Below are 144,179 nucleotides of genomic sequence, written 5' to 3'. Positions count from 1 at the left end.
TAGATCGCATGTTAAACAAAGTTAGAGCCAAATTAATTATAAAATTTAGTCTCCCTTCTGGCTCCCACCAAGGTCACTACTCTCTCATACAATCCTCAATATTTGATAGTTGGACAAGGAACTGAAAACTTAGTGCTTAACTTCCATCCTCAGGACAATGTCTTCCAGACATTTCATTTACTGAAATCTGTTTACTCACCTGGAAGGGATCATGGCAATAACATCACCCTTGGTCTAGCAGGATAACTTCAAATTCACTGTCTTTTTTACTTTCTGTTCAGTCTTGCTGGGGATAAAACCATGATTCACATTTCCTTCCACAAAGATATTACCCCATTTTCACATAGCACAAATTATTTTTCTCAAAAATATTCATGAGATTGTAATGTTCTTTCCACAATGCCACATGCTTTCCTCTAATAAATGGTTTTATGCTTTCTTTAAACCATAATAATTTCACTAAAATTTGCCTTATCTTTAGACCTTCTGTATCAATGCTCAGTGTGTAATTTTAATGTGGAGCTTCAAATAATTCTTCCCAGAAAAAAATGGAGTAATAATTTTTAATAATTGCTACAAGTATTTGCCTTTAGTTTCTCATTCAAACACTGCAGTATTCATATATTGCCCTTTCTATGCTGATCTTAAACTTTTGACATTTTTTTCCTCAAATCTTTTACATTACATTAAATTTCTCTTCAGCAATTTCTTCTTTTTAACTTCTCTTTCTATTTAGGTATTACCTTTTCACTGTTTCTTCTAGTTTATATGTAAATCATGAAATGATTTTTCCCCCATTTTTTCTCATAATTCCCTGATTTCTATCCCTTCATTTTTCAGTTTTTTCCTATCTCATTGATGATGTTCTTTCATGTACTGTTTCCTTTCATTAATGTTTTTACCTTCTTTTTGAGATAGTACATTTTACTACATAATGTATATCAAAATGAAGAGCATTTGTTCATGTGGTAGTGTTAGTCTGCCTTTATACCTGTATTGGAAATAACATCAATATTTTTTTGTTGGTATTTCATATGATTTTTTAAAAATTTGTAGATAGAAACAAGATTCAAAATAGCATTCCCAACAATACAGATCTGTCTCTGTCCAAATATTCTTTGAAATTAAAAAAATATATAACAGCTTTCTTCCTGATATTTCTGGGTTCTGTACTTCTATCACTCTTAAATATGGGTCTTCACTATCATTACTTCTATTGCACCTGTCATTGTCTATTTCTTTCTGCATCTGAGTAGTGAATATCTCCTTTGAATGTATGCTCTTGTCTTGATGTGGAACAGCTAAAACCACTTTGCCAAAATCTACCCATTCCCTAAAAGATAAAAGTCTATATATTTCCAGAATCAATTATCTTTAAGGGTATTTTTAATTGTATGTCTTGAAATGTATTTCATTTCTGAATCACTTTGTTTGTATATATTTATATGCATTTTATTTCCACAATTATTAGATTTTGGTTTCTTATACTTATTTTATATTGAATTTTCTTTGTTCTGTATACATTATAGTTGAGTCATTAATTTCAGTACTATTTTCTTTTTAGTTTTAAATTAATCTATTTTCAAACATATTTGGCTTTAGCAATGGCAATTCATTTTTAAATAATATTTTAATTTATATTGTTCTGATTGCTAATCACATAAGAAAAATGTTACGTATATCTGGACTACATATATAGCACGAAGTAGCTTTATAACTATCCTCAGGCACATACACCAACAACCCCCAAAGCAATCTATATATTTTCCATGGTCACCAAGGATTGTCCTTAATATCTGTCCTTGCTACATTAAAAGCACTATTTTAGAAATAACCTCTACAAACAAAAAAAGTCATTTAAAATGATTTACAGAATATTAAAATTTAGGACCACATAAAAATATTTCAGCTATATCATATCATGATCTCATTATGAACACCTGAATACATACACATTAACAAGAAAGATGCCATTCAAAATGATTAGAATGTTGGCCTCCTAAAATAAGCTAAAATTCCAGGATTTCAGAAATGTACTCCCAGACTTCCTGTACCCTGGGGATGTTCTACTGCTCACTGAGTGGATGGTCATTGGTGGAAGTCCTTCAACTCCATGAGCAGCTGCACTGCATCTACATAAATTATAGCAACATGTCTTGCCCTGAAATCAGGAGCAAGATAAATTGGTGAACTTTCATCACTGCTATTCGACATTGTACTGAAGTTCTTGTTAGAGCAATCAGGCAAGAAAAAGAAATGAAAGGCATTGAAACTGGAAAGGAAGACGTAAAGCTATTTCTATAAACACAGATGGCCTAATCCTTTACAAACAAAATCCCAAAGAATACACAAGAATAGGAATGGCACTAAAAAAGGCATTCAGCAAAATTGAAAGATACAAGATATACAAGGCAAAAGTCATTTTTGTTTCTATAATCCAGCATAGAACAATCTTAAATGGAACTTTTTAAAAATTCCAATCAAATAGCCTCTAATGAATAAAATATCTAAGAATTTAACCAGAATGTATATACTGAAATTAGAAAACACTGCTGAGTGACACTGAAGACCTAATCAAATAGCAAGATGTTCATTGTTCATCGACTAAATATTGTTCTGATATCAATACCATGCAAAGGAAACTACAGATTAAATTCAAAATCAAAATTGAGTAGACTTTTTACAGAAATGGAAAAACTGGTCCTCAGATTCCCATGGAATCATTAAGTGGCTAAGCTAGCCAAGAGAGACTTGAAAGAGTTTCACAATGTAAACATGCTTATCAAAATATCACCCAAATTTACCCTATGTAATATACAAAAAGCTAGGAAAACCTGACCTATTCTTAAGGGAAAACTCAATCAGTAGACACTGTCCTAAATTAACCACAGAAGGATTTATCAGACAAAATAGTTGTTCTGTCTATGCTCAATGAGATTAAGGTACGTTCTCTGTAATTTTTTTGTCTTTTTGTTTTTAAAGATACATAGATCAGACAAAGTGTTACATTAGAAAATATAAAAGGCTCCCAAATACACTACTCCCCACCACCCCTACTCCTCCCACATCAACAACCTCTTTCATCAGCATGGAACATTCACTGCATTTGCTGTAAACATTTTGGAGCACTGCTATGCCACAAGGGATGCGGTTTACACTGTACAGCCTACACTCTCCCCCAGTCTATCCAGTGGGCCATGGCAGGACATACAGTGTCCTCCATCTGTCCCCATAATACCATTCAGGTGAACCCAAAATCCCAAAAATGTCTGCATATCACAACTCTTCTTCCATCTCCCTGCCCTCAGCAACCCCTGTTGCCACTTTATTGACATAAAGGATACAATTTCTTCCAATGCTAGAATCACAATAGTTCTATAGTAGAATACCAGCAAATCCACTCCATTCCATACTCTCTTCCTCCATCTTGTGGACCTCGGGATGGCAAATGTCCACTCCAAGTATAAACTGAGAGGGGGCCTACAGCCCACATGGCCGATGGATTGTATTATCCCATTTGCAGTTGTAGAATCTCTTGGTACCCTGGGGTGGTGGTTGGCTATCCTCACCTCACTCTTGGCTGACCTGGGTAAGTATGATGAACTGGAAAGTAGGTATTGCTACTCTGCTGAGGCTCACGGTCCAGAGACCCAAGCCTACTGAGCACACACCAACCCCAGCCCCAACCACAGGTTCAGTGAAATTGACAGAAAAGGCATGTGTAGAGAGGTCACATCTCCATCCAACTCCATCAAAGGGCATTCTCTTTAATTGAATGTAAAGATAGGAGTTCTCAGCAGAGAAAAAGAAACAAAGAAAAGATGTACATGACAACTTTTGATGTAAACATAAAGTTATAGAAAATAAAAAATATTCATTGAGCCATCTCAATTAGAGAAGACAAGTAAGGGATGAATGAATGGGTGAGATGGAATTTAAATGAATAGTAATGATATAATCTGAGAATAGAGAGTGAGTGAGAAAGACAGAATTGATCCAAAACTGAGCCTCATGATCTGTGGGGCAATACAAAAAGTTTTAATATTCATTCAAAACACTGGGTTCAGCAGAAAGAGGCTGGTGCCAATAAAAAGGTAAGGGAAAAAATGGCTGAACACTACTCTATGAAATATAGATCCAAGGGACTCAAAATCTCACCCTGATACATCATAATCAAACTGCTGAAAACTAAAGATGAAGAAAAAATCTTGAAAGGAGTCAGAAAATTTGACAATTTGTAGAAAAATAACAATTTGAAGACCTTTGATTTCTCTTTAGAAAATATAGAGGCCATAAGAGTGAAAAACATCATTAAAGGGCTAAAAGAAAAAACCCTCAGCCAAGAATACTGCATTCATCAAAAGTTGCTTAAGGTTTAAAGGCAAAATAAAGACAGAAGGAGAGGATCGAAAAACATGTGAATTCATCACCTGATGACTTGCTCTACAAAGATGGGAAAGGAACTTCAGGCTAAATGGAAATAATTCAAGAAGGAAGCTTTCAACTTCAGGAATAAAAGATGTGGATCAGGAATGGTGAGTATCTGGGGAGAAAGAATAACTGTTTTTCAACTGTTAAATTGTTAAATATATGAATTTTGAAAAATTATAAAAATACAAAATGTTTGCAGAAATTATACCCTAGACTGGGAACTCAGAAGACCACTTCAGCAAAGAAGGGGATTAAATGATTCCTATGGCTGTAAGGTGTCCACATGTTACTTGGATGGGTAAAACATTAATTCTTTTAGACTGTAATACCTGTATTATTCTCAGAGAAACCACTAAAAAAGAATTCCAAAGGAACTCCAGAAAAATTGTATAACCTAAATGGTCCTTTTTCTAAGAGATAGGAATAAAGTAGCTAAAGCATCAGTATACAAGTTATTAAGTGAAAAATAACTCTCTTGGACAAATACCTACAAGCAGGATTGCTGGGTCCAATGGTAACTCCATTTCTCTTAACCTGTCCTTCTCCTCTTCATGGAGGGGACCCTTGATGCAGGAAGACGAAGCATTTCTGAGAACAGGGCTGTGTGTTTGGGTTCTCAAAGGATGTGGACATTTCAAAGTACAAATGACTCACCATGTGCCCTCTCTGTAAACCATAAATCATAATTTCTGCAGTGAGTTCAGGATGAGCAGAACTATCAAAATGCATTCAACATCACTAGTGATCAGTAAAATACATATTAGAACACAAAGTCTCATGCCCATATCTTCCAGAAAGGGTACTCTTAGGATGAGAAAGACTTCAACAGGGAAGGTACAGACTCCACACTAAGAAAGTTGTTCAAATATTTAGTCAGGGAGATAATTGGGAACAGGGAGACTTCATTCATTAACTCACCAAACCTCAGTCAGGTGGGTGACTTTGCCAGTTGATGACATTAACTGTTGTTCCAGAGTAGTTGAGTTAAAGGTGAAGTTAATTCTTTGCATAGCTGTTATCTGGCAGTTGGTCTGGAATGTCTTAGGTTCTGAGCCAGTAGAGGAGCCAAGCAGACCACTGGTCACTTCAGGTGGTAGTCCAACCCCAGGAAGACTCACATGAGGCAGAAGGTATTGTGAAGATGCTGGGGGAGGAGGGCCAAAAATTTGGACATCCTTGGTACTTCAGAAGGCCTTTATGTGGGGGAAACTACCTCATATTTTGCATCAAGGATGGAAATGTAGAGACAGGAGGCTGGGTCAAGATATGTACTCTTCTTGTGGGTGAGCCACCTCCTCCAGGGCATCAATTCTTCCCCTCAGGAACTTTGGGGCAAGAGGATTTTTCAAAGGAACTGTTTCAGTACACCATGGCTGACATGTCATATTAACACATACTTGTTGGCTTAAAGGAGTTTATTGTTTCACAGTTTTGGAGGCAGTGACACCAAGATTAGACTCAGTAAGGTCTGTGCCCTCAGTGCTTGCTTCTGCCTTTCCTCCCCACCATCCAGGGCAACACTGGGGTTATGGAGGTGAGGATTTCTGACCCCCCCTTGCCCCAGAATAGTCACACTAATATACAGACTCAGGCTCCAGGGTAGCTCACTGTCTAGAATGCTCACTGTTGTTACTTCCTTTCCCTGACAACTTGGGGCCATCTGGCTCTCTAGCAGACCTGTTTTCAAGTATTTCAAGGTTTGGTTTGGGTTTCTATCCCCATTATTTGTAATGCCCTTGGCAGGTGTTGGTAATAAACTTTCCTGAAAACAGTAACAACAACAACAACAAAAACAACAAAAGACACCTTGGCTGCCTTTAATTCACAACTATTGTGAAGTAGTTTGCAATATTCCATGCTCTGGTTTTGCAGACAGATATTTTAGTAATTCACACTCAGTTTGGGCCTAGTCCTTTGGCAGAAGTTTTAACACAACATAAGAACAGTGTGCCAACTAACTATTATTTTGCCCCCAGTTTATCCAGTCTGCCTTTGTTGTCCATAAATATTTGTCAATTGGAGGGTAGAAAAAGGTCAGAACTGCACTGTGGGTATTGCTCTTGGAATTTAGGATGACTTTTGTCTCACAATACTTATACATTACAGTTATGAATTACCATATGAAGAAAAGTAACTGAGTAAACAGGTGAATAATAGGAAAAAGAACACTAGATATATCAATAAAATAATATGGATTGTATCTCTGATTTGAGCCAGGACCATTACTTAATTCTGAGGGCAGCCGATGAGGCCAAAGATACTTGCTCTGTATTTCAGATCTGGAAATGAGACACAGACAATTTAGTAAATTTCCCAGCTGACATGAAGCAGAGTCAGGAATCAGCCCTGAACATGTAATTCCAATGTCCAAGTTCCCAATCACATCCATCTTCTGGCCTTGAACATCACAGTTGCTGTCAAAAACATGCTGGGTAAGGCATTAGAAAAGCATTTCAAGGCAAGTGTTCAGAAGCACATTTGACCTTTTTACTTTTACAGGTGTCATTAGCACTCAAAATAGTTATTTCTCTATGCAACTTATACATACTATTTAAGAAACTTCAGATGACACAGCAAAGGGAATCAAAATCACAAGCTCACCACTGAAAAAAATACCAATGGTAATTTTTTTTGTTTTTTAACGTACTGGGGTTGGGGATTAAACCTGAGACCTCATATGTGGGAAACCAGTGCTTAACCACTGAACAACTTCGGTTCCCCTGAATTGGTTTCTTTTGTTTGATTTTGGTTGGTTGGTTGGTTTTTTTTTTTTTTTTGTAGGAGGCACCGGGAACCAAACCTGGGACCTCCCATGTGGGAAGCAGGTTCTCAACTGCTTCAGCCACATCCATACTCCAATGCTAATATTTGAAAGTATTTCTTCTCTGATCTTTGACCATTAAAACACACACACACACACACAAGATAAAGAACTCAGTTAACTATCTAACCTGAAGGACAATATAGTATACTGAATACCCCAAATACACTACAACTACAAAAAACTTCTCAAGTCTTCTTTAAAGCCCCTTGCCTAGAAATACAAATATGGGACATGATTTGGATTGCTACTTGAATCTGTGCTCCCCTAATTGCAACTCTAAGACCCTAAATTAATGCCTTTGTTGCCTTGCAGCTTAGTTTATTTCTCAGTTGACATTACATAGTGTTAGAAACAGGATTCTAAGTAACTACCAACCTGACTCTGGAGCTACTGTTGGATTTGAGCATGGTAAAGGCAAGAGCCCCTTCAGCTCTGCCATCTCCCCAACAGCCCTGAGTTCCTATCTGTGAGTCCTCTTGGTTCTGAACATCCCTCTTTTTGGTTGAGGCTCTAGACCTTTTAGGGGTGACTTTTGAACTGACATTTTGAACTTTGGTTCTTATGGTTTAAGCTAGTAAGAGCAGTCCTGTTTGTATACTTGAACCTTTTTTCTTCTGGTTTGGCCTGGTGACATAGAGCCTTTCTGATGGCCTTTTTTTTTTTTTTTTTGGTATATAGGGAAAATTTGGCAAGTACTTGAATGGGACTTTTAAAATTCAACTTTGATAATGAGCTCTTTTAAGTGGGGGATGCCTCCCTAACAATCAATTTGGCTTTTGTAAGCAAGCAAATTACTTTTGGTCAGCACAGGATGGGCACTTAAACACTATTAGAATCTATTAGAATGTGTACCACCTTTTAAAGAGAGGCCTTGGCCTGATGGAGGAACCACCTAGTGACAGGGCAGATGAGGAGACCCCATCTAATTCCAAGGTAAGGTTGCCTTTCTTTGTCTGAGAAAATTGTCACTTTACTTACTCCTTTCATTTTCAATTGAGTTCAGATATGAAAATTCTGACCATGTACATTATAGATGACATATAGAATTTCCTTATTTAGGGAGTATTCTATTACTGTTTCAAGTTGTTATTTACAAATAGCAACAGCAGGGAGTCAAGTATATGGGCTTTTTAAATGGCAGCGGTTTTTCCTTCTAAGAGTAAGAATTTTTTGTGCCAACCAAAATAGACATGAGAGATGCATTATCTAGGGAAAGCTTGTATCTTTCCATGTGTGTCTCCTACAATTACTTATGGGATCTTTCACTCAACCACTGTTTCCCATCTGCACCAAAAGCGCAAAAGATCTGTGTCAACACTACACAGCATGATCTGATCCTGAGTATTTTCTTTAATATAATTACAGGTGGCCTCAGGTACAAGAGAAAATGATATGCATTTTTGAACTTCTGAAAAAATCTAGATAATTAAAAAACCAGGGTGGAGCTGATTTAGCTCAGTGGTTGAGCACCTCCTTTCCATGTATGAGGGCCTGCGTTCAATCCCCAGGGACTGTGTGCTTGCTTTACTCTGAAGAGCCACCCTGATTCCAGCTTCCAGGTGAGAATGAGAAATGGGGATGTGATTATTTTCTAGTTAAGTCATGGCCATGTTTTACAGTCCTTGTAGGCAGCTATGTTCCCTTTAGCTGGTGAGGGTTTGTGTACCGGGGCTGGAGATATCTATGTTAGAGTCCTTGAGATGAGATTGTGAAGGTGGGGGTGGAGAAGCTATTTCCCACCTATATAGCACAATTGCCAGTGACAACTTCTCAAAAAAACCACTACTACACCCTTTACATATATTTACTCATTCAACCTTCAACACTACCATACTATGACTGTTTATTCCCACTCTTCTGATGAAGAACTGAGGTGCAGAGACAAATTAGCCTACAATTTCAAACATGAGTGTCCCTGACCCTGATGCTATAGCCATAACCTAGCCCCATCACTTGGCCATGGGATGATTCTACACCGTGCCAGCAAGGGAAACTGATCATTTGTGTGTATTCCTGAATGTATCAGACCTGCACAGACCCCACATCCTGTCCATCATAAGTCAATTCAGTGATCACATGACTCAGACCTGTTATTATTGCCGTTACTACAAACTATGAATTGACATAGTGTGAAATGCACATAGAAAGTACACATGCCTGTTCAGCTCAGATTCTGAACGACTGCAAGCACAATCTGGTTTAACTAAGTCAGTCCTCCACACTACAGCCCAAACAGATAGGAATTGGGAGATATTAGCATATTTCTTGAGTCCTAGAAGTGCTCGGCACTGTTTGCTGCATGCCTTAGGGACAGTGACCAATAAGAACTCAAGTTACCATTTGGCTACTGATCTGGTGTATATCATCCTTGCTGCAACTTTTGTAACTGCATTAGAGCCTTAGCACTCAATTCACGTCTCCCCTTAGTAATGAACTATCAAATTGGTGCCTGGATAGTGCAAAGATGGACATCCAACACATTCAATGAATAAGCATTCAGGGTATAGAAAAGGAAGACTGGAAGGAAAAATAACATGATTTATAGTGGTCAATTTTTAAATGACAGTATTTAAATATCTTCAAATCTTCTATAACTGAGTATCTTTATGATAAAGCATTAAAAAAAATAAAACAGAATGTTTTGCCTATCCAGTCCCACAATAAAATTTATAAATGTCTTTAAAACAATTACCCTATTATTAAAGTTTGGAAAGCGAATAAAATGTTCATGCACAAATAACAGCAAAATCCTGCAGAAACAGGTGCTGGACATTGTATGTCCTGCCATGGCCCACTGAGTGGACTGGGGGAGAGTGTAAACTACAATGTAAACCATTATCCATGTGGTGCAGCAGTGCTCCAAAATGTATGCACCAAATGCAACGAATGTCCCATGATGATGAAAGAGGTTGTTGATGTGGGAGAAAAGGAGTGGGGTGAGGGGGATGGAGGGTAAATGGGGACCTCTTACTTTTTTTTAATGTAACTTTTTTTTAAATAGAGGAAAAAATCCTATACAAAATATGAAAATGGGAAGCAGGTATAGCTCAGTTGTTGAGTGCCTGCCTCCCATGAATGAGGTCCAGAGTTAAATCCCTCGTACCTCCTTGAAAAAAAAAAGAGAGAGATGACATATGTGGAACCATGAATACTGATGATTTTGTATACAGGACAAGGTGATAGTAGCATTTTAGTTGGACTTCAAAATGGCAGGAGGAATGATAATCCATCATTGAACAATGGCATGTATTTTGTAACTTTTTTGGATTATTTCACATTGCTTTGGGAGGTCATTAGCTACAAAGTCAAGGACTGCATCTTGTTTTATTCCTGCACCTCCATTTTGCTATCCTTTTTCCACTCATCAGCAGCTCACACTATCCTTGTTAAATACCTGCCTCCATATTACTCTAATCCTTTGTCCATGTCAAGCAAAACTTCAGAGTACTCTAAGGGCACCAACTCCAATATACTATTACTCTTTATCCTCCTAGCTCCCCAGAGGACCTGCTGAAAGATCTGAGAGCCAGGGCAGTAGAGGAAGCCCCATCTAATTCCAAGGTAAGTTTCCCTTTAGAACCATTGCTTTCTGTATTTTTCTTTTTCCATTCAATTAAATATGACCATTACTTTACAGATGATATGTACAATTTCCTTGGTGGGGACTGTGTTCACCTGGCATCTGTTTTGACCTGCCAATCTCTGTTTCAAAAGGACAATCACAAATGGAAGCATTAGATTATAAAAGGAAGTTTTTCATTAGCAGCCATATTTTCTTCTTGGATTAAGAATTTTTTAAATGCCAACGAAAATGGAGAGATACATAATACAGGAAAATCTCATCATGCCTTCTCCTCAGGTGTCCCCTCACTTGCTTTTTGGTTTCCTTTACTTGGCTCTCTTTCCCATCTGGTTTTCAAAAGCCTTCTACAAATACAACACAGCAAGTTCTGATCATTATAGTGTTTTCTTTTCTGCAACTGCAGGTGGCTCCAAGAGCAAGCAACAATAGTATGTATTCTCTCATCACACACTTGCTGAGGAAAAATCTAGATGATGAGCAATGAATATTCCTTGTTGGCTTTGTCTAGAGAGAACCTCTACACAGAAAGAAGCTTCCTGATGTGTATGTATGATTCTCAATGTGCATGTGTGAGAATGTGTGACGATGTGTGTTTTCCTAGATTTCTCTAACACTAAATAGTTGCTAATGTCAGCTTTCTGTGTAAAAAATGCCAGTTCATTTCTTCATGGGTATATCTCAAAATTTTATCAAATTATATCCTTTAAATAGGTTCAGTTTATTTTATGCCAAGTATACCTCAGTAAACCAGGAAAATACCCCATTACCCTTCAGGAAAATGTTCACAGGACTCTAAATGGATAAAATTGTATTAGAGAACACCTCTTACTAAGATTTAATGAATCAATCTTAATTTAGTAATATATCTCACCTCTTAGTAAGCCTTTATAGTCTGATCATGGCATTTTGATTGGTCATGATAAAAGAAAAGCAGCCATATCTGACTTTTTCAAAACGTATGAGATATGGAAGGATTGAGAGGTGAATGAATTTTCAAGTTTCACATCTAGAGAACAGGAAACCATATTGTGGAGATATTAAGTGATTTGACTCCAACTTCTATATACTTTGTTCACATCTCTTTGGCCTGGTGGGATCTCGAATCATCTATGAGTTTGGAACAGTCATGATTTCAATTCTTATTACTGAGCACCACACCTTCAGGGCATCTGCAGCACAATGTAATATTATCCAGTTTTCAAAAGCCCAACAGCCATTTGTGCTAGTAGCTATGGCATGGACAATGCAGAAAGAACATTTCCATCCTCACAATACACTTTCCCAGGCAGCTGCTCTGAGCCTGCCATTGGTCTTTTCATTGAACTCATCTCATACAGAGTATTTCCAGAACAGTCAGAATTTCAGGGTGATAAGTTTGGAGGTAAGAGCTTTAATGGTCCATCAAAATGGGGGAAGTAATAGTTAAAAGGGGATTCTTTCTCCATCTTGCTCATTTGCAAACCATTTATAATGTCTTATTTTTTTTTTAAAAGATTTATTTTGTTTATTTATTTAATTCCCCTCCCCTCCCCCGGTTGTCTGTTTTCTGTGTCTTTTTGCTGCGTCTTGTTTCTTTGTCCGCTTCTGTTGTCGTCAGCGGCACGGGAAGTGTGGGCGGCGCCATTCCTCGGCAGGCTGCTCCCTCCTTCGCGCTGGGGCGGCTCTCCTTATGGGTGCACTCCTTGCGCGTGGGGCTCTCCCACGTGGGGGACACCCCTGTGTGGCACGGCACTCCTTGCGCGCATCAGCACTGCGCATGGGCCAGCTCCACACGGGTCAAGGAGGCCCGGGGCTTGAACCGCAGGCCTCCCATGTGGTAGACGGATGCCCTAACCACTGGGCCAAAGTCCGTTTCCCTATAATGTCTTATTGAAGGCCTCTGACTCCACAGAGTCCAGGGATGGTCTAAGAACCTGTGGTGATCTTGGGTAGCCAGCAAGCCATCAAGTGGAGAAGGAAGGGACGGGTGTGCCACATTCTCCAAAAACTTTCTTGCAAATGTTCGTGTTCCTAAAGATTGGTTTGTCGATCAGAGATATGACTCCACCAGCAGTGATGAAAATGATAATCCAGGTAGGCAATATCACTCAAGATAGGATCCAATGAGAGTGGGTTATCAGAAACAGTCTGGTAACACTGCTACTTTAGCAACTGAAGAAGGGACTGTGAAATCAGAAAGTAATGGAAATATACATGGAGGTCTGCTTTATTCTTTCCATATTTAATAACAATAGTAAGAAGTATTATGATCATGTTCTTTGAGTGTACTGTGTTTACAATCATCTTTCCTTCCTATGCTATTTAAGATTCACTTTCCCATAAGACCAATCATCAAAGCCTTTGTTTTTCTTTGGTTAGCAGCTCTTGGGAATAAAACACAAGAGAGTGTAGTTGAGGTTTTGGTGTTGACCTACAATGGAGGGGATCTGGCAGGACACAAGCTCTCCCAGACTATCAACTAGACTTGGGACAAAGTTCTTCTACTGGGTGCCAGGTGGTGGCTGAGAATTAGGGCTTCTCCCTCTGTACTTAAAGGTCTGGTAGCACTTCATTAATGTTTTATCCTTTCTGACATAAAGAACTGTGCTCTGGGCTTACTACACATGCACCTGGGTGCTGGAAAGGTATCGAAGGAAACATATCCTTGAACATCCTTCTATTCTCTACTGCTCACACAAATCCAAAGTCCTGGGATTAGATTAAAACCTGAAATTGCTTCCATTTGAGAGGTTCATATACAACTCTTTCTCCAACACATTCCAAAGCCTGGCTGGGTTTCTGGGGGCCTTGTGTGAATGGACTGCCAGGCTTGCTACACATATTGGCTCTTGCTGTCCCTGCTCCTCTCATATTATTCCCATATTACACTGCCACCTTCTTCAGTAAATCAATGGATCAATTAACCAACCCATTTTAAATCAGGGAGCAACTCTCAGGGGCATGGAGTTGAATCATGTCCTGTGGGTGATAGTGACCATTAATCCTATAAATCAGGTGATTGTCCTGAGACTGGTATGACCTTAGGTTCATGGAAGACACTTTGTCCTCACAGCATCCCTATAGGTTTCTGAATTGATTGGAGGGGTTGAATGTAAGATTAGAGGTAAAGTAACATGTCTGTATCCACTTAGTCTGAAAGTGATATATTAGGGGATCTACAGGCCACTTAAATAAGTGGAATCTTTTGGGAATTCATCAAACCACTGGAGTACTAGCACTGATGGGTGCCTGGACAAGACTGAGGAAAGGTACAGGGAGAGGCATGACTGTCAAGTGGGGATCAGGGCAGAGTTGACTGGCTAGAACACAAGACCCGATTCAACTTCATGCTTCTGATAGTTGCTCCCTGGTTAGAGTGGATTGGTTAATTGACTAATTGATATTTTGGAGAGGGTGGCAGCATAATAAGGGAATAATATGGGAACAATGATTGCTCTCCAGTGTTCCTGTATTATAGAATATGATTGGTGGAAACTGACAAGGAGAAAACGGGCAGTAATACAGAGAGAGAAAAGAGGCAGGGAGGTAGTGAAGGTGGTAAAAAGGAGAAGAAAGACATCATGTATAAAAAGACATGGAGAGTATCTGCCTTCTTAGAGGAACAAGAGGATACAGGCATTTCTCACTAGCCATAGTTATAGTATTTGAGAGCTGGGAAAGGGACTCTGGAATCTTACACCCACTTCTTCACAGCTGAGGTGAAGAGACTGAGGCCCTAGGAGAGGAGTTTGAAGGTGAGGCAGAATTGTGTCCTGTCATAACCAACAGGAGCTTGAGTTCTGCCCTCAACCCTAACTTTCCCATTTTCTTTCATAAGGTTGATAGATCACCATTCCTGCCCTGGTTACCAGGAGGCTTACTTCACAGCTTCTGAAGAAGTATCAGATACAGAGAACAACAATTTGCATGTAATTTCCTTCCTCTTTCTGTCTTTTTTGTAATCTCTCCCTTTCTTATTCATAACTCCTCTTTACAGCTTTTCTCCATTCTGTCTGTTCCTTATTTTATGATTCTTATCCTGAAGGAAGTGGTCTCATCCAGGAAGTTGAGGTCATGGGAACAACAATGTCTACAAATTTCTTCCATCCTCTTTACCTATTTTCTTAGCATTGCCCTGGTTTTAACATACGTGCATCACTGAATCAGCTTGCATAAGCCTGAATGGTCCAGGCAGGGAACTGGGCTGGTTGCAGAAGCTTTGGGCCACACCCAGTGGAAGGAGCACCTGTGAAGTTAGTTCTGGGGTGGGCTCTCCCCTTGCAGGGTGTTCCTGCACATGTGCACATGGTCATCAAGGGGGTTCCTTTCCTTGTAGCTGTCTACACTCTTCAAGGAAGAGGAGTCTCTTTTCATAAATTCTCTTTTCCTAGAATACACTGAAGACACTGAAGAAATGGATGAAAAGGCAGGAAGAAGAGGAAGAGGAAATGTGAGTGTGGAGTGGATAGGATGAAGAGAGGAAGGGAAACAAGTTCACGTCCATTCCATTGCTTTCCTAACCTTCTTTTGGCACTTTAGGAAAATCAGCAAAACTGAGAAGAAACTGAGGTTTCCAGTATTCTATGTGAACATGGAGGTGGAAACATGAACTGGCTGGTCAAAATGCAGACAATTAATGATCCGAGGTGTCTTCTGGGTCCTGTTACCCACTCCAGAAAAACTCCTCCATCTACCTCTGTGCCTCCCCAGTGATCCCTACTACTGACAGCACAAAGACCTTGAGCTGGAGGCCTCAGTCTGAGTCTCAGAGGATCTGGAGATTATATGATGTTTGGAGACTGAAAGGGGATATAATACCAAAGAAATGGAGATGCCTCAGTGCTCAGCCCCTTTTACCCAATTCCCTAATCAGCCAATTGAGGGAAAATTTATTTTTCATTTTGAAAGATTTACACTGAGTTTTAGGAATAGCTTTGACATTTAATTTTAGATGTTAATACATTAAACAATATCTCTCCAACTACTTTTCTTCATCCTTATCAATAAAATAAACAGATAGATAAGCACCCTAAACAAACTTTGAATGAATGGACAAATAACTGTAAATTTAAGACTTAACATCTGTCCTACCAATGTCTTCTAGACATTTCATTTCCTGAAATCTGTTCCCTCACCTGAAAGGGATCATGGGAACAATATTACCCAACTTCAAGCCAGTGAAGTTGGATTTCAGTGCTGTTTTCACTTTCATGTCAGTTTTGCTGTTTATAGCACCATGATTCACATTTCTTTCCACAAATATATTACCCCATTTTCTTCTGGCACAAAGTATTATCAAAACTGATGATGAGATGCTATGTTCTTTTCATAATGTCACTTGCTCTACTCTAATGCTGAAAAGACTTCATTCTTCCTTTACACCCTAGTAATTTTAGCTAGAATATGTTTTGATATTGGTCATTCTGTTTCAATACTCAGTGAAGGTTTTATAATGCAGCTTCAAAGAATTTCTTTCCAGAAAAATAAGGAATTATAATTTTTAATATTTTTTCATGTCTTTGCTTTGGTTTTCTCATTCAGGCACTCCAGTTATTCATAGATCATACTTTGTATGTCTGTCTTCAACTTCTGACTTTTTTTTCCTCAAATTTGTCAAATACTCACTAATACTTGGCCATCCTACATTTAAAAGCACTATTTTAGAAATAACCTGTAGAAAAAAATTCCTTTAATTTGGTTTGCTGATTTTTAAAATGCCTATACACATTAAAACCTGTCGTCTACATTATGCCATGATCTTATTACCCAGCATCTTGCCAACATGTAAACTGAAACCATAAAAATGTTGGACTCCTACAAATGGGCTCACACTGAGATTTGACAACTACACTCCCAGGCTTCCTGTATGTGGGGACATTATGCTGCTCACTGAGTAGACAGCCATCTGTGGAAGTCATTGAGCCCTGATCACAGCTACATCTATAACACATTCTTGTGGTGTATCTCTTAAACAAATGACAAGAGCTACATCATTTAAGCCTCCTCCCTACACTTGACCTCCCCTGCTCTGTACAAGTGAGTTATTCCAGTATCTTCAGTAAAGTTTGGCTGAATTTATGAATTACATAGAATTTGACATGGCAGATGAATACTGGGCAAGAAATGAGATTCTATCCCAGCTCTACCTTGCTTCCATAATTGAATGTAAGAGAATCTTCGAATCTCTGGACCAAACAGAGATCATGGGTAAAAAAAAAAAAAAAACCATTGATCTAAATCAATTCATGAACTAAGAAAAACTAAGAAAATTAAGCTAAGTTCTTGCTTTCCAAATGATGGCAGAAGGTCTTGACCTCCTCTAGGAAAGAGAATGTAAGACAAGGATATCAAATTCTTGGCTTTTCTGAGGAGAAAGAGAATATATTAGAGATCTTATGTGAACAAGGGAGTTGAGCCAAGCAATCAGGTGGTATATACTAGGGTAGAGGGGCAGTGATGGGTGATGTTACCTGCCTACCATTCATTCAGGTATTATCTTCGGTGTGATAGACCCACTCCCTTTCCTTGTCTGACATTTGGTCCCATGGAACTCACCACTTGGCTATAGGAGGGGACAATGAAGGTGCCATCATCAGTATCTCAAGATAGTCATTAGTATAAGCATATTTACAGAATAAAGGCAAACTCTTAAGCAAAGTGATATAATCACCTAAAATCAGGTGCTAGAGAGGGTGGGGAAAGAGAAGGAAGAGAAACACACTAATTTCATCACTGCTCACAATGAGGATTAATACACACTAAAGAAATGGATGATTAAGGGAAAATTAAAAAAAACAATTACTAGAACAAAATCACAAACCAGAAAACATACACATGTACACAGAAGCATACAGGTGCAAGAAGAGTACTTTTGAGTATTCTTGCCCTTTAAAAATGTGATAATGAATTTAAGTAGTTTCCAGTGTTAAATACAGTTAAAATCAGCATCAAAAATAGAGTGCAGCTCTTTTTCCTTTTGCAGCCATCGCTGAAGTGGCAGGGGCCAAAATGAAGTTCAATTCCTTTATGACCTCTGGTCAGAGCAAGAACCATAAAAGGCATTTCAATGCACCTTCCCACATTTGGAGGAAGATTATGTCTTCCCCTCTTTCCAAGAAGCTGAGACAGAAATATAATGTTCGATCCATGCCTACCCGAAAAGATGATGAAGTTCAGGTTGTGAGAGGACACTACAAAGATCAACAAATTGGCAAAGTAGTCCAGGTTTACAGGAAGGAATATGTCATCTACATCGAATGGGAGCAGCGGGAGAAGGCTAATGGCACCACTGTCTGTGTGGACATTCACCCCAGCAAGGTATTTATCACTAGGCTAAAACTGGATAAAGACCGCAAAAGACCCTCGAACGTAAAGCCAAATCTCACCAAGTACGAAAGGAAAAGGGCAAATATAAGGAAGAAACAACTGAGAAGATGCAGGGATAAAAGAATCTTATGTACAAATTCCATTAAAAGCTGCTAAAATGAAAAAAAAAACAGTTAAGAATTCCAGTTTATATTTTATATTTATAAACACCTTAAGCAATGGAATTTTCCACATAGCAGAAGACAGATGAAAGTGCTTAGATGGCTTAGGCACCCCTCTCACTTGATGAGTATGGAAAGAATTAAAGAGCTGTAGTGTTTGGGAATGATGGGGAGATAGCTCTATCTCTTTGCAAAGGGAGAGGTAGGCCATGCTTCACACAGAGAAATTCAGTTAAATCATATGAAAAGGAATTTCAGGTTTTGGTTGCCTTACTGCAATAAGTGACTTTGCAGAATTGAAGATCTGGTTTAAGGTTTTATGAAGGAAACAATTTGGTTGAAAGGCAAGAATATTCTGGTGTGGGAAGAGTGGGGTGGGGGAGTGGGGTGGGGGCTATACGGGAGCCTCTTATGTTTTTCATAATATAACCTTTTCTGTGATGTATCTTCAAAAAATACAATTTATAAAAATGATGGGGGGAAGTGGGTTATATGGGAACCTCATGGTTTTTTTAATGTAACATTCTATGTGATCTACTAACTTTAATATAAACATTTAAAAATAAAATAAAATGATTTCAAATTATAATGATGAACACTTTCATTTTTAGCCCTATGTATGAAGAACTGTTGCAAAGTACCTAGTTATGTGTTATTTCATTTAACCTTTGCAACCACCCTATTAAGAAAGGACTCTTTTACAGATGAGAACACTGAGGCTTACAGAGATGGAGTCACTTCTCCAAGGTTAACAAGGGTTTGCCTGCCACACAGTCTATGTTCACAATCATTCCACCCAGACTGTCTCCCTACAATTGGTGCAGCTGATACCATGAGTGCAATCCGCCTTTCCCCTTCTGAAGTGTTTCCAATCAGGGCATGTTGTAATACCTATCCTACATCTAGGCCACATATCCCTTTATTGGCCCCATATTGATGCACAGCCCTGCACAGTCACCCACTCTAACGGGTTCTTGTGTTGAGCTTCATTACTGGGTAGCTGTGAGGACTAAATGCTTTAATACATGCAATAGTGCCTGGCACATGGAAAGCACCTAATAAATGCTATTACTATCACAGTCATCATCATTACCCAGTTCACACCTGGGGCCCCTGAAGTTTTCCTGAACCAAAATGCTCTCTGGTTACAGTGCCTTTCTCTGTTCCAGATAAGCAAGGACTCCAATCCTCGGGATCCCATATAGTGTATTTCCTTTACTGGCCTAAGTATCCCATCAACAAAACCACTTATTTGGGTCAGACTGAGTGAGTCTCTGTTCCTTGTAACCCAAACAGTAAAAAAATATATAGATGGATTGTTTTGATAGGTGAATTTTTAAAGTCTCTAAAGTTACATTATTTTTTCAGGAATGAAAACATTTAGAATGAAAGTGTATTAACCAAAAAAATATAGTTTCAAATGCAAGTTTTATTATGTTACTAAGAGGGAGAAATTTTATCATCACTAGAAGTGTAGATATGGGTCCTTTTTGTTTCCAGGTAGTTTATTCAAGAAAATTATGAAGGAAAAAAACAATTAATTAGAATTAATCTGTGAAAAGAATTCTTGATGTCCTGACACTTGAAACTTTGCTCAAAAACTCTCCTCCTTTCTGAGACCTTTGTGTTTTCCATAACAATCATTTCATTTGCTTCCTCCTTCATTATTATATATGCATGCAATTTTTATTATATATTTTCTATATTTGATCTTAAATTGGGTTATAATTGTTTTCCTTGAATTTCTTTATGTGTTCTCTCTCACCTAGCAGAGTATGAACGCCAGTGAAAAGTGATTCCTCTCCATTTCTTTTAAAATGGCACTGGTGTATAATGTAACAAACAGAAGATATGAAATAAGATGATACAGATGCTAGAGCATCAAGTCCCAATTCTCTCACACATTGATAAATCACTAAACCTGTCTCAGTCTCCATGGCATTTCTATAAAGAGGAGATGCTCTCTATCTGATTTCAAAGTTCACTGGATTTTTTACTTTGCTTCTCTGACTCTGGTGGACCAAATTCATGAAAAGAATCCTGAATATTTAAATCCTCAGGTATATGTGGTACCTCTCATATTCAAAACAAATTACTACATGGAAAGTGATGAAATGACAGGTAGTGTCAAATGGCAAAGGCCACCTGATCTGAATTTCTGGAGGGCATTTACCTTCTGACAGTTTATCTTTAAAGCAGTGGTTAGACTCAGATTCCAAGCCATGGTATTTCATCACATATCATAAGCTAACACAGTCTAACCCCCAAGCCTGTCCCCCCAGCAAGTTCACTAGTCTAAAGTTAACCTGTCACCACTCACTGGCCGTAGACTCTGAGCTTTTACCTGGCCATAGGAAATTACAACTTGGTATTTATAGCTCTGGCATTCATATAATTTAATGCAAAAATCTCATCTGACTGCACTTACAGATTACAGATTAAATTCGGTCTTCTCTTTCTCCCCTCCTCCAATAATTTATGACTAAATAAGCATAAATTAAACAGAAACACTTTCACTTCACATTTCATCTCTCTTCTGCAGAATCATATCAACAAAATAAATAATGTTAGAAGTACTAATTTGTTTTCTGTAAATTGTCCAAGTAAAATATTCAGGATTCCAACTAGTGCATCTGAATAGCAGGCTAGGATACTAAAAGAATGTGTTTTGTAAAGATGCAGAAGCCACCTTAATCAGCATATTAAAGTGGAAGATCATAAAATAAGAAAGTAGTTTTTTGTGCTGAAGTAAAATACCTGGTAATTACCAATATCACAGTGGGGTTGTAGAAGTAAGAAGCAAGGTAAGTGTGTTTGATGTGTTATGCATTGCGTTGGAAATATTTAGTAAGTATATGAAAATTAAGTATATGAAAATAAGTCCCTCAGTAGGTTGCAGGATCAGACTCCTGCAGCAGCTGGCAATTGCTGGAGAGTGGATGGAGAATATGTTGCACTTCTGGACTCCTAGAGCAATTGCTGGATAGAGGATGGAGACTATGTTGCAGTTTTGGACTCCTGCAGTGGCCAGCAATGACTAGATATGGCCAGATGTACAAGGGAACATTCAAGTTTTCCATTGGTTTCATTAGTTTATAATAATAACCTGTTGTTGCCTATGTCTCAGAGGATACACACTAGGAAAAATGAGGTCAGTTTCCACTAAGCCAGGGGTTGAAGGTTTCTTTACCCCTGAGAAGGAGCAGCTGCTGAAATGACACAAAGTCACTTGTTCAGGAGGAGCATAGGGCCTAGTCTCCCAGGCAAGTCCCCTTTCAGGGAATTGGCCCTCGTGAGCCAAGCTCAGGAACCACAGGTAGACCCACATTGCCCCCTGCTAGTAAAATGGCAGAACTCCGCCAATGTTGAAAGGAGAACACAGCAGCTTATTCTGTCCTCAACTTAAGGTTATCTTGAATTTGTGCATCAATTAGAATATCAACAGAATAATAATAGTGGTAGAGGTCATCATTAGTTTTCTATAAATTGTTCGAGTAAAATATTCAGGATTCCAACTAGTGCGTTTGAACAACAGGCTAGGACACTAAAAGTATCACAGGATCAAAACCACTTACTTGATATTTCTGATGCAACAGTGGAGTTCTCATAATTGGGGCTAAATCAGACTTCTTTACAGATACCAGTGGATTCAGTTTTCTCACCTGTCATTTAAACAAAAAGCATGATGCCTTAAAAAAAATTCAAAAGAAGGAAAACACTACATACATAAAGATATGTATTACAAGGCTATACACTAAAAAATATAAATTACTTCACTGCTAAACAACTGGGAAGTAAATTAGTAAATCCTGATTCTTTAATAAGATGAAGTACCGGGAGCTGATCTGGCTCAAGCAGTTGAGCAACAGTTTCCCACAGGGAAGGTCCTAGGTTTGATCCCTGGTGCCTCCTAAAAATAAAAAAAAAAAGGAAACAAGTAAATCAACAAAACAAATTAACTCAGGGAGTCACTCTGGTTCAGTGGTTAAGCGCCAGCTTCCCATTTACAAGTTCCCAGATTCAATCCCTGGCCCCATAACCCAAACAAAACAAAACAGAACAATAATTAGATAAATAAGATAAAGTACCATTTAACCCTTCAAAATGGTCATTATCAAGACTGTAAACCAGTAGAGGAAAATTTGTAATATAACATTGAACGAATAAAACAAATTATAAAGGTAACTGTATATAGCTACAAATACATTGTATTAGGTTAAAATGCATATATATACTCTATTAGTAAAAGAAGAGCTGATGCAAAATAGCAGAAATTGTTTGCTCTTTATGAAGGGTATTTATTTGGGGTCGAAGCTTACAGTTACCAGGTCATAAACTGCAGGCTACCTCCATCACCAAAGTCTATTGCCAAGTGCTGGAGCAAGATGGCTGCCGACGCCAGCAAGAGGTCAGGCTTCCTGGGCTCCTCTCTTCCTGAGGCTTGCCTCTCTCCAGGTTCAGCTGCTTTGCTCTCTCCACAAGGCCAGCTGTAGATTTCAAGGCAAATGGCACATCTCTCTTCCCGGGGCCTCTGCCGTATCTGCTTCTCTGTGTGTTTCCTTCCCAGGCTCCAGCTCAAAAACTCCCAGCTCTGTCCTTTGCCATGTCTTTTCTCTGTAAGTCTCTGTATGTGCAGGGATGCAATGTCCTACTGACATGACCCAATCACAGGCTTAATCATTGTTTAATCAAGTAAAAGTGAAACCTCTCAATTCAATACAATCTAACATGCCTGGAGGAACAGACCAGGTTACAAACATAGCCAATATCTATTTTTGGAACACATAAACAATATCAAATTGCTACATAGTCTATGAAAAAGATATATGTAGGGAGGAAAGTAAGAGCAAAAGGGGCCCCCTCTGGAGGCAGCTGTTTAATAAGAACTGCTCCAATAGTCACAAAACCCCTGGGGTTGGGGACTGGACACTTGGTGTGCAGAAGGAGGAGACAGAGTCCCTCCAGGGAAGGTGCACATGGTCCCCTGAAGGTGGCTGCCTGGGCCTGTTAAGCCAGGATCTGTAATTCTGAAATGAGGCCCCTCGTGTCCTGCCAATCACGCATCCCCATCCATGGCCTTGTAAATGGGATGGGCCATGCCATAAAAGGTTGAATAAAGCAGCCCAGTACTTTGGAGGACAGGGGTCTCCATGTAAGAAAACTTTCCATGATTCAGTGTCAAAGGAGGCCTCCTCAGGTTGGAGATGGATTCTGAGTCTCTTGTCTGCATGCTCAAAAATGCTATGTGCATTGCATTATCCCAATCTTTCTAAGTAAAATTGGACTTACAGCTGAGAGTCTTTTGAAGACTCCATGCCCCTCTCCTATCAACTTAGGTATTTATGACAGTAGGAGAAGGCCCATTTGTGTATGGTGGGTATTACTGCCTAGGCAGATGCCTACTGGCCAACAACTGGGAGCCTGGGAGCCTGCCCTGCAGGGCTGACCTTGCAGCAGAAGCCTGAAAGTAGGTGGGAGTGAGGCAGGCAGAGTGGGAGAGCACCGCAAGGGGAGGACATGGCCTGGGTAGGACTTGGGGCTACCACGCTCGTCTTTCCTTCCCTCTTATCCTTAGAGAGCAAGTGAAAAAGGGAATTTTTAAAATTCCCATGACCCTGCCCCGCCCCCAGATGGCCTTGGATCCCTCCTCCATCAAGCAGTGATTCTGCCCCGCCATTCCAGCAGCTGTTTGCACTTGACAAAATGCCCAGTGGTCTTGTTTGATCCTTACAACCACCTGGAGGGAGCAGGTGTCCGGCCCCTGTACAGAGGGGGAAACTGAGGCAGGGGGTGGTGTGCCTTCCTGGGCCGCACAGTAGGTGTGCCTCTCCTCGTCCGGGCAGTCTCCCCCGGGCAGCCTCCCCCACCCCTGTGCAAGAGGCGCTTCCCAGCGCCTTGGCTCTGGGGGGCTGGGGTGTCAGGTGACACATCCAGGTAAAGCGCTGAGCAGGTGGAGCTCAAGGCCGGGGCTGCCATCGTGACGGCGACGAAGCGCCTTCCCGGGGGGCCCGAACGGGGTTTGAGTCCTCCCTCCCCCGAGAACCTGCAGCCCCGCGGAGAAGGGGCGTCCTGCGGGCAGGGGCCCCGGGAGCGGGGACGGGCTGCGCCGGGACAGCAGCTGGACCCCCGGCGACAGGCAGCGGTGAGCCCGGGGTCGGGGTGAGGAGCTCTGCGGAGGGGCGTGGTGCGCGCGGGGCAGGAGGAGCGGGGAGCCCCGGGACGAGGTCCAGAGGGCCCGGGCGGCCCAGCGTGAGAGACGCCGCCAGCGCGGGGAGCAGGCGCTTCAGATTGTTTCCATTCTAACACCTTTTTTTAAATGTACTGGATGCATATAATTTCTTTAACACTTTACTTTTTAAATAATTTCAAACTTACCTACCGTGGCAAAAACAATACAACCCCCTACACACAAGAGAACTCCAACATACCCCCACCCAGGCCCACCACCCGCTTTCAGCATTTCCCCGCCTTTGCTGCAGCAGACTCCTCTTTACAGCAGCATTTACCTAGAATTCGCTTCCCCCTAAATTTAATGACGCACCGTGCAGGAAAGGTGGGGACACACGCGCGGTGGGAAATGAAAGCCCCATCATCTGTAACTCACCACCCCTGGCAGCCAGGTCATCCTGTGGGGGTCTCTTCTTCCAGTCTTGAAAAGAAAAGAAAAAAAATTCCAAGTGCCTGAGAGATGACTACACGGGGACGTCCCGTGGCTGGGGAGGTCCAGGCAGGCTTCTGGAGAGAAGGTGGGGTTCAGGATGGACCTCGGGGAGTGTGGGAAAGGGCGAAGTTTAATTTCCTCAAAGCGGAAGCCGGAGCCGCTCTGCGCTGAGGAGGGAAGGAACGGACTTCCGGCGGCTTTGGCGCGCAGGGAATTTGAAAAGTGGCGCCAAAATGAGGGGGCCAATGGTGAGAAAGGCCAATGGTGAGTGTCGGGGGCGGGGCCAATGGTGAGAAGGGCCAATGGGGAGGAGTGACGGGGCCAACAGTGAAGACGGCGCCAAATTGGAAAAGCCGCCAGCAGTGGAGGCTGCGCCGAGGCCCAGCCCGCGGTGTGGAGAGGCGGGAGCCGGGACTGGCGTGGGTCGCGGAGCTTAGTTAGGCCACGCGGAGAGGCTGGGACCCCTGAAGGGCCTAGTCAGTGGGGACCAGGAAGGGCCCTGCGTGCTAGGTGGGGGGTATAAGCCTCAGCATTCTTGCTGCTTGGTGCGTCGGTCATTTTATCCAGGTCTGCGAGCGTTCTTGCAAGATGGTTAATAAAGTCTTTTCTCCACACTCGGGTGAGCTTTAGTTTTGTTACAGGTGCGGCCTTCCTTTTAACAGGAGGGGCAGGGGTTGAAAAGAGCACAGGAACAGAGACGGGATTCCGGCCAAGGGGGGCCACGCCAAGCTGGGAAAGGAGCTAATAAAGGGGCTGCCGAGCGCACCCCGCGGCCAGCCCTGCTCCCGCCCACGGCCGCGCCCGCGCTTCATCCCCCAACCACCCGCGGGGGAACACGGAGCGGCCTCATTTAGCACGGGTCCCGAGCCCACCCACCCCGCACTGCTGTGAGGGGCTGAGGCTCCCACCCAGGGCCGGGGGGACGGCGGGTCCCCGGAAATGCCAGCTGGTTGTGGGGGCGTGCCAGCCGCGCCCAGCGCCCACCCAGGGGGTCCTCGCGGGGCAGAAGGCGCTTAGAAGCCGTGCACACTGTGGGGCAAGTGAAGAGGAAGGTGGCGTGAGGGGCGCCTCGCAGGCGGGCCCCGAGCTGCGCGGGCCTCACCAGGGCGCCCCAGGCCTGACACCCGCCGCGCCTCTGAGGGGCCCTGGGGCACGCGCCTGCCGGCCTCGAGGAGGTCACCAGGCCCTGACTGCTGGTGGCCCAGCCCAAGCCCCTCCCCTGCTACCCGGTTAGGGAGGTGGGGAAGGGCAAGGCCTGGCGAGGAAACCAGCGACGACAATGTATTTAAACCTCTCCCATGGGCGCGCGCCTGCCGGCTCCTGAAGCGCTCGCGCTCCCGTCAGCAGCGTGGGGAGCAAGCCCACCTGGACTTCCAATCCCCAGACCACTCATTCCTGGCAGTGCTCAAGCCTGGGCTTCCTCATCTGTAAAATGAAAGCAGGCGAGCGGATGCGGCTTGACCAGTTGGGCGCCTGCCTCCCATGTACGAGGTCCTGAGTTCAATCTCAGGTACCTCCTAAAAACAATCAACTCGGGGGAGCTGGTGTAGCTCAGTGGCTGAGCGCCGGCTTCCCACATTCGAGGTATGAGGTCAATTCCTGACCCTGGTACCTCAAAAAAAAGCAGTAACCCCACCCTTCTTGTCCAAGGTCAGTGCCCCACCAACCTATTGCCACCTTCCTGCTGGCCCCTTCCTTCCCGGTGCCTCCCCACCTCCTTCTCCAGAGGGTACCACCTCTGCGCTGCACCAGGCACCCCGTCCTCTGCCAGCCGGGGGTTGAGTCAGACCTGGGTCCACCACTGCACCGCCGCCCGCTGAGCTCGGACAGCCAGAGGCTCCTTGTCTCGGCTCCCATCCAGTGTGCACCAGGCCCAGGGGACAGCCTGGGGAGGGGAGGAGGCGGGCGGAGGGAGGCCCAAGGTGAAGGCTCCGACTGTGCCGGCCAGGCTGCTGTGCCCTGGAATGCCAGGCCAGGGCAGGGGCTCTGCCAGCAGAAGACTGACCTCCAACAATGACGTTTCTCCCTGGGTGCTCCAGAAGGCACCAGCCGCCTTCTAATTCAAACCAGCAGGAGGAGGCGCCATAGGCTGAGTCTCAAAAAGTAGACAAGAGCCCCCTGGAAGGGCCTCTGGCGAGGCGCCCCCTCCCCAGCCTCCTGAGCCAGGCCCGGGCGCATCCCCCATGGGCACAGCACCCTCGGCCCCCCCCCCCCATCCCTGGCCCTGCGCGGGCTGTGGCGCCTGCGGGTCATGGGAGCTCTGGTTTTAGCTGCGCTTATGAGCACCCTCTGAATGCCAGCGTCTGTGCTAAGAACTGCATGTTCACCACCTCTCAAAAAAACACTCTTTTTTTTCCTCCCTTAAACTTTTTATTTTCACATAATTTCAAACTAACAAGACAGTTGCAAAAATAATACAAAATCAACCCAAAGAACTCCAATTTGCCCCTTCCCCCCACCCCATATCTAGAGCCACAATTGTAACATTTTGTTTCATTCACTTTATGGGTCTATTTAGCTATCTATCATCAGTCCAAATATCTGTTTATTTTCTAAATATTTGAGAGGTTGTTACATCGTGTTTCCTGAACACATAACACTCCTATGTACCTTTCCTAGGAGCAGGATTATGTAACCACTTTAAGTACAGATTTATCAAGTTTGAGAACTTTAGCATCAATATAAAACTTCCAGTCTATATTCCAATATTTTCATATGTCCTTTAGGGCCTTTTCTCCTCCATTATTTCAACCACCTCTTCTTTTTTTAAAAAACTATAGTTTCATTAGAGAAGTTGTACACTTACAAAGCAATCATGCACATGTGCGGAATTCCCATACAACACCCCTCCACCAACACACTACATTGCTGTAGAATATTTGTTACAGATTATGAGATAATAGCAGACTATTACCTCCAACTATGGTCTATGGCATACACTTGGCATATTTTTCCCTACCCCCTATTATTAACACAGTACATCTTTGACATTGATGCAAGAATATAACAGAATTGCTGTTAACTATAGTCCATAGGTTACATTAATTGTATTTTCCCACTGCTCCTCCGCATCTTGCAATAGTGGTGTACAGATGTTCTAGTTCATAGAAGGACATTCTTATATTTGTACTATTAACCACTATTATCCACCTCTGTGTTCAGTATATTATTCAGTCCCTAGATTATTCTCTAGCTTTCTTTCAATTGACATTTACATCCCCAGTTACCCTTTTCAGCCACAACCCCATTTACAAACCAGCTGTGTTATTAGTTCTACTCACTATAATGTGTTACCATCAACTCTATCCATTTCCACACTTTTACAGTCAAGTTAATTAAAATTTCTACATATATTAAGCATCAGTACACCTTCTCAGCTCTCCTCTTATCTCCTAATAACCTATACTCTAGGTTTTAACTCCATGCATTTACTCTTCGTATTTAGTTCATATTAGCAAGACCACATGCTATTTGTCCTTTTGTGTCTGGCTTATTTCACTCAGCATAATGTCTTCAAGGTTCCCCCATGTTATCACATGTGTCCCAATTTCGTTTCTTCTTACAGCAGCATAGTATTCCATTGCATGTATATACCACATTTTGTTTATCCATTCATCAGTTGGACACTTGTCAACCACCTACTCTTTCTTGTTTTTATTTGTTGTTGCTTTTGTTTTTCTTTTTTTTTTTAATTTTTTTATTTTTTATTGACTTTGTAATAATATTACATTAAAAATATATATGTGAGGTCCCATTCAACCCCACCCCCCCACCCCCATCTCCCCCCCCCAACAACACTCGTTCCCATCATCATGACACATCCATTGGATTTGGTAAGTACATCTTTGGGCACCTCTGCACCTCATATACATTGGTTCACATCATGGCCCATACTCTCCTCTATTCCATCAAGTGGGCCCTGTGAGGATTTACAATGTCCGGTGATTACCTCTGAAGCACCATCCAGGGCAGCTCCATGTCCCAAAGACGCCTCCACCTCTCATCTCTTCCTGCCTTTCCCCATACCCTTTGTCCATTATGTCCACTTTTCCCAATCCAATGCCACCTCTTCTTTGTGGACATTGGATTGGTTGTGTCCATTGCACCTCTATGTCAAGAGGAGGCTCAGATCCACATAGAAGAGGTGGCATTGGATTGGGAAAGTGGACATGGTGGCTGATGGGTATGAGGAAAGGCAGGAAGAGATGAGAGGTGGAGGCGTCTTTGGGACATGGAGCTGCCCTGGATGGTGCTTCAGAGGCAATCACTGGACATTGTAAATCCTCACAGGGCCCACTGGATGGACTGGAGGAGAGTATGGGCCATGATGTGGACCATTGACTATGAGGTGCAGAGGTGCCCAAAGATGTACTTACCAAATCCAATGGATGTGTCATGATGATGGGAACGAGTGTTGCTGGGGGGGGGGGGGGGGGGAGAGGTGGGGTGGAGGGGTGGGGTTGAATGGGACATATATATATTTTTAATGTAATATTATCACAAAATCAATAAAAAAAAAAAGAGGAGGCTCAGATTCCACCTGGATGCTGGATGCAATCCTCCCATTTTCAGTTGTAATCACTCTAGGCTCCATGGTGTGGTGGTTGTCCTTCTTCAACTCCATCTTAGCTGAGTGTGGTAAGTCCAATAAATCAGATTGTAGGTGCTGGAGTCTGTTGAGGCTCAGGATCTGGCTATCACATTGTCAGTCCAGAGATTCAAATCCCCTAAATATATCTTAAACCCCAACATTAACTGCACCTCCCTTACTGCATGCCACAGGAGAGAGCGATGGGGCTGAGCAATGTGATAAAACCTTGCCCAAGTCCCCCGAGCAGGGCTGGAAGAACTTGGCTTTCAGCCCTGTGTCTGCCTCGGGGCTCGAGCTCCCCCCACCAGGTTTCACTTTCCAGTAAATGGAAAGTTTAAGGCTCACCACATGCCACCCACTAGGATGGCTACAATGAAGAAGACTGATGATGAGCATTGGCAAGGAAGCGGAGAACCTGGAAGCCTGATGCACTGCTGGTGGGAATGTAAAGTGGTGCAGCTGCTTTGGAAGACGTTTGGTGGTTCCTCAAACAATTCAGCACAGAGTTACCATACACACCAGCAATTCACTTCTCGGTATCTACCCAAGAGAAATGAGACTATTTGTCCATACAAAACAAATACTCCTAGCAGCCTCAGTCACAATAGTCAAGAGGTAGAAACAACACAAATGTACATCAACCGATGATGGATAAACAAAACGTGATATAGGCATATGATGAATATTATTTGACCATAAAAAGGAATGAAGAACTGATACATGCCATGATGTGGGTGGAAAACATTTACATCAGGTGAAAGGAATCAGACACAAAAGGGCAAATATTGTATGATTACATTGTTATGAAAATCCAGAATAGGGAAATCTACAGACACAAAAAGTAGATTTGTGGCTGCCAGGGACTAAGGGAAGTTGGGAGAATAAGGGGGTGATAGCTAATGGGTACAGAGTTTCTTTCTGAGGTGATGAACATGTTCTGAAGCTGTGATAAATATATGAAAACTGTTAAATTGTAAACTTTAAATGGAAGAATTGTATGGTAGGTGAATTTTAGCTCAATAAGGCTGTTAAAAAATTAAAAGTTTTAAGATTCAGCCTTTACAAAGACAAATGAGTTTATATAAAGACGGGTCTTCAAAAAAGAGTCAGGAGGTCATCAGAGGGGTGGCACTTATGCACACCTCAGCAGGACTCTAGAGACAGCCAAAGTAGATACAACCCTAGGTACTGGTTCACCCAAGGGCTATGGCGACCCGCAGGTTCTATGGTCATGGCAGATGGCTCTGGAGTTCAGTGCCGTGTCAGTTGGCCCTACTTTGGAATTTGTTCCTGAATGTTATGGAGCTGGACTCAAATGTGCCCTCTCTACACATGCCTCTTCTGTCACTTTTACTGAACCTGTGGTTGGTGCTAGGGTTGGTGTATACTCAGGAGACCTGAATCTCTGGACTGGCCATGTGACACCTAGGCCCTGAGCCTCAGCAGAGTTGCAACTCCTACTCTCTGGTTTGTTGGACTTATCAAGGTCAGCTAAAATGGAGGTAAAAATGGTCAACCACCACACCAGGGAACTGAGAGTGCCTACAACTGCAAGCAGGAGAATTGCATCTACCATCCATGTGGAATCTAAGCCCCCTCTTGATATGGAGGTGGAGTGAACATCGCCAGCGCAGGGTCCACAGGATGGAGGAATAAAATATTCCTCATTAGAGTGGACTCACTGATATTCTACTATGGAACTATTGTGATTAGTAATGGAAGAAATTATAGCATTGATGTGGAGACAGTGGCCATGGTAGTTGCTGAGGGCAGGGAGAGGGAGGAAGAGATGTGATGTGGGGGCATTTTCAGGACTTGGAGTTGCCCTAAATAATATTGCAGGGACAGATTCTGGACATTATATTTCCTGCCATAACCCCCTGAGTGGACTGGGGGAAAGTGTAAACTACAATGTAAACTATTATCTATGTGGTGCAGCAGTGCTCCAAATTGTATTCACCAAATTAAATGAATGTGCCACAATGATGAAAGAGGTTGTAGATATGGGAGGAGTGGGGTGGGGGGGTATATGGGAACCTCATATATTTTAATGTAACATTTTTTGTGATCTATGTATCCTCAAAAAATACAATTAGAAAAATGATGGGGGTGGAGGTGGGGAGTGGGGTATATGGGAACCTCTTGTGTTTTTTAATGTAACATTTTGTGTGATCTATTAACTTTTTAAAGAGATAATTAAAAAATAAAATAAAAATTTTTAAAAAGGCTCAGGCTTTAGGGAGCTCACAAGTCAGGGAGGGACAAGAAGCAGATATGCCCCAGGAGAGTGATGAGGGCCACAGCACCAGCAAGCACAGGTGGAGGGGAGAGGTGGCCTGGGGGATTAGGGCTGGCCGAGGATAAGTGCCTGAGTCCTGGTGTGAAAATAACAAGTTTTCCACCAGAGGCCACACTGGTCTAGTAATTTAGGAAGAGAGGGGTGCATCTCTCAGCTTAGGGAGTGGGGTCAAATGGGGAGGCAATCCTGGAAGGCTTCCTGGAGCAGGTGATACTGGGCCAAGTGTTGAAGAATGAATCAGGCAGAAAAGTGAGGGGCAAAAAGACGTCACAGAGAGGGCAAAGGCACACTCAGGGAATGTGCTGAGGGGCTGAGGGCTGAGTGCTGGGTGGGAGCTGGTGGGAGGCTGAGAGGGACCTTTAGAGAGATGGGGGGTCTGATCCCTTCCGGTCTAGCTAGCCCTCCTCTGTTTCCCAATGTGGGCCTTGGTTTCAACAGCAACAGCAAAAGCCTTCCATCTCAGAGGCTGCAAGTCTCTGACTCAGCCACTATAATGAGGCTGATATTGAGTGACGAGGACAAACAAGTGACAGGGAGCAAGTACCGGGGTGCCCATGGCAGGAAATGAGACCTCTCAGACACTAGGTACCCAAGGGCCACATCCCACCACCCCAGGAAACATCGGCGCCTGAGAGAAACTGAAACAGGAACCCAGGTGACTTTCCCTGGGCAGATTCCAAGGAAGAAGAGAAAGTGGCGTCGAGAGGGGCCACCCCACCAGCTTTGCACCCACCAGCCACCAATCAAAAGAGCAGGCAGGTGAGAGAAGCAGGTGCCCGGGTGTGGGCCCCGTCGCCCTGCTCCACGTGCCCTCGGCCCACCCACCAGTCAGCTTCCAGTCAGCTGAACTGCGAGCTGAACCGCGAGCCTCGGGCCCGGCGACCCTTGGACTTCCCAGCACAGCCGCTTTCCTCCCCTTCCCGCCGCTACCTCCCTGGGTCGCTGAGGCCCTGGCATTTACACATCCTGAATTTGGAGCCAGACGATCTGGGTTCAGCTTCTGGCCTTGTGGTGATTTAACTGTGGGCTCGGAGCCTCAGTTTGCTCCCCTGTAAAATGGGCATAGGGCTTGCTGCTCTCTCTTTCTATTCCCAGGAAATTGGAAGACAATGTGTCATAGGTGACAATGAGGATCAGTGCAGAATTGCTTTAGTGTGGAAACCCTTGGTGGCAAAGCAGATCTGAGGGAAGGGCGAATGTGGGCATGGTGAGGTCAATCCCTCTACTGTTGTTTTTTACATTTTTATTGCAGTGAAATATACGCATCACAAAATTCCCATTTTTACCACTTTCCTGTGGCTTTAATTACCCTCTCAACACTGTGTTCTCATCCCCAGCTTCCATCACCAGCACTTTCCCATCTCCCCAAGCGGAATCTCTGCGCGCATTCACAATCACTCCCCATTCCCCCTTCCCAGTCCCTGGCAACCCCTGATAGGCTTTCTGTTTCTAGGAATTTGCTCGTTTCTTATAAGTGAAGTCACACGATACTTGTCCTTTTGTGTCTGGCCTATTTCACTCAGCATAACGTCTGCCAGGTTCTTCATCTTGTTCCGTGAATCAGAACTGCATTCCTTTTCGCAGCAGGCTACTATTCCAGTGTATGTCTATACCACATCGTTAGTCCACTCCTCCATCTACTGACACTGGTGCTGCTTCCCCCATGCTCTTTTGTGCAGCATTTTCACCTTTAAAAGCATCTTCCCACCTGTCTTTACCCCCATCTGACAGGAGACAAAGCTGAGGTAAAGCAGTGGTGTGACTGAGAGCACCCCACACAGGGGATGTCAGGTGCCTCTGGGCCTGGGCCTCTGACGCTGAGCTGGGGTGACAGGACCCTGGCGCTTTTCACACAGCAGCCCCGACCAAGGCAGGAGGCCACACCACCACCCAACTCCAACTTCTGGGCCCCTGGAGGGTGCGCAGCCTGCAGCGGGGGAGAGTCACAAGCATGTCCTCAGGTAGCTTAAGGCCCCTCATGTGGAAGAGGAGTTAGGCGGGTTCTAGGTAGTCCCAAGGCAGAAGCAGGACAAGTGCTTGGGAGTTACAGGAACAGAGAAGAGATTTCAGCTCACTGTGAAAGAAGCATTCCAAATACACTGAACTGGGTACAGATGGGGAAGGCCACCTGAGGGGTAGTGAGCTCCCTGCTACTGGAGGCGATCAAGTGCAGGCCAGACAACCAGTTGGCTGAAGCAGTTCAGAGGGGAGCAAATTCTGTGGTAGAGGTTCACCTAGAGCAGGACTCCTCAATCTTGATACTGTTGACCTTGGAGCAGATAATTCTTTGTTTTTTAAAAATTGTGATAACATATATATAATATAAAATAGGCCATTTTAACATTTTGCGCATGCTATTCAGTGCATTGATTACATTTGGTTAGCTGCCATCACTGCCATCCCTTACCAAAACTTTTTTCATCCTGCAACCAGTAACTCTGCACCATTGAATAATAACCCCAATTCCCCTGCCCTGTTTCTATATATTTGCGTATTCTAGATATTTCACATAAGTGGGCCCATACAGTACTTGTCCTTCTGTGTCTGGCTTATTTCACTCAACATGACGTCTCCAAGGTTCATCCATGTTGTCACAGGTGTCAGGACTTCACCCTCTTTATGGCTGCCTAATATCCCATTGTGTGCCTGTGCCACATTTCTTCATCCACTCACCTGTCGATGGACGTGTTTGGCCCTGTGCATACTCCGCTGGGAACCCTGGTGCACACGTGTGGCTGGGTGATAGCTTGCTGTGGGCTCTCCTGAGCATTGTAGCATATTAGGAGCATCCCTGACCTCTACCCACTAGAGGCCAGTAGCAGGCCCCACCATCCCTTCTGTGACAACCAGAGTCCCCAGACCCTGCTCCATGTGCCCAGGGAAGCAAAGTAGGCCTCGTTGAAAAATTGGCCTAAATGACCTTAATGACTTTTAAGTAAGATTCCATCATACTCCACGTGTAATCACAAGAACCATTATCAGGAAGCAGATGTGGCTTAAGCAAGCACCTGGGCTCCTGCCTACCACATGGGAGGGTCCGGGTTCAGTTCCTATGCCTCCCAAAGAAATCAAGCAAGAAAGCGAGCTGACAGGACAGGCTGGGGCAGTGAACTGATGCCACAAAGAGACACAAGGAGGAAAGTAAGTAAGAGACACAACAAAGCAGGCACTGAGGTAGCTCAAGCAATTAGGTGCCTCCCTCCCACATGGGAGGTCCCGGGTTCAGTTCCAGTGCCTCCAAAAAGAAGATGAACACACAACAAATAGACACAGAAAGTGCAAACAACCCAGGTGGTGGGAGGTTGTGGAGTAAAGAAATAAATAATAAATCTTAAAAATAAAAAGAACCACTGTCATTTTTGGAGCCCCTCGTGGCCTGTGCCATGCCAGGAGTCTTATACGCATCACCTCGTGGAATGTCACAGCCTGCCTCAGTTGTCCCTCTCCTTGCACTGTTCTCCCCCCACCCCCTGCCTGGCTTACTCTGTCCTCTTATGTCCCAATGACGTATAACCCCCTCCTCCTGGAGGCCCACCTGCCCCCATCACGTTCATGAACCCCTTCTTTCATTGCCTCCCAACACCCCACTTCTTCCCTGAAGAGTGCGGCGCTTATGTGAGTCTCCATCTGACACTGTCTTCCCACCGACAGCGGCTCCTGGAGGCACCTGGCTGGCTCATCTCTGGTCCCCAGGAGCAGGGTCTCAGGGGAGTGAGGCGGAGACACCGCTCGGTGGCACTGACGGACCAGCCACAGCGCCCAGGCAGCCTGCCCCTGTGGCCTGAGCAGAGCCGCCGCCCCGCCAGCCAGCCCCTCGGACCACCCCTTCTGCAGACAAGGCCCACCGGGCCCCTGCTCCCCAGCTCCTCCATGCAGAAGCCAGTCATGTCCAGAGAGCAGGAGGGAAGGGCCTGGAGAGCACAGGCCACTCCCCAGGCCCCAGTGCCCATGCCGGGCCCTCTCGTCCAAGCTGGAGGACATCACTCGGGAGCCCAGTCAGGGCCTGGTGGGGACGTGGTCAGGGCTGAGGGTGACCTGGGCAAGTGGGTGTGACGGCACAGCATGGGGAGACCCCCACACCTGGTGGTCCACCCCCATCCTGGGGGTGCCTCTGCCCACCTCCTCCTCCTCTCAGGGCCTCAGAGCTTTCCTTTGTAAAGTGAGGAAGATTTGAACGTGAACATCAGTGCTTTTCACGCTTTCGCTGGCATTTTAATTTTGATTTTAGCAAAAGAACCTCTCCCCCTTATTAAAGGAAAATCTCACGTGCTATCCCCCGCAGAACTCCGATGTGCAAAAGCTTCTCAGTGCCCCCACATCCCACCCTGTCCCATACTGGCCCTGAGTAACTTCCTGGCCACGTAGGCTCTGGGGAGCCCTTCAGCTCCGGGCGTCTGTGAGGCCCAATTGGCCCCACTGGACACGGTGTGGATATGGGGTGTGTTCAGGCCCTCTGGGGTCCTCAAGGCCCCGGGTGGTGGTGGCGACTCTGGTCGTCCTTGAACACGCTGAGGTGGAGAACTCTGGATATCTGAATGTTCTGTTTATTTCTGTGGGTCCCTAGGAAACAGGAACCACAGTACCCAGCAAAGAAAACTTATGGAACTCATTACCCCAGACAGGGTTGGGCAGGGCTCACTGCGTTTGGATGACAGAGCCCAAACTGAGACACCAGGCCTGACCCCCGCCTGAGAGCAGCAGCCCCGGCCCAAGGGAGCAGTGGTGGTGAGAGCAGCTCCAGCATTTTCCCTCTTTTTTTAAAAAAGATTTATTTATTTATTTCTCTTCCCTCTCCCTCCCCCACCCTGGTTGTCTGCTCTCTGTGTCTATTTGCTACATCTTCTTCTTTGTCCGCTTCTGTTGTTGTCAGCGGCATGGGAATCTGGGTTTCTTTTTGTTGCATCATCTTGCTGTGTCAGCTCTCCGTGTGTGCGGCGCCATTCCTGGGCAGGCTGCACTTTCTTTTGCGCTGGGCGGCTCTCCTTACGGGGCGCACTCCTTGCGCGTGGGGCTCCCCTACTCAGGGGACACCCCTGTGTGGCATGGTACTCCTTGCGTGCATCAGCACTGCGCATGGGCCAGGTCCACACGGGTCAAGGAGGCCTGGGGTTTGAACTGCAGACCTCCCCAGTAATGGGGATTGAACCTGGAACCTCATATTTGGGAAGCAGGCACTCAACCACTGAGCAACAACCACTCCCCAAAATATTCTTTTTTTAGGTGTTACAGGTGATTGAACAGAGGACTTTATCCATGTGAAGCAGGGGCTCAACCACTGAGCTACAACCACTCCCCATAATGTTCTTTTTTTAGGTGGTCCCAGGGATTGAACCCAGGACCTCATACATGTGTAAAGCAGATGCTCAACCACTGAGCTACAACCACTCCCATTTTCTCATGTTCACAGATTGAGAAAATGAGCCTCACCACTGAGGAAAGTAACTGGCAGTTCCTCAGAAAGTTGTCTAAGAATTATATGACCTAGCAGTCCCATTCGTAGGTATAAACCCAAAATAATTGAAACTGAGGACTCAAACAGATATTTCTACCCCAATGTTCATCACAGCACTATTCACAAGAGGCAACAGGTGAAAGCAACTCAAGTGTCTATCAACAGATGAATAAACAAAATGTGGTATATACACACAATGGAATATTATTCAGCCATTAAAAGGAATAAAGTTCTGATGCATGCTATAACATGGATGAACTTTTTTGAGTAAAATGGGCTAGACACAAAAGGAGAGGTAGCATATGATTCCATTTAAATGAAATAACTAGAATATGCAAATCCATAGACAAAGTAGAGTAAAGGTTCCTAGGGGCTGTGGAGAGGGAAGTGGGGTGTATGGCTACATGGGGCAGGACTCGGGGGTGATGGAAAAGTTCTGGAAATGGATGGTGGTGATGGTAGGACAAATGTAAATGTAATTAATGCCGCTGAATTGTACACACAAGAGTAGATAAAATGCTAAATTTTCTGCTATATATGTTACCACAATAAAAAATGTTTAAATAATAACCAAAAAAGAAAGTAACTGAGGCTCAGAGCCCTGGAGTCCCCAGCAAGTGGCTGAACCGGAGTCATCGCCTTCCCCATTAGAGGCCTCGAGTGGCCGTGAGCAAATCCATCTATTCTGGGAGCTTGGTCCCGAATCTGGAAACCATGGGTGTTTGGCTGGAGCATGCCTTTATGCCAACACACATGTGCTGACCCCACATGGGCACGGGGTCAGGTTAGACCCCGGAAATGGAGAAATGAATAAGGCCCTGCCTGTCTGGGAACCTGGTGTGATGGGCACAGAACAGTGTGACAAGGGCCACGTCAGAGCTAACTCTCCCAGGCCGTGGGTGAGAGCCTTTGGAGAAGGCTTCACCTAGAAAAGGAGGCCTCAGCCAATCTGAAGATTGCATAGTCAAGTGGTAGAGAGAGGTGGAGGGAAAAGCATTTCCTCCTGAGGGAACAGCCTGTGCTAAGGAGGAGAGGCATGAGGCCAATCTTGAAGAATTCCTCCAGCTCTAACTCTTCAGTACTGGAGGGTCACCATTAAGAGATGAAGAGGGGAGAAAGGGTGGGTATCTGGGGGTCAGTATCCCAGGTTCCAGGCTTCAGGGAGCCCATAGGAACCCTTCCAATATGAGAGTTTCTGAGTCAGTTCTTACTAGAGCCAGGAGAGCCCCTTAGGGATCTACCATCCAACAGACTCATTCTACAGTTGAGAACACTGAGGCAGGACAAGCCTCTTCCCCAAAGCCAGTCAGGCAATGTTAGACCTGGATTGGGACCTGGTCTCCCCAGAGGTCCCAGGAGCCTGGCCCTGAGGCCACTATCAGGGCATGAAGCATATTTCTTAGAATGTACTGGACATTGTTCTGAGTTTCCTATCTCTCAACTCAGGGTAACCCTCTTCTACAGATGAGGCAGAGAGGCAGAGAGAGGTTCAGGAACTTGCCCAAGGTCACACAGCCAGTCCCTGGGGACTCTGTGTCCTCTAGAATCCAGAGCAGTCCTGAGTGCCTATTGTGGATACCGACAGGGGGGATGGTCTTCTCTGGGCTCAAGGCCGACTGGATGGAGCAGGGATTTACAGTCCAGCTGGGGAGACAGACACAGAAAAGATCATTTCCTTGAGTGTGGGGGAGAGGTCAGCCTGGGGCTGTAGGGAGAATTCCCACAGGGAAGCTTCTTGGCTGAACCTCAAATGAGGAATAAAGCATCCAGAGGAAGAAGAAGGGGAAGGGCGCTTAGGCACGGGGCCTGAGTGCACAGAATTGAGGGGACAGAAAGGAGCCTGGTGTACTGGGAACTACACAGGGTCAGACTTTTGTCAGAGCAGACAGCAGGAAGTGGGGGGTGTGAGGCTGAGAGGGGCACAGGGGCCAGACTGAGGCTTTGGACCCTCTCCTGTGGGTATGGGGAGCCATGGAGGGCTTTAAGCAGGAGCTTCATGGGTAGATTTTTGTTTTAAAAATGTCCCCCTGGCCCCACCCTCGACTCGGGCCTTGGGCCAGGCTTGGTGAGGCTGGGATAGGAGCGGGCCTCTCTGCAGAGCTCTCCTTCTGAGGGCTCCCTTGCTGTGTCCAGGTCCCAGCCTTTGCTTGGCAGTTGTGAGATGAAGCTGAGATTCAGAACAGGAAGAGCTGTGCTTGGTCATCCCCTCCCGCTGCTTCTGTTCAAGTCTCACATGGAAGAGAAAAGGTCTTCAACAGAATTTAGCCCAGAGCAAGCCTTTGTGTGGATGAGACAAGTAGTTGCCTGTGGGAAAGAGAACTAGTGGGACAGTAAGGGAAGTTTTGAGTCAGTGTTTCCCCAGAACGCAGCCCTGGAAGAGTCTGCTGGAGAAGGATCCATGACATCTTATGAACTGCATCCCCACCAAACTATATTAAAGGCTCTGAGAAGCCCTGCAATGGAAAACATCTTTTATGTTTTGTTTCACCCAGTGTTCTCCAAACCTTTTTATTTTTTTAGGAGGTACCAGGGATTAAACCCATAACCTTGTACATGGGAAGCAGGCTGAGCTACACCTGTTTTCCTCTCTTCTCCAAACCTTTTTTTTTTAAGATTATTTATTTCTGCCCACCTTGTTTGTGGTCACTGTTCATTGTATGCTCTCTTTGTCTGCTCATCTTCTTTTAAGGAGGCACTGGGAACCGAACCCAGGAACTCCCATGTAGGAGGAAGGTGCCCAATTGCTTGAGCTCCCTCCCCTTCCTGCTTGCTGTCTCTTGTTGCATATCCTTGTTGTCTCTCTCATTTTGTCATTGTTGCATCATCTCGTCATGTCAGCTCACTCTGCCACCCTGTCGTATCAGCTTGCTGTCTTGCTTGTCATCTTAGGAGACCCTGGAACTAAGCCCAGGAACTCCCATGTGGTGGTGGGGGCCCAACTACTTGAGCCACATCCGCTTCCCTCTCCAAACCATTTTGATGTCAAGTCATTTTTCTCTCTGAACACCAATGAACTTGAGCAGCAGAACCCAGTGGTCAACGCTGGTATAGAAGAAAGAGCAACGGACCAGGAGTCAGAAGGCTGGGGCAGGTAAAGGTCCCAACAGGGCACTCACTACATCTCTGAGCCTCAGTTTCCTCCTGTTTCCTCCTGTTTGGCCATTGTCTTGTTGTGCATAATGTATGAACACACTGCCTCCCTGTAAAAGGACTGGGGAGCTTGTGTTTCCATCTTGGGGTAGCTAGTATGGGGCACAGGGCCTGGCACTGAATGATTGAATGAATAAATGAATATATGAATGAGTGAAAGCCTAAAATGAGACTCAGCATTGCTTCAGCAGCACACCTACTAAAATTGGAATGATAAGTGTGGTCCCTGTGCAAGGATGATACACAAATTCATGAAGTCTTCCATATTTTTTTACAAAGTCCAGCATTCTGTCTTGATAAGAACACTTCAAAAGATAGGATTACAAGGAAACTTCCTCAAGATGATAAAGGGCATATATGAAGACCCCACAGCTAACACCATACTCAATGGGAAAGGCTAAAGGCTTTCCCTCTAAGATCTGGAACAAGACAAGGATGCCCACTGTCACTGCTCTTATTTAACGTTTGTGCTCAAAGTACTTGCTCGAGCACTCAGGCAAGAAAAAGAAATAAAAGGCATCCAAATTGGAAAGGAAGAAGTAAAATTTTCACTATTTGCAAATGACATGATCCTATATGTAGAAAGTCCAGAAAAATCTACAACAAGGCTTCTAGAGCTGATAAAGCAGGTCAGTAAAGTGGCAGGATATGGGATCAACATGCAAAAATCAGTAGCATTTCTGTACACTAATAATGAGCAATCTGAGGAAGAAATCAAGAAAAAATTCTATTTATAGTAGCAAGTAAAAGAATCAAATATCTAATAGCTAAGAATAACTTTAAGAATGTAAGGGATTTTAGATTACATTGCTAAAGGAAATAAAAAAAGACCTAAATAAATGGAAGAATATTCCATGTCATGGATTGGAAGACTAAATATCATTAAGATGTTTATCCTACCCAAATTGACAGATTCAATACAATCCCAATAAAAGTTCTAACAACATTTTTTACTGAACTGAAAAAGCCAATTATTGATTATATTTGGAAGGGTAAAGGGTCCCCAATAGCCCAAACCATCTTGAAAAAGAAAAACAAAACTGGAGGAATCACGTTACCTGACTTTAAATCATACTACAAAGCTACATGGACAAAACTGCATGGTATTGAAACAAGGATAGACATTCTGATCAAAGGAACTAAATTAAGAGCTCAGAAATAAACCCATGCATATTTGGCCAACTGATATTTGACAAGGCCACCGATCCAACTCAACTGGGACAGAATAGTCTCTTCAAAAAATAGGGCTTGGAGAACTGGATATCCATATCCAAAAGAATGAAAGAGGATCACCATTTCACACCCAATATAATAATTAACTCAAGATGGATCAAAGACCTAAATATAAGGACTAAGACCATAAAGCTCCTAGAAGATAATATAGGGAATCATTTATGAGATCTGGTAATAGGAAACGGTTTCATAAACTTTACACCTAAAGCACAAGCAAAGAAAAAAATAGAAAAATGGGACCTCCTCAAAATTAAAAAGTTTTTCTTCTTTGAAGAAGTTTTTCAAGAAAGTAAAAAGGCAGCCTACTCAAGGGCAGAAAATATTTGGAAACTGCCTACCTGATAAAGGACTAACCTCCAGCATATATAAAGAAATCTTATATTTTGAAAATAAAAAGACAAACAATCCATTTTTAAAAATAGGCAAGAGAATTGAATAGACACTTTTTCAAAGAGGAAATACAAATGGCTAAAAAGAACATGAAAATATGTTCAATATCACTACATCACTAGAAAATCAAAACTACAATGAAATAACATCTTACACCTCCTCGACTGGCTGCTATTTAAAAAAACCCAGAATAAGTGTGGAGAGATTGTGGAAGAATAGAAACTCATTCACTGCTCATAGGAATGTAGAATGGTGCAGCTACTGTGGAGGACCGTTTGGCAGTTCCTCAGGAAACTAAGTATAGAATTGTCCTATTATCTGGCAATCCCACAGCTAGGAATATACCCAGAAGAATTGAAAGCAGGGATGTGAACAGATATATGCACACCAATGTTCATTGCAGCATTATTTATCATTGCCAAAAGTTGGAAGCAAACCAAGTATCCTTCAATGAATGAATGGAAAAATAAAATGCAGTATATACATATGATGGAATATTACTCAGCTCTAAGAAGGAATGAAGAATGGACACATGTGACAACATGGTTAAATCTCTAAGATCTTATGTTAAGTGAAACCAGGCACTAAAGGACAAATATTGCATGATCTCACTGATACAAACTACGGATATTGAGCAGCATATCTACTCACAGAAGTAGATACTTCCATATCTACTTCTATATGAGAAGCAGCATATCTACTCACAGAAGTAGATATGGAAGATAGTTTACCAGGGGAGAGAAAGTGAGTAGCGAGTGGTGAGCCAATGCTCAGTCTGGGTAAAATCTATGATAAGGTGAATGGGAGAGGTTTGGTAGTGGATGGGGTGATGGTGGTAGAGTGATGTGAATGGTACAGTGATGCTGGAGTGTGAGTGTGGGCAAGGTTGGGGGTTGGGTTGGACTATCCATAGAGCTGGGGGGAAGGTTGGAGAAAGGAACGGGTGAACTTTGGGGAGGTTGGGGACTGTGGTTGTGAGAACAATTTTGAGTGTTCTTTTAACAACGATGGCAAGGGGAGGGTCACTGGTGCAGGACGGCAGTGGTGGGGTAGGTGTTGAGAAGGGTGCACATGGGGCATGCCTCTATGGAATATGAATGTGTTCATGTAGTCATAGGGTATTATCTCAGTGGATGGAGACCCACATGGCAACTAAGAAAATATTAAATTCCCATCCTGGGGGCTCTTGCTATGTTTTCTAATAGAGTGGCAAGAATCTAGAGTACATAGGCAGTGCTTAATAAAAGAAAACAGACCAATACGCCAAGACTGCAATATTAATGCTTGTACTTATGAACCTTATTCTTGTAAAATTGAAACCTAACCTAATAATATCCATTGCCTAAGAGTTTACCTCTTGGGAGCAGATGTGGCTCAAGCAGTTGAGTACCTGTTTACTACATGGGAGATGCCAGATTCTGTTCCCAGTGTTTCCTACAAACAATAACAAACAGTGAGCAAAGAAATGTAAAAACCAACTCAGCAAAGAAAGGTAAAAACCAACAGCTAAGCCCAATGGGGCTTAGCAGTTGAGTGCTGGCTTCATATGAGGTCTCTAGTTCAATCCCTGGTCCAGGTACCTAAAAAAAGAAATTAATTAATAAAAGAAAAACAAAAAGGCTACCACCTGAAAACCTCCTTATTATGCAAATGTGGCCTCTCTCAAAGCCAAACCAGGCAAATAAATTCACTACACACTCACTACCATCTCCCTGGCATGGGATATGACTCCTGGGGAGGAGCCTCCCTGGCACCAAGGGATTATTACCTAGCACTAACCAGCAATGCATTTGGAAAAAGACCTTGAACCAAAAGGGGAAAAAAATTAAAGAAAATTAAATAAAAAATTAAATAAGAGATTTCAAAGTGGGTTGGAAAGTCATTCCACAGGTTATGCTTATGCATGACCCAGGAGGATCTCACTAACTGCTGCAATAGACAAAGCCTCGAAGAGGGGTGCTCCAGGGAAACAGATGTGGCTCAAGCAATTGGGCAGCTGTTTACCATGTAGGAGGTCCAGGGTTTGATGCCCAGGGCCTCCTGGTGAAGGCAAGCTGACCCATGTGGTGACTGGCCCACACAAGTGCAAGCTCATGTGGGAGTGCTGCCCCATCTGGGAATGCTGCCTGGTGCAGGAGTGACCCCAGTGCAGGAGTGCCATCCTACGCAGGAGAGCTGTCCTATTCAGAGAGCTGGCACAGCAAGTTGATGCAACAAGAGCCACAGAGGAGAGACAATAAGAGAAATAAGCAGGAAAGGGAGCTGAGGTGGCACAAGAGAATGATCATCTCTCTCCTACTCTGCAAGGTCCCAGGGTCAGTTCCCAGAGCCGCCTAATGAAAATACAAGCAGACACAGAAGAACACACAGAGAATGGGCATAGACAGTGGGAGTGGGGGTGGGGGGGAGAGAAATAAATAAATCTTTAAATAAAAACACAAAGAGGGGTGCTCCAGAGGGATCTAGAGACATGCAGACACTACAGGCAAGGCACACAACCCCATGAAATCAGTACCCATCATGGGCCTTGCCTTGGAATGTATGATAACCTATTTCCCCACTGTAACAGAGTTAGGCTCATTTATAATTTCCCTATACACGAGTCTCCTACCCCTTTTATTTGAAACTATAATTAGCACTATACCCATTAGATGTAAGTTCTAGAGACTTAATCTTTGGTCTGTTCACATGCTGGTTGAGCCCTGACTCTTGGCAGAGTTGTAGCCAACACCTACTTTCCAGTTCATCGGACTTGCATAGGACAACTAAGTAAATGATGACAGTGGGAAATCTCCATTCCAAAAAGTAAAGAGTATTTACTGCAAGGAAAACTGTTCCTTCCCTCTGCCCCATAAGATCTAAGCCCCCTCTCAATCTGAAGCAGAGCGGGCCTCACCATCCCAAAGTCCTCATGGTTGAGGAATGAACAAACAAAAGGTGGGAATGCAACCATGGACCAAAGTGGACTTATTATTATTCTAGCAATGGAAGGACTTGTAACACTGATATAAAGACAGTGGCCACCAGAGGTGCTGAGGGGAGGGAGAGGAAGAATAGGTGGAACATAGTGCATTTTTAGGACATTGAAATTGTGCTGCATGATTTTGCAGTGACAGATACAGGCCCTTATATATTTTGTCAAAACCTGTAAAATCATACAGTGCAAAGTGTAAACCATAATGTAAACTATAGATTACAGTTAGTGGCAAAGTTTCAATACATGTTCATCCATTGTAACAAATGTTCCACACTTGTGTAAAATGTTATTAATAGGGGAAAATGTGAGAGGGGGAGGAGGTGGGTATATGGGAATCCCCTATATTTTTTATATAACTTTTCTATAATATAAAATTTCTTTTAAAATAAAGTTAACTTATTATTGATATAAAGGCAGTGGCCACCAGAGGTTCTGAGGGGAGGGAGAGGAAAGCATAGGTGTAACATGGGGACATTTTTGGGACACTGGAATTGTCCTGCTTGAAATTGCAATGACATTGCAATGATGGATACAGGCCAGTATACATTTTGTCATAACCTGTAAAACTGTGTGGGGCAGAGTGTAAACGATAATGTAAACGATAGTCCATGGTTAGTAGCAAAGCTTCAATATGTGTTCATCTATCGTAACAACTGTACCACACTAATGAAAAAAGTTGATGATGTGGGAAAGTATGGGAGGTTGTGTGGGGCATATGGGAATCCCTTATATTTTTCATGTAACATTTATATAATCTAAAGCTTCTTTAAAAACAAAAATAAATTTTAAGTTAAAAAAATAAAAAATAAAATGAGACTCACCTCTCCCATAGGGTTATTCTGAAATTAAATTAGTGAACGCCTATGAGATGAGCTTTATATTAGAAAACTTTAAAGCCCCATCCACAGGTAAGGGACTCTCTCTATTCTCTACACTAATTTAAGGGCCCCTCACCCCCACTGACCTGCCATGGTGCTCCAAATTCCACGGTTAGTCATGCATTTTCCTTAGGGCTCTGCAGGCCCCAATTAAAATACATCTCCATGTATCCATTAAGCCCCTGGCACCCACTGTTGCGGCATCATGCCATCATTGCAATTAGTTTACCAGATTAACCCAGTAGAAGCCTGTTACTGAGCAAAAGCCGAGGGTTCTCTGCCCAATGCACTCCAATGACAAATTCAGGAGACATCGGGGTTTCAAAGAGAGAAAGAGTTTTTTGCTAAGTGGCAAAGCGAGAACATCGGAAGGCCCATCTGCTTAAAATCTGTCTACCCAAATCTAAGGAGTTTAGGGTTTTGATGGATTCAAACAAGGGAAGTTGGAGTGGTTACTCTTACAATAGCTAGTATCAACAAGGGGTTAGGATTAGTCTCGTGAGTTTCAGTAATCTTAGGTATTGATTTCTGGCTCTTCTATAATATACTATAAAGTAAGCAAAAGTAACTATATAATCAATTTTTTAATTCTTGACTCTCAGTTACATTTCCTCCCTTTGGCTTATTGCTTCAATCTTGACAGTGCTCTAACTTCTTTATGCTCAGAAGGGGTGTTGGGGGAAACAGACATGGCTCAACTCACAGAGCATCCACCTACCAAAAAGGAGGTCCAGGATTTGATACCCAGGGCCTCCTGGCCCATGTGGTGAGCTGGCCCATGCACAGTGCTGCTGCACGCAAGGAATATGGTGCCATGCAGGGGCACACCCACATAGGGGAACCCCACTTGCAAGGAGTGCACCCTGCAAGGAGAGCCACCCCACGTGAAAAAAGCACAGCCTGCCCAGGACTGGCACCGCACACATGGAGAGCTGATGCAGCAAGATGACTTATCAAAGAAGAGAGACAGTTTCCCAGTGCAGCCTGACAATGCAAGCAGATGCAGAAGAGCAAACAGCGAATGGACACAGAGAGCAGACAATGGGAGGGAAGGGGAGAGAAATAAATAAAATAAATCTTTAAGAAAAAAAGAAGGGGTGTTGGCATTATGGGATAGAGGAATGAAATTGGTTGCCATCCTTGGGGAGACTGGTACCTTAGGTGTTAGTGCTTAACTGGCAAAGGAACAAGCCAGAGGCTTTATAGTCTCTGGAAAAAGAAAACTTAATAAGTAAATAGAAATTTATAGTTTTAAATAACTATATTACATCGGGGAAATAATTTTTGTAGACAGGGCCCAGAGGAGTCCTTACAATTTTCAGGAACGCTGTTGCTTGGGACTCTGCAATATCTTATTGAAACCTGCCTAAGAGTAACCCCCCTAATGATCTCCCAATGCTATTTGAAATCAAGCCATTGAAATTTTATTTTGTTTTACTTCTTTTTCCCCTTTTGATCAAGAATCCCATAGTGCCAGGGAGAGACTTACCCGTGGGAGTCATTCCCCATGGTGCCAGGGAGATTTTGTCCTGGGAGTCAGGTCCCATTTTGGGGAGAGGTAGTGAGCTTATTTGCAGAGTTTGGCTTAAAAAGAGACCACATCTGAGCAACAAGGAGGCTTCCAGAGAGTGACTTAAAAAAAAATTAACAAATCAATTTTAATTTTTTAAATATATATATATTTTTATTTTTTAAAATATATTTAGATTACATAAATATTACATTAAAAAATAAAAGGGATTCCCATATGCCCTACTCCCTATACCTCAATTTTATTGATACATATTAATAAAGCATACAAATCATCCAAAATGTATAATTAGTGGTATTTGGTATAATCACATAGTTGTATATTTGCGACGGTTTGCTCGGTCGGTAGAGGTGGGGTCTGGCTGCGGACGAGGGGTCGGTCCAGCTCTGGACGAGGGGTCGGTCCGGCAGCAGACGAGGGACCGGTCTCACAAGGGGTTGCGCGGTTCGGCTGACGGGGTCGCCCGGCGAAGCCGGCGACGAAGGGGTTGCCCGGAGAAGCAGGCGACGAACTGGGGACAAGGGAGGCCAGGCCCTTGTCGGGGGCTCTCAGGACTGGAGGGCGCACGGCAGAAGAACTACTGCGGATACAAGGTAAACACGCAAGTCCAACTTTATTGAGGGAGAGGCAACAGTTTTATAGGGGCTGGGGAAGGCTGATTGGTTGAAGCCATGCCCTGCTCTGATTGGTTGCTGGCGAAAGGTCAGTGGGCGGTACTGGATGGGGGAGGGGTGGTGATTAGGGATTGGCTGTTGCTGTTGCTGGGGGAAGTGGCAGGGTTTAGGGATTGGTGGCTGCTGTTGCTGGGGTGGAGGGCAGACTTGATTTTTCCGCCCACGCCTGGCTGTTGCTGCTGTTGGGGGAGGGGAAAGGGCAGACTGGATTTTTCCACCCACGCCTGGCTGTTGCTGCTGTCGGGGGAGGAGTAAAGGGCAGACTGGAATTTTCCGCCCTGCGCCTGCGCAGGGAGAAAGAAGAAGAAGGGTGCCGCCCCACAAGGCATCATGTGGCGCCATCCGGGAGGAGGGGTGGCCGCGGAAGCATGGCTGCCAAGAAGGGGAGACCCGAGGGCACTCTGCACCCATGCCGAGCTTCCTTCAGGGGTGGCGGTGGGCCCGACCAACCACCCTATTATGGGGGCAGCGGAATTAGGCCTACCGCGGCCACTCCCCTCACCAGGCCAGCAAACCACACTTCAGCCCGAGGGGTGACCGCATACATTCATCAGCTCAATCATCATCAGAGCATTTTCATTAAGTCGATAATAAAGAAAAAAACTAACAAGAAAATTCTTCACCCCCTCAATCTCTCTATGCTTCCCCTGCTGTACACAGCCACTATTTCTGGCTATACTTGCCCAATTACTTATTTATTTATTAAGTAGTTTTATTGAGATAAATTCATATATCATAGGATCTATCCAAAGTATATAATCAATAGTTTTTAGTATGATCACAATGTTGTGCATTTATCACAACAAAAAATTTTAGAACAATTTCATTATTCCAAAAAGAACTCTGTACTCTTTAGCAGTCCTTCCCAAGCCCTATATAACCACTAATCTAATGTCATCATTATAAATTGATTTATAGTGACATTTTTTACACATGGAATCATGCAATATATAGTACTTTGTGTCTGATTTCTTTCACTTAGCATAATGTGTTTTTTTTTTCATTTTGTTTGGTGTAGTAACATCCAGAGAGTGACTCTTAGGTTTAACTCTAATTACGCTTCATTATGAAAATGAATTTCCTTGGGTTTTTTTCCACAGGTCTCCCTGCTTTCAATTCTTAGATTTAGGCCTTGTAAAGTTCTCTGATTGCAGTTTTAGTAAACTGGGAGCCCCTACTGCTTGATAGAATAGCAGGAATTCCCAAGGTAGGCAAGTTTCATGCTTTCCTGCCCCAGTGCCTGAAGGGACCTTGCAAATCCCTTTTATTTTATGCCCCAAACACTCTCAAATGCATCAGGGTACTACTTCAACCTGTACAGAATACCAAGATCTCATTCCCCATCTTAGGTTCCTTGTTAAATAATGCTGAGCTAGGTTGTTCAAATAAACCGACCAGACAGATTAAATTAGATTGTGTGCCACAGATATTTAAAACAAAAAAAAATTTTTTTATTGATTCAATGTTAAGTATTAATTGCATGACCATCATAGCACCTCTTTACATCACACAATCACCAGAATTAGAAATTTCTTTGAAAACTAAAAACAGGGCATAGTCCAATAATTAGAAGTTGCACACTGTTACTATATAGAAACCAGGTGCATGGTACAGTGCTGCTGTGAAAATGGAAGCCTGCAGATTTGACAAGGAAGCCAAATCATGTTTTAGACAATTTTAAGAAAGTGGCAATACTGTTGAAGCAAAATACTCAACACAGCAGGAAATGAAGGACCAAAAAAAAGAAAAAAGAAAAAAGAAAAAAACAAGCATTATATAACCAAATAAACATCTGATATTTCCTTTCCCTTTTGAGAATAAATACAGTTAAGGTCACTTTTATCCTTGAAATGGATATGTTTGCCTATGATGATCTTGCTAATGACTATACATTATCTGATGTCCTCTGCTAGGATTATAGTTTTGAGAAAGCCATAGTTACAAGAGGCATCTGCTGCAAATACCTAGAAATTCCTTTTATGGCAACCACTATAGAATTCACTTGTCTTAAACAGTGAACAAGGGAGGATGGCCTCATGTTTCCTTTGCAATAATAGTATGTGCTGAGGATCAAGTGGCTTTCAAGCAGCATGGTGGGTGTGAAAATGTTTGCAGTTTAGATCATTCTGTTGCGTTTATGGGTTGGTGAGTCTGTAGTGACATCGCCACATTGGGCTGAGGTACGCTTTCTAGCTCCACCATTGTCCAAGTGGAGTGCCGTTTCTTCTGATGTGAAAGTGTTCACATCGACATCGTGGAGTCCACTTCTCCTCCGACGAGCATTCGATGCGCTGCTTACACGTGGAGGAGAGCCTGGGTCCTCGAGCGCGCCATGCTGGCCATCGCAACACTAAGCCCGTGCAGAGCCTCGGCTTCCCGGAAGGGCTGCAAACCAGCCTCTGCAGATGAGCTAGCTTCCGCTGAAGTGCTCGGTTAGGGGACACTACAGTCAGTCCTGGGGGAGCTCTAGAGTTCCCAGGTGGAGGAACTTTTCCACACAGGAAGCTGATCAAATCTTCTCTACGTACAGTTCTTCTGCGTTTTTTAACCCAAGCCAACACATCCTTACTGCGACGCTGATAGCCAATCTGAACTCCAATATCAAAACTTCGCTGACGGGTATCCACGCTTTCTTTGCAGAGATTGGTGACGGCGGTGGCTGCATTTTGGAAGGGGACCCGGAGAGGAAGTCCTGGCTGTGACACGCTCGGGCTTTGTGGAGCCGGGCCGCGGCGGTGGCCGGGTTCTGGCAGAGGCGCCGCAGCTTCCGCGGCTTGTGCTCGGGCTGTGCGGCCGCCGCCTCCTGCAGCTCGGGGGCAGCTGCTCGCTGCGCGGCCTCGGCCTGGCGCTGCCCTCCACTCGGAGAACCAGTGCTCGGGCCGTGCTCCCGGACCTAGGCCTCGCCCTCCTCCCGCCGCGCCTCCCTCCTCCGCGGCCTCCCGCGGCCTCGCCGCCGCCGCCGCGGCCTCCTCGGGCGGGGCCCCGCGGGAGCGTCGTCGTCCAGCGGCCCGGCGGCGGGGCCCAGCGGCCGGCGGCGGCTCCTTGCGGCGGCCCAGCCTCCTGCACCCCGGGGTCCTGCGAGCCCCGCCCCGCGGCCCCGCGCAGCCCCGGCCCCCCGCCCCGGGCCTCCTCACCCCCGGACCCCCGCTGGAGGACGCCGCGACCGGGGGACCGCCGCCGCTCGCCTCGCCCGCCGGCACCTCCTACCGCCCCCCCAGGGCGCCGCGGCCTCCCCAGGGCCGCCGCCGCCGACCGCGGAGGCTTCCACACAGGCCAGCCTGTGCCGCCCAGCCCACCCGGAAGACTCAAAAAAAATTTTTTTTGACAGAATTAATTTCTCCTTTTTTGGTCCTCATAAGTATTATAGGTTAAAAATACAGATAGCATTACTTTTTACTTTGGATTATGATCCACCTTAGTCTTTAACTAGATCAGTCCCATCCCCTTTTGATTGAAGTCTGATCCTTTCTTTAGCTTCTTTAACACTTGCCGTGTGGGGTGGCCTTTTTCAGTTACTGCTGCTTCTCAGCACCTTTAGAGCTGGAGAACGTCAGCTCTGAGTCTCAGATGTCATCAGACACCTAAAGTTCCAGGGAGCTACTAGGTTACAGAGAAAGAGCAGAGCATCTCGGAACTTAGAAATAACAAAGTCCCAGAGTAAATGTGACTGTTATAAGAGCTTACAGTCTAGGCCCTAATTCCCTTAGGAGCATCTTTAAATGAAACTATTTTTAGATATAAAAATCATTTGATGATTAATTTGTATTGAGGTGATTGGGCACAGACCATCAGCAGAAGCTTTGTTTCACTTACCTTTACACTTTTACCAGGGTTACATTAATCAACAGGTAGAACATAACAGATTTGCTTTGCTCCTCTTTAAAAGTCCCTTTTTGATGAAGATGAAGTTCTGGGAAATGGATTTGGTTCGAGCAGTTGAGCTCCTGCCTACCACATGGCGGTCCAGGGTTCGGTTCCTGATGCCTCCCAGAGGACACGAGCAAGACCACGAGCATATTCTGGTATGATATGGAATCTTGGTCTTCTGGACAGAATACTCAGATAAGTAAGACAACTTTTTATAAACTTTCATTAAGAGCAGACTAATAATCCAAGAAAATGTCATTATTTTAACAGAGAGAAAACCAAACTCCAGTTTTGTATGAACACTCAGTTTGATACGAAACCTTTTTTAAGGTTAAAAAGTATCATAAGTTTATTAAATTTTAATTAGCATTGACTGTGACACACACAATTCACACTCACAAACCCTCTGTGACTTTCCGTATCCATTCAGATCAGCCTGCATGTTCCTACCTTTCATAAAATCAGGCATTGGCCTTAGGAAAACCACACGCCCTGAAACTATGGCAAACCAAATTCCCTTCCGCAAACCCTCTGCGACTTTCCATGTCTGCTCAGGTCTTGTCCTACATATTGGTACCACTCATTCTTTGAAAGCCAGTGATTTCACTTCAGGACAAAGCTACACTCTTTCCTTTAACAAAGCATATGCTGCAGGCTTGATACACCTGCTACCAAAAAAGATCTTTGAAGTGCTTTCATACATCCTACAAAATACGATCATTTTTAAATAACATTTGCCAAAATAAACTCATTAAATACAAACTTACATTTTTCATCTTAAAGATCTAATAGACATAATGCTAGCTTATTTTATTAGTCCCCATATAAACTTAGGGAGAACATACCCTAGTAGATTAAAATGAAAACAATGATGGTTTATGTAAGAAATGTTTTTTCTCTTCTTCCACAGGTTAAAAACCTTCTTGTTTCCATAATATTCTAAAATGAACAACCTCAAAAGTATACGATCTTTGAAGAATATACTACAATTGTTCTTAGCATTTTGCCCAAAGCATAATCCAGGAAAACCTTTTTTTATAGCTCTCAAGGAGCTTTACTTAGTGAAGTCTGGCAATTAGATTAAAAAATTTTTGTCCATTAAAAAAATTGATGTATATCATTCATACATTGCGGTCACCCCTCAGGCTGAAGTGTGGTTTGCTGGCGGGGGAGCAGCCGCGGCAGGCCAAGCCACTGCCCCCATAATAGGGTGGCTGGTCGGACTCACCGCCACCCCTGAAGGAAGCTCGGCATGGGCGCGGAGTGCCCTCGGGTCTCCCCTTCTTGGCAGCCATGCTTCCGCGGCCGCCCCTCCTCCCGGATGGCGCCACACAATGCCTGTAGGGTGGCACCCTTCTTCTTCTTTCTCCCTGCTCAGGCGCAGGGCGGAAAATTCCAGTCTGCCCTTTTCCCCTCCCCCGACAGCAGCAACAGCCAGGCGTGGGCGGAAAAATCCAGTCTGCCCTTTTCCCCTCCCCCCGACAGCAGCAACAGCCAGGCGTGGGCGGGAAACTCCAGTCTGCCCTCCACCCCAGCAACAGCAGCCACCAATCCCTAAACCCTGCCACTTCCCCCAGCAACAGCAACAGCCAATCCCTAATCACCACCCCTCCCCCATCCAGTACCGCCCACTGACCTTTCTCCGGCAACCAATCAGAACAGGGCATGGCTTCGACCAATCAGCCTTCCCCAGCCCCTATAAAACTGTTGCCTCTCCCTCAATAAAGTGGACTTGCGTGTTTACCTTGTCTCCGCGGTGGTTCTTCTGCCGTGCGCCCTCCAGTCCTGAGAGCCCCCGACAAGGGCCTGGCCTCCCTTGTCCCCAGTTCGTCGCCTGCTTCTCCGGGTGACCCCTTCGTCGCCTGCTTCTCCAGGCGACCCCTTCGTCGCCGGCTTCTCCGGGCGACCCCTTCGTCGCCGGCTTCGCCGGGCGACCCCGTCAGCCGAACCGCGCAACCCCTTGTGAGACCGATCCCTCGTCTGCTGCCGGACCGACCCCTCGTCCCAAGTGGGACCGACCCCTCGTCCCAAGTGGGACCGACCCCTCGTCCAGAGCTGGACCGACCCCTCGTCCGCAGCCAGACCCCACCTCTACCGACCGAGCAAGCCGCCGCAGTTGGCGCCCAATGTGGGGCAAGGCAACCCCACCACAGCCTCACTCCATAACCTGGCAGCCCCCCCCTCCTCTCTTCTCACCGTGGGACTTCTCTCATGCAACATTGCTGCTACCTGAGCCTTGGCTACCTCATACGATCCACGGCGGTCTGGGAGAATCGCTGGATGGCTTTCTCCTTCCATGTCGGGGGCTTATACCGACCCGCTATGATTAAGAGGAGCCTTGGATTTCTCGGGAGCACGCGCTTGCACGTCTGAAGTAACCCTACCATAGCCCTACGCTCTCCTCTCTTCTCACCCCTATCTTTTCACTCTGCATTGCTGCTCCTGAACCTTGGTGACCTCATATGATCCACGGTGGTCTGGGAGAATTGCTGGATGGCTTTCTCCTTCCATGTCGGGGGCTTATACCGACCCGCTATGATTAAGAGGCGCCAATAAAATTCAGGAGCACGTGCCTAAGCACCTCCACCCCTGCCTTCACCTCTGCCTCCTCCCCTCCACGCTTGCTCCCCTTTGCCTTGCTCCACTGCTCGTCATCCCGCCCTCCCCTCGTCGGGGCCTTCTCTTGGCCCGCGACCACCGTCGGAGCCCCACCGGCTCCGACCCCTTGTCTCACCGCGCACCTCAGCTCCCATCGCCGCGCTCTCAAGGTAAGGGCCCCTTTTCTTATCGGCTCCAAAAGGCCATTAGCAATGGGTAACATCCTATCTGCTAAGCAAGCCCCACAAGTTCGGGCCCTCGCCGGTCTCCTAGACACTCACCGGTGTAAGATCTCTTTCAAACAGCTTCAAGTATATTGGGACCTTCTTCTCCCCTTTAATCCGTGGCTTACCACGTGTCAGCTTTGGGACCCGGACACCTATACTCGCCTTATAGATAGGGTCACTTTTGCTGTGGAGCAGGAAGGTAAAAGATTCCCTCCTGGCTTATTACAGGCAACATGAAGTCCAGAAGAAATCTTGAAGGGTATAATCTATGATATGCTATATAAAAAAGGATTTAAAAGCAGCTATACCAAGAAAGTAAGAATTATGAGTCAACTGTAAATAAATTATATATTTCTGTTAATGTGTTGTAATTGTTCTGTGTTTGTCTGTCTGTTCGTTCAATGTCAACATATATTGTGATACCTCCGGATGGTAAATATAAATTACTAGAAATCTTTAAAAGAGCTCTATTCAAATGGCCAAAAATTAAATAAGTACTTATATTAATACTTAAGTTTATTATATTAATACATAAGTTTAAATGTTAATAAGATATCTACAATTTAAAAAAAAATTGTAAGTCTTAATTAACAAAATTAACTGTACGTCTTCATAAAAAGTTGTTCTTGCCTAGATTAAAATGAATAACTTATTTTTCTTCACAGGATAATATGAAGAATGTAAAACTTATATGAATATTAAAAAGGTTAAAAGTTTGTAAAAATGCTAACGGAAATGTAATAAGTTTTGCAAAAAGACGTATTTTGTCCTAAAGTAGGATGGCTAATTTTTCATAAACTCTTGAAATTTAATTTGCATGCGGCAAGTGTAAAAGGTATTGTGATAACTTTACGTAAGGGAATGTGTTCTGTAAAGATAAAATTTATCTTCAATAGTTTACATTAAGGTATTAAATGGCTAATTCCAAAAGGTCATTCTTAAATATATATATATAAAACTGAATTGATGATAATAAAAATAAAAGGTAATTTTATAACAGGAAAGATTAACAGCAACCAAGCTCCCCTGCCAACTTGCTTTTAGGAAACGGTTTCTAATATTGCATGCTACTAAGTATTTAAAGAAAAGTTATTCTTAAGGAAACAGAAGATGATTTTGTCTTTGCAGCCATTGTCTATTTAGCAACACCCCTCGCTATCGGCCTAGCCACTGTTGCAATGGACGATTGGAACCTTAAACAAAGACTCCTCCTCACTGTCATCTTCCTATCTATTGTTACTATATTTACTGCCCTCATTCTCCTTCGTTTATAAAGCAGTCTCCTACAAACCACAAAGCTTCTGTCTTAAATATACCGTTCTCAACCCTATCCTCTAAATGATCTTCTCACTTCCCCCACAGCCTTTAATACTTTATTTCTTCCTCATAACCTTTGCTTTCTTGATAATATTTTCCGCCATCTGTCTAGCCGCTACCGCACCAAAAGATTGGAACCTCGGCCAACGAATTCTACTCTCCATCGCCTTTCTGTTTATTATCCTCTTTTATGCTTTACTCCTTATCTTCCTCCCATAATGACTTCACCAAGCCTCCTCTTGTCCAAAACCCTCACCCTTCTTTTCCTCACACTCTCCATTGCACTCACCAACCCCGGCCATCAGCCTTTTAATTGGACATTGGCCACCCTTGCTTGCAATGGAAAGATACCACCCCCTAAATTGTACATTTATATCCCCGTCATACTCACCTCCCTCTTCAGCCCCGCTTCCCTCATTGCTTACTGCCTCTTGGGCCTCAGCTACTTGTTGCTGCTGCCATCCTGGTCCTTATTTGAAAAGAAGGGGGAAATGCGGTCACCCCTCAGGCTGAAGTGTGGTTTGCTGGCGGGGGAGCAGCCGCGGCAGGCCAAGCCACTGCCCCCATAATAGGGTGGCTGGTCGGACTCACCGCCACCCCTGAAGGAAGCTCGGCATGGGCGCGGAGTGCCCTCGGGTCTCCCCTTCTTGACAGCCATGCTTCCGCGGCCGCCCCTCCTCCCGGATGGCGCCACACAATGCCTGTAGGGTGGCACCCTTCTTCTTCTTTCTCCCTGCACAGGTGCAGGGCGGAAAATTCCAGTCTGCCCTTTTCCCCTCCCCCTGACAGCAGCAACAGCCAGGCGTGGGCGGGAAACTCCAGTCTGCCCTCCACCCCAGCAACAGCAGCCACCAATCCCTAAACCCTGCCCCTTCCCCCAGCAACAGCGACAGCCAATCCCTAATCACCACCCCTCCCCCGTCCAGTACCGCCCACTGACCTTTCTCCGGCAACCAATCAGAACAGGGCGTGGCTTCAACCAATCAGCCTTCCCCAGCCCCTATAAAACTGTTGCCTCTCCCTCAATAAAGTGGACTTGCGTGTTTACCTTGTCTCCGCGGTGGTTCTTCTGCCGTGCGCCCTCCAGTCCTGAGAGCCCCCGACAAGGGCCTGGCCTCCCTTGTCCCCAGTTCGTCGCCTGCTTCTCCGGGCGACCCCTTCGTTGCCTGCTTCTCCAGGCGACCCCTTCGTCGCCGGCTTCTCCGGGCGACCCCTTCGTCGCCGGCTTCGCCGGGCGACCCCGTCAGCCGAACCGCGCAACCCCTTGTGAGACCGATCCCTCATCTGCTGCCGGACCGACCTCTCGTCCCAAGTGGGACCGACCCCTCGTCCCAAGCGGGACTGACCCCTCGTCCAGAGCTGGACCGACCCCTCGTCCGCAGCCAGACCCCACCTCTACCGACCGAGCAAGCCGCCGCAATACATGAACATACATAATAAATACATGTCTAGCAAAAGTTGTGAATATAAAACAAGCATACATAATATCACACAGGGCTCCCATACCTCACCCTATCTGGCAAGTCGATTTTATTTAATTATCCCCGAGGCTACACATGTTTTTCTTTCTTCTTTTTTTTTAAAGTGAGGTACCTGGTCAAGGGATTGAATCCAGGACCTCACATGTGGGAAGCAGGCACTCAGTCTCTTGAGCCACATCTGCTCTCCATGGCTTTTGTTTTTTGGCTATCTGGTTGTGTCATTGTCCTTTTGGTGTGTCACCACACCTCTTGGGGGCCTGTGCCTCTCCGTGCAGGTCTGGGACTCCTCTTTTCTATTTTTCACCAGGAGGTCCTGGGGATGAGACCCAGGTACTCCATGTGGTAAACAGGAGCTCAACTGCTTGAGCCACAGCCACTTCCATCCCCATGTTTTATAATGAAAAGAATAATAATCCCAAGGTGGGAATTCCCTCAGAACTCTACAGCAATCCAGGAACTCATTGTGCAGAATAAACCAGGCAAAACATGGCTTATTCCATAACATTTTCCTTGTGATTATCCCCCAACCCCCCGTAGAGAGAACTCTAACTTAAACCCACACCATCTCCATCACTTTGGGCCCTGCCCTTCCCCCTGAGCTGCCTCTACTGGGAAAGCCCTGGAGCCAGAGATTCAGAAGACGAGAAGATTGTGACTCAGGCAGCCCGACTGAGGAGTTACCCCAAAGGTACTGGCTTCCTTAGGGGACAAAGAACCCTCGGATGGGGTGCTGCTGTTTTCTGTTTCAGGGATTTTTTATTTTTCTTCCATTTTTTTGTCCAAATAGTTTTGTCTATCTAGATTTTGGCATGACCTTCCTGTTCATTAATTAGTAAAGGTCTGAGTATTCTGGCTTTTAAGTTTAAATGGTAAGGTGGCAGGAGGAGTTAAAAAGAGCTTCTAAAGCTTGACTTTCCTAATTTTGGGGACTCCAGGAGTACTAGTTTATATACAAGCACTTAATTTTTTTAAGCAATTTGAATAGAGCTCTTTTAAGAATTTTGCTTGTTACTTTGGCATTACCATCTGGAGATGTGAAAATATATACAAACAGACAGACGCAAATAGAAACACACACACACACAAACAGAAACACAGAACACATAAAAGTCACTAAGGTGAACCACCATTTTTTGCTCTTTCCTGGTATGACCTGCAATTTAGCTCTCTACCATGTATATTCCTCCTAGAGGAGCTGAGGGTTTACATTTAATCTTGCCACCTGAGGCTCCAGGTGGGAGGTTGAGGGAAGTGGTGTTTTCTTCATCCTGGGCTCTGCCAATTGCCACCCAGTTTTCTTCTGGGGGGGGGTGGTTACCAGGGGATGGGAGGGAAATCATTTTTCCAGTGTCCTTCTTTCCTGAAATGTGAACATATATAGGTTCTTTGGGGCCTCCCTGTTCGTTTATTCCTGTAGGCAGTTCGTAGAGGGGTAGAAATTTTGCGGTGGCTCAGCTGCTGGTTTTAGAGAGCAGCCCTGTCTGAACTGAGTACCCTGACAGGTGTGGGGTGGGGTGGGGTGGTTATTTCCATTCTCAGGCTCAGTAAAGGGGAATAAACAGGAGGAGCTAAATAAAGGCTTCATTGGGTTCTTCGGGATTGAATCTGTGAGGACATTTCTCGAAACAGTCTTTACAGGTAAGTTTTAAAATTTTCCCATTAATACTGACTTTTGAGAGAGATAAATAAGTACAGAGACAAATAAATTCAGACAAATATGTCTGAATATGCATGATCTCAACAACACATCAGTTAACAATTGGACATTAAACACTTAATTTTACTAAATACCAATTAATTGCTGGATTACTTATTTCTTCAGGAATATACTCAACAGATGGACTCAGACCAGGGCCTCAAACCCTGGATGGAAGAATGGTACTCAGAAACTAGAAAGGTGTAGAGGTCAAAGCAAGAGGGATTGTTCTGGAAGCAGGGCCCAGGACCTCAAACCCAGGCCCAGGAGACTCAAACCTCCATCCAAACTCCCCAATCCATGTCTACTAGTTAGATGTCCAGATCTGGAACCAGAAAGTTTCTGCCTTTGAAACGTTAAAGTGGTGAGGGGCCTGGAGTGCCAGCAAGGCAAGAAAATTCCAACAGCTGAGGTTTTAAACCAACAGGGTCTAGCAGCTGCAAAAGGCTAGGTGCTCACCTGTCCTGCTGGGGCTCCAGAGCCTTGGGCAGATTCCTTTTTCCTTAGGGACCCTTGGTCTCACTAGAGCTGCCAAAGTATTACTGAGCAAAAAGTGGAGGGTTCTCTGCCCAATCACTCCAATGACAAATTTTAAAGAGAGAAAGAGTTTGTTGCTAAGTGGCAAAGCAAGAAGATAGGGTGGTCTATCAGCCCAAAACCTAAGGAGTTCAGGGTTTTCATGGATTCAAACAAGGGGAGATGGAGTGATTACTATTATATGTTACAATAGCAAGTACAAACAAGGATTGGGGTTAGTCTAGGGTAATCATCACGATGTAAGTATAAGCAAGGGCTGACTTAGTCTAGTGAGTTTCTGTAATTTTAGATATTAACTTTTGGCTATTCCATAATATACCAGAAAGTAAGAAAAAGTGTCTATGTATGACTCAGTAATCATAATAATTTGTTTATTTCTAAGTCCCAGTTACAACACTGGGCCAAATGAGAGGACTCAGAAGCAGGAAGCTCCATATGGAAGAGAGAATGTGGGGCAGGAGGTGGGGGCACCATGGAATGATGTTTCTGGGCATTCCAAGAAGCTGCAGGGAAATGGGAGGGGTGGGCTCTAAACACAAGCCCAGTCATTGTCAAGCCATCACCATCACCCAGACAGGCCTGGCTGAGTTTCCTGTCTGCAAGGACACCCGGGAGAGGTGGCTTAGAGGGGTCTGGGCAAAGACTGTCCCTTGGGGCTGGGAGCAAGTGTCTGACCCATTTGGCCCAGGGTGGTTCACTTGGTCCAGTTCCTCTGAGCTGCTGTCTGTAGGAAGTCCATGCAGCACAGCCCTCCCAGTCCTCGGGGGCAAGCTGGCCTGGCCAGCTGTGGGCACCAGGAACAGGTCATGCCTCCTGGGAATGGGTGTGAGAAAATGGGAGGGATGGTAGCTGCTGGCCATGTTAGGATTGGGCCTTTCTGCATCCCTGCCCAGGGGCTATGTAAAAAGGGGCTTCAGAGAAGCACTGCCTTTGGCCAGAGCTAACACATCTCTGCTTGTATTAGTCAGCCAAAGGCGTGCTGATGCAAAATACCAGAAATTGGTTGGTTTTAATAAAGGGTATTTATTTCAGGTAGGAACTTACAGATACTAGACCACAAAGTATAAGTTACTTCCCTCACCAAAGGCTATTTGCACGTGTTGGTGCAAGATGGTTGCTGACATCTGCAAGGGTTCAGGCTTCCTGGGTTCCTCTGGCCTCACCTCCTCTGTTTCCTACACAGGGTCAGCTATAGACTACGAGGCTCTCTAGGCTCTGCCTCTTTCTACAAAGTCAGCTGTAGACTATCAGGCAAACGGCTCTGTCTCTTCACCTGGGGCTCCAGCTTCAGCATCAAACTCCATCATTAAAACTCCCACATTAAAAGCCCTCAACTCTGTCCTTTTCCAGCCTTTTCTGGAAATTCCTCTGTAATATTGGGCTCTCTTTGATAATGGTATTGAGCTCAGAGGCTCTATGCCACCACGAGTAAGATGCATGCAACATTATCCCAAATGAACAAGAGAGGGGAAAGAAACCAGGGAATATGAGCAGGTGATGGGCCTGGGAGCCATGTCCTCCATGGGAAGGCTTGTTACTAGAATATCCGTAGCTGCTGTACTGAATAATGTGAAGAAACAGAGAAAGCCACGATTCCTAAATTTGGGTGCTCTGAGAATGATCAGCAAAGCCTGGGCATCAACAGGGATGGGCAAAGGGGCTCCAGTTAGGTGGTGTCAGTAGCCAGATTTCTGCTCTCCAAAATGCTGTGTGGGTGAGGCCGGTGTCTTTGCTTCAGGGGACAAAGTGATTTTGTTTGCAAAGGGAATCCAGTAAGGAAAGGAGTTATTTACATTGACCCCAAAAGATAATTGAATGAGACAACAGCATCAGGCCTCGGTTTAGTAGCAAGTGTCTTCTCTCCTGCATCCAAGGCCCCATGGGGATCTTATCATGGGGCATCTGTGCCACACTGGTGTCCATCAGTCACCCATGGAAGAGGCTTCTGAGAGTCCAGGGGACAATACTGGAACCCAGTGGGAATGGCAGCACTGCACATTCCTGTACCTGCTGTGTGCCCAGATCTGTGTCTGATGCTCCTTGTTCCCCCTTTCATGTTCTCAGCACTTCAGGGTGATGCGGTACTTAGAGCAACACAGAAATAAGGCTGTGGTACAGTGCTAGTGCTCAAAAAAACATATTTCCAATGCTGATTTTTCCAAATCAAACATAAGATCTCTTTCAAGTTCCCTCATTGATGGTTGAGTCTTGGGAGTATCATTGTGGGGTATGAAGGAGCAGGAGTCAGTGAAGAAAAGTAAGAGAAGTTTCCTCAAAGATCTGGTCCTAGAGTAACCATTTCAATGGTGATAATGATCACAGCAGTAAATCTGCATCACACATTGGACAGAGTTCAAATCCTTACCCCCATTTCATCCTCCCTCAACCCTTTGAAATGGGCAGTGTCCAGACCCCCCTTTCCTAGGTGTGAACCAAAGGTCAAGCTGTGATTGGAGCTGGGGAGGAAATGGTGCTGTCCAGCAGCATGGCCTTGGGGCAGGCATATCTCTTGAAATGAGTGTGTCTTTTCCCTGAGGGCTTCTGGCCATGGATTGAGGAATGTCCATGGGTCTCTGTCTGTCAGGGTCTCAGAGCCCACCCAGGGTTAGGGAAGATGGGGGAGGCAGCTGATGACTTTTGCAATCAGACCAGGGCATGCCCTTTCAGCATTTCATAAATTCCACATATATTTTTGAGCCATCAATGAGCCAAGCACTGAACTCAGACCAATATCACAAATATCAATTTATTTCCCAAGTTAATGACAAACATATGAAGGAAAAGCCAAAAATGATAAGCAGTACAGTACATAGGAAAAGGGCTGGGAAAACTCTTACTGGCCTGAAGAAACTCTTACTACTTGGGGCATTCAGGGAAGGCTTGTCAGAGGGGTCATCCTTCAATTGGCCTCTTGTGGAACGTGTAGTTTTGCAGCCCTCCAGGGACAGGAGGACAGAGTGACCAAACTTGAAGTGCAAAACTAAGTGAAGGAATGGATACCTCTACAATTATAGTGGGGAACTTTAACACATCATTATCACCATTAGAAAGAACATCTCAACAGACAATCAATAAAGAAACAAAGACTTTGAACAATATATTAGAGGATCTAGACCTAACAGACATATACAGAACATTACACCCAAACACAGAGGGGTATACATTTTCTCAAGCATGCATGGATCATTCTCCAAGATAAACCACATAATAGGCCACAGAGAAAGTGTCAATGAATTCAGAAAGATTGAAGTTATACAAAATAATTTCTCTGACCACAGTGGAATGAAGCTGGAATTCTGGAAGGACCAGAGGACCAGATCAGGCACAAAGATATGGAACTTAAGCAACACACTCTTAGACAAACAGTGGGTCAAGGAGGAAACCTCAAAAGAAATCAGTAACTGCCTTGAAACCAATGAAAATGACAACACAAACTATCAAAACATATGGGATGCAGCAAAAGATGTACTTAGAGGGATATTAATAGTCATAAAATTCATACATCAAAAAGAAGAAAGAGCTAAAAATGAAGACATAACTGCACACCTTGAGGAATTAATAAAAAAGAGCAACAAACTAAGCCTATAGGAAGAAGAAAGAAAGAACAAAGATCAGAGCAGAAGTAAATGAAATAGAAAATAAGAATGCACTAGAAAAAAAACAAAGAGCTGGCTCTTTGAGAAGATCAATGAAATTGGCAAACCCTTAGCTAAACTAAAAAGGAAAAAAAGAGAGAAGAAGCAAATACACAAAATAAGAAATGAGAAAGGGGATATCACCACTGACCCCACAGAAATAAAGACTACCCTAAAAGAATATTTTGCAAATCTATAGGTCAGCAAGAAGGACAATTTAGAGGAAATGGGAAAATTCCTAGAAATACATAAGCAACCTACATTGATGAAAGAAGAGACTGATGATCTCAGCAAAGCAATCACAAGTAAAGAGATAGAATCACTAATTAAAAACCTCCCAACTAAGAAGAGCTCCAAGCCAGAAGCCTTCATAGTTGACTTCTACCAAACATTCTGGAAAGAACTAACAACAGTCTTGTTTAAACTCTTTTTAAAAATTGAAATGGATCATTGCCTAACTAATTCTATGATGCTAACAATTACCCTAATACCAAAGCCAAACAAAGACAGCACAAAAAAGGAAAATTACAGACCAATCTCTCTAATGAACCCAGAAGCTAAAATCCTGAACTGAATACTTGCTAATCAGATTGAACAACACATCAAATGAATTATACACCATGACCTAGTGGGTTTCATCCTTGGTATGCAAGGATGGTTCAACTTAAGAAAATCAATCAATGTAATACACCACATAAACACATCAAAGGAAAAGATATCACATAATCATATCTATAGATGCAGAAAATGCATTTGCCAAAATATAGCACCTTTTCCTGATAAAAACACTTCAAATGATAGGAATAGAAGGAAACTTTCTGAACATGATAAAGGGTATATATGAAAAACCCACAGCTTACATCATTTACAATAGTGAAATCCTAAAATTTTTCTCTCTTAGATCAGGAGCAAGACAAGGATGCCACTATCACCCTTCCTATTTAACATTGTGTTATAAGTACTTGCTCGAGCAGAGGCAAGAACCAGATATAAAAGATATAAATTGGAAAAGAAGTAGTCAAAATTTCACTATTTGCAGATGATATGATCCTATACAGAGAGAAAGCTCTGAGAAATCTACAATAAAGCTTCTGTAACTTATGAAGCTGCAGGTTATTAGATCAATGCATAAAAATCAGTAACATTTCTATACACCATTAATGAGAAATCTGAGCAAGAAATCAAGAAACAAATACCACTTACAATAGTAAATTAAAAAATCAAATACCTAAGAATAAATTTAACTAAAAACATAAAAGACATATACACAGAAAACTACACAACACTGTTAAAGGAAATCAAAGAAGACTTAAATAAATGGGTAAATATTCCCTGTTCATGGATAGGAAGACTAAATATCATCAAGATGTCTATACTACCCAATCTGATCTACAGATTTAATGAAATCACAATAAAAATCAACAGAGCATTTTTTAATGAACTGGAAAATCTAACTATGAAATTTATTTGGAAGGCCAAGCAAACCTGAATAGCCAAAGACATATTGAAAAAGAAAAAGAAAATCACAGGAATCACACTACCTAACTTTAAAACATACTAAAAAGCTATAGTGGATACAACAATATTGGCAAAAGGACAGACATACTTATCAATGGAACAAAATTGAGGGTTCTGATATAAATCCTTGCATGCACAGTCATCTGGTATTTGACAAGGCCACCAAGCCCACTCAACAGGGAGAGAATGGCCTCTTCAACAAATGGTGGTTCAAGAATTTGCATCCATATTCAAAAGAATGAGAGAGGATTACCATCTCACACTGTATATAAAAATGAACTTAAGATGGATCAAAGACCTAAATATAAGAGCCAAGACCATAAATATCTTGGAAGACAATGTAGGGAAGCATATATAGGACCTTGTAATAGGAAATTGCTTCATGAATTTCACACCAAAAACATGATCGGCAAAAGAAAAAGTAGATAAATGGGCCTCTTCAGAATTAAAGCCTTTTGCACCTCAAAGCAATTTAACAAGAAAGTAAAAAGACAGCCTCCCCAATGGGAGAAAATATTTGGTAACCATATATCTGATAGGAGGCTAATATCCAACAGATATAAAGAAATCTTATATCACAAAAATAAAAAGGAAAATAACCCAATCAAAAAATGGGCAAAAGATTTGAACAGATGCTACTCTTAAGAAAAAATGCAAATGGATAAAAAAACACATGAAAATTGCTCAACATCACTAGCTATTAGGGATGAAAATCAAAACTATGATGAGATACCATCTTACACCAATTAGACTGGTGGGTATTAAAAAGAAACAGAGGCCTAAAAATGTTGGAGAGGATGTGGAGGAATGGGAACACTCATCCCTTGCTGGTGGGAATGTAGAAGGATCCAGCAATTGTGGAGGACAGTTTGGTGGTTCCTGAAAAAAACTAGCTATAGATTTGCCATATGACCCAGCAATTCTACTGCTGGGTATATACCCAGAAGAACAGAAAACAAGGACATGAACCAATATATGCACATCAATGTTCATAGTGGCATTATTCACTATTGCCAAAAGTTGGAACCAACCCAAATGCCCATCAGCAGATGAATGGATAAGCAAAATGTGGTGTATACACACAATGGAATGCTACTCAGCTGTAAGAAAAACACAGTACTAACACATGGAATAACATGGATGAATCTTGAGTGAAACAAACCAGGCATTGAACGACAAATACTACATGACCTCTCTGATATGAAATAAGCATATCTAGCTGTCTCAGAGAGCTAGAGACTGGAAGAAAGGCTTACAGGAAATAAATGGAGAGAGGAATTTTGTGAACCAATGCCCACATGGGTGAAATCTATGATGAAGTGGAGGTAAATTGTTGTGCAGTGAAGGGATAAGATGGGACCACAGAGATACTATTGAGTTGGGCTTTGCAGGTTTGTGGGGGATCTGGGTTGGCAGGATGGGTCAGATGGTCCAAGGAATGGGTGGGAGGGTTGGCAGGAGAAAGTGAACACAGGAGATTGTCGGGTATGTGGTTCAAACTATAATGTCAAGAAAACTCTTTAGAAAATATAAGGGAGGGTTACTGGTCTAAGGGGGGCATGTGGCACAGGGTGCACCTACAGCAGGCTTCTAGGGAGCGTGTCAGTGTTCAGATTGTCTTAGTGTGTTGTATCAGTGGATGAGACCCATACAATGAGCCAAAAGGTGTTGTACCCCCATCCTGGGGATGCCTGATGTTCCCAAATAGAAGGGTGAATGCCTCCCAAGAGCATGTTTTGCTCTCAATGGGGGAGAACAGACTAGTATGTCAAGCCCTCAGCATTGTTGCAAATATCTATGAATCTTGTCCATCAAGCAGTGAAGCTTGGATGTCACCGTGGGCCCTAAGAGGAGGGGATAGAGGAACAGAATAGTAGAAGGGGGAGTAACTAGGGGACAACGGAAGTGTTCTGCATGATCCTGCAGTGATGGATACAGGCAATTTAAAATATCGCCCAAATTTATAAAGGTGTATAGACTAAAATGTAAACCATAATATTAACCTTTGAAACCAAAAATTTATAAAAGTGTATAGTCTAAAATGTAAACCATAATAGAACCATGGTTGGTAGCTATGTTTCAATATCTGTACATCAGTTGCAACAAATATAACATCCACATGTGTGATGGTTAGGCTATTATGTCAGCTCAGCCAGGTAATTGTGCCCAGTTGTTTGGTCAAGCAAGCACTGGGCTAACCGTAATAGAAGAGCATTTGTGGACTTTAGTCACCATTAACTTTACTGCAGTGGTAAATCATAGATAGCTGGTTATAATTACATCAGTCAGAGAGATTGCCATCAGCAAGAGTGATACTTAATCCAATCAATTGAATACCTTAAGAGGGGAAGTGATTCCAGCATTGAGAGAGAATTTCCCAGCTCATCTTTGGACAGCCAACATCTCCCAGACCTCATCAAGATCCTTCATTGGACTTTCTTTGCCTGCCTGTGGAACCGGGACTTATGCATCCCCATGGCTGTGTGAGACATTCTTCTATAATCACGTACTATTGACAGATATCTCTTGTTGATTCTGTTTCTGTAGAGAACCTTGACTAATACAACATGTAAAAAGATCATTGCAGGGGAAGGGGGAAAAGGTTTGATGTTGGGTTATGGGAATTCCCTATATTCTATATGTGACTTTACTGTGACCTAAAACTTTTTTTAAGACATAATAATAATAATAATAAAAGAGGTTGTACACACTGAGAAAGAAATGGGGATTGCCTTGCCACTGTACATAGAGGGCAACACATATTACAGTGATGAAAGGCAAAATGTCAAAAAACTTTTTGTGATATTTTTTAATTTTTAATGCCCCAATTTACTTTTTACTCTGTTTTAGCTTTTATAATTTATTATGTATTCCGTTTCTAATCTTTAAACCTATCATTACTATTTCTTTTTCCTATTAATTGAATTTTGCAATATATTAGACTTCATTTTTGAAGGAATTTTGGATCACAGAGGGATTCAACAATGGCAGGGGAGGAGCACTGACGTGAGGTGTCATTGATGAGGGATGCATGGGTGGGAGGGGGTTCTCCAGCATATGCATATAGGTTATATGGATATGAGTGGGTGTTCATTCGGTATTGACATAAAGGATAGAGTACCACATGACAACTGAGGGAGTGCTGAGTTCTCATTCAGGGAAACTCTGTTGTACTCCCCAATGGAGCAGCAACAACCCCCCAAGTACAAGGGCCAAGACCAGGGAAGAAGGATGGTCTAATGGTGGGCCCTTGAGGGTGATGACTATACTTATGAGCCTGTGTGCTTGAAATTTCAACTCAGCCTAGAGCTACAGGGTGCCTAAGTGTTACCTGCTGAGAATCTCCATGTTGCTCAAATGTGATCACTCGCTAAGCCAAACTCAGCATATAAATGCATTACCTTCCCCCCAGTGTGGGCCTTGACTCCTGGTGGTGAGCCTACCTGGCATGGAGGGATTATTGCAGAGCACCAGCTGGTGATGCGAATAGAAAAAGATCTTGAATAAAAGGCAGAAATGGTAAAGACAAATGAGTTTATATGGCTAAGAGACTTCAAAATGTGTCAGGAGCATCAGAGGAGTTGTGCTTGTGCACATCTCAGCAAGATCTCAAAGACAGCCAAAGTAGATACTACCCCAGGTAGTGGTGGTTCTCCTGAGGGCTATGGAGATACCCAGTCCCTATGGTCATGACACATGGCTCTGGAGTTCAGTGCCTTGCCAGTGGGCCCTAATTTGTAATTTGTGCTCCTAAATGTGATGCAGGTGGACTCAGATGTGACCTCTTTATGCATGCCTCTTCTGTCTCTTTTTCTGAACCTGTGGTTGGTGCTGAAGTTGGTGTATGCTCAGGAGACTTGAATCTCTGGACTGTCTATGTGCCAGTTAGGCCCTGAGCCTCATCAGAGTTGCAACCCTGACTCTAGTTCACTGGGCTTACCTAAGTCAGCTAACAGGGAGGTGAGGATGGCCAACCACCACACCAGGCAACCAAAAGGTCTACATCTACAAGCAGAATTCCATCCATCATCCATGTGGAATCTAAGCTCCCTCTTGATATAGAGGTGGAGTGGACATCACCATCCCAGGATCCTTAGGATGGAGGAATAAAATATGGATTAGAGTGGGCTTACTGGTATTCTACTATAGAATTATTGTGACTCTAGTGATGGAAGAATGTATTTCATTGATGTGGATAAAGTGAGTGACCTCAGGAGTTGCTGAAGGCAGGGAGAGGGAAAAAGAATTGTCATATTAGGGCATTTTTCAGGACTTGGAGTTGTCCTGAATGATATTGCAGGGACAGATGCAGGACATTATATATCCTGTCATAACCCACTGAATTGCCTGGGATAGAGTATAAACTACAGCATAAAATATAATCCATGCTGTGTAGCAATGCTCCAAAAATGTACTCATCAAATGCAATGAATGTACCACACTAATAAAAGAAGTTGCTTATGTGGGAAGAGTGGGGGATGTGGGGAGTGAGTTATATGGGAACATCTTATATGTTTTATTGGAACATTTTGTGCAATTTATGTATCTTTAAAAAGATTTTTAAAAATTTTTATAAAAAGAATATTGAATTCCTGTCCTGGGAAGTCTGCTACATTCTCTAGTAGAGCAGCAAGAATCCCCCAAGAACATCACAGTGCCTAGTAAGGTTGGACAGGCCATCACACCAGGCCCCTTGATATTGATAGTTATATTTATGGACCCTTTCTATTGAAAGCCAGACTCAGTCTAGTATTATGTATTGCCTAAGAGTTACCTCCTGAAAGCCTCCTTTTCTATTGAAATCCAGACTCAGTCTAGTATTATATATTGCCTAAAAGTTACCTCCTGAAAGCCTCCTTTTCTATTGAAATCCAAACTCAGTCTGGTATTATATATTGCCTAAGAGTTACCTCCTGAAAGCCTCCTTGTTGCTCAAATGTGGTCTTTCTCTAAGCCAAATTCAGCATGTAAATGTGCTACATCCCCCCTAGTGTGGGACATGACTCCCAGGTATGAGCCACCCTCGCACCAAAGGATTACTACCAAGCACAGACTAGTGATAAACTTGAAAAAAAGACCTTGACCAAGAGGAGTTCATATTAAATACAAATGAAGTTAATTACAGAGTTTATGCTTATGCTTGTATATGCAGGTCAGCAGGATCTGATTGACTGCTACAGTAAATAGTTCCTAAACCGTGGGGCTCCTCAGGGCTCTAGAGATATCTAAATGCTGTAGGAACAGCAGACAATCTCAGGAATTTGCCCTTCCTTTGGAACACATGCTCCCCAATGAAACAATGCTACACTCAATTACACTTTCCCTACACATGGCTCTTCTGCCCCTTTAATTTGAACCTATAATTAGCTATATACTTGCCAAATATATGTCCCAAATATTTAAATATTTGGTCTGTTCATATGTCATTTGAGCCCTGAATCTCAGCAGAGTTTTAACATTTACTTACCAATTCTTTGGACTTAACAGGACAACTACAAAAGGTTGATAATGGAAAATGCCCATTCTAGGAAGCAGAAAGTATCTGAAACTGCAGGTAATACAGTTAAATCCATCATCCCCATGGGATTTAATCCCCATCCCAATCAGAGGCAGGGTGGGCATTACCATTCCAAAATCCTCAAGATTGTGAATGAAAAAACATAAGGGTGTAAAAGCAAATATGGACTAATGTAAACTTATTATTATTCAATTAATGGATGAACTTGCATTATTGATATAAAGGCAGGTGCCACTATCAGTTCTGAGGAGAGGGAGAGGGAAGAATAAGTGCAACATGGGGCCATTTTGGGGACACTGGAATTGTCCTGCATGACATTGCAATTTAGAAAACAGGCCATCATGTATTTTGTCAAAACCTATAAAATGGTTCAGACAAAAAAATTTTTCAGTGCAAAGTGTAAACCATAATGTAAACTATAGTCCTTGGTTTGTACAATGCTTCAATATGTGTTCACCAACTGTAACAAATGTGCCCCCACTAAAAAAGATGGTGTTAATGAGGGAAAGCGGGGGATCGGGAAGGTATATGGGAATCCCTTATTATTTTTGATGTTAACATTTATGTAATCTAAAACGTCTTTTTACAAAAGGTAGTTTGGAAAATAAAAGATACCATGCAGCTCAACAATAAAAATAAAGCTACCCAATTTAAAAAATGGACCAAAGAGTTGAGTTGACAGTTGTACAGAGAAGAGATACAAGTGATGAAGAAGTACAAGAAAAAATACTCAGCATCACTAGCAGTTGGGGAAATGCAGGTCAGAACTACAACGGAAAAACATTTCATACCTATCACAGTGGGCACTATTAAAAAGTTGGGAAACTGCAAGTATTGGAGAGGATGTGGAGAGATAGGACACTTATTCACTACTGGTGGGAATATGGAATGGTGGGGCCACTGTGGAGGCCTGTTTGGCAGTTTCTAAGATATTTGAATATAGACTTGCTATGTGATCTGACAATATAACTACAAGGCACATACTCGAAAGAACTGAGTGCAGTGGCATGAACAAACATTTACATACCAATGTTCATAGCAGCATTTTTCATGACTGCCAAAGAAGGAAGCAAAACTCATATCCATCAACTGAGGAATGGATAAACAAATTGTGGTGTATGCACATGATGGAATATTAAGCAGTGCTAAGAAGAAATGAATTCATGAAGCATATGACAACATGGATAAAACTGAAGGACCTTATGTTGAATGGGGAAAGCCAGACACAAAAAGACAAATACTGTATGATTGTGCTTTATGAAATAAATATATTGCGTGAACTCATGGAGCTAATAATAAGAATATAGGTCAACTGAAAATAGAAGGCATGTAAAGATCAGAAAGCTGAGGATTAATCTGTGCAAAATTGGTAAAAACTTTGAAAATCTTTAAAAGTGAAAAACAATGGGAAAACACACGTAGTTTTTGTAACTAGCAGAAATATTGTAAGTTATGACAGTAGTTGAAAGGGTAAGTATAAGGTCATGTATATTACTAGAAGGAAAGCTAAAAAATGTCATGTAGGACTGTATAACATAGTGAAGCCTCATTTGAAATATGAATACGGGTGATATTGCATATATAAGCCTGTTTTAAAAAAAATAATTTCAAATAAACTAGAGATACAGAAACAGAATAGCAGCTATGTATAGCAGGGGAAGCAGAGAGAGACTGAGGGATGATGATTTTTTCGTTTGCTTTTGTTTATTATTATTATTGCAATAATGAATATGGTCTAAGAATGATTGAAATGGTGAATACACAATTATGTGATTATAATGAATACCATACTTTGTACATGTAGGAGGTGTTTTTGCTTTAGTAATATGCATACATATAATTGATTAGTTAAAAAAATTTCAGGCAAGGGACTCATTAATGGAGCTTAGATTTTTTTCCAAGGGATGGGTTTAAAGAGAAGCCCAAAGGCAATTTTTCTCCTTGCAATTTCCTGGCAAGCCAGCAGATGGCCCTTGTTGGCAAACCTTTCCATGGATTTGTTTCTTTCAACCTCTGCTTTCCTGGGTTTCTTGTCTGGTCAGATCTGAGTTTCAAAGTGGGCTCTGCTGGCTGAATTCACTGAAGAGAAGCCCTCTGACTCACTCTCCTTCTTCCCTTGTAACAAATGACAGGGAAGATGTCTGTTACCCATTTGGTCTGCTCCTGAAAACCAGGATTTCTATCCAGGCATGAGGCTGTGGGATGGGTGCCCTTCCCAGGTGCTGTGAGCATTTAGTAACTCATGTTTTTTGTTTGGGGTTCTTCATCTATCTGTCCCTTGCCCTCATAGGATTTGGACAGAACTGTCCTGGCCTGCTAACTCTTAACGCATGTCCCTTGGATAGCATCTGGCACCTTTTTCCATTGTTTGAATGAGAGAGTTGAGTCCTGACTGCCTGCTCTGATGCCATCTTCCCAAAACTCCCTCTCCCTTTGAGCTTTTGAACATTCTTCAATCTTTAAGATTCAGGGTGCTGTCTACTTCAAATAGATTAAGTGTCATCATTGAGAGGGGATGAGGAGATACAATTCTGTAACTTGAAACTTTTGGGAGACAGATTGTACAATAAGGTTAAGTACTTAGAGTTCAGAAAAGGAGCAATAAGAATACAAGAGTGAAGGTTCTGATTAAAAAGGATAACCATGAATGTTTTAGATCATAATTTTTGAGGCTTGTCCAGAGGTCACTGGCCAAGGGCTTGTGAAAACCATGAAGCCAGGAAACTTGATTGTTAACTTTTCTTATGTTTAGTTCTATTTGTCCAGAAGCATTTGCCCATGAACAAAAAAAGATATTGAGGAAAACACAAACTACTTATTCAGCTAGTAGAAAGTCTAGAGCCATCCATTTATCTAGAATAACCCCACTACAAATTCTAGGGGGAATTGAATTTGCTTTAATGTATTTGTAGTAGCTATAGCTACATGTTCTGTTTGGGAGGGCAGGTGCCAGAGCAGTTAATAGTATTTCTTTGATTGTGTGATATGACTGATGATTTGACAGTCATCATTGACTTTTCCTTTATGCACTACATGCAAAGGCTTAGTGATAAGTTCAAAATTGGAGATCCAGATACTGCAGAACATAGTCATTCTCATTAAACACCAGTGCTGTTTCCTGGTAGTTGGCACAGCCATGCTAACAAATGCCTCTTCTGTCTGGTAAAACATTTCTTTGCCATTCTGATAATTCAAACCCTATGTGTCTTTCTATCAGCTCTAAGATTTAGTCCTTTTTCTTGGGCATTGGTCTGCTAGGAAGTTCAGAGTTGGGAGGGTATTTTATCCAAATATTCCTTGGTATTACTGGTGATTAAGAGGCTGCTTATGTACTGTAGTATAATAGAACTCCATCTGGTAGTTGTAATTCCCTCAAATCTTTAGACAGTAATTCTATAAGTAAGAGTGAGGGCATTTGTAAATTCTTGTTGAAGGACAGTCCAGCAATGTTGCTGTTTTCTATTGGTTTTAGGATCCTCACACTGAAAAGCAAATCATTCTTGAGAATCTGGACTCAGAAGTATATAGTAAGAATTATCTTTTAGGTCAAATACCATGGGCAAATAGAGGTTTCTGGATAAAGTGGTGAGTGATGTGTAGGGATTTGGTACTACCAGGTGAATGTCTTCCACTATGTGATTAATGGCCCTCAAGACCTCTACAAATCAGTGCTTGGTGCCAGTTTTCTGAATGGGCAAGATGGGAATATTTTAGGGAGATTGGCAAGGCTCTATGCCTAAAAGCTACAGAGTGACTGAATGATAGAAAACAGCACATTATAACTTAGTGAACTTCTGTACATCTACATAAGTGTGGCCAGCTGCCCCATCTAAAATCTTGTAGCATAAAATAATATTGCTAGATGCATAGTTTTGAGCATATAACATTCAGTGCATTGATTTTAATAACCAAAATCTGTATTGGGGCAGGGAAGAGGTTTGTAAGTAACAAAAAATTCTAAGTCAGAGGGAAGAAAATATTTTACTGACTCAGAGAAACCTGCAAGAGTTTGAGAAAGCAAATCACAGGCCTCCATGCTGAACAGCACTCAAATCAGTTTGCTATTCCCTCCCTTTATCTGCTGCTGGCTCCTTTCTATCTAGGAAAAATGTTTTCCATTTATAAGGAGGAATACAGTGATGTATTTGGCAATAACCTCTAGCAACTGCAGCAAACATAAACTAACTTGATTCCACATTCCACTTTGGAAAGTTTCAGTTAAGGAAACTATCTGGTCTAGCTTTTGGGAGTTGTCCTTCCCTCCAAAAAATATCTGGATCCAGAAGAGGTGACTACTTAGAATCATATTAGGAAACAGGCTTAAATTTAAGGTGAACATAGTCTTCTTATCTGGAACAATTTGGAAAAGGAAAGGATGTGCTGTTAATAGTTATTCTGGAATAATAGATACATAAATTGTACCATGTTGACTGTGCTGAGTGAGCAGCCTATTACCTTAGAACAATGTGAGGCATGCTACTTCTTACCTTAATCCCTTATTAGAAACAAATACTACACTCTCATTTCTCTGTTATTTCCAATTTTTTAAACTTTCTTTAATTTTTCTAGTTAAATTGAATTAAATAAGCCTCCTTTGTCATATAATGATAATAGTAAATTTCTTGTGCCTATTATGAAAAATTCAAATTTACTTTATAACAAATGGAGCATGCATTTTAATTTTTAAAATGATAACTCTTATTATTACTCCAACTGTGATAGCAGTTTCTTTCCTTCCCCTCCCCATATGGTCCATGCCCTTTTCTGCCATGTTTTATTTCCTGGAAGATGATCTATAGGAATTTCATCTTTCAGGGTCCCTTCCCCCTGCTTCCTTTTTGGTTTGGATTAGCAGGCATAACAGGCACTGGTAGAGTAAATGAGGTAAGAAGAGAGAGAAGTTATGGCATTAATCCACCTTGTTCCATTCTTGCTTGGGTGGCCTATGGCATTTCTATGCAAACCCTCAACTATCAGATACACAAAATGACCAAACCAGTGAGTATTATTCATCTGTTCTTCATTGAATCACTGGTGCTTGTTCAATGAGCCCACTGAAATGTAGACATGGGACAGTGATAAAAGCCATGAATGTACTCAAAATAGTTTATCTCCCTGTTACAAATTTAATACTTCACCAGCCTACAGCAAAGGCCAATGTTCAGTCACAGAAATGGCTCTATTCTCTGGGTGCCCTGGTCATCCTCAATGACAGTGGTTTGTCCTTATGGGCAACTAGCCTTTATCACCTTTATAAAACTAACAGGAAGGCATGACACACATGACCTTTGAAAAAGGAACTAATTTATGGTAATGAGAGCATGGGAAAGACCTTACTTCATTGGATTCACACTTATTGTCATTTCATCTGGCAGCAACCAGGCTGGCAGAATGGTGGAATTAAGTCTTGGCTGTGGTGTAAATCACACTGTGATGCTTGGATAATATACAGAGTTCAGCAGGTTAAGTCATGCAACTATTTCCCCAGAGTCAGGTTATATAAATCCAGTAAACAATGGATGTGAGTGAGATGGCTTCTCTCAATATTAAATGTACTTACTCACTTATAGAGACCAGGAGTCAGTACTGGCCAGGGGGCTTGATGACGATTACCATATGAAACTGCATTGATGTCATGCAATGAAGAGAAGGGAAACTTGTCTAGAACCTGGAGATTTGCTGGACAACCACCAACCCATTAGTGTTCATACAATATCTATGTATTGAAAATCTCTGATATGAAACAAAAATAATTTTAAACAGCAAAAAAGAAACAAAATAAACCAACCAAGGATATGGATCCTGTGAGAATGTAAGTTTGTTATACCATAGTAAGGTATACAATAAGGGTATCCTGCTAGACAAGAGAAGAAAGAATAGGTGGCAGAGGAGGTTTATCTAATAAGAAGTTATAACATATTTCAGAATTGGGACTGTACTATCTTGTTGCAGGTTGTATTTGCTACTTTTTCTCCAACACACCCATGAAACACATTGATGGTAACAAAGGTCCAATTAAGGGTCTGGGGCACATCTGACTAATATGATAGGGTTGATTTTTGGTTTCCCCTGTATTTGGACATAAAAAAGACATAAAAGGAAATAATAGATTATGAAGTACAAAAATGGTGAAATATGGTGTAGGGTGATTAAGATTACAGAGAGCTCTGTCTCCTGGATAGGACACAAGGTTGAGAATGCCTAAGGTAATAACTCAGGGTGCTCCATGACATTGTGATAGATTAAAGTCAAATAGAGTAAGTTTTATCAAGCTGCAAGTGGTCTGGATGGGAGACAAATTTCACAGTCTAAGAAGATTGCCATTCATGTTTAAAAGAAAAAAGAAATTAAAAAACCAAAAAAAACCCAAAAACTGCCCCATTTTACATTGCCAACAACAATGAAGAGTGTTTCTATTTTTCCACTTTTTTGTCAACACTTGTAATTTTCTGTTTTTTATTTAATAGCAGATATTCTAAATGTGTATGAAATTGTATCTCTTGTGGTTTCTGTTTGCATTTCCATCATGGTTAATGATGTTGAGCATTTTTCATTGTATTTTTTGCCATTTTTATATCTATATAAAGATAGAAATTTAGAGAGATATCTATCCAAAACTTTTACCAATTTTTTTTTCTTTTACCAATTTTAAACTGGATTTTATTTGTCTTTTTGTTTTTAGGTTGAAATATTTATATATTCTAGATATTAAAGCTTTATCAGATATGTGCTAATTCTCTAAAAAAAAAAACAAAAACAAAAGAAAAAACAAGTAAAAAATCTACTCTCATGGTCCACAGGGTAGAGGAATAAAATATGGATTAGAGTGGACTTACTGATATTCTACTATAGAACTATTGTGACTAATAATGGGAGAAATTGGAGCATTGATGTGGAGAAAGTGGCCATGGTAGTTGCCAAGGGCAAGGAGAGGGAAGAAGAGATGTGATATGGGGGTATTTTTGGGACTTGGAGTTGTCCTTGAATGATATTGCAGGGACAGATGCTGGACATTTTATATCCTATCATAACCCACTGAATATACTGGAGGAAAGTGTAAACTACAATGTAAACTATAACCCATGTGGTACAACAGTGCTCCAAAATGTATTCATCAAGTGCAATGAATGTGCCACAATGATGAAAGAAGTTGTTGATGTGGGAGGAGTGGGGTTGGGGAGTGGGGATATATGGGAACATCCTATATTTTTTAATGTAACATTTTTTGTGATCTATGTATTTTCAAAAAAATACAATTAAAAAATGATGGGGGGGTGGGGAGTGGGGTATGTGAGAACATCTTATGTATTTTAATGTAACATTTTGTTTCATCTATTAACTTTAAAAAAAGATAATTAAGAAATAAAATAAAATTTAAAAAAACTACTTCCTCATGGAGTGAAACATTTGGGTAAGGCTCTTCATTACAGAATAATGAGGTAAAAGATGTACATTTATACCCAACTATAAATATTTGTATTAAATCTTGAAATGCATAAAGAACAAAAGTAAAAATATATTGATTTGAATGAGCTTCATACATATGCTAATCAATCCAAAATTCTACCTGATATACTATCCATGAATTAGAATTACTCAATATTTTAAAAAATGGCATTGATTCTAAAGTATATAGAGAAATGCAGAAGACAAAGTATAAATGCTTAAATTTCCTTATAATTAAGACCATATGTCTTGCTAAAATTATAAACAAATAAAATAAAACAATAAAGTTGAGAATATGAATGGGGAGCAATAATTGATTCATGATTAAATGATACTACAGAACAGTGGGAAATAGGCCAGTTCTTTTTTTATTTCCTTCTTTATTTTTTAAAAAATTTACATTCAAAATATGAGGTCCCATATGCCCCCACCCCCCTCACCCCACTACTCCCACATCAACAACCTTGTTCATCATCGTGGCACATTCATTGCATTTGGTGAATACATTTTGGAGCACTGCTGCAACACATAGACAGTGGTTTACACTGTAGTTTACACTCTCCCCCAGTCCACCCAGTGGGCCATGGCAGGACATACAATGTCCAGCACCTGTCCCTGCAGTACCACCCAGCACAACTTCAAGTACTGAAAATGCCCCCCACATCATATCTCTTCTTCCCTCTCCCTACACTCAACAGCTACCATGGCCACTTTCTCCACATCAATGCTATAATTTCTTCCATTACTAATCACAATAGTTCCATAGTAGAATATCAGTAAGTCCATTCTAATCCATATTCTATTCTTCCGTACTGTGGACCCTGGGCTGGTTATGTCCACTTCTGCTCTATATCAAGAGGGGCTTAGATTCCACCTGGATGACAGATGCAATTCTCCTGCCTGCACCCTTGGATCCCTCGTGTGGTGGTTGAACTTCACTTCCCTATTAGTTGGCCAGGGTAAGTCCAATAAACCAGACAGTAGGAGTTGCAAATCTGCTGAGGCTCAGGGCCTGGCTGTCACATGGACAGTCCAGAGTTTCAGGTCTCCTGGGTATACACCAACCCCAGCACCAAACACAGGTCCAGTAAAAGTAACAGAAGAGGCATATGTAGAAACGTCATATCTGAATCCAGCCATCACACTCAGGAACACAAACTCCAAAGTAGGGCCAGCTGACATAGCACTGAACCCCAGAGCCATCTGCCATGACCATAGAACCTGTGGGTCTCTGTAGCCCTCCAGAAAACCAGTACCTGGGCTTCTATCTACTTTGACTGTCTTCGGACCCTACTGAGGTGTGTGTAAGCATTACCCTTCTGATGACCTCCTGACTCTTTTTTTGGAGACTCATAACCATATAAACTCATTTGTCCTTTCCATTCCCCCTTTTATCCAGTCATAAAGCAGTTTTTAACACCTGATATTACATGTAGACTGAGCTATTCTGCTGTTCTGAGCTGACCCTTTTATTCAAGGTCTTTTTCTAGTTACATCGTCAGCTCATTCTTGGTAGTAATTCCTCAGCACCAGGGAGGCTCATCCCCAGGATTCATGTCCCACACTGGAGGAGGCAGGGGAGGTAATGCATTTACATGTTGAGTTTGGCTTAGAGAATGGCTACATTTGAGCAACATGGAGACTCTCAGGAAGTAACTCTTAGGCACCCTGGAGCTCTAGGCCTATTTGAAATTTCAGGCACACAGGCTCATTATCATAGCCATCAGTATCAAGGGCTCATTATTGGACCATCTGTCTTTATTGGTCTTTGCCATTGCCCTTGGGGGATTGTTGTTGTTCCATTGGGGAATGTGATAGAGCTTCCCTGGCTAGGAACTCAGCACTCCCTCAGTTGTTGTTTTTAACTGAAACTGCTATGAAAGTATCCAAACATTTTTAGGTACTCTGTATACATGCCCTGGAGAACTCCTTTCCAACCATGTGATCCCTATCAATAACACCCCACATCAGTGTTCCTCCCCTGCCATATTTGAACCTCTCTGTGGTCCAAAACTTCTTTAAAAATGAAGCCAAATATATTGCCAGGTTCCATTAATAGTAAAATGGAATATAGTGATGGGTTTAAAGGTTAGATACAGAATACATATTAATTTAGAAAAGTTAAATAAAGTAAAATTAAATTAGTGTATAAAAAAAATGAAAAAATGAAAAAGGTTTGCTTTTGAAATTTGTCTTTCATCACGAAGATAGGTGTTGCCCTGTATGTATAGTGGCAATTTCTTCCATTTATTCCTCAGTGTCTACATCTTTTCTTTCTTTTTTTTCCTACTTATTCAGTTTGTCTTCACAAAAGTTTTAGATCACAGTAACTCACATATACAATATATGGTACTTTCACATATACAACATCAAACACTTTGTCCTTTCCCCAGCAATGATCTTTTTAAATGTTCATGTTATATTTGTTACAGCTGATGTACAGATATTGAAACAATAGCTTTCAAACATGGTTCCATTTGGGTTTACATTATAGGACTTCTTTATGTGAGTTACATTTTGAAAAACTCTATTCTCTGTATTTCATACTTTTCAGTTTGTTCCCATATTTTCATATTATTGGCTATTTTCATAGAGTTTGCACTGTATAAAAACATACAAAATATAGTTTTTTTAATGCAAGAGCTATATTAGAAATTGGAAATATTGGAAAATTATTAGCCATTATCTTTTCTATATCACTTCTGACACATTTTTCCTTTCCTGTTTTTCTGAGGCATTTTACTGTTACCACTTTTCTTACATACTTTTCTGGCTTTTCCATAGTTGCTTCATCTTACTTCATTTTGAATCATTTCTTCTGAATAAATATTGCTGTTTCTCTCAACCTGTTAAAACTGTTGAGATTTTTAAAATTCCATTCAATCAAGAAATTCCATTTGCTCCTTTTTATAACATTTTCAGTTCTTTGTCAAAAAACTCAAACACTTTTTTATTGAACACTTTATATATGATTGTTCTAATCTCTGTCAATTTCATTATCAATGTCTTTCATTGTTATTCTTTTTTTTTAATCTTGGATTTTGTCATATTTGATTCTTCCCCTTCTGGCTGATGTTGTGTATATGCATGTTGTTGAGTGTGCATAAAATACTTGAGAGACAATTTGAAATAGAGCAAAATGTTCCCTTTTACTTAGAAGGATACTTAAGACAGGAAGAATATTACTATGCTGAGTAAATGAATTGGATTGGGAACATTCAAAACTGTGCCTAAATCTTGGAAAAGCAGATATATTTTTGCTTTATGGTTAAGACTAGGATATATCCCTTCAGTCTCAATCTACCCTTATATATTTTGAATTCCACTATTTGGTTCCCAAGCTCTTTGTATCAGGTGAAATGCCTTAGTGGTTTCTCAACTCCATTTCCTCTTCCACATAGGTTGATGCTCACAGGAGCAAAGATTCCAATTCCATGTTCAATTTCCTGAGTATCCTTATGATCCCAGATTTGATCATATCTGTTTCCAATAACATTTTTGTTCTCTGAAAACCTCACAAGCATGTTTTTGGTATTTTGTCAGAACTTTCCCTTTGTTTTTGTTGGGAACTTTTCACTGAATCATCTAAATCCTCATTATTAGAAAACTATTTCCCCATCACCATTTTTTCATCATATTTTATTTCTACTATGCGGCGGCTTGCTTGGTCAGTGGTGGTGGGGTCTGGCTGCAGATGAGGGGTTGGTCCAGCTTTGGACGAGGGGGCGGTCAGGCTTGGGATGAGGGGTCAGTCTGGCAGCAGACGAGGGGTCGGTCTCACAGGGGTTGCACGGTTTGGCTGACGGGGTCACCCGGCGAAGCCGGCGACGAAGGGGTCACCTGGAGAAGCAGGCGACGAACTGGGGACAAGGGAGGCCAGGCCCTCTGCGCCCATGCTGAGCTCCCTTCAGGGGTGGTGGTGAGTCTGACCAGCCACCCTATTATGGGGGCAGCGGCTTGGAATTTGGCCTACCGCGGCTGCTCCCCCACCAGGCCAGCAAACCACACTTCAGCCCGAGGGGTGACCGCACTACTACTTTGTCTACTCCCTTTCTGAATCACTTTGATGAGTCACCTTTTTTTCCCCCAAGCTCTGATCTGGAAATATCCTATTTTTCTGCAAGCTCTGATCTGGAAATATCCTGTATTTCAAAGCCTTTGACATCCAATTTTATTTATTTAGTTTTTTATCCCATGTATTCTTGAATACATTGGATCAAAGGATTATTTATAATATGTGTGTCCTATTCATATATCTTCTTAACTGTAATTCATTAAATTACTAAAATCTTTGAAGTGATTTCTCAGCAACTTAATATTCTGAAAAAAAGTAGAGATTAGCAACTATATGTCTTTGCAAGATACACGCCTTAATTTCAAAGGTATAATTAGTTTGAAAGTTAAAGAATGTAAAAACAATATGCTTTATGCAAGTAGTAACCAAAGAGAGATAGGGAAGCTACACTAATCACAGATATAAATGGACTTTAATTCAAAAACAATTACAGTGTATGAAATGGTCATTGTTATGATTAGGTTCATATGTCAACTTGGCCATAATGCTGCCCATTTATTTGGTCAAGCAATCACTGGACTAATTGTTACTGTGAGGGGATTTCAGCTGATTATATATACAATGAACTGAGAAGATTGCCTTCAGCAATGGGAGACATCTCATCCAATCGTTGAAGGCCTTAACAGGAGGAATGATTTCAGCTATCGGAAGAGAGAATTTCTATCTCTATTTCAGCCACCCTGTTGATTCTGGGGAACACATTCAGGACCTTTATCTGAGTTCCTGGCTTGCAGCCTGTCTTATGTAATTTGGACTTTGCATCCTCACATTCGTGTCAGACAATCTGAAATTAAAAACCTCCAACTCAGACCGGCAGAATATCTCAGCCTACATGTAATATAGGTGTTAAAAACTGCTTTTTGACATTGGATAAAGGGGGAAATGGAAAGGAAAGTGAATTTATATGGGTTTGAGTCTCCAAAAAGAGTTGGGAGATCATCAGAGGGGTTGCACTTACTCACACCTCAGCAGGGTACCAGAGACAGCCAAAGTAGATAGAAACACAGGTGCTGGTTCTCCTGAGGACTGCAGAGACCCACAGGTTCTATGGTCATGGCAGATGGCTCTGGAGTTCAGTGCCATGTCAGTTGGCCCTACTTTGGAGTTTGTTTTCCTGAGTGTGATGGAGTTGGACTCAGATATAACCTTTTTACACATGCCTCTTCTGTTACTTTTACCAGATCTGTGTTTGGCATTTGGATTGGTGTATACTTAGGAGACCTGACTCTCTGGATTGTCCATGTGACAGTCAATCCTTGAGTCTCAGTAAACTTGCAACTCCTACCCTCTGGCTTATTGGACTTACCCCGGCTGGCCAGCTAACATGGAGGTGAAAACGTTCAACCAACACACCAGGGAGCCAAGAGTGCTTACAGCTGCAAGCAAGAGAATTTCATCCATCATCCATGTGGAATCTAAGCCCCCTCTTATTATAGAGGGGGACTGGACATAACCATACCAGGGTCCACAGGATGGAGGAATAGAGTATGGATTAGAGTGGACTTACTGGTGTTCTGCTGGGGAATTACTGTGATTAGTAAGGGAAGAAATTGTAGTAGTGATGTGGAGAGGGTAGCCATGGTGGCTGATGATGGTCGGGAGACAGAAGAAGAGATATGGTGTGGGGGCATTTTCAGGATTTGGAGTTGTTCTGGGTGGTGCTGTAGGAATGGATGCTGGGCATTGTGTGTCCTGCCATCACCCACTGGGTGGACTGGGGGAGAGTGTGGACTACAATGGGGACCACTGTCCATTTGGTGCAGTAGTGTTCCAGAATGTGTTAGCCAGGTGCAGTGGATGTGCTGCAATGATGGAAGAAGTTTTTGTGGGAGGGGTGGGGTGAGTGGGTGGGGGTATATGGGTACCTCATATTTTTTTAATGTAACATTAAAAGAAAATAAAGAAGAAAAAATAAATAAAAATTAATAAAAAATTAAAAAATAAATCATAACAAAAGCCAAAAAAACCCTCTAAACAGAAAAGTCCAGGACCAGATTGCATCACAGGTGACTTCTACCAAACATTTCACAAAGACTTATCTCCAATTCTGCTCAAAGTCTTCCAAAAAATTGAAGAAAGTGAAGACTCCCTATTTCATTCTTTGAGGCCAACATCAACCTCATACAAAGCCAGAAAATACCAAAAAGGAAAGAAAACCACAGACCAATATTTCTTATGAATATAATGCAAAAGCCCACAACAAGATACTAGCAAACTGAATCCTACAACACATTAAAATTATTATAATCATATGGAATTTATCTCAAGAATGCAAGATTGTTTCAACATGGAAATCTATTACTACACCACATTAACAGAATGAGAAAATTAGGAAAAACTACTGATCATCAAAATTGATGCATAAAAATCTTATGACAAAATACAGCACCTCATCTTCACAAAAACACATAGAACACTATGAACAGAAGGAAATTTCCTCAACATGGAAAAGGACATATATGAGAAGCCAACAGCTAATATCCTACTTAATGGTGAAAGATTAAAATCTTTCCCTCTAAGGTCAGGAACAAGGATGTCACTGTCACCACTGCTTTCCAACATTGTCCTGGAAGTGCTTACCAGAATAATTAGTCAGAAAGAGAAACAAAAGGCATCAAAATTGGAAACAATTCCTATTTACAGATTATATGGATAAATATACAGATAATCCCAGAAAATTGGAATGAATACACTCCTAGATCCAATAAATGAATACATCAAAGTGGCAAGGAGCAAGATCAACAGCCAAAAATCAATAGAGTTTTGAAAATCAAGCAATAAACAATTAGAAGTAGAAAACAAGAAATAAGTCCATCTACAATAGCTACTAAGAGTATCAAATATATAGGGATAAATCTAACTGAAAATGCAAAGAATACTAAAAAAATGCTCATCACATTTGCATATTTATTTTGTTTGAATAAACTTGGGACATTCAAATATTTAACATAATAGTTGTTAAAATATCAGTATTTGATCCATTTTCATAACAACTATGTTATACCTGGGCATTATTCATGTTTATCAAAGATCTTTTATTGGGAAGAAAATAAAGATATGAAATAAATGTGAGACATTAATATGTAATGTGGCTCAGAACAAACTTTTGAAAACCTTGAAAAAAGCATGACTTTTGAAATCTCTGAAATACCTAGGTCCTTAGTATTATTATTCTTTACTGAATTAGTTCTTGTTAAAATGTTGTTTTAAGATATTTTTCTGACAGTATTATGTAACTTGTATAGAGTGTGTAGAAGGGATTGCCACTTATATGTTACCATGAAGTGGATGTGTACTTTGTGTATTCTTACTGTCTTAGTACTTTCGTGCTATACATGTACCATTACCAACCTATTGCCTATGAGAAACATATAAGACATTGTATTTACAAACATTCTTACAAGTTTATAAAATGTTTTTCTATCTTTTTCATGTGTACGTTACATATATTCAAAAAGAATTTATTTCTTGATTGCAAAAAGGATATATAATGAATAAACCCACAATTTTGAAAACATAATAAAATCTATAAAACATTTCTAGAAGAAATCACTATAAATGGAAGGACATTCCGTGTTTATGAAGAAGACTAATTGGAACACTAATAATTTTAAGTTGTCAATCCTATCTAAAGTGTTTTATAGATTCAATGCAATCCCAATTAAAATCCCAATATTCTAGTATAGAATTATTGTGAGTCTAGCAATGGAAGAAATTATATTATTGAAGTGGAGGCAGTGGCCACTGAAGGTTCTGAGGGCAGGGAGAGAGAAAAACAAGTGTAATATATGAGCATTTTCAGGATGTGGGAATTGTCCAGAATGACATTGCAATGACAGATGCAGGCCATTATATATCTTGTCATAATCTACAGAAATTGGTGGGACAGAATGTAAAGTACAATGTGAACTTTAATTCATGCTTAGTGGCAATGCTCCAAAATGTGTTCATCAATTGCATTGAATGTACCACATTCATGAAGGATTTTGTTAATGTGGAAATGTGTGGGAGATGTGGGGAGTGGGGCATGTGGGAATCCCCTATATTTCTTGTATAATACTTATGTAATTTAAACATCTTTTATTTTTTATTTTTTTATTTTTTAAAGATTTATTTATTATTTATTTAATTTCCCCCCCTCCCCTGGTTGTCTGTTCTTGGTGTCTATTTGTTGCGTCTTGTTTCTTTGTCTGCTTGTTTCTTTGTCCGCTTCTGTTGTCGTCAGCGGCACAGGAAGTGTGGGCGGCGCCATTCCTGGGCAGGCTGCTCTTTCTTTTCACGCTGGGCGGCTCTCCTCACGGGCGCACTCCTTGCACGTGGGGGCTCCCCCACGCGGGGGACACCCTTGCGTGGCACGGCACTCCTTGCGCGCATCAGCACTGCGCATGGCCAGCTCCACACGGGTGGAGGAGGCCCGGGGTTTGAACCGCGGACCTCCCATATGGTAGACGGATGCCCTAACCACTGGGCCAAAGTCCGTTTCCCATTAAACATCTTTTAAAGAATAAAATTGAAAAGAAAAAAAAGTAAAACTCCAAAAAACAAACAAACAAAACAACAAAGAAGCTGTGGAAGTATATGTAGCACAATTGGTTGAGTACTTGCTTCCCATATAGAAGGTCCCAGTTTGATTCCCGGTACCTCCTAAAGAACAAACTAAAAAAAAAACCTCTCACTGGAAAGCAGATATAGCTCAGTGGTTGAGTGCCTGTTTCCCATGTTCTGAATTGAACCCAGAACCTTTTTCAGTCCCTGGTACCTCTTTAAAAAAATAGCTGTTGGGTATCAATGCAGTTGCTCAACCATAGACACTTCAAGAAGAATTTTCACAGGTAGCACTCATCCATCTAGGGCCAGGAAATAAGGACCTGAACTATTTAGTCAGCAAGTTGGTATACAACAAAAGTAGTGATGAACACATTCTTTTGTCCTAAAGTGATGCTAGTACACAGTGATTGATCTCTCAGTCATTGCAAGTGCAAACTTGTAGCAACACAATTGTCTAAATTGCTTTTAAAAAGTCCAATTCCCACACCTTGCTCAGAATGTACAGGGGTTAGGTCACTCATATTTTTAGTAAGCTGCCTTACTGTTACAGACATCTGTACTTCTTTAGATGACCTGTATAATTCCTTCTGTACTTATTTCATGCTTATCATTACGGCTTATGATTCATAACTGAATGCCAATGCCCTAAAGAAAGAAAATCATCTGTTCATAAGGGAAAATGATTTCAGTCTCCAATACAACTACATTTCTTATAGTAAATTGAGGATTGCTGTTCTAGTTTGTCCAGACTATACTGTGAGCTGGATGTAGTCAATTGTTACAAACCATTGTCCAAATAAAGTTTCTGCACTCCTCAATTCTGAACATCAGATAACTCAGAAGGGGACTGTAAAATCACAAATCCTCTTAGAAATTACATAGCCTGTAGTACCTTCATTTCAAAGATCTAAGGTAAAAGTATTTTATCATCAATATAATAATTCTTTGTCCTATGTTTATATATACACATCATGGTTTTAGTTAGTGTTAGTATTTGCTGAATATTAAATAGTATACAAGAATGACCCACTCATTCAGTGACTGACTTCCTTCAAAAGGTATCATCAGGAAAATTTCAGGAATAGAGGCCACCAGGTGAATATTAGAGGATTTGCTGTTTTCTCTTTGTATCTAAAGTAGTCTTTTTTGGTGTCACAGCAGTTAGCTGAGAAGTGGAACTTTATTCCAGAGGGTGAGCTTGGCTGTATCAGGACTTCATGATCTGGTCAGAGCTGCCAGAGGTGGTTCTCCCTACATAAGGTAAAAAGAGGAATTCTATGTGTAACATGGGGACATTTTGGGGACTTTGGAATTGTCCCAAATGACATTACAATAATGATACAAGCCATTATAGATTTTGTTATAACCTATAATATTGTGCAGGGCAGAGTATAAACTATAATACAATTCACAGTTAGGAGCAATGCTTCAAAATGTGTCTCTCAATTGTAAAAAATGTACCACTGCAAAAAATAAAAATAAATAAATAAAATTTCAACAACCATCTTTGCAGAAATGGGGAAGCCAATCATCAAATTCATAAGGCAGGTTAAGTGGCCACAAGTAGTCAAAGCCATCTGGAAAAAGAACAATAAAGTTGAAGGACTCACAGTTCCCAGTCTTAAAACTTATAAAGCCACTTTATCCAAAATAGCATGGTACTGGTACCAGTGTATCATGCCCATTAGAACCACTGCTATTACCTTGTAATAGGAAATGGCTTCATGAACATCACACTCACAGCATGAGAAGCAAAAGAACAAATAGATAAATGGGACCTCCTCAAAATTAAAGCCTTTTGCTCCTCAAAGAAGTTTATCAAGAAAGTGAAAAGACAGCCTACCCAATAGAAGAAAATATTTGGTAACCATATATCTGATAAGGAAACTAATATCCTGCATATATAAAGAACTCCTATATCTCAAAAATAAAAAGACAAACAACCCATTTAAAAAATGGACAAGAAATTTGAATGGATGCTTCTCCAAAGAAGAAATACAAATGGCTAAAAAACACTTGAAAAGATGCTCTAAATCACTAGCTATTAGGGAAATGCAAATCAAAACCACAATGAGATGCCATCTTACTCCCTTTAGACTGGTGGCTATAAGAAAACAGAAGATTACAAGTGTTGGAGAGGATGTGGGGAAAAGGAAACACTCATTGACTGCTGGTCAGAATGCAGAAGGACCCAGACATTCTGGAGGACAGTTTGGCGGTTTCCCCAAAAACTAGCTATGGATTTGCCATATGACCCAGCAATTCTGCTACTGGGTATATACCCAGTAGAACTGAAAACAAGGACACAAGCTGATATATGTACACCAATGTTCATAGTGACATTAATCACTATTGCCAAAAGTTGGAGTCAACAGAAATACCCATCAACGGAGGAATGAATAAACAAAATGTGGTATATGCATACAATGGAATACTATACTCAGCTATAGAAGGAATACAGTACAAACACATGGGATAACATGGATGAATGTTGAGTAAAGCAAGCCAGGGACTGAAGGACAAATACTACATGAACTCTCTGATATGAAATAAGCAAACCAGCTGTTTCAGAGAGCTACAGACTGGATGACAGGCTTACAGGAAATTGGGGAGGGGAGAGGAAGGTTGTGAGCTGACACCTACATGGGTGAAATCTACAATAAAGTGGAGGTAAGTGGTTGTATAGGGAAGGGATAAGATGGGGCATATGGGGCATAGGTGGGGCTTGGCAGGCTTGAGGAGGCCTATATTTGGGAAGATGGCCTAAGGAATTGGGGGGAGGTTTGGGGGGAACAGATGAACATGGGAGATTGTTGGGTATGTGGTTGAAACTACAATGTTGAGAAAACTCTTCAGAAAATATAATAAGGAAAGGTTACCCCTTTTAGGTGCTTAATGGGGGCATCTGCCACAGGGACAGGCTTCTAGGGAGTGTGTGCATGCTCATCTTGTCATAGTGTGTTATATCATTGGGTGGAGAACCATACATTGAGTGGGAAGGTGTACCCCCATCCTGGGGAGGCCTGATGTTCCCAGACATAGGGAATTGTGTCTCTCGAGAGAATTGGTGGTTCTCAATGGGGGAAGACAGTTTAGTGTGTCAAGCCCCCAGCATTGTTGCAAGTATCTGTGAATCTGGTCCTTCAAGCAGGGATGCTCGGTTGTCACTCTGGGCCCTGAGGAGAAAGGGAGAGAGGAATAGAATAGATGGAAGCAGGGTAACTGGGGGCAATGGAAGAGTTCCACGAGATCATGCAATGATGAATATAGGACATGTTAAATCTCACCAAAAATGTGTAAAAGTCTATAGATTAAAATGTAAACCATAATGTAAATAAAAATTTAGAAAATTGTAAAGTCTAAACTATAAACCATAATGTAAACCTAAATGGAACCATGTTTGGTAGCTATATTTCAATATCTGTACATCAGCTGCAGCAAACAGAGCATGAACATGTAAAAAGATCATTGCTAGGCAAGAGGCAAAAGGGTTTGATGTTGGGTATATGGGAGTCCCCTATATTGTATATGTGAATTACTGTGATCTAAAACTTTTTTGAAGAAAAAATTTAAAAAAAAGGATGTAGATCCTGAGGAAGAAGTGGAAGAAATTGCCTTACCACTGTACATACAGGGCAATACCTATTATAATGAGGAAAGGCAAAATGTCAAAAACAAATTTTATGGTATTTTTTAAGACCCCAATTTACTTTTTACTTTATTTTAGCCTTTCCAAATTAGTATGTATTCTATTTCTGATCTTTAAACCTATCATTACTATTTCATTTTCATACTAATTGAATTTGAAAATATATTAGGCTTCATTTTTGAAAATGTTTTGGACAACAGAGGGGTTCAACTATGGCAGGGGAGGAACACTGGTGTGGGGTGTTATTGATGGGGGACACATGGTTGGGAGAGAGTTCTCCAGGACATGTATACAGGATATATAAAAATGTTCAGATATCCGTTGAGTATTTTCATCTTAGTTACAGTTACAAACAACAACTGAGGGAGTTGTCTCAGTTGTTAACTAATTAGTTAACTAATCTTCTCTAAAAGTCCTACTTATAATGGGATGTGTAGGAAAATTTGATTTTCAAGGTACATACAGCTCCAAATCACCAAAACATGTATTAAAACCTGGATTCATTTTGAAATTTATCATGTTATTAGATGTATTAACAGTTTCTTCATTTTATATTTAAATAATGTTATTTTTATAATCATTGCATTTAAAATTTTCCTTTAATGGACAAATGTGCCATTTCCATGTTTTATTAATAGTTATTAAGAATAAAACTGCTACGTATACTTTTACAAATTCTTTTGGACAAGTTTTCAATTACATTGGATAAATAGTGAAGACTGAACTTGATGCTTCATAGGACAGGTGATATTTACCTTTTTTAGGAAAATATTTATCATTTATAAAATGTTTCAAGTGCTTCATATTACCAACAAAATGCATGTGACTGTTAAGTTCAACAAAATCATCACCATCCTTAATAATTGCCAAATTTGTTAATTAAGAAATTCTGGGGGCATTGGTTAGCATATCATTGTCAATTTAATTTTTCCCTTGAGAATATATGAAGCAAATGCCATACCAAAGAAGTAATCAATTCTCCGTAAATTAAAATGCATTTAATTTAAGAGATCATGTTTTCTTCCAACAATGAAATTAAATTAGCTATCAACAACAAAATTTTAGAAATTAAATAACCTCTAACAAATATTCGTGAATCAAAAATAGTCAAATTTTAAATATGAATATTTTGAATTTAATGTTAATGAATGATTGTAGGGTAATAGAAATAAAGCAGTTCATTGATAGAAATGTAAATCTTTAAGTGTTTTTCCATACCATAAAAGAAGAAATGTACAAAGGCAAATCAACTACATTTATAATTCTTTTTTTTTATTTATTTTTTTATTTTTTATTTTTTTTATTTTATTATTGACTTTGTAATAATATTACATTAAAAATATATATGTGAGGTCCCATTCATCCCCACCCCCCCTCCCTCTCCCCCCCCAACAACACTCGTTCCCATCATCATGACATATCCATCGGATTTGGTAAGTACATCTTTGGGCACCTCTGCACCTCATAGACAATGGTCCACATCATGGTCCATACTCGCCTCCATTCCATCCAGTGGACCCTGTGAGGATTTACAATGTCCGGTGATTACCTCTGAGGCACCATCCAGGGCAGCTCCATGACCCAAAGACGCCTCCACCTCTCATCTCTTCCTGCCTTTCCCCACACCCATCGTCCACCATGTCCACTTTTCCCAATCCAATGCCACCTCTTCTTTGTGGACATTGGATTGGTAGTGTCCATTGCACCTCTATGTCAAGAGGAGGCTCAGATTCCACATGGATGCTGGATGTAATCCTCCCATTTTCGGTTGTAATCACTCTAGGCTCCATGGTGTGGTGATTGTCCTTCTTCAACTCCATCTTAGCTGAGTGTGATAAGTCCAATAAATCAGATTGTAGGTGCTGGAGTCTGTTGAGGCTCAGGACCTGGTTATCACATTGTCATTTATAATTCAAGAGAGCAGGAAAAGAAGAGCAAAGTGACCCTCTGCTAGGTGAAAGCACAAAATAATAAAGAAAAAAGTAGGGAACAATGATATAGAAAGTAGAAAAGAAAACAAAAAAAAAATGACAGAAGCAAAAGATTTTCTTGGAGAAAATCAAACAAATTGATCAACTCCTAGCTGGTTTTATAAATAATAAAAGAATTAAAATGATGAGTATCAGGAATTAAATTAAATAATTAATTACTGACAAACAGACTATAGCTACTCACACTTCGTTGCTTGGCACTCATTGTCATAAAGGAAGATGAGAGTTTCCATATCAGTGAAGATGGAGATTACTTTCCTGGCATCTGTTGCCCCACAGAATATTTGAACATCTACCAAATTCTGGCAGAACCTCTTCCTGAGAGCCCCAGGAAAACAGAAAAGGCATGCAGTATCTGGGCAAGCCCCAAAGAAAAAAACACAATTTAAAAATATTTACAGATCCCTCCCTCAAACTCTCCCTGTTATCATTTGGAGCTGGCTTTTGCTCTCTTGGTGGGTGCCTGTCCACGACCTGCAGGGAACAGTGTAAGCCTTACAGGCAGACTGATTTGCCTGAATGACGGCGCCAGTCTGTGTGTGGGGGGGTGGGAAACCTGAAGGAATGAACCAGGACATTCATCACATCTCACTCTTCCAAAACTTGATCTCTAGGGAGAAGCATAGATCTACCTACTGCATAGACAAGGCAGTTTAAGAAACACTTGCTTCAAGATATAACATAAAGCACCCTGGAGAGGGGGGAGTCTACTCCACTCAGTTTTTTTTTTAATTGATTTTGTAAAAATAGTACATTAAAAAAATATATATGAGGACCCATTCAACCCCACCCCCCCACCCCACCACACCCCCCCAGCAACACTCATTCCCATCATCATGACACATCCATTGCATTTGGTAAGTACATCTCTGGGCACTTCTGCACCTCATGGTCAATGGTCCACATCATGGCCCATACTCTCCCCCATTCCATCCAGTGGGCCCTGTGAGGATTTACAATGTCCGGTGATTGTCCCTGAAGCACCATCCAGGGCAGCTGCAAGTCCCCAAAACGCCTCCACATCTCGTCTCTTCCTGCCATTCCCCATACCCATTAGCCACCTTGTCCACTTTTCCCACTCCAATGCCACCTTTTCTCTGTGGACATTGGATTGGTTGTGTCCATTGCACCTCTATGTCAAGAGGAGGCTCAGATTCCACATGGATACTGGATGCAATCCTCCCGCTTTCAGTTGTAGGCACTCTGGGCTCCATGGTGTGGTGGTTGTCCTTCTTCAACTCCATCTTAGCTGAGTGAGGTGAGTCCCATAAATCAGATTGTAGGTGCTGGAGTCTGTTGAGGCTCAGGGCCTGGCTATCACATTGTCAGTCCAGAGATTCAAATCCCCTAAATATATCTTAAACCCCAAACCAACTACAACTCCAGCACAGTAGCATGAAAGTCTTATGAAGAGAGATCCCATCTGAGTCCAGATTCATCACGCATAAACACCAGCTCCAAAGAAGGGCCATCTGACATGGCAGTTAACCCCATCTGCCATGACCATAGCACCCATGGGTCTCTTTAGCCCTCAAAGGAACCAATACCTGGGGGTTGTATCTACTTTATCTGTCTCTTAGACTCTGCTCAATTGTGCATAAGGGCAATCCTTCTGACAGCCTCCAGACTCTTTTTTAGAGACTCGTAGCCATATAAACTCATTTCTCCTTTCCATTTCCCCCTTACATTAGGTCAAACAGCATTTTAAAGTCATGTTATTTTATGTAGACAGGGATATTCTGATGATCCATAGAATTTTTTCCAAGTCAACACGTATTCTATATCTAACCTTTAATCCACTGCTTTTAGGAGACGTGTGGATTCTCGTGAATAGGGAAATTCCTAAGGCCATGAGCGCAGGCTCGGAAGAGTGAGAACAGTCTGTGTTCTGCATAAGGCTTTCTTCTTGGTTGATGGGCTACTCTGTGAGAAAGCACCAGCCAACACAGGCACAATTGGCAAATACTGGTAAAGGATTTTTTCACTTTGATCTTTTCTTTTCTTCTTTTTCTCTCTTTGGTTACTTTTGTTTATGCAAGGAAATGTCTGAGATATCACTAACTGGATAAGAACAGGCAGCTCAGGGTCTAAATCCCAGAAATAGCACAGAAAACATTAAAATATACAATATGCCAAGAAGGATTGTAAGATAAACAAAAACAATAACAAAAAACTGAAAGGAGATGATGATCCATCCATAGAAAGAAGATGAAACATCAGAAATAATTGACAAAGAAGGGAACAAGAACTTGAACATACCAGACACAGACTTTTAAAATGACCATCAAAATGCATGAAACATGCAGAAAGATCTAGAGGATATCAGGAAATTATGTATAAAGAAATTGAGAAATTCAGTAAATGGATGGAAACGATAAAAGGTAACCAAAGAGAAATATGGAAATTGAAGACTGCAATACTTAAATTAAAAATCTCTAAAGGGTTTCAACAGCAGATCAGATCTAGCAGAATTATTGAGGTGGAAGATAAGATAATTGAAATGATTGAGGCTGGAGAGTAGAGTAAAAATGGCAAAAGCTGAATGGAGCCTAAGAAAAATATGGTGTATGATCAAGTATACCAATGTATGTATCATAGGAGATACAGAAGAAGAAAGGAAGGACAGAAGGAATATTCAAAGAAACAGTGGCAGGGAACTTCATAAATGCAATGGAAGACACGAATATACACATTCAAGAATCTTAATGAACCCCATAGAGGATAAAATCATAGAGAAACATACTTGGACACATTGTAATCACACTGTGAAATGACAAGGACTGGAAGAGAATTCTGAAAGATGCAGGAGAAAAGAAAGGTGGTATGTACAAGTGAGCTCTACAATATTAAGGGCCAATTTCTTGCTGAAAGCAAGAAGGCAGTGGGATGTAATATTTACAGAGATGAAAGGAAATAATTGCCCACTTAAGAATATTATTTCTGGCAGGACAGTCTTTCAAACATAAGGGAGATTTCAACACATTTCCAGGTTTAAAAAAATAAGTCTGAGGTAGTTCATCATCATTAGAACTGCCATATGACAATAATAAAGGGAGTTCACAGACTAAAAGGAAAAGATCCTTGGCAGTGGATTGAGTTACAATGAATAATTAAGATCTCTGGTGAATGTAAAAATTTGGGAAATTATGAGTTTATTAATGTTGTATAATATTTTTGTCATGTTCATTCACTTTTTCCTTCCTACAAATTCTAAAATGCAAGCAAATATAAAGTAATGGTATACCTGTGGTTTTGGATATACTGTATATAAAGATATAAAATGTAACAAGTATAACTGAAAAGTGGGTGACAGAGGGGTGTAAGAACAGTGCTTGTGTACCTGGAATATAGTTAACACCATAATTATTATGGCATTTTTTCAATTGTAACAAAGGTAACAACTTAATGCAAATACTTAATAATAGGGAAAATTGCCTGTTCGGGGGGCAGTTATATAGGAACACTATTCTTTCTACAAGATTTCTCTGTAAAGTATAACTTTCAATATTTTAAAAGGTAAGAGAGGAAAAATTAGGACTCTATATACTAACAAATTGGCCAAGTAAAGAAGACTTAATTATAAATATATATGCACCTAGTGACCCTAAAAATATGAGGCAAATATACTTATATTTGAAGGTACAAATAGACAGTTCTTCAGTAATAGTAGAGGACTTCAAAACATGACTTTTAGTAATAAATAGAGGGAAGTGGATGTGGCTCATGTGATTTGACTCCTGTCTACCATATGGGAGGTCCAGGGTTTGAGTCCCAGGGCCTCCTGGTGAGGGTAAGCTGGCCCACGCAGGTGTGCTGATCCCCATGGAGTGCTGGCTGGAATGGAAAGCTTGTGCAGCAAGAAGATGCAATAAAAAAAGACACAGAGGAGAGACAATAAAAGACCCAGCAGACCAGGAAGCTGAGGTGGTGCAAGAGAATACGTGCCTCTTTCCCACTCCAGAAGGTCCCAGGATTGGCTCCTGGTGCTGCCTAATGAGAAGACAAGCAGACACAGAAGAACACACAGCAAATGCACAGAGAAAGCAGACAGCAGGCTCAAACAATGAGGGGTGGGGATAAATAAATAAATGTTTAGTAAAAAATGGATAGAACATCTAGACAGAAGATCAATAAAGAAATCAAAGATTTGTGCAATACACAAATGTAAATGTTAATAAGAGGAAAAACTGCATTTTCTTGTAAACCAATAAATACTCTAATTTCAAAAAATACCAAAATTACTTACTGATAATAAAATTTGTTTTGAATGATAATTAGATTTTTTAAAAACTCATGTCCTAGAAATATCAGTTATAATTTTATACGTCCATTTTCCATAGATATAAACTGCAAATGTATAAGTTATTAAGTATTTCCAATAGTTCCCTAGAAAGTGAAAGTCCCCTGGAACCAAAAAACATGAAACAAATGATTTATATCAACTTTATTAAATTGTGTCTACAATATTTCAAAGAACCTCAAATAGTACATATTTGTATATATTTTGCTTTCTGTTCCTTAAAAATAATAATATGGCTTTATTAGATGCCTGGCCATCATTTTCCCTCAAACTCATCTCCTATAGCAAATCTTCCCAGTTCTCCATTTACTTTGATCTACCCTGAATAACTCTTACTCTAACAGGGAATTTTTGTGGCCTTCATCAAACTGAACATTTCTTCAGAGTTTTGCTTTTTTGGCCTAAAATTCACAAACAAAAATGAGAACATGGAGTGATTAAAAGGTAGGTAAAGATCTGCTGAGGTTTTGCAACCCCTTGCTGAGGGTTCCCAGCCCTGGTGAAGCCAACAATGTCCTATACCCAAGGCAAGGGTGATTTCTGCTTTCATCAGTTTAACTTCTCTAATCCAGATGTCCCCTGCCAACCTTCCTAATTGTGTTGATTTCTTGTAGGGGTATGAGGAGACTTCTATTTTCCAGCCTTCATTTCCAAGCCTTTCCTTAGAGCTTCCTACCCTCTCCCTCACTCTGATCCTCCCTGGATGGGTAGCTATTAATAAGTCATCTGCTGAATAATGTTGAATGGCCAATTTTCCTCCAATCTCCTTGTGGAGTAGTAACTCACAGTCTTAGGGCTACCTAACATGATTGTTATATACCAAGTGTGAGGATTTCTTCAAAAATTTTTTCTTCAATTTAATACCTGCTAGTCAAATTTTGCTTGTTTTTGGTGGTGTTGATGATTTTGAGTAGTATATAATTTTCCTTCCACTTATAATGTTAATCCAAACCAATATAAAATTCAATTTTACTGGAGTTTAATATTTAATGATATATTGAATTTTAATAATTTAATTATACTCTAATGTAAAATTGAAAATGCATTGAATCATTAGTGATTATGAACCTTTTTTGAATGTTTCTTTTTTTGTTAGCAAAAAATCTCTGCTAATTTTATTGGTAATAAGCATTATTACAACTTTATCTGATCTCAAGAGTATCACCAAAGCATCCTTACCAATCAAGAGTTGAAGGAAAACTGGACTCTCTAGAAGGTGAAATCACTAGTTCTCCAGGGTTTCTGAGATTTATGACCCATATGTACCCTGCTTAAAGAATACTTGTGTTTATATAGGATCTAGAAGTACTATTGTTCCTAGAGTATAGATAAATGAGTTTCCCTGGGAAGTCACTTCTTGAATTTTATTTAAATAATGAGGCAGAGTCACAAATTTTGTAGATTCTTTATAACAGCTCAAAAGTAATATTCCCATTACAGAAGAAAAATGTGTTTCCTCATTTCTCAGGTATAGTTGCATGCTTTAATCTCTATGTTTCTTTAAAATAGCTAATGAAAAATTCATATATATTTGTGATATGTCTCAAGATCATTAGTGTGCTTAATTATTTTTGCTCTATATAATTAATGAATACTCATTGAAAGTTTAAGTATTTCTTATTCTGGTTTTGTTATACATGAATAGTTTTGAAAGATGGTACCTGATGATATGTATGTGATACATAGCCAGTAGTACTAACACTGAAAACATAATGATACAGAAAGTACCACGATATTGAAGTTGCACAAGCCCAATGTCTTAAATATTACTTTAAATGGATGGTGAAGGATAGTTAAGAAATTCAGAGGCAGCAGTGAGTTAACACAGCATTTCATGGAAAACAATCCTCATAAGCAAAAACAGTCTTTGATATATTAATGAATAGGTTGAGATATCTGGGGGTTATTTATGAACAAATCCTTTTTTTATTTGTAGGATATTAGGAACTAGATATGTTCTATAGAAACTTTTATTATTGTATTCTATATATTTAAACAATTGATGAGGAATAAGTATCCCACTCATTTATTTGACATTTTAAAACTATGAAAAAATTTTAAAAAATATCCCTGAAGTAATAAGGAGCAGAGATAAATGCATGAACTCTCTCTCCATCTTTTGCCCAAGCTGTGCATTTAACTGTCATGATGTACCCCAAAGTAGATGAATGAAAACTGTGACATCAGAGAACTTGTGAATTCATACAGAAGAAGGAGAAAAATACAATCTAAAGAGACAGAGGATAGGAATGAGACTTATAATGATCAATAATAATGTTTAATTTTCATAAAGGAAATTAAAAAATCATCCAGAATTTTGAGTTTATACAATAAAGAACACTTATTTAAGTAGTAGTCAATTAATCGCAGTATTTTTTTTTGGTAATTTAATAAAATCTCTCTTTAACAGTCATTCTTTTTCTCACATAGTTGAGGATGACAGAAGAAATATTCATGATTGGAAGGATTACAATAGAAAAACAGTCTGCTATAAACATTGCAAAAGTGCTACAAATCATATAAATTTAATCAATGAAAGTAAAACACTATTATTTTTATTTCCATCATATGCATAAAATGCTTGTTATTGTTATGTAATTTTATAATTACAAATTTATTATATATATGAAAAGTATTAATAAAATACTGTTTCTAACACTTTTAGATATATTATGCCTCCAGTTTATGTTTTCCACATATAAAATGAAACAGTTATGAAATGAGACCTTTCAAAGTAATTCATTTAGATTTGAAAGTGTAATTATGAGTGAAATAGGATTTCTTATACCTAGGTATGTTTCAAGACAAGTCCAAGTAAAATAATTGTGGTTACAATAGTGATTTTGAAAGAGGAGATTTCAGTAAAATCCAGAAAATCATGCAGGTAAGATACCTGGCCAGACATTTAGGACTTCATCAAGTATTGAAATTCATTGCTGATGTAAGGAAATAAGCTTTAAGAAAGTATAATTCCAAGTGGGATGCTTTTCTTAGACTCTGTGTACAGGTAAGAGAGTAAACTTGAGGACAGCAAGGTAACACTGGCTACACATTGGAGTCAATTAGAATTTACGAGAATCAAATATTTTATGGAAGTTGCTGCAAAGGAAGAAGGCAAATGCTCACACTCATGTCTTACAGACCAACTGAAATGAACGAGTGGTGATGCCTAGTCATTCACCTGGTCACCTTTGGATTAAAACCATTCTGAAAAGACCCTCACAATCATTCATTAACCTTGTTATAGAAACTGGCTTTATGTCAGCCAGCTTAAGAATGGGAGAAATAAGCAAACATCCTAGTCACCTGGTAAGTGAAAAAATGACAGCACAGTGTTCAAACAAATGGGTTTATGCCCATTAAGATATTTCTTACAGAATATATCTGAGATGACCATTTTCTAATGAAGAAATGAGAATATAATCACTGGCTATACCCTGGCTGAGTTTTAAAATGTTTTACTGAACTAGTTAGTATCAATATAACTCAACTGAAAGGTTTTAGGCTTTGTGTTAGATCATTTAGTGTACTTAAATGGTCTGATCCTATGAATGTTGAAATTAGCATAGTAAAACAGAATTAGGAAAGAAAGTGAAAGGGTAATATGTGAGTTCACTAGTTTCAAAATACTTTTTGTCCACTTTTTCAAAGGTGAATTCCTCATGAGAAGCCACAGTGGTAGCCCCGGGAACATTTATTTGTGAGTATTATGGGTCATCTGCACTGTTTTTAGTATATTCTTATCATTTATACTTTGACTTCAGGCAAATGGAAGCATATTAGGAAATATGGACAATCTCACCATTTTCACAGAATTCCTCCTCATGGATGTCTGAAGCTCCCAAGAGCTCCGAGTGCTTCAAGGTCTCCTCTTCTCAGTGATTTGTCTGGGAGCCCTGACTGGGAATCTTCTAACTATTACTGTCATTGTAACTGACCCACATCTGCATTCTCCAATGCACTTCTTCATAGGCAATTTATCCCTCATAGACCTTTGCTGCATTTCAGTTATGGTGCAAAAAATGATTGTGAATTCTCTGACGGGCAGTAAGTTGATTTCTCTCCCAGCATGCACTGCCCTGATCTTTCTGGTTACCTTCTCTGTATCCACAGAGCTGGCCTTCCTTGTGGTGATGTCCCATGATCGCTATGTTGCGATTTGCCACCCTCTGCACTATGGGCTCACCATCACCCCATGTCTGTCACACAGGCAGCTGGTGGCTCGTGGGCAAGTGGGTTCATCCATTCTGCTATCCACACAGTCAGGTTTCCATCCCAGGGTCCAACGTGATCCATCAACATTTCTGTGATATACCACACATTTTCAGGATCTCACCTCCAGGTGTTCAGTTTTCTGAGTCTATAACCTTAGTTCTAAGTGTTTGTATTACATTAGCATGTTAAACCTTCACAGTTAAGTCATATATTGATATATTTTCAATGGTGCTTAGGATGCATTCTGTGGAAGCCCATAACAAAGCCTTATCCACCTGTACCCCACAGATGGCAATTCTCATTTTGTTTATAATTTCTGGGGTGACGGCTGCCCGTAGTCCTACTGCAAATACAGCTTCTCTTAAAGATGTTCTGACAGCCATGCTCTACTCCATGGTGCCCCTGTTCATAAACCCCATCATCTATAGTCTGAAGAACAGAGAGATAAACACTGCTCCAGGAAGAATGCTTCACAGATATTTTGAGTTCCCAAGCAGGGTTTTCCTTGATTAAAAAATTCTCAAAACTATGTGGGTGAAGTTTGATTTTATTTGATATATGTTCTAAATTTTAATCTGCCATGGTAAATATCCAGGGCTTTTATTGTGTATATATTTGTTTCCCATGTGATAGTGAGCTATACATCTGTTTCCAATTTTTTACTCCACATATTTGTGGAATTCACACATTCTTCTGGAAAAAAAATTTCAACAATGCTAAAGTGATTTGAATAATGTTTTGAATAATTTTGAGCTATGACAAAGAGTGATACCATATTGAGATGATCATTGGTGAATACCATCAAAACTGCCTATACATTTGAGAAAAATTTACACTTATACTGCCACCTGGAACAGAATATTCAATGTTTTGAAATAGAGAATTCTATTCAAATTGCCCTCTTTGCATTCTCTTTTCTATGATATCCTCACCAATCAAAAGGTGATTTAATTGAGATACCACTGATCAGTAATTAAGGATAAAATAAAGATCTAGCACAGAGATCTGAGTTAAAGTTTTCCCCTCACTGAAAAAATGGAGTATGAAAGCCTAGCCCTCAACACAGAATATTCTTTTGGGTCTTTTTGTCTCCCTGTGACCTGGATGAATAGGTGCATACCTAGCTCAATGCATTCATTATTTATGCATGATAAGGAACAAGTAGTTACAGAGTGGAGTGAGACATAGCAACAGGTGAATTGCATTTTACTTGCAGAATATCAGATATTTCTTAGAATATATGAAACACTTTTATCACCAAAAATTTAATCAAGCTTATACTGCCAATATGGAAATACTTTTATTTTTCTGATTCTCAGATGATGAGCAGGCGTTCTCATGGTGAAGTATTTAACTTTTTTATATCTCCAAATTGAATCTAGGAAGTCTGCCTTTTACTTGAAATCCATATCTATAAAATTTCAGCCTTAGGGAACTAGTGCTCATTTAACTTCAGCCTTCATCCTACAATTGAAAAAAATGGGCACAGCAGGCTCACTGTGGCTCAGTACTTCTGGCTGTAGTACATTCACTGCAGTGCCTGGGACTGTGAGGAAACTGTATGTCATGTCAAGGGGGACATTTATAAACCTGCAAGTAGGGAAATTCCTAAGTATACATGCCCATGCCCAAGATACTATGCATGCTCAAAAAGGTACAGGCCAGCCCCTATTCTTGGTCCTCAAGCTGTTCCATAAACTCATTGAATGGATAAGCTCTTAAGGATACTTGAAAAGCAATTTATAAATGAACTTTAAAATGCCAAAGATAGAGAATTCTGGAAACCACAATAGAGAAGGAATGTGTCACATGCAGGGTACCCTCATTAAGATTAAGTACCAATTTCTCTACAGAAACCATGCAGGCAAGAAGGCATTGGCACAAAATGTTAAAAGTTCTAATAGAAAATTACTTTCCACTAAGTTTATTACATCCAGAAAAGAAGTCATTCAAAAATGAGTGTGGAGTTGGGGCAAGATGGTGGCTGAGTGAACTTGCCTGGTAATGTCTCTGCAGGGGGCAGTTGGGCAGCGTTGAAGGCTCTTTGGGACCACCTGTTTCGGGGATTTTTGCTGGTTGGAAGGTGTCTAGACGTCGATTTGGTGGGAAGGTAACAGAGAGGATACGTCTATAATATATAAACGGAGGTCCCAGCTGGGCGTGGAAAGTTCCCTCCATGGGTGGGCGGAGCCACGGTATTGGGCGCTGCTGCAGCTCGGGGAGCCGCTGTGGCCAGGGTTTTTTTTTCCCTTTTTTTGGAGGCTCTGCGGTGCTGAGGAATTTGCGGGTACTGGGCGGACTGGTGAGGGGTTGATGGGATAGGACTCCTTTGCAGATTGATTTGGGGAGACAGACGGTGTTTTGTTGTGAAGCGGGGGACGTTTTGGTTGTGGACAGGGGTGGTAGCGCTTCCGCCTGGAGCCCCATCCCCACAGGTCCGGCTGCCGATCTGCAACGGAATTGGATTTTTGGCAATAAGGGGACACAATTGGGAGATTGTTGCAGGGTGCAGTGAGGGAGGGGGACACGTCTGGAAGCCAATTGGGGAATATTTTGTGAAGTTTGGGACTTCCATTTTTGGAGTCTGTTTTCAGCGTTTCCAGCTGAAGCCCAGCCCACCCGGTGGAGCTTGGGATCTGGGTCATTGAACTGGCTGCGGTGTAGAGGCGCCCTCAAGTGGCTGTTGCGTGCGAGCACAGGGTGGGAGCTGTCCAAAGGCTGAAACCCTGAGGAGTAGGTGAATTGCAGGGTTCAGACATTAAATATAGAGTTTGCAGATCTGGCTTCCCCCATGGGGCTGGCACCCAGCTACAGGGATCTCTGAGGGCTGTGTTGCACTGCGGGGATCCTAAGCTTCCTGTTGACCAGATTTGAGGTTGCCAGGTCTGGGTCCCCTGGACTCTGGTGGTCCACACCCCAGACTCACACCTCTTGAGTCTTCAGTGTCTCAGATTTTCCACCCCTGAATCCATCATGCCCTGGGGTCTACCTGGGGTCCTTGAGTGCCCTGGACCTTAACGTTTGCGTTTTATCTTTATTGGTTCATATTGTTTTGTTTTTATTTTCATTTTATCTTATTTTTTACTCTTTTTGATGCCCTGATTGCTAATATTGCATTATCCCCTAGTCTTTTCTCCTAGCGTGTCCCCCAAAGTCCTTTTTTTATACAGTCATTTAGGGTTTCTTTTGTTGTTGTTTTAGATAGTGTTGCAATTGTGGTTCGTGTATACCTGTATTTCTCTTCCCCCTACCTGTTCCCCACCGTTTGCCCACCCTCTTTTTCTTTCTTCCTTTCGTCTCATCTTTCTTTTTTCCTTTATTATTATTAGTTTTTCTTTTTCAGTTTTCTCTCTCCCTCTTGTCCCTCATTTTCCACTTATTTTATTTTAATTCAAGTATACAATAGGTGCTACAGGGAACACCTCACATTTGCTGGGTTTTCCCATCCTCCACTGCCTCATTTCTGTGTGAACTGATTTAGGCTACCTACACTATCCCCCTTCCCCTGCATCTTGATATCCGCTATCATCTACTGTCTCTCCTATATTCCACCCCCCACCTCCCATTCTTTGAACCACAAAGTGTCTAACTCTTAATTTCTAATACCTTTGTTTTGTTTTCTGTCTGGTATCCACTCTTGAAACTATTACCTTTCTTTTCTTTTTCCCTCTCTCACGAAAACAATAGCTTTGTAGCTAATACCATATTCCTCCCATATTCAATCATCTACCTCATAATAGGTACTCTACCTACTGCTATAACTCTACACAATTTACATGAATCTAACCTCCATCCTCCCAGATCTCATATTCTTGCTTTGTTAACATATATCACCAATACTACTCTACACTTTTTCCTTGCTTACACAATTGCCTTTCCCTGGCACTAATACTTTCCTTTAAAGTGAACTTAACCAGCAACAAGAAATTAGAATAAGAAGAACAAAGTGACAAAAAGAAGATATAACACTTACGCAAAAATAACAGCTAATTAATCTCCAAGACTAGACAAAGAAGCTAAGGAACTGATTAAACCATCAAGATAAAAGGATGACCAGAAAGCAACAAAAATCGACAAACCAAATCAGTAATCAGGAAAACATGGCTGAATCCAATCAACAAACTAAAAATCAGGAAGGGGAGCAGAACTTCGCACAAGCAATGAAAGATCTCAGAACATTTATCACCAATAAATTTGATGAAGTAATGAAAGAGGTTAACAACATGAAGACAACACTGGGAGGGGAAATTGCAGACATACGCAAAAACATAACAGACATGATGGGAATGAACACCACAGTTCAAGAAATCAAAAATACACTTGCAGCAAATATCAACAGACTAGAAGAGGCAGAGCAGAGAATTAGCGATGTGGAAGACAGTACATCAGAAATCAAACAGATAGTAGAAGGGGTTGATAAAAAGATAGAAAAAATCCAGCTAGGATTTAGGGACCTGAATGACAATGCAAAATGCTCAAATATACGTATTATAGGTATTCCAGAGGGAGAAGAGAAGGGAAAGGGGTCAGAAGGAGTGTTGCAGGAAATAATGGCTGAAAACTTCCCAAATCTACTGAAAGAGACAGACGTACATATCCAAGAAGCACAGCGCACTCCACTGGTCATAAACCCGAACAGGCCCACCCCAAGACATATACTCATCAAATTATCCAATGCTCAACACAAAGAGAAAATCCTAAAAGCAGCAAGAGAATAGAAAACCATCACATACAAGGGAAGCTCCATAAAATTAAGTGCTGATTTCTCATCTGAAACCATGGAGGCAAGGAGGCAGTGGTATGATATAGTCAAGGTACTAAAGGAAAAAAATTTCCAAGAATACTATATCCAGCTAAACTAACATTCAAACATGATGGAGAGTTCAAAATATTCACAGATAAACAGAAACTGAAAGAGTATACCAACAAGAAACCTCCCCTTCAAGAAGTTCAAAAGGGAGTTCTGCAGGAAGAAAGGAAAAAACAGGACAGGCAGAGTTGGAGGAGAGTATAAGAGCAACAAAAAAAGACAAACTAGAAGGGGGAAAAATACAAACAAAATATGACAAACACAAATCCAATAAAAATATGGCTAACACAAATAATTCCTTGAAAGTAATAACACTGAATGTCAATGGATTAAACTCACCTATCAAAAGATTCAGTCTGGGACATTGGATAAGGAAATATGACCCATCTGTATGCTGTCTACAAGAGACACATCTTAGACCCAGAGACACATGGCGATTGAAAGTGAATGGCTGGAAAACAATCATACAAGCAAACAATAACCAAAAAAAGGCAGGAGTAGCTGTATTAATATCAGACAAAATAGACTTTAAATGTGAAACAATTGTGAGACACAAAGAAGGATACTACATTTTAGTGAAAGGGAAAATCTGTCAAGAAGATCGAACAATCATAAATATTTATGCTCCTAACAAGGGTGCCTCTAAGTATGTGAGACAAACACTGGAAAAACTAAGTGAAACAATAGATGAATCTACAATCATAGTGGGGGATTTTAATACACCACTATCTACCTTGGACAGAACATCTCAAAAGAGAATCACTAAAGAAACAAAACATTTGAACAGAATATTAGAGGAGCTGGAACTAATAGACATATATAGATCATTACACCCAAACACAGCAGGATATACATTCTTCTCAAGCGCACATGGATCATTCTCCAAGATAGACCGTATGCTAGGCCACAAAGAAAGGCTGAATGAATTCAGAAAGATTGAAATCATACAAAACAATATCTCTGACCACAGTGGAGTCAAGCTGGAAATTTGCAAGGGACAGAGGCCCAGGTTTCACACCACGATTTGGAAATTAAACAGCACACTCTTAGAAAAACAGTGGGTCAAAGAAGAAATCTCAAAAGAAATCAATGACTACCTTGAAACAAATGATAATGATAAAACAACATACCAAAATTTATGGGATACAGCAAAAGCAGTACTGAGAGGGAAATTTATAGCCATAAATTCATATATCAAAAAAGAAGAAAGAGCAAAAATTGAAGAATTAACTGCACATTTGAAGGAATTAGAAAAACAACAACAAAGTGACCCAACAGGAAGAAGAAGGAAGGAAATAACAAAGATAAGAGCAGAACTAAATGAAATAGAAAATAAGAAAGCACTTGAAAAGATAAACAAGACCAAGAGCTGGTTTTTTGAGAAGATCAACAAAATTGACAAACCTTTAGCGAGACTAACAAATAAAAAAAGAGAGAAGATGCAAATACACAAAATAAGAAATGAGAAAGGCGATATCACCACTGACCCCACAGAAATAAAGACTATCATAAGAGGATACTTTGAAAAACTATATTCCAACAAAAATGACAATTTAGAGGAAATGGACAAATTCCTAGAAACACATAAGCAACCCATATTGATGAAAGAAGAAACTGATGATCTTAACAAACCAATCACAAGCAGAGAGATAGAATCAGTCATTAAAAATCTCCCAACTAAGAAGAGCCCAGGGCCAGATGGCTTCACAGGTGAATTCTACAAAACATTCCGGAAAGAACTAACACCAATCCTGCTGAAACTATTCCAAAAAATCGAAACAGAGGGAACATTGCCGAACTCGTTCTATGATCCCAACATTACCCTAGTACCAAAGCCAAACAAAGACACCACAAAAAAGGAAAATTACAGACCAATTTCTCTAATGAACCTAGATGCAAAAATACTTAACAAAATACTTGCTAATCGTATTCAACAACACATTAAACGAATTATACACCACAACCAAGTGGGATTTATTCCAGGTATGCAAGGATGGTTCAACATAAGAAAATCAATCAATGTAATACACCATATAAACAGATTGAAGGAAAAAATCACAGGATTATATCTATAGATGCAGAAAAATCATTTGACAAAATACAGCACCCTTTCTTGATAAAAACACTCCAAAAGATTGGAATACAAGGAAATTTTTTGAACATGATAAAGAGTATATACAAAAAACCTACAGCCAACATTGCTTACAATGGAGAAATCCTAAAATCTTCCCTCTAAAGTCAGGAAAAAGACAAGGATGTCCACTGTCTCCGCTCCTATTTAACATTGTCTTGGAAGTACTTTCTCGAGCACTGAGGCAAGAACCAGATATAAAAGGCATTCAAATTGGAAAGGAAGAAGTCAAAATTTCATTATTTGCAGATGACATGATCCTATACATAGAAAACCCTGAGAGATCTACAACAAAGCTTCTAGAACTCATAAATGAGTTTAGTAAAGTCGCAGGTTATAAGATCAATGCGCAAAAATCAGTAGCATTTCTGTACACCAATAATGAGCAAGATCAGGAGGAAATCAAGAAACAAATACAATTCACAATAGAAAATAAAAAAATCAAATACTTAGGAATAAATTTAACTAAAGAGGTAAAAAACTTATACACTGAGAACTATACAAGACTGTTCAAGGAAACTAAAGAAGACCTAAATAAATGGAAGACTATTCCTTGTTCATGGATAGGAAGACTGAATATTATCAAGATGTCTATCCTACCAAAACTGAGCTACACATTCAATGCAATCCCAATAAAAATCAACACAGCCTTCTTTAAGGAACTAGAAAAACTAACTATGAAATTTATTTGGAAAGGAAAGAGACCCCGAATAGCCAAAGACATACTGAAAAAGAAAAACGAAATTGGAGGAATCACACTACCTGACTTCAAAACATACTACAAAGCTACAGTAGTGAAAACAGCATGGTATTGGCATAAGGAGACACACAGAGACCAATGGAATTGAATTCAAAGCTCTGATATAGAACATCACATATATAGCCATATAATATTCGATAAAGCCACCAAACCCTCTCAATTGGGAGAGAGTGGCCTATTCAACAAATGGTGCCTGGAGAACTGGATAGCCATATGTAGAAGAATGAAAGAGGATTACCATCTCACACCTTATACAAAGATCAACTCAAGATGGATCAAAGACCTAAATATAAGAGCCAAGACCATAAAAACCTTGGAAAGCAGTGTAGGGAAACATCTACAGGACCTTGTAATAGGAAATGGCTTCATGAATATCACACCAAAAGCACGAGCAGCAAAAGAACTAATAGATAAATGGGACTTCCTCAAAATTAAAGCCTTCTGCACCTCAAAGGAGTTTGTTAAGCAAGTAAAAAGGGAGCCCACACAGTGGGAGAAAATATTTGGCAACCATATATCTGATAAGAAACTTATAACTTGCATATATAAAGAACTAATATATCTTGAATATAAAAAGATAAACAACCCATTTGAAAAATGGGGAAAAGATTTAAACAGACACTTCTCCAAAGAAGAAATACAAATGGCTAAAAAGCACATGAAAAAATGCTCCAAATCTCTAGCTATCAGGGAAATGCAAATCAAAACTACAATGAGATACCATCTTACTCCCATAAGATTGGCAGCTATGAAAAAAACAGAAGAATACAAATGCTGGAGAGGATGTGAAGAATGAGGAACACTCATCCACTGCTGGTGGGAATGCAGAAGGATCCAACCATTCTGGAGGACAGTTTGGTGGTTTCTCAAAAAGCTAACCATAGATTTGTCATATGATCCAGCAATACCACTGCTTGGTATATACCCAGCAGAACTGAAAACAAGGACACAAACCGATATATGTACACCAATGTTCATAGCAGCATTGTTCACTATTGCCAAAAGTTGGAATCAACCCAAATGCCCACCAACAGATGAGTGGATCGATAAAATGTGGTATATACACACAATGGAATACTACGCGGCTGTAAGAACAAATACACTACAAACACACGTGATAACATGGATGAATCTTGAGAACCTTATGTTGAGTGAAGCAACCCAGGCATTGAAGGACAAATACTACATGACCTCAATGATATGAAATAAACAAGCTGCCTCAGAGAGCTAGAGACTGAACGATAGGCTTACAGGAAATCGGGGGGTGGAGGAAGGATGTGAGCCGACGTCTGCAGGGGTGGGATTTATGATGAGTTGGCGGTAAGTATGAACACAAAGAAGAGATAAAATGAGGGCAAGGGGTTGCCTTTGGGTGGGGCTTTGCGGGTTTGAGGGGGGCTGGGGATGGGCGGATGGGTAATATTGCCCAAAAAGTGGGGGGAGGGAGGGGTAGCATACGAACACAGGAGAGTGTCAGGTGTTGGTTGAGAGTAAAATGCTGAGAAAATCGTATCAAAATATAATTAAGAGGGTTACCTGTTTAGGATGCTCGGAAGGGATGGTCCAATGCGGGACGGGCTCCTGGGGAAAGTCTGAATGCTCATTTTGCCAGAGTGGGTGATACCATTGGGTAGAGACCCAAGTAGTGATAGTGGGGGTGGACCCACATCCTGGGGAGGACTAATGCCATCAAATAGAGGGAACTGTATCTCTCCAGAGAAAAGGTGGCTCCCAGGGCATTGGGGCAGCTGAGCAAGTTAGGACCTGAACACTGTTGAAAGTATCTCTGGACGTGGCTCCTCGGGAAATGGAGGTTGGCTGTCACTGTGGGCACCAAGGGGATGGGAAAATGGATGTTAAATGTGTGAAACCAAGGTAAATGTGGGGTAAGAGAGGAGTTTCATGAGAGTACACAAGGATGGATATAAAATATGTAATATTACATCATAAACATATAGGGGACGACAGAATGATAATGTAAACCATAATGTAAAACATAGGATAACTAAAAATATTAGAAAACTGCGTGTCCTAAAGTATGCACCACAATGTAAGCACAGATGTCACCTGGTTTGAAAGCTATTGTCTCAGACTCTGTACATCACTTTAAGTAAATATGTTGTGAATAGGTTGTAAGAGTATCACTGTGGAAGGGAAAAGGTTTTGTGGTGGATGTGTGGGAGTGCTGTATATTGCATACATGAATTGCTGTGGTCTAGGGCTCTTGTGAAGAGAAGTTCAATAATTGGGGGAAAAAAAAGGAAAAGAAAAAGATAGGATGTAGAATTTTTCCAAGTCAACACGTATTCTATATCTAACCTTTAAACCCATTGCTATATCCCATTTTGCTAGTAAGAGATCTTGACATTATATTGGGGCTTCAATATTCAGGAAGTTCTGGATCCCAGAGTGGTCCAACAATGGCAGTGGAGGAATACTGGTATAGGATACTATTGACAGGGGATATATGGCTGACAGGGAACTATACAGGGCATATGTCCAGGGTGCATGGTAATGTTTGGATATACTCATAGTGAACAATTAAAAACTAAAGCTGGGGGGTACTGGGTCCCTGGCCGGGGGTTCTGTGCCGTGGTCCCTAGGGGAGCAGTGGCAGTCCCCCAAGTGCAGCGGCAAGGACCGAGAAGGAATGAGGGTCCAACAGTGAGCCCCTGATACTAATGACTATGCTTGTGAGCCTATATGCCTGAAATAAGAACAAGGCCTAGAGCAGCACTGTGCCTGGGAATTTCCTCCTGACAGCCTTCATGTTACTCAAATGTGGCCAGTCTCGAAGCCTAACTCAGCATCTAAATGCAATGCCTTCCCCCCAGCGTGGGACATGACACCCGGGGATGAGCCTCCCTGGCACCGAGGGATCACTATCAACTAACAACTGATAATGCAACTGGAAAATGACCTTGAATTGAAGGTTCGATGTGGATCAGTAGAATATCCCTGTCTACATAGAATAATATGACTTTAAATGCTGTTTGATCTAATGTAAGGGGGAAATAGAAAGGAGAAATGAGTTTATATGGCTATGAGTCTCAAAAAAAAAAGAGTCTGGAGGCTGTCAGAAGGATTGCCCTTATGCACAACTGAGCAGAGTCTAAGAGACAGATAAAGTAGATACAATCCCCAGGTGTTGGTTCCTTTGAGGGTTAAAGGGGCCCACGGGTTCTATGGTCATGGCAGATAGGGTTCACTGCCATGTCAGATGGCCCTTCCTTGGAGCTGGTGTTTCTGTGTGATGAAACTGGACCCAGAGGGGATCTCTTTTCATAAGACTATCATGCTACTTTACTGGAATTGTTGTTGGTATTGGGGTTTAAGATATATTTAGGGGATTGAATCTTTTTACTGACATTATGATAGTCAGGCCCTGAGCCTCAGCAGACTCCAGCTCCTACAATCTGATTTATTGGACTCACCTCACTCAGCTAAGATGGAGTTGAAGAAGGACAACCACCACACCATGGAGCCTAGAGTGCCTACAACTGAAAGCAGGAGGATTGCATCCAGTAACCATGTGGAATCTGAGCCTCCTCTTGACATAGAGGTGCAACGGACACAACCAATCCAAGGACCACAGAGAAAAGGTGGCATTGGAGTGGGAAAAGTGGACATGGTGGCTGATGGGTATGGGGAATGGCAGGAAGAGATGAGATGTGGAGGCGCCTTTGGGACTTGGAGTTGCCCTGGATGGTGCTTCAGGGGCAATCACCGGACATTGTAAATCCTCCCAGGGCTCACTGGATGGAATGGGGGAGAGTGTGGGCCATGATGTGGACCAATGACCATGAGGTGCAGAGATACCCAGAGATGTACTTACCAAATGCAATGGATGTGTCATGATGATGGGAGTGAGTGTTGCTGGGGGGGAGGGGTGCGGTGGGGGTGGTGGGTTTGAATGGGACCTCATATTTTTTTAATGTAATATTTTTACAAAATCAATTTAAAAAAAAGAAAAAGAAAGGACTGTGAGGGAGATAAGGAGGAAGGAAAAACTAGAAAGCCAACCAAAAAAAGATCAGCCAAGGCCTCAAAAAAAAAAAAAAAAAAAGTGTGAAATTAAGACATTCCAAGATAAACAATAACTGTGGGTATTTCATCACCATTACACCTACCCTATCAACAATGATAAAGTGAGTTCTTCGGACTGAAAGGAAAGGATACTGGAAAATAGTTCAAAGCCACATGAAGCCATAAGGATCTCCTGTAAGGGTAACAACATGGGTAAATACAAATTCCAGTACTATTGTGATTTTGGTTTGTAGCTCTACCATTTAACCTCCTACATGATTTAAAATGTTTAATGCACAAAAATAATGAAAATGCAGTTGGTTTGTACTCATAATGTATAAACATGTGATTTTGTACAAGAACTACATACAGGTAGAAGAACAGGTGGGATATAGGAATATAACTTGTGTATAAAATTGAAGGTAATTTGGTATCTAAGGAAACGAGAGTGTTGGATATTTAGGATTTTAATTTAAATCCCATGGTAATGACAATTTAGACACTGGAGAATACCCACACTCACAGAGAAAGGAATTATAATTTAAGTAGTGAAGTATGTGTGTGGGGAAGATAGGGATACAGGCAGTTAATGGGTAGTGTGTGTGGGGTTCCTGTTTCAGACATGGGGAAGTCTGGGCAATGGAAGGTGGTGAGGGGACCAAAGCAGAGTAAATAGCAGACACCCTGGATGTCTCTGATGGCATGCTTGGAGGGACTGATACCTGAAAGCTTATGTTTCATATAGGTTCCTGCAATTTAAAAAACAGAATGAGCAACTAAAGAGACAATGACAAACACAATATATAATCCTGGATGTCATCTAATAAGAGAGGATAGGGGGCCAAGAATGATAGTTTTGGGACAAGGGAAAAAATTGAACTATACACCGTAAACTTTAAATCAATGTGAAATTTCTTGAAATTGAAAACTGCACTTACCAGTTTTGTCTGTATTTTTTCTATAGAGTTTGTATTATTTTTGTTAATTGTCTTGTATTTGAAAGTATTTTTAAATAAAATGTTTAAAAAGCAGTAATCCTGGTAAAATCTGAATTGTTCACTTTCCTCTAATACCTGAAATATATTCTTATATTTTCAATATATTTTATTCCAATATGATAACACCATCATATTTCTTATAAAAATTAATTTTATTGCTATCTGGGCCATCTGAACAGCTGTTTTTTGGGAAAGATATCTCTGTCCAATTTTATAGTCACGTTATAGTCTTACAAAGGTGATGGATAAACTTCTGGGTATTCCTTGGGGGATTTTGTTTTATTTTGAACCAACTTTTGAGTTGTATTTAAATTTATATTTATAAAAAGAACTAATTTCCTCAGTATTATCAGTCATATTTTATTATGTAGATCCACTGATCTTTATTCCTCAGGTTCCTGAACAATTTCTAATAGTTTTCTCTTTCAACTTCATTTTAATTTTTTCTACAATTTGGTATTTTATTTTATGGATATCTGAAGCTCTAAATTGATATTTCCAAGCATATATTTTTAAATAATATTTCCTTGAAGAATTAGGCTATATCAGTCAAGAAACTTGTTTCTCTAACCTGATAATTTTTCTGAATTTTTTTCTTATAATCTTTAAAACATCAAATACAATTTTATCTCAATATTATAATGTTAATTTACTTTTAGCATATTTTCTATATAATTTATTTTAATACAATATGAGAAATGATATTCAAATTTCTTTAAAGTATACTTAATGATTTTTAATGCCTGAAAATTATATGTGTGTGTGTGTGTGTGTGTGTGTGTGTGTGTATACTATTTCCCTAAACCATTTGGAATTCTTAAGTCAGTGATTTATTTTCTGGTAGCAAAAGAGAGATGCAAAATCATCCTTCATCTCTTTGGCTAAATTAACCAGAGGTTTAAAAATGATCCACTCTTCATTAATTGTCTCATTTCATTTAGGGTAATTTTAAAATGTTTACTTTCTTTCTTATTCAAAACCTGATACCTTCCTATGCTTTATAGTCTTAAGAAGACAATTTAAAATGATAAATAAATCTACTAAGAGCTGTTTAGGAGTCCCTTGTTGCTTTTGTTTATCCTGTAATCTTTCATTGCAATTTGTATATTTTAATATTTTCTGTGCTACCTCTGGGATTTAGACTCTGAGCTGTCTGTTCCTTAAGTTTCTACCCAGCTATGGATATGTCAGATATTTCCTTGAGTGAGCAAAGGTAACCAAAAAAATAAAAGGTTTTGCTTAGTGAAATGTAGTTGTAGTGCTGCCACAATTTGCTTTGGTCCTCTCAGGGCCATGCTGCAGTAATCTTTCCTCACAGGCTTTAATCCATAACTCTTTTCTCTTCACAGTTTCTGTTTTACCAGAGAGGTACCCTCTGATAATATAAACCTGCACATGGCAGCCAGCTGAAGTCTGAGTACTGCTGGTGTTAACATGATGAGACTAAGCAAAATCTAAGTCAGCATACCAAGACTCAGCATTACATGTTTTTCCCCTCCACCAAAAGATCCTCACTGCTGTATTTTTAGGTGGCCATGAGCATCAGTCCACTTTTTATCTAAGGTTTCTCCTCAGTTCATTAGGCACCAATTTTTGCATGCTGTCTTCCAAAATATATAAAGATAAATTTATGTCCCACGCTGGGGGGAAGGCATTGCATTTACATGCTGAGTGTGGCTTCGAGACTGGCCACATTTGAGTAACATGAAGGCTGACAGGAGGAAATTCTCAGGCACAATGTTGCTCTAGGCCTTGTTCTTATTTTAGGTTTATCAGCTCACAAGCAAAGTCATTAGCATCAGGGGCTCACTGTTGAACCCTCACTCCCTCCCGGTCCCCGCCGCTGTACCTGGGAGACTGTCGCTGCTCCCCTAGGGACCACGACAGAGCACCACTGGCCAGGAACCCAGTACCCCCCCTGCTGTGGTTTTTAATTGTTGCCAATATGAGTATATCCAAACATTACCATGCACCCTGGACATATGTTCTGTACAGCTCCCTGTCAGCCATATATCACCTGTCATTGGTATCCCATACCAGTATCCCTCCATTGCCATTGTTGAAACACTCTGTGATCCAGAACTCCCCGAAATTTGAAGCCCAATATAATGTCATGGTCCCTTACTAGGGAATGGCATATAGCGATGGGTTTAAAGGATAGATAAAGAACTTGGATAAAGTTAGATAAAGAACTTAGATAAAGAATGTTGACTTGAAGGACATGACACCCAGGGATGAGCCTCCCTGGCAACGAGGGACCACTATCAACTACCAACTGATGATGCAACTGGAAAAGGACCTTATACGGAAGGTTCAATGCGGATCAGCAGAATATCCATGTCTACATAAAATAACATGACTTTAAAATGCTGTTTGACCTAAAGTAAGGGGGAAATGGAAAGGAGAAATGAGTTTATATGGCTACGAGTTTCTAAAAAAGAGTCTGGAGGCTGGCAGAAGGATTGCCCTCATGCACAACTGAGCAGAGTCAGAGAGACAGATAAAGCAGATACAACCCCCAGATATTGGTTCCTTTGAGGGATAAAGAGACCCATGGGAGTTATGGTCATGGCCGATGGGGTTAACTACCAGGGCAGATGGCCCCTCTTTGGAAATGGTGTTTATGTGTGATGAATCTGGACTCAGATGGGATCTTCCTTCATAAGATTTTCATGCTAATGTGCTGGAGGTGCAGTTAATGTTGGGGTTTAAGATATATTTAGGGGATTTGAATCTCTGGACTGACAATGTGATAGCCAGGTCCTGAGCCTCAACAGACTCCAGCACCTACAATCTGATTTATTGGACTTACCACACTCAGCTAAGATGGAGTTGAAGAAGGACAACCACCACACCATGGAGCCTAGAGTGATTACAACTGAAAATGGGAGGATTGCATCCAGCATCCATGTGGAATCTGAGCCTCCTCTTGACATAGAGGTGCAATGGACACAACCAATCCAATGTCCACATAGAAGAGGTGGCATTGGATTGGGAAAAGTGGACATGGTGGACGATGGGTATGGAGAAAGGCAGGAAGAGATGAGAGGTGGAGGTGTCTTTGGGACATGGAGCTGCCCTGGATGGTGCTTCAAAGGTAATCACCAGACATTGTAAATCCTCACAGGGCCCACTGGATGGAATGGAGGAGAGTATGGGCCATGATGTGGACCATTGTCTATGAGGTGCAGAGGTGCCCAAAGATGTACTTACCAAATCCAATGGATGTGTCATGATGATGGGAACGAGTGTTGTTGGGGGGGGGAGAGGGGGAGTGGGGGGGTAGGGTTGAATGGGACCTCACATATATATTTTTAATGTAATATTATTACAAAGTCAATAAAAAAAATAAAAATGCTATTACATGCAAAAAAAAAAGAAATTTATGAATACCATCTCAATGCTTTCATCACTGATGATCATAACATAATGCATACATCATTAATGTTTGAAAGTTCTTTTCTCTCAACTTTCCTATTTACACACACAGGTTATATTTTAAAGTTTTAACATACTTTATTGTTAGTCTGGAATTCTTTTTTGTGAAATTCATGTCTACATTATTTGACATACATTTCCCTGGTTTGCTACACAAATTTTTGAGTTTTTCTAAATCCTTTGAGGAAAAGAAATCCTCAACTTTTTAATAATAAATTTGTCAATCTTTTTCATTGTGGTTTGCATTTTCTTTCTGTATGAGAAATATAAGATATACATGATGGTTAGCCTGATATCATGAAGACATTATCCATTGTTAATCTCTAAATCTATTCTAGTTTAGACTGTCATATATTGACCCTTAATCTATACCATTTCTGAATATGAGAGGTAGAAGTGAAATTAATTTTTATCCTATATGGATATCCAACTGTTTAAGCAACATTGAAAAGTATTAATTAATGAAACTACCACCTACTACCTCTTTCTTTTATTGCATTTATAATTGAGTGGATCTGCAGCTGTCTTTTTATACTGTAGCATTGTTTACCATAACATTTAAATACTGGATATCAACTGAAGAAATGAACTTAAATGATAGTTATTTTTTACGAATGATTTATTTTTACCTTAAAGAAATTTTTACTTTCCAGGGAATGGATATTAATGAAATTAGAATCAATATATAAAAAGGTCAAATATGATTTCAGTTTTAGACAGTAACTTCAAGGAAGTGAATAAACATTAATAGATATTTGATGAGTGTGTTGAACAAAATTTTAATACTCTAAATTTAATCAACATCCAGCAGGCTATTTTGACTATATACTGTACATTGGAAGGAAGAAGCAGTTATTTTCAAAATCACATTTAGATTTCAAAGAGTAAATATTAAAATAGTCTCAGTGTGAACACTCCAGGATGCTAGATTTTTAACATGTTTCTCTGTCTTTTCATAACCTCTTATTTCATCCTACAGATAATCATAATCCTGACTGGAAATATAATGGTACATAGCAGGTACATCTACAATTTAATAAATAAATTCTCATTTGCTCTATTATTCAAAATATCCCATGCCCATTCTGAGGTGGCCCTCTCTGCAGTACCATTCTTTTTATATTTAATTTTAAAAAAATAAGCTTTAGATTACATAAATGTTATATAAAAAATATAAGGAATTCCCATATGCTCCACACCTTCCCCCTCCCATACTTTCCCACATCACCAACATCCCTCATTACCATGGTACATTTGTTAAAATTGGTGAACACATATTGAAGCATTGCTACTATGGATTATACTTTACATTAAGATTTACACTCTGTCCTGCACAATTTTGCAGATTATGACAAAATATACAATGGCTTCTCCCTGTCATGCAGTACATTTTTAAGAAGGAAGATAGAGTCACCAATCATTAATAACAGACTGAGTCACATAACACCATGTGACCAATAAAATGTGAGAAAAAGCAGTGTTTGTGGATTTAAGAGCTAATATATATACTTTTTTCATTATTCTGTAATTGTTCTATTTTGCTCTTCACATCAGAAGAGTACTGTAATCTTTTCCAGAGATGTAGAGCAAGCTGGTCATGTCAAGGTTATGCTTTAGACATTTATCTATACTTGATCGGAAGTTTCAGAGGCTATTCTAACTCTCATGTTAAATATGAGCTTCTCCCCAATAATGCTCTGAAGTCTCATCTCACTTATTTATCCTTCAGAACTGCAGAGAGTTGTCTGAAATATTTTTAAGACTCTGTAATAAACTACAGAATTTACTAAGAGTAGAATTTCTCAGGTTCAATGATGTTGGTGTTGCCAGAGAAAAAGAAGCATTATTAAATATGTACACTCCTTACCAACACAAATTGAGCTCCCTTTTCCCCCAATAAAAAGGCTAGTCCAAAAAAGGTCTCATTTTATATTTATCATTTCCAAATCACACTGAAAGGACCTTGAGTAATTCGCCTATAGTTTTCTATGTTCCTTAGAGATGACTCACCAAAAATTGGTATCTAACACAACAGAAGACATTTGCAGAATGTAATATTGTAGTGACAGTACCACGGTTGACTGTTACAGACAGATTAAACTCTCTGAGTTTGGTTACATCTTAATAGAACATTGGTCCAATAACAAAAATAAAGAGCAACAGCTGAAAATGTATCTAATTCAATATTAAGAGATAAAAGGATTAGCAACTCTTCCCATTATTTTCTTCATATAAGTTCTTTTTCATTTTGAAATCTGGCAGCAATCAAATTCTGGCATTATTCCAAACCATTTTAAGAACACGAAACTGAAGGCCATCCTCTTTCTTCACCTATTCTGGCACACTTCCAAAAATAAACCCAAGAGTCCAGTTTGAAATCTGTGCCAAGGACCGTACATAAGCATAGGTACATATAAGCAGCAAGATTGCAGTCAACAGACTCTGAAATTGAAAATGTAGGCAGAGCGAGGTTTGCAAAGCCCCAGCCACGTCACCCTTCGAGACCCGGGCAGAAGAGGCTGCACACACTTCCTGCCCTTCTCCTGCTCTCCTGCTGCTTGACATAGGCATTTCTATTTACTATCTTTTAAATCTGTCACAAGAGCCAATAACATTCCATACATAAGTTCTCCAATAGCCTGCTCTTCAAATGTGGATCCTATGAAGCAAAGCCATAGCCACCCCAAACAGATGAGTGTCGTGTGTGGAAAACAAGCATTGTGGCCCCAGCACCAACTATAAGTTATTACTCAGTACTGCATTCTAAACTAGTCTTAGCTGGTTAAAACTATAACATATGGGTTTCCAAAGAACTTATACGAAATTAGGAACACAAACAAGCAAAGTATCCACGTTCTTGACTCCACAACCTCACAAGAAATTGGTGCATCCAGATATATTTTTTCCCATTCTACTGATTTTGTGGCAGTATCATCTGGTTACACATTTTATTTTCATTCAGTAACAAAGGTGAAGAAGATACTGCTTTGTCTAAAACAAAATTTTTATGCTTCCTCTTTGGAATTCCTTTCTAAGCCTTAAAAGTTAAATTACAATTGGATTATGATTTCCAATACAGTGCCTTTATATTGGTTCTAGAGAAAAAAATTTTCATCATAATGTAGTCAAATGCAGAAATATATTTTTATTGTGTGTTTTCAGTAATTTTCCTCTTCCTACAAATCTCCCTTTTGCTTCAATAAAATTACCTCATTTTAAAAAACTGATGATATCTACAAAATTATTATAATATTGGTTTTCTCTCAATGGAATTTGTAGTTTTCTCCACAAGGTATGGTATATCTATGCTATGTATCTGCATTATGGGTGTGTGTGTTTATATATATATTACATATAATCTCTTTTTTCTTTTTCTTTTTTCTTTCTATATTTCTTTTTATTTCTATAATTTATTTCAATTTTTAATTTTAATTTTATTTTTAAATTATCTTTATTTGAAGCTAATAGATCATGCAAAATGTTATATTAGAAAACATAAGAGGTTCTCATATACCCCACTCCCCACCCCGACCCCATCATTTTTTAATTGTATTTTTTGAAGATATACAGATAACAAAAAATGTTACATGAAAAAATATAAGAGGTTCCCATATACGCCCTATCCCTTCAACCCCCTCCTCCCACAATGACAACCTCTTTCATCATTGTGGCACATTCATTGCAATTGGTGACTATATTTTGGAGCACTGCTGCACCACATGGATAATAGTGTAGTTCACTCTCCCCCAGTATATTCAGTAGGTTATGGAGAATATGTAATACCCAGTATCTGTCCCTGCAATATCATTCAGGACAACCCCAAGTCCCAAAAATGTCCCCACATCACATCTCTTCTTCCCTCTCCCTGCCCTCAGCAACTACTTGGCCACTTTCTCCACATCGATGCTATAATTTCTTCCATTACTAGTCACAATAATTCTACAGTAGAATATCAGTAAGTCCACTATAATCCATATTTTATTGCTCCATCCTTTGGACCCTGGGATGGTGATGTCCACTCTCAGTTCCCTGGTGTGATGGTTGACCATCTTCACCTCCCTGTTAGCTGACCTGGGTAAGTCCAACAAACCAGAGAGTAGGAGTTGCAACTCTGCTGAGGCTCAGGGGCCAGCTGGCACATGGACAGTCCAGAGAGTCAAGTCTCGTGAGTATACACCAACCCTGGCACCAACCACAGTTTCAGTAGAAGTGACAGAAAAGGCATGTGTAGAAAGGTCATATCTGAGTCCAACTCCATCACACTCAGAAACACAGATTACAAAGTGGGGCCCACTGACATGACACTGAACTCCAGAGCCATCTGCCATGACCATAGAACCTGAGGGCCTCTGTAGCCCTCAGGAGCACCAGTACCTAGGGTTGTATCTACTTTGGCTTTCTCTGGGGTCCCGCTGAGGTGTGCATAAGTGCGATCCCTCTGATGACCTCTTGACTCTTTTTGAAGACTCTTAGCCATATCAACTAATGTGTCTTTGCCATTTCCCCCTTTTATTCAAGGTCAAAAAGCAATTTTTAATACATGATCCTACATGTAGGCTGAGATATTCTGCTGGCTTGAGTTGACCCTTTTATTCAAGATCTCTTTCTAGTTGCATCACCAATTCGTGATTGGTAGTAATCCCTTGGTTCCAGAGAGGCTCATCCCCAGGAGTCATGTCCCATGCTGGGGGGAAGGTAATGCATTTACATGCTGAGTTTGGCTTAGAGAGTGGCCACATTTGAGCAACACGGAGGTTCTCAGGAGGTAATTCTTAGTCACCCTGCAGCTTTAGGCCTAATTCATATTTCAGACACACAGGCTCATAAATACAGTCATCAGTATCAAGGGCTTATCACTGATCATCCTTCTTCATTGGTCTTTACCATTGCACTTGGGGGTTGTTGCTGCTCCATTGCAGAATGTGATAGAGCTCCCCTGCCTAGGAACTCAGCCCTCCCTCAGTTGTCATTTGTAACTGTAACTACTATGAAAATACCCAACATATACTGAATATTTTTATGTACCTTATATACATGTCCTGGAGAACTCCCTCCCAACCAGGTATCTCCTTAATAACATGCCACACCAGTGCTCCTCCCCTGCCATAGTTGAACCTCTCTGTGTTTTAAAACTTCTTCAAAAATGAGGCCCGATATATTGCCAAATTCAATTAATAGGAAAATGAAAAATAATGATGGGATTAAAGATTAGAAAGAGAATACATACTAATTTAGAAAAACTAAAATAAAGTAAAAATAAATTGGAGTATTAAAAATGAAAAATATTATAGAGCTCTGCTTTTGATGTTTTGCCTTCGTCACTGTAATAGGTGTTGCCCTGTATGTACAGTGGCAAGGCAATTTCTTCCATTCCTTCCTCAGTGTCTACATTTTTTTTTAATTTTTAATTTTGTCTTCAAGAAGTTTTAGATCACAGTAATTCACATATACAATATAGGGGACTCTCATATAACCAACATCAAGCCGTTTTCCCCTTTCCCCAGCACTGATCTTTTTACATGTTCATGTTCTATTTGCTGCAGCTGATGTACAGATATTGAAATATAGCTTTCAAACATGGTTCCATTTTGGTTTACATTATGGTTTTTATTTTAGACTGTACAATTTTCTAAATTTTTAGTTACCTTATGTTTTACATTTTAGCCTATAGACTTTTATACATTTTTGGTGTAATTTAACATGTCCTATGTCCATCATTGCATGATCTTGTGGAACACTTCCATTGACCCCAGTACCCTGCTTCCATCTATACTATACCTCTCTCCCCCTCCCCTCAGGGCCCACAGTGACAATCAATCTTCATTACCTGAAGGACCAGGTTCACAGATACTTGCAACAATGTTGAGGGTTTGACATACTAGACTGCTCTAACCCACTGGGAGCCACCAATTCTCTTGAGAGACACAATTCCCTCGGTTTAAGAACATCAAGCCTCTCCAGGATGTGGGTACACTTTCACACTCATTGCATGGGTCTCCATCCAATGATATAACACACTATGACAAAATGAACCCTCACACATCCCCTGGAAGCCTGTCCCTGTGCCAGATGTCCCCCCTTAAGCATCTTAAAGAGGTAATCCTACCTCATTATATTTTCTAAAGAATTTTCTCAACATTACAGTTTCAACCACATACCTGACAATTTCCCATGTTCAACTGTTCCCCCCAGTCCTCCCCCCAAATCCTTGGGCCATCTGTCCCATCCTTTCCAACCCTAGCCCCCTCAAGCTCAGAGAGCCCCACCCAAAGGTATTCCTATGCCACCATCTCTTCCCTGTACAAAACTTACCTTCACTTTATCATAGATTTCACCCATGTAGGCATCAGCTCACAGCCTTCCTCTCCTCCCCCCCCATTTCCTGTAAGCCTATCATCCAATCTCTAGCTCTCTGAGACAGCTTGGTTTGCTTATTTCATATCAGAGAGTTCGTGTAGTATTTGTTCTTCAATGCCTGGCTTGCTTCACTCAACATAAGGTCCTCAAGACTGATCCACGTATGCCCTCTTACAGCTGAGTAGTATTCCATTGACTGTATATATCACATTTTATTTATCCATTCATTTGTTGATGGGCATTTGGATTGATTTCAACTTTTGACAATGAATGATGCAGCTATGAACATTGGTGTGCATTTATTAGTTTGTGTTCTTGTTTTCAGTTCTTCTGGGTATATATCCAGCATGCTACCGTTTCTTTTATAGTTTCTTTTTCTTTCTTTCTTAATTACTTCATGGTTGATATTTCTTGTTAATTTGTGCAACCACTAGACTTCTCAAAACCCTTTTCAATAATAGTCCCATATTACCTGTGCAGAATTTTAAACCATATTAACAATTATATCTGCTACTAATGTCAGGTATTTTACTCCTTTTAGAATTCTTTTACATTTTATTTTCATTTTCTTGCCTCACAAATTGCATCATAACTGTTGCAAGAATTAACAGTTACCCTATAACAGGAAGCCTTTGTCATGCCTTTGTTCTATGATGTTTGACATAAGAAAACTGTAGCTTTTGTGTTACTTTTTCTCATAGTATAGGCTTTTCTATTATTATTTTTGCTAAAATTTTTCATCGTGAATGAACATTTTAATATAACAACTTTTTAAAGTGATTTGAACCTACTTGTCATCTTCATAGATATTCCATAGGAAAAGACATCACTGAGAATTTTATATTCAGGTTTCCCTCTTTCAAAGGCTGAGGGTTACATTTCTATACCTTCATATTCATTGGTATGACTCTGTTTCAGGCTGAGAGGGGTTTAGATATTATGTAGTGATGGAAGGAACTGTTTTGCTTGCAGTTGCTGACAGTCCTTGTTTTGGGGGATGGGACTTGTCTCTCATCGTCATTTTGTTAGGTTTCCAGGGCAAGTCTGAAGAACTGGAGAGTAGGATTTGCCCTCACCTCTGTTGGATAATAGTGCACAACTGGCTTATGAACAATCTGAAGATTTAAGCCTCTCATATAGATTTAATGGCTATAGTGATAATTATAAGTTCAAACAAAATAAGTAGGGAAAAAACCTTGACCAAAAGGGAGAAACATTAAAAAAGATTTTTTTATGGCTAAGAGATTTCTAAATTAATTGGAAGGTCATTGTGGAGATTATGTTTATGCAGGCCTCAGGTAGATTTCACTAACTGCTACCTTAAGTTCTCATAGTGCATAAGAGGAGCTTAAAATTTTAGTGTTTACTAGAAAAGAGAAAAATCTAAAGTCAATGAGCATCATTTCCAATTGAACAAACCAGAAAAAGTAAGTGATCCTTGCCACTTAAAGGGAAGAGGAGAAATCAGTGTTATAGAAAATAAACAAAGTAAAGGAAAAACTAACAAAACCAAAACAGACATATTTTCTTTGAAAAGATTTACAAGATTGATTAATTTCTTTTTTGATTGATCAGGAATTAAAGATAATGAAATCAAATATCAGGAATGAAATAAGTAAAATAAATTTAGTTATTCATAGGTGAAGCAAAGACTCCACCTATGAAAAGAAAAGAAAAGAAAAAAAAAACAACTTGCAAATGATAAAATTGGGATTTCAGTAAAATTTGAATTTTAGAAATCTGTATCTCCCATAAAACCTCGGACACCTAACAATACTTAAAGACTTTTCTGATAGAATGGTTAGTGATGTAAATAAATGTGTTTCAATTTTTTATTGTATAAGAAATATTTTATATGTGAAATTTCACCAAACACATAATCACTATTTTCTAGATGAACAATACATGATGTTAAAAAATCATGAAAGGAAGTGGATATGGCTCAAGAGATAAGGCCTCCACCCAGTAGCTCCCTGGGGCCTCCTGGTGAAAAAGAAGAGAAAGTGTGCCTGCATGGCGAGCCAGTGCCCATGTGGCAAGCTGAGTGCTTGCGTGGTGAGCCAAGTTCCCACATGGCAAGCCTAGTGCCCATGTGGGTGCCTGTGTGGTGATCCAAGTGGCCGCATGGTGAGCTGAGTGCCTGTGCGGTGAACTGAGTGCCCGCATGAGTTCCCACGTGGTGAGCCAGTGCTCACGTGGTGAGCTGAGTGCCCACAGAGCAAGTTGAGTGCCCATGCAGTGAGCCAGTGCCCATACAAGTAAGTCACACAGCAAGATGATGACATGACAAAAAGGGGAGAGTCAAGGTAAAGTGCAGCAGAGACCAGGAACTGAGGTGGCACAATTGACAGGGAACCTCTCTCCACATCAGAGGCCCCCAGGATCAAATCTAAAAGAGAGGGGGAAAAAAAGAAATAGATACAGAACATCACACAGCAAATGGACACAGACAGCAAAAACAGCAGGGTGGAGGTGGAGAAGAGGAAGAAAAAATCATTCATTGGTGGGAGGAGCAAGATGGTGGAATAGTAAGGAGCCTAAGGGACAGCTCATCCTACAGAGCAGTTAGTAATCACTGAGAGCTATCTAAAACAACTATTTGGGGGCCCCAGGAGACAGGAAAAGCATCCTGCAACATTCTTGAAAGTATAGAAGGAGGAGACTGCCCATCTGCAGAGAAGATTCATGAGTGGAGCACTCCATGCCACAGAGACTGGAGCCCATTCTCCAATGGCAGTGCACACCAGAGGAGTTGGAAGCTCCATTTCCCAAAACATGGGGGAGGAAGAGATGGCGGGGAACTAACTTCAGCTACTGATGAGGAAATTCTAAGGACAGCTAAAGTTTGAACCTCGGTCAGAAAGAGGCCAGTAGTTGCCATTTTGACTCCACTTCTGACATGAGGGGAAGCCAGGTTGATTGAAAACCACAGTGATGGTAGGGACCAGCTTCTTTCTACCCAGATTGGATTGCAGCCCTAGCCTAGACTTCAGCCGCAACTCCTACAAGAGGAAAGATGTGGGGACTTGCACCAGGTTCTCTGGTAACTGCAGATGCTTTTGGCTGGCACACACTGAATAGTCAGCACCTGGAGCTCCATCCTCAAACCTCAATAGGATAGGAGAGAAATTGTGTTTCCTAAGACTTTCTGGGCAACTGCAGGTGCTTTCAGCCTAAACAAACGGTTTGTTGAGCACCTTCAAATTCATCTCCAGCCCTCAACCTCCATAGGATAGGAGGGAGCTGCTGGTGTTTCTTCAGCTTCTCTAGGAGACTGAGGACAGTTTCAGCCCACACACACTAGATACTTGGGCACCTGTAATTCCATCCCCACCCCCTGAATAGGATAGGAGATGAGCTGGGTGTCCTCAGCCTCTCTCAGCAACTGCAGATGCTTTTGGCCTACACGAGCTGGTTTGTTGAGCACTTTTTTTTTTTAAGATTTATTTATTTAATTCCTCTCCCCTCCCCCGGTTGTCTGTTATCTGTGTCTATTCGCTGCATCTTGTTTCTTTGTCTGCTTCTGTTGTCGTCAGCGGCATGGGAAGTGTGGGAGGTGCCATTCCTGGGCAGGCTGCACTTTCTTTCGCGTTGGGCGGCTCTCCTTATGGGGCATACTCCTTGCGTGTGGGGCTCCCCCACATGGGGGACACCCCTGTATGGCGCAGCACTCCTTGCGTGCATCAGCGCTGCGCATGGCCAGCTCCACACGGGTCAAGGAGGCCTGGGGTTTGAACCGCAGACCTCCCATGTGGTAGATGGACACCCTAACCACTGGGCCAAGTCCATTTCTCTGTTGAGCACCTTTGATCCCATCTTTATGTCTGCCACCTCATAGGATAGGAGGGAATTGATGTTTCCTCAGCCTTTCTGGGCAAAGGCAGGCACTTTTGGCCTGCACAGACTAAACCGTTGGGTACCTGTGGATCCACTCCCTCCCCTTAATAGGATATGAGGGGGCTGGTATTTCCTCAGCCTCTCCTGGAAATGACAGGCACTAAATGGATTGGACTGTTGGGTGCCAGTGATTCCACTCTGACCCCCTAAAGGGCAGTAGGGTCAGTACACTCTCAGCATCTCAGGGCAGCTGACGACTCTTTTGGTTCACATGGATTAGATTGTGGTCCATTTCCACCCTTAGCAGGAAGGGAGGGAGTGGTGCTACATCAATATACCTGGGAAGCTGTGGTCATTTTGGACCCACAAACATAGATTGCTGCACACACCTACAGCTCCATCCCCACCCCAGACATGGAGAAAGGGGTGTGAAGATTCATCAGACTCTCTGGACAACTACAGCCTTGGCTAGCATTTATAATGCTAAAATCCCTTTGAATGACAGGAGTTGGGAATGATCTAAGCTTAGATCACTAGCAATGATTAATAGCACAGTCATTTTAACTAGGGTTCTTTTCCTTGATGACTAGAAAAAAGATGGAAAATAGGCTTATGAAGGGGGTAACAAAAGAGTGAAAACAAAATTATAAAAATAGGTAAAAGCCAAGCCTGATGATTAAATAAGTAAAGTTTGCTGTTCATGCATAAAAATAAATTACATTTAGTGCATCTTTACCTTGCTTGTCTTAGTCCTAATCCCCCTTATCAGCAACCGCCCAGTTAGGCCTGCCTTGGGAGTAACACAGGTAGTAAGGCCTGCACCTCCATAAGGTGTATATGTTAGCCTACATCAGGTACTCTGAACAGCCCCTGCCAATTCTCAGAATGGCTCCTTGCCTCTTAAACCCTCTCCTGCAGCATATTTACAAGAAAAGCATGTATCTCCATGTGGCTTGGATGATAGAAGCGGCCTTAAGCTTTTCCAAATGGCCCTTGCTGCTTCTGACTTTGTGCCATATACTTTGAAACTGCCAATCTCCAGGTTCCAGGGGACAGCTGAATCCCTGCCCACTGGCTCATAATAAAGGCAAGAACCAGGAACTGCTAACTGCTCCTCCCTTGCTCCTCCATGATCCCTCCCAGGAGTCTAAATTGGATAAGGCAGGGCCCCTTCACCACCCTGACTCTCTCCTTTCCATGCCCAGGCTTTGATCTAACAAATCTGTTGCTGAACACAATCTTGGCTGGCTATCCGTATTCACACCTCATCACCCAAAGCATTTCCACATAACATCCAAAACAGTTAGGTCATGGGGTTCTTTTACCTTGATCTTGGGTGGAAGCTGTCCACATCATATGTTCTCTAACTCTTCTGGCTTATTTTGTTTAATTTTAATTTGGGATCATCTACCATTTCACATAACCACCAAGGAATTGACGCCAGTTTTAGTTGGAAATAGGTACCCAAGTCTCCATTCATTCTTATTTGAAAATTGTGTGTGAAGTTAACAAAACCTAATAAGGTTATTCCAAGCTAGGCTAGAGACTGGTCTTTCTCTGGTGTCTTCCAGAATATAAAGTCATCAGGTTTGGGCTGTGGAATGTGGACTTTATATGGTGGAAGCAGTAAAGGCTCTGTCTCCTATTGAAGATACCGTGGAGAATATCCCATGGATTCCTTATAGTACTGAATAAACCGCTCCTCAGTATCATTGGATCATTTCTCATTAAATGCCCCCAACATATGCACTGCCTATGATTTTGTCACATTTGGACAATGGATGTTTGCCTGATGGTGTAGATCACAGGTCCACGAGGATCAGTAGGAATATTTTTGGCCTTGACAACCAAAATTAGATAATTTAACTTTAAATATCCCATGGGTTTTTTCTACCTTATCAGATATTAAAGGTGGCAGATATTAAAGGGGAATGGAGGTGTTGCTGGATGGGAACCATTCAACACTCTTTTTAATATAGATTCCAGAGAAGTGAGTTCCCAGGTAGATTAGGAGTTCAAAGCTTTTTTTCTCACACTGGAAACACATTTTCTAATAGCTTTTCCCCCTATAGTTGTTGTGTTCTTTTCGAGACAAGTGAATGCCACAATCTACTCAACCTGAAAACCAGGAGCCATATACAATTATAACCCATTGGTAGTGTAGTTGATAAAGTCCATCTCCTAACATTCAAATGGTCAAGAGGGGCTTGTTCTGAATCAAATGTGAGTCTTCATCTGTTGAGCAAAGTGTCAATGAATAGATACTGGGATTTTGAGAAGAGCATAATTTTATTTATCAAAGGTTGCCTTGCAAAGACAGGAGGACAGTATTTTCCTCAGACATGTCTCCCTGAACTGGAGAAACTTACTGTTTTATGACAATCAAACAAAGGTATACAGGGTTAGTAAATGAGAGCTGATGAGGTAGAGACAGTCTAATACTTAACATGCACAGATTGATTAAGTGCTTAGTTTACTTGAAGTTTAATGTTTATGTTACTGCACATGTCAGGTGGACCAACTCTGATTAGGATTGTTTTGGTTTAGCAAAATAACTTCAAATTTGGGGTGTTTAGTTTTAGGCTGACTCATGTTACTTAATAAGGAGCTATGTGCAAGGACAAGTGCTTCCAAAGGGCTATGTGTAAAGGCACATGATTCCAGGGTGCTACATGTAAGGATACCTGTTTTCAAGTTTGCAAAACAAGATAAAAGGATACAGGTGGGACCAATCATCAGCTGTCTCATTACTGTCCAGTTTGAGCATAAAGATCATGCAGCCTTAAACCATAGCATCAGCCTTAAAGAAATAAGGCATCTGGGTTACTATTCAGTGAGTATAATTTAAGAATAGTCTCAAATATTCTTTCTGCCCCTTTTCCATTCTCTTCCCCTTCTAGGGCACCTATAACAAGTGTGTTCATGTGTTTCATGCAATCTTTCAATGCCCTTATACCTTGTTCATTTTTTTCCATTATTTTATCTTTCTTTTCTTCTGTTTTTTTTCAAGGTGAGATGCTCTGTTTTCCCATTCACTAAGTCTGTCCTCAACCAATTCAGATCTGCTATGCCTCTAATATTTTTAATCTCATTCATTGTGTCTTTCATTCCTATAAACTCTGTTACTTTTTTTGAAGGCTTTCAAATTGTTCTTTATGCTCACAGAGTATCCTTTTTTTTTTCTTTGAAGGCATGAAATAGTCAAGGAACTTTATTTTATAAAGGACAAATCATTAAAATACAGCTTTTATTCTCCAAACATGCATAATTCATCCTTATTTAACAGTGAAATTAATCAAGACATTGTACATTAAAAAAAAACACATTTTGAAGCCAATTATCTATAGTAAACCAAGGAAAATTTTGATATGGAATGGTTTGATGCAAAGCAAAAATTAAGGCACCTGCTATGAATTTAGAGCGATAACTTTCATTTTAAAAGTTCATAATAAAATAGATCTAGTTAAGCAAGACACCTATTTTAAAGAGAGAACTGAGTATAGGGGATAATTTACCAGGTGAGAAAGGCATGTAGCAATGTGGTTAAAGGCCTGCTGGTGCAAGGTCAGCTGATGCCTATTCCTTCATTTGAATCAGCTCAGCTCACTGGAGAAGTCACAGCCTTACCCAGCCTCTTCCTTACTTTTCCCCATACTCAGGGGGTATCAGCTCTTTATGAGGTTTACACGTGCATAGAGTAGGTAGCAGATTTCCTTTTAGTTTTTCTTATCTGTTTAAAAGAGCTATCCTGAGACTATTAAAAAAGCACAGAAGCAGCTTTTTTCCCCCAGTTCAATAATACATAAGACACCTCAGCCTTTTTCTCACCACGTTATGGCTAAGAAAATAGCCAATACTTGCAGTTTTTCAACAGTACTCAAAAACCCAAAACCTACCTTATCACCCCCACCGCTATTAGTAAAAAGGAAATTTGATCAGTTAAAACCAGTAGACTCATACAACAAAGGGAAGACTAAAGACTGATCCTCATCATTAAATCTATTTGTTGTCACTCTAGTCGGATGTATCTAGTAACTAACAGCGTTTTACTCATAAATCCAGTAAAAGCATTTCAAACTAAGTGTAACTTTTAGTTTAGTTGTTGTGCCTTTTTGGTATTAAAAGTGCTAGTAACAGGGAAATGGACTTTGGCCCAGTGGTTAGGGTGTCCGTCTACCATATGGGAGGTCCGCGGTTCAAACCCTGGGCCTCCTTGACCCGTGTGGAGCTGGCCATGCGCAGCGCTGATGCGCGCAAGGAGTGCTGTGCCACGCAAGGGTGTTCCCCGCGCGGGGGAGTCCCACGCACAAGGAGAGTGACTGTAAGGAAAGCCGCCCAGCGTGAAAAGAAAGAGCAGCCTGCCCAGGAATGGCGCCGCCCACACTTCCCGTGCCGCTGACGACAACAGAAGCAGACAAAGAAACAAGACGCAGCAAATAGACACCAAGAACAGACAACCAGGGGAGGGGGGGAATTAAATAAATAAATAAATCTTTAAAAAAAAAAATAAAAAATAAAAGTGCTAGTAACAGGCTAAGATGTCATCTTACGGCACAATGCATGTCTTGTGAGGCATCCATTTTCAGTACTGTTTTTTCTTCTTAAATTTTGTCTAGCATGGTAAATACCTTTGATACCTTAAAATAATGCTGGTGAAATCAATACAGATGTAAACAGCCTTCCCTGACTTCGCTCCAGGTTAGCTTTTGGTGAAACTGCAATGACTAGGTTGTAAGATACACTATTAAGTTGCTTTTTTAAAAAATGGCACCTCAGTTTAGTATATTCGCTCATGCTAAATCCAAGGTAGTATATAATAGAACGACTATTGTTAAAATAGATGCTGTGGCTAGAAACATCTTCCTTCATTTTAGGCATTTAGAAACTTTTAAAATTTTCAGGTGCTAAAGGTTACAATAAAACTAGGCCATATAGCTGTTCCATTTCTAAACACCTTAATACAGAACAGTTGCTTGACCCTATATGGGAATGTGCTTTCAATCAAGAGAGAGTGATAAAGTGCCAGCTATTTAAAAACCATAGATGCCAATTTTTAAATTAAGCACATTGCATTGACACATTAGGGTTAACAAAATCTAGACACTGTCTACACAGATTTGATCTAATTATCCACACTGCATATTGTTTTAAACAATCACATAGAAAACCTTAACTCTGTGCTGACTGAATAAGTAGGGCCCACTACTGAGGTTTAACCATCAAATTTTATTGCATTATGTGTGGTGCTTTAGCAAGGCCCTGTGGTACGGACTGGAAAACTCGGAATGACTGGTGAGGAGACCCTGGGATGACACGTAAAGGATGGAGTCATTCTGAGGCAGGAGGCTTTTACTGACTTTCTCAGCCAGGATTTATCAAACGTCAGGAATGGGTTCAATTTAAAATTCACAGGAGAATAGAACCATCTTAAGGTCAGTCACTTCACAGGCCCATCCTGACACTTTGAATAATCTGTGGAGTTGCAGCGCCACAAACAACAAAAGCGAAGCGAGCCAATGACCAGGGTCCCACAGCTGCTTCTCTCGGGGGCTTTTCCCGAGGTCGTGGCCACGTCGCCGCGCTGGGGTGCTCTCGCTCTGCTTCTCCTTGGCCGTGGGGCTCCGCTGCTCGGCGACCACGTCAGGCGGGACCCCAGCCCCGGTCCCGCCTCGCTCGCTGCCTTCCCGCAGGCCGCTCGAGCAGGCCGAGGGGCCCGCGCCGCCCGGGAGAGGCGCTCGGCGGCCGGAGCTCTGCCCGCTGGGCCTGGGCCTCGCACGCCCGGGCGAGGCGCCCTTCGCCCCCGGCCCCCGCCGCCCCCGGCCCCCGCCGCCGTGCCCCTGGCCCCCGCCGCCCGCCAGGCCGCGCAGGGCGCGCGGGAGGGAGAGGGACCCCCGGGCGGTCCCGCCGTCGCCTCCGCTGCCGGGCAGCCACCGAGAGCGGAGGCGACGGGGAAGGGGGCGCCACGAGGCCCCGAGGCTCAGCTGCCGCCCCAGCTCCCGGGGTTTGGCTGCCAAGGTCAGCGCTCCAGGTGTCATCTTCATGTCTGTATATCTTACTTCAGCTTATTAATTTATTTTTACCAAGATTTAATGTGCATTTATTCTTAACACGTGGAATATATAGTATAAAGATTTCATACTGAATAAATGGTATTAAGCCAAAACAGGGGGAAAAGGAGGATTTGCATCAAGTTTAGCTACATTGTTTGAAATACAAATATTCAGATTTTATCACTGAAAAAAATCTCAATTGTGTTTCTTCATCAGGAATTTCAACTGAACCTAGACCTTTTTCACACCTCGATTAGAAACAAAACAAAACAAAACAAAAACTCAGAAAAAAGTACACTTGAAGTTGATTGGCCGCTGAGACAGCCAGGACTTTTTACAGAGACCTGTACAGTCTCGCGCCTAGACGGGTGTCCCGCTTTGAGCAGGTCCCAGCTTGTTAGCTCACCCCATAGAGGGGTGGCTGGGAGGGGGACCAAACTGTGGGGATCCAGAGGGTACGTGGAGTGTGCAACGTCATATGGATACACACGTGGCCACGTGGCCGCTGCAGCTAAAGGTTAAAACCAGTTCCAGGGTGATCTTAATGTAGGCTATGGGTGGAAGGCTCTTTGTCTCTTCAGAAATAACTAAGTTGTTTGACTCGTGGGTGTGGAACAGTAAGAGGCTGCAGTCCTACTCTTAAGGACCAGCAGCGGCTCCAGTCCCAGGAAGTGTTTAACAATGCGGGGGCTATAAACTTTAAGTATTTAGGGGAAATGCAAAAACCAAATATGCTAAAGGCTTATCTAGAATGTCTGGAGTCCATGCTAAAAGCTTACCTAAGATGTGGAAGATATATGCTAATTGAAGCCTATTGAGAACTTTGACAAAAGAACCATTTGGCCTTTCCTCTCTGTATAAAAGACGTTTGAAAATCTTGTTCAGGGCTCAGAATTCAAACTGAAAGCTCCCGAGTCCGGCCGGCCGTCAATAAACCATTTTTCCTTCTCAAAATCATTCCTGAGTCCTGGCCTCTCTATACTCAAATAATTGAACTTCTCTTAAATTCCACAACATTTTTGGCGACCCAGATGGGACAATAAATGAAGGCCAGAGACGGTAGCATTTTGCTGCCCCTTCCAAATCCCCAAGAAAGCCGGAAGGACTCAGGTGAACCCCAAATCTGGGCGCCTCTGGATTAAATTTAATCCAGAAAAGATGTGGGCTCCACCAGAATCTTCCCAACAAAAATCGAGGGCAATGGAAGGTCTAAAGAAAAAGATTCTGGAAACGAAAAAGAACTTCGAACATGGAAGAAGGTAAGACTCCCCGGGTGAGCACAGTCTGGAAGGCCCTAGTTTAATTGCTAGGAAGGGGAGGCTGATCACCTCCCAAGAAAACCCTAGTAGCCCCAAAAGGCTGGGGGGAAGCCATTCTCTCTAGGCTTAGGAAAAGGAGGAAAACCAGGAAAAAGCCCTGGTGTTTTGGGTTTGTCTAACTGCATGTTAAAATCTGGTACTAGTCTTATGTCCACTAAAGGAGTGGAATCTCGATTTTAATAGGAAGGGTATTTATAGGTTCGAGTCCTAATGTCCTAGAAATTAGTCTAGATTAAGGAAAACAAAACTTGATTACAGGAAAATGAATCGGCTTTTCTAGTGGAGCTTGGTCTGGGTGTAAAGTTTAAACAGTGGAAAAGTCTAGCTGAAATCTTTTGTTATGGTGCTAATTTGTAAATGAATTCGCTTTATACCAAATGTTAATTGTTCTGAGGTTTGTGATGGCTGTGGGGGCAGCCGTAGTAAAAATAAATATATAAACTTGTGAGTCAAATTAGTGACCTTTGTGCTTCTGTCTGTGTCAACTCAATGTTAGTGTTGGAGTTGTGTCCTTACATAAAGTAAAATTACAGCTGAGCTGAAGCCCTCCCTTGCCATTGGCAAGGGGGTAAAATGATTCTGGGGCAAAAGCTGAGAAGTCTAAATGTTTGTGCATGCTCTGCTGTCTTGTCTCTGGTCTGGCCCTTTGCCGGGGCTTGGAGGCCATCTGTGTCCGCGCCAAACACCCAAATTTGTTGGGAATGTCCCAGTCGGGGCAGCTGGGTTCCTGGGAGAGTTGCCAAATTTGAGTAGGTTCTGTCTGCCCATTTTGACTGAAAGCTGGAAATCGGGGAGCGGCTTGCCCCTTTCCAGTGAGTCCACCCTTCTATTCATAAGCCGCATTCCTGTTTGTTGTGCACCCGACTGCCTGAAAGGGGGGGGGGAATTGAAGGAGGTGAAAAGCAGAGTCAAAATAAATGCAGTAAATTTCCCTCCTTAGGGTGTCAAAGCCAAAATACATTTGCATTCTGCTCAGGTTCTTAGAAGGTATTGTAGTAACCTTAAGTGAAAGAATGTGTTCTATAAAGGTAAAATCTGTCTTAAAGGTATAAATAATTATAAAAGTTTTACAAAGCATTGTTTAAGGTATTTAAGTGGCTAATTGCAAAAAGTCATCATTTAACAAAACTGAATTAATAATAATAATAATAATAAAAAGCAATTTTATAACAAACTTTTTCGGCAGCCAATCTCCCCTGCCAACTTGCTTCCAAAAAAACTGTTTCTGGTATTACATGCTACTAAGTATTTAAAGTAAAAAAAAAATTCATTATTTTAACAACTTGTTTAGTATTAATAGCAATTATATGTTGTAAAAAGTTTGCCTGGTAACTTAGTATGTGGGATATATGGAGTGTGTTTTTATTGTTAAGGCAACAAAAAATGATTTTGTCCTAAAATAAAATAATTGATTATTGGAAAGAGTAGAGTGTGGGACAAAACCTGAATGAATACTAAAAGTGTAGAAAGTTTCTGGAAGGGAAATTTTTATGATTAAATTAAGTAAGATCAATATACAAAGAAAATATTTTATCAATAGCTTCTTGTGCTTTAACCTCATCATATCCTCAATGTTTAAAGAAAAGTCTTACCTCTTTTAAAAAAACATTTTATGTTCTAGAAATCAAATCCTAAAGAGTAGCCTTTTATTTCAAACTAACTGCAAGAAATTTATTCTTTTACTTTAAAAGTTAAAGTAATGGTTAAATTCATTTAATATGTTATAAGTTGAATGAAAGGTATTTAAAGGTGTTATAAAATTAATAAATTTTAAAAAATTAATAAAAACTGTAACTAAGAGTTAAAATCATTTATAAATGCATTTATATTGTAAAACAGTGGAAAGACAATAACTAAGATTATAGCTGGGTGAATTTAGCCTGAAACTATTATTTAAGTGTAAATTCTACACTAACCTTTCCTTTGTTTATGGTTGCTTCAGGCCTAACCTCGCCCTTTGCCTTTGCCTATGATTATGGTTATTTCATAATTAAGAAGAGCTGGGACATCACTGTCTCTTCTTCTAGTATTAGTAACCCTTTCTCTCATGAATTCAAGTGTAAACTAAATAAATTGCTGCCTAATGGAATAAGGTTGAATGACCACTGGAGTTTTATTATCTCCAAAACCAAAAGAGGGGTGGAAGGAAAGAAGTCTCCTGCCTTGACGGTCAGTGTTCCTAAGAGTGGCAATTCATGAGAGAAAGCAGTCTGTCTCCCTGAGGCTTCAAATAGCCTCAGTAAATATATATAAAATTAATCTTGTTGCTTATCCAAAATTCTGCTAATTTCAAGGTAAAATATAAAGTTCTAAAACAAAATGGTGCTAAGGCATTAAAAACATTTTAGTTATTACAATCCATTAAGTAAAAAAGAAAATTCTTGTGGTAAACTGCATGGTCATAGTGCAAATTAAAAAAAGTTTCAAAAGTCTTTGAAAAGTTTAAAGTAACTAAAGTCATGTTGTTGTGTCAAACTATTCATGTCTGCCTATTTGCTCAAATTGTTGAGGTTAAATATGCAGTTATATAAGTAATATGTATTTCTGGACCCCTAATTAATTAAGCTAAACAGTATATAAAATAATGCAAATTACAAGTAATATCAATGAGTTGTATTTGTGTCTAACTCTTTGTGTCTGCCCATTTTTAAAAAAAATACTCAATGTATATCTTCATACATCAAGATAATATCAAATTAACAAATAAAAATTCTTAAAAAAGGTCTATTCAAATTATTAAAAATTAAATATACAGTTATATTTATAAATATTCTTAAAAGCCCAAATTAAACTAAGCAGGATAAAAAAGTCATAAAAATCTAATTATGAAGACAATTAGGAAAGGGCCTCCTCTTTGCAAGAGCTTTTAAGGCAAGACTAAGTGTGGCAGATTAAACCTATCTACTAGGCTAGGGAATTAAGAATCAGTTTGGGGAAACGGATTTGGCCCTGTGGTTAGGGCGTCCGTCTACCATATGGGAGGTCCGCGGTTCAAACCCCGGGCCTCCTTGACCCGTGTGGAGCTGGCCATGCGCAGTGCTGATGCATGCAAGGAGTGCCGTGCCCCGCAAGGGTGTCCCCCGCGTGGGGGAGCCCCACGCGCAAGGAGTGGGCCCGTGAGGAAAGCCGCCCAGCGTGAAAAGAAAGAGCAGCCTGCCCAGGAATGGCGCCGCCCACACTTCCCGTGCCGCTGACGACAACAGAAGCGGACAAAGAAACAAGACGCAGCAAATAGACACCAAGAACAGACAACCAGGGGAGGGGGGGGAGATTAAATAAATAAATAAAATCTTTAAAAAAAAAAAAAAAAGAATCAGTTTGCCTGGTAATTTCCCAGTTTAAACCTTTGTCAGCCATAAATTGCAAAAAAACCACACAAAGATTAGGTTAATTTTCACATTAAAAAAATGTTAATGTAACCTGGCGGCCTGCTGCCTCAATCTCCCACTCCCGGGTTGAACAGCAGTGAAGACCAGTTTAGGCCAGTCCTATGGGCAGTGGAAGGATGCCCAAAAAGAAGCTAACTAAGTCGGTGCCATTTCAGCACTAAATTCTATTCCTTATTTAAAAAAGGGGGGAGCAAGTAAAAACTAAAATGGTTGGAATGTAATAGAGGAAGCACAAACTTTTGCGTGGGAAAGTTAAATCTCAAATAAGCTGTAACTTCTGAAGTATCCAATCTATGGAAAAACAAAGAAAAAGCTTGCATGCTAGGCTTAGGGGTATAAATTGTGTCATTTTTCTTTGTTCGGGGCACCAGCCATATCTGGCTCTGCACCCCTTCTTGCAAGATTAAGAATAAATTATTTTCTTCTCCACAATCTGGTGAGCCTTATTTTCTTCCAGAAAATTTCTTTCCAACAAAATTAAGTAATTAGTGGCTCTATTAACAAATTTCAGTAAGTAAAGAAAAGTCCATAAAAACTATAGAAAAATCTTTCCTAGGTTATGATTTTAAAAAATTAAGTAATTGTGTAATGTGTTTTAAAACCTGATAGTCAGTATGCATGTGTTTTAAAACCTAGTAGTCAATTATGCTTTTAAATTAATAATTTTCATAACTTAAAAAAAAAAAGTTTTTAACTTCCTGTAAAGAAAAAAGAGAACATTCCCTGCATAAACTATTATGGTTTCAATTTTATTTAACTTAAGTGTAATCTCCCATAGTTAATTTATAAACTAAATTAACATATGTACAAAATCTTTACAGTAATGAAAATTGTAAATTCACATTAATGAAATTAAGCTAAAGGAAAAAAATTGTAAATATGCTCTCTTAAATAAAAAGTAAATTTCTTTCATTAGTAATTGTAATTTAATAAGTTTATTTAAACATAAAGTGTCTAGTCAATGCGGTTATAATCAATTATAAAAAGTTTGTAAAACATCTTCCAAACTAAAAATGTTTAAATAGTTCTAATTGTAGAAGTCATTGTTAACTAAAGAAACTTAAATTAGTATTAGTAGCAGAAATAACTTCATGATAATAAACCTATCTGAAGGCCACTACAAAATACACATTTAAGTAAATAGTAATAAAAAGTTGTCTTGATTCTATTGGAAATATTCTGTTTTCATTCTAACAATGAAAAATAATATTTTTCCTCTATTATTAAAGTAAAGTACCTACTGTTATCTTCATAGTAAAATTGTGTAAGTAAATAGTCATTTAATATATGTATTGCGTTAAATTGTTTAAAATATATATAAAACAAGGAATAAACTTTAACATTGTCAAACTCTTGTGCATTCAAACCAGGCCTTGTATACATTACAAGTGGCCTCTCCATGTGAGTTATTGGCTAGGCTGGTCACTAACCCCTCAATTAAAAATATGTGCTATATCAGTCTCTGGTTCTGCTCCTGAAGTCAATGGAAACTATATTGCAGTTTCAAGCTCCTGCAGCCAATAATGACTCAGTACAGCCAAGTGTACAATGGATATCACCTCCAGACTGGCACTGTTCCATGGTGCCAAAGAGCACTATGCACCAGGCTAGTAGAATACTAGAAAATCTCTGAAATACTGAAAGAATGCTGCAACTTGCTCACTGCGTTAAAGAACATGCTAAGTGGAGCCATAATACCAAAAGACTGTAAGTAAAACTTAAACACAATTGGCATTATGGCCTGCTCTCATGGAAAAATAACATGTAAAGTATTACAAACCTGAAACTCAAAACTAATAATGGCAACTCTGAATCCTTATGCATTAAGTAATACATTAGTTAATATTAAGTGCTGTACCTTTATCCTGTACTAAATATATGCCTAATAATTGTAATGTTATCTTTTCTATTTTGGATCAAGTGCAGAAGTATATTAAACATGTTAAATTCCTGGTAAAATCATTTTCTAAACAATTAATAACATGTCTATAAAATAAAGTGGCAGTCTCAGCCAGTCTCAATTAGCAAAAGTAAGGCTTGCTTGCTAATGGTAAGTCACCTATTGAACAAGTCAAAATTGCTAAAAATTGTACAATAAAAACCAAGGTGTAAAAATCTTTATTCTGTAGTTCTGATCACTCCCACAGGTGAAAACTAAAAGTATTTCCAAATTAGTGTTCTAATCCTAAATAAAGCCAGTTGCCCAAGGAGTACCAGTTCATCAGAAGCATCTAACAAAGCAAATGAATGTCAATCATTAAACAGCTTGGAATGTGTCTTCAAACAAAGCTAAGTGTCTGTTGCAATTTCTCTCTAAAAATGGATAACTTAAAAAATATATATATATGCTGTTCCCACCAGCTTTTAAAGAATGCCATCTTTATAAGCACCTAACCTTGTCTACCTCTGTAATCCAATGTGTCCTCTTTTAAAAACAGGTATTCCAAAATTTTAATTAAGTTTGTTTCTTTCAAAGTAAACATCTTATTAACCATATGAAAACTTCATCCAACTTCGTACAAAATGCCAGATCCATCTTCCTCCAGTTAGAATAAATTAAAGAGTTTTACACCTTATTAGGCAATGACTACAGCCCATGGCCAGCAGGAAGCAGTTACAAAAAAGAAATCGTCTCCCTTCAGCACCCCTTTTAAATTAAAGGTGTAAACTCTTTAAAAGTAAAATAAAAGTAATAGATGGATCTAGAACCTGACTGGAAATCCATGTGAGTGCCAGTGGCAACAGAATAACTGCAAAAGGCCCCTGCCCAAGATTCTACTGTCCAGAATAAAAAGTTCTAAACTTCTAAAAACTGTCCTGAATGCTGTACTAAAGACTAATAAATAATCAATCAAGACAACAAACAGCCATCCACCTCATAGCTCCAACAATAATTATGCCAAAGCTTAACAAGTAAACTTTAACAAAAGGGGGGAATAATGTAGGCTATGGGTGGAAGGCTCTTTGTCTCTTCAGACATAACTAAGTTGTTTGACTTGTGGGTGTGGAACAGTAAGAGGCTGCAGTCCTACTCTTAAGGACCAGCAGCGGCTCCAGTCCCAGGAAATGTTTAACAATGCGGGGGCTATAAACTTTAAGTATTTAGGGAAAATGCAAAAACCAAATATGCTAAAAGCTTATCTAAAATATCTGAAGTCCATGCTAAAAGCTTACCTAAAATGTGAAAAATATATACTAATTAAAGCCTATTAAAAACTTTAACAAAAGAACCATTTGGCCTTTCCTCTCTATATAAAAAACATTTAAAAATCTTGTTCAAGACTCAGAATTCAAACTGAAAGCTCCCGAGTCCAGCCGGCCGTCAATAAACCATTTTTCCTTCTCAAAATCATTCCTAAGTCCTGGCCTCTCTATACTCAAATAATTAAACTTCTCTTAAATTCCACAACAATCTCAGGGTTAGTCACACAATCAAGGAGGAAGAGAAGGCGGTCAGGGGGTTGTAGGTTCAAACATGATACTTTGGCGGAAAAGCCTTTTTTTTTTTTTCTCAACGTTTTTTAAAAAACTACAGCTTGCTGCTGACCCAGGGTTTTCTTTTTTTTTCCATGGGAGACATTATTATTACAGTTTTTTTTTACAGTATTAGGTATACAGTAATCCTTCAACTTTTTAAATTAAGATTTGCAGGAACATCATTGATTAGTTTTCTTAAATCCTGTGTTTCATCTGGATTCTTGTGTTTTAGTTTCATTTTGGCCGGGCCCTATCTCCTTGTTTCTTAGTGTGGCTTGTTTTTGTTGTTGATATGTAGACATCTGTGTGGGAGTTTTACTCTATTGATCCTTTCTCTCTTGCCTAGTGTTCAATTTTTCTAAAACATTGAGTGCCCTCTTTAAGTTAACAAAGCAGGGGAAGGGAGCCACTAGTGGAGAGCCAGATCTAAGGTACCTGGGAAAGAAAAGAGACAAGCTTGTCTTTCTCCACATTGTGGCCTGTCAAGGAGATAACACACTTTAGCAAACATTTCCACAGAAATGAATCCTTCAATTTCACTGAAAGGATCTTCCAAGTCAGTGATTCCAAAGTGGGTTATGCTGGTTAACCCACTGAGGGGTTACCACAGTCAGCCCCCCAACATACCCCTATCTTCCGAGGGAGGGAGATGCACTTTCCCCTCTCCATTGTCCACTCAACCTCAGGTTTCACCAAGGCTGCTCAATTCAGGCTTGGGTTGGGTAGTGTTCCCAGCCATGGAGCCAGCTCACAGTTCTCCTTTTGGTCCATTGATCTTTCCATACCCAGTGCCTCCTGGACAATGCCAGTGGCACTCTCCTGGTTTGCAGTTCCCAAAGGACCTATGTTGGATGACTTTTAAACTATCTTCCTTATTTTCTAAGAGAGAAGTGTTCATTAGGAGCTACTTCAATGCCATTTTCCTCAGGAGAAATCAGTAAATATCTCAAAAGGAATTAAAGCACAAGAACACAGCATATCAAGAATTAGGGGATACAGCAAAAGTAGTGCTGAGAGGGAAATGTATAGCCTGCAATGTTGCACTAAAAAAGGAAGAAAGTTGAAATTGAAGACCTAACTGCACACCTGGAGGAACTAGAAAAAGAAAAACAAACCAACCATAAAGCAAGAAGGAGGAAATTAATAACGATTAGAGCAGAAATAAATGAAATGGAGAAAAAATGAAACAATAGAATCAACAGAACTAAAGTTGGATCTTTGAGAAGCTCAACAAAATAGACAAACCCTTAGCAAGACTGACAATGAAAAAAGAGAAGATGCAAATAAATAAAATCAGAAATGAGAGGGAGCATTGCCACTGAAACAGTAGAAATAAAAGAGATAATAAGAGGATCATATAAACAACTAAATGCCAGTAAACTAGACAAGGTTGATGAAATGGAAAAATTTCTAGAAATACGTAATCAATGCACACTAAGACCTCAACAAACCAATCACAAGTAAATAAATTGAAACAATCATCAAAAATATCTCCAAAATGGAAACTCCAGTATCAGATCATTTCACAGTTGAATTCTACCAACCATTTAAAGAATATCTAACACCAATCTTGCTCAAACTCTTCAAAAAATTGAACAGGAAGGAATGATAACTAACTCATTCTATGAAGCCCAACATTACCTTGCTACCAATGCTAAATAAGGATATAACAACAACAACAAAAAAAACAACAAAAGAAGAAAATTAGACCAATTTCTCTAATGAATATAGATGCAGGAATACTGAACAAAATACTTGCTAACTGAATCCAAAAGCACATTAAAAATGACATATCATGATCAAGTGGGTTTTATACCGGTTATGTGAGCATGGTTCAACATAAGGAAACCCACCATTATAATACAAAACACTAGCAAATTGACGAAGAAAAATCACATGATATTCTCAAATGATTCAGAAAAGGCCTTTGACAAAACATAATATAAAACTTTCCAAAAGAGAGAAGTGAAAGGAATTTCCAAGTATGATAAAGTGCATACACAAAAGACCCCATAGCAAACATTGTACTCAGTGTTAAAAGACAGAAAGCTTTCTCACTGAGACTGGGAACAAAACAAGAATGCCCATTGCCTTCACGCTTATGTAATATTGTGCTAGAAGTTCTAGATAGAGCAATTAAGAAATAAAAATAAGTAAAAGTCACCCAAATTGGCAAGGAAGTAGTAAATCTTTCACTATTCACTGATTATATGATTCTATACTTAGAAAACTCTGGAAAATGCAAAAGAAAATTCCTAGAATTAATAGACAACTTCAGCAATGTGGCAGGATACAAGATTAGTATTCAAAATCAAGAGAATCTCTATACATTGCTAATGAGCAATCTGTGGAGAGAGTCAGAAGAAAAATTCCATTTACAGCGTCAACTGAAAGAATCAGATACTTATGGATAAACTTAACCAAGGCTATAAATGACCTGTATTAATAAAATTACAAAACATTCCTAAAAGAAACCAAAGAAAACCTGAATAAATGGAAGGACAACTGTGTTTGTGTTGGCAGCCTAAGTATCATTAAGATGACATTTCTACCTAAACTGTATATAGATTTAACACAATCCTTACAAAAATTCCAACAGCCTTTGCTACAGAATTGGAAAAGCCAATTGTCAAACTTATCTGGAAGGGTAAGAGCTCCTGAAAAGACAAAAATAAAAAAGGACTAAGTTGGAGGACTCTCACTTCCTTTCTTTCTCACATATTTATCTACAGTACTAAAAATGGCATGGTGTTGGCATAAAGATAGATTGGTCAATATAATTGAATCAAGAATTTGGAACTAGACCCTCACATCTATAGTCAGGCTGTA

The 144,179-nt window shown here is 40.9% G+C and overlaps 1 long non-coding RNA gene and 2 pseudogenes across 1 annotated transcript; 2 read left to right on the top strand and 1 right to left on the bottom strand.

Moving 5' to 3' along the window:
* Nucleotides 1–5,508: 5,508 nt before the first annotated feature.
* Nucleotides 5,509–15,801, top strand: LOC131277082 (uncharacterized). Its single transcript, XR_009184284.1, has 5 exons — nt 5,509–5,561; nt 8,621–8,814; nt 10,750–10,816; nt 15,209–15,267; nt 15,357–15,801. It is a non-coding gene; the product is annotated as an uncharacterized lncRNA (long non-coding RNA).
* Nucleotides 15,802–40,636: 24,835 nt separating this feature from the next.
* Nucleotides 40,637–40,728, top strand: LOC131277087 (U6 spliceosomal RNA; annotated as a pseudogene).
* Nucleotides 40,729–50,209: 9,481 nt separating this feature from the next.
* Nucleotides 50,210–133,156, bottom strand: LOC131276993 (HUWE1-associated protein modifying stress responses 1 pseudogene; annotated as a pseudogene).
* Nucleotides 133,157–144,179: the final 11,023 nt, after the last annotated feature.

The sequence above is a fragment of the Dasypus novemcinctus genome, chromosome 31, assembly GCF_030445035.2.
Source record: "Dasypus novemcinctus isolate mDasNov1 chromosome 31, mDasNov1.1.hap2, whole genome shotgun sequence".
Classification (NCBI taxonomy): domain Eukaryota; kingdom Metazoa; phylum Chordata; class Mammalia; order Cingulata; family Dasypodidae; genus Dasypus; species Dasypus novemcinctus.
Note: the sequence above shows the minus strand (reverse complement) of the source record. Positions and strands in the feature narration are given on the sequence as shown.